Source organism: Nothobranchius furzeri, chromosome 11 (genome assembly GCF_043380555.1).
Source record: "Nothobranchius furzeri strain GRZ-AD chromosome 11, NfurGRZ-RIMD1, whole genome shotgun sequence".
Lineage (NCBI taxonomy): Eukaryota > Metazoa > Chordata > Actinopteri > Cyprinodontiformes > Nothobranchiidae > Nothobranchius > Nothobranchius furzeri.
This window is the reverse complement of record NC_091751.1, coordinates 3,198,699-3,342,877: the sequence shown is the minus strand read 5'-3', so window position 1 is coordinate 3,342,877 and position 144,179 is coordinate 3,198,699. Positions and strand designations below refer to the sequence as shown.

The following is a 144,179-nucleotide window of genomic DNA, read 5'->3' as shown; positions in this document are numbered from 1 at the left end:
ATGGGAGGATATCTGGTTTTCTGGAAATTTGGGAAGACGGGAGCGATTGGAGGGCAACCCGCACCCACGGAGAGCACCGTCCATGTGGAGACTTCTCAGACTGGGACGTTGCTTGAGGTGAATCGTAAGCTGGACAGTTTTCTAGCTGCGATACCGGTATTAGTGCGCAAAATGGATGTCATCTCGGAGAGGGTCACCGGACGGTGTGGACAAGTTTACGCTTAAAACCCAAAATTGGCCTCACTGAAGGACTGGAAATGATCAGTTTAAATGATAAATGATCAATGACCCGCACTTGTGTAGCGCCTCTCAGAGTAAGGACTCCAAAGCGCTTTACACTACAGTGTGTCATTCATCCATTCACACACATTCACACACTGATGGTGATGAACTACAATGTAGCCACAGCTGCCCTGGGGTGCACTGACAGAGACTGAAGGCAGAGAGGAAAATTATCTCAGCCTGACCCAAACAAATTCTTGTTATCTGAATCTGACTCCCTGGTAGCCTTGAGCTTCAAGCAACTAAAACCCCCACGAAGGAATGCAGACATATGCTGTGAAAACCCGACCCCCCCCCCACCCTTTGCCTTCAGATTGGTGGACTTCAGCCTGGTGAGGTCATCCGCTGGAGGAGTCAATGTGCTCTTATATGTTTGAGGTGTTTTTTTGCATAGCAAAGCTACGCCCTGTCGGGAGTAACTCTGGAATGCCTTTTTTTCCCTCCCCCAATTTATCCTCATGTAATCCCCTTTTCATCTAAATGAAATGAGCGCCATTCATGGCTGCTCTCGTGGTCTGCCTGTATCTGTTTTTGTCTACGTTTGTGTGTATATAACCTTGGTCAGCCTGTGCTGCGGAATCAAATCCCTATGCTTCAGGACGCTGGAGCACTGGCAATAAAGCTTTTCTGATTCTGATTTTCCACCTCTCAGCGTGACTCAACTCTACACATTTTAGATTGTTTTCCATTACAGCCATAATGGGGTGGCCCCCAGAGTTTGCAAAGTACAACGCGAAATGTTTGTTGATTTGGTTAAAATTTTATCTTTTTTTTTCTTCTACATTTTCTCATCTTATTGTCACTTGCTTCACTTTATATGGATGCACCATTCCAATTCGTCGTAAGGTGAAACTGCTCTGCCAAAGAAATAAACATTAATATCAAATTATTTATAAAAGGGCATATTTTACGAGAAAATTACTTTTGTTCCACATTCTGTTCACGGTTTGAAAAAAAATTGCCATTACTTCATTTCATTACCTTTACGACAACTTTAAACTGAGTACCGTATACCATTTTCTTGTATAGCCTACTCAAACATATTGTTACGACCTGGCTCGTGGAGAAACATAGGACAGAGGTCTGGACAGGTGAGAGTTTTAATAGTATTTTATTAAAATCTGCCTCTCGAAGGCCTCACAAAAATGCTGCACAGGGTCCCCAAAGGTAATCTCTTTATCACACTGTGTTTACATACGCATCAGAAAACTTGAACTATTGCCCTAAATAGACATTGTTATTTTTTAAATAAAAATTAAACACGTTTAAAATGAAACGTGTTAGTCTTGCTGAAGGAGAATTTATTCCAATCACACTAAAATGTCCAGAAAATCTGGTAGTAAATCCACCGCATATGCTTATATTGTAACTTCCGGAAGTGACGAGAATACGGAAGCGATCTTTTGGTATTGTCACAATGGAACACATGTAACACCATCAAACAATACAATACGTGACAAATGAGCAGTGTTGCTGCTTTGTTGTTGTCCATTCCTTCGGTCATTGTGAATATTTGTTTACAATTTGTGTTGCTAGACCCATTTAAGATTGACATCCCATGCCCACACCCCCCGCAACCGCCCCAGGCTGGAAGGCGCCTCCCCATTGATCATAGCTGTGTTTATCTGTTAGTTGTCCATAAACAGAGCTAAATAGCTGTGAAATAAAATCTTTTGGCATGGTTATTACACATAGAGCTGTAGGCTGCACAAGTGGACAAAAGAATGACAGTAAAGTTCAAATTTACAGGTTTCCAGCTGATAAAATATGCTGAAAGCAGAGGGGTAATGACCAGTTCTAGTGGATAAACAATACCATGCCATACCATACCACTTTATTTATACTGCACATTTAAAATACAGCATGAGAGCTGAACAAAGGGCTTTACAGAAGGGTGGAAACAAGCAGAACAAAACATTTCAATAAAATAAGATAAAATCACCCACATCGTGGCAGACAAAGTCTTGTGACAGAATAAAAAAGTAAAATACCTGCACCACATATCCAGAAACAAACAAGTTATAGCTTTCTAATGATTTATGAGCTTTTATTTTATAATTATGCAAGACCACAGAAATGAGGACAACCGACGATCGAGAGGATCCAGCAGAAATCCTGAGAGATAAACGTTTGTGAAAATGACAACGCCGGTGTGGTGTGTAGTTCTGTGTTTGACCCGCGGTAACAGTCTTGCTACAATAATTACACAAAATGTGTTGTGTTATTGGCGCGGGCAGCCGCTAATATCGTTCATTTGTGTTTCTGTTTACGTTGCTCGTCAGAATAAAGGGAGCATCTATTAATCTGCAAAGATGAGTGGTGTCACGCGATTGTTCAGCATTGACCCACAAAACATAGAAGAGATCCGGTTACATCTTCTGTGGTTTAGCTGTGAGGAGTCCAGATGGACGGTTCTGAGGACTGTCATCTCACAGCTCGCTGACTATTTTAAATGGATCTGGAATCTTTGTGGTAAACACCGTTAGCTTTGAGATGTTTATTGTTTTGTTCTTCTGCACAAATATATTCAACTATGTATACCATTTTTTTTGTAAACCCTACACAAGGGGATAGCTATAAGAGCATTTTATTATAATCTGCCTCTCAAAGGCCTCACAAAAATGCCACACATGCAGGCACTCCCCTCAGATCATCTCTATGACCACTGACCTCTCCTGAAGCTGCACCCAATGGTACCCATAGGTACCCACTCAGAGCAATTACAGGTTGAACTCAGCCAGACCAATGATTAGGCAAACGGGCATCGGCAGGAACATCCAAAGCAGCCAATCAGCGGGTCGCATCAACACAGCAGCATTTGTTTCCTAGTTGGATGGGTGCTTTGTTTCTCCTTTTGGCAGGGGCTGCAACACATATCTTCCAATAAGAAAGCATAATTAGTTAATGCCTCATTATGACACTAAACCTGTCTCCCTCTGTTGTGCTGAGTGTTTACGCCAAACGGAATGATGAAATGTTGCCTCTAACAACCACCAACACAGAGACACTGCGTTCACTGGACACTCTGTCCGGCCTGTTCTTCAAGGGAGATGGCTTCCCACTGGTGTGTCTTTTTTAACGTGGAGCCTATAATAGTGATATTAAAGAGCCAGTGTTAAGCCACCATAAAAGAGCACACATCCAGCCAGTCTCCTCGCAATGACCTGTCACTAGCTTTCAGTCGCGTCTGGTCCAATTCCCAATGTTACACACAGCCCTGCTTTGTCACAAACACTTGGCTTTGCACTGTGGCACGCCGAGTATTGTTTCAACATACAGAATGAAAGAGTGTATTTTAAGTGTTTTAATCCTAACCAAGCAGTCTGAGTCTATACTGAGCCAATATAAAACTCTTTATGAAATGGGACTGTCTTGAACTGAAATCACAGACTATTCCTCCATCACCCTGTTCTGTCTATTAATGATAACTTTCTTCCAATATTCTTAGAAAAACATGTGCTCCTATTGATCCAGCGTTTGGGTCACAAAATACATTCCTCCAGCGTCAACATAGAAGAAGTTATTTGACATTCTGAAAATGAAAATACAATTCTCAGCAATTAATAATAGAGACATAATAAGATCTCATAGAGTTTTGCAATATTTTTAAGGTGTGTTTGCTGTTTCTCAAAGTGCTATCCAGTTGCAATCAACACAAATAAATTGGTATTAATGATGCCTCCACACCTTCTAAATTGTGTGTGTGGGTACCCAGCAGAAATAATCAACTGTGACAAAGCAACATACAAGAAACACTCAATTATTCACCAATGCTAGGTCACCTACAGACCCTCCACACCAGGGGAGTCAAACTCAAACTCACACGGGGCCGAAATGAAACTCTGGGACGGAGTCGAGGGCCAAACTTGATATTTTTTGAAAAAGTGACGGCAAATTTGCACATTTTCTTTATCAACATATATGCAATTTTGAACCTTTAAATTTGGAAACAAACATATTTCTGCATTAACACTGAATGTGGAATAACCAAATGACACACGAGCAAGTCCGTTTTAAATAAAAGGCATCAGTGGTATTCATTACTTGTGGTATAATCAGTATTTTTAAAATCTGTTCAGGATTTATGTTTTCTTGTTTATTCATTTTTCTTATTTTTATTCTCCTTTTTTCTCCTGTAATACGTGTCATCGCTGCTGTGACGTCTAGCTTTCCCCACTGAGGAACAATAAAGGGATTTTCTATTCTATTCATCTATCTGCAGCCTTTCCACTTCCTGTTTACTGTAGGTTAAATCTTTTCTCACGGGCCAATAACAAAATAAAAATATCATTTTATCTTAAATGAAAATGCAACATCTCACCTGTTAACTTTCATGTTTTGGAGCAGAAAAAGAGCATAAAACCAACATATTTAAAGCTCAGTTTGCTCCACTGGTTTACTGTGATGCTCACCTGTTCCAGCCAGATACCTGCATCATGGGGTTGATCTGAGCTGAGGAGGAGACTCCTGTTGTTTTGTTCATCTTCATCATAATAATGACAACATTAGATGACAACAGGTGCTCACATAGGTTTGTGCTGATGAACATGTCTGAGCAGCTTGACCACGTTGGTGTGTGTCGGGGAGGAAACACAACAACTGCAACCACAGAGCCGTGTTGGTTTGAGTGTGTCGCTGTTTGCTGGAGTTATATCGGCGCTGTCTGGACGTTAGTTGGAAAACTTTCTCTTTCAGTCGTGAACACATTACTGAGCGGCTAGAATCTCCGTTTCTGGGCTTCAACGTCAGAAAACAGCTGAGTGAACTCGGCGCTGAGCGAGAGGAGAGTGTAGTTTGTCCGAGACAGCGGAGCTGCAGACACCCAACTACCCCTGACTGCCTCGGCGCTGGAAACAACACAAAGGAGGGGGCGCGTCGGCTCCGCGCTGACGCGGCAAAGCATCATGGGAGTTGAAGTCTTTGCGGTAAAATCGGCCAGCGGCCCAGTTTTAATATATTTTTGATATTTATCTCACGGGCCACATAAAAATGCTCCGCGGGCCGCATCTGGCCCACGGGCCTTGAGTCTGACATATGTGCTCCACACTTTCTATTCAAATCAGCAACGCCTGTAAAGAGCACTGTCTCACACACAACATTACCATTCTTTCCCTGCATTCTTTAGCCTCTTTCATAAAACAAATTTGCCGCAAAGCGGAGGCGTCATCAGGGAGCCTTGGTCATTCATAAATGGTCAGTCTCTAACAGTATTGTGGCACGATCATGTGTTTCTGACAAAAGATTAACAATGGCGGTATACTGGGGGAGTGGTCTTTGCACTGTAGTGGTGACTAAAAGGCTTTTGAAGAGTTTGGTGAATTAACTGTGATGAAGCAGGGTAGCAACTAAAACATGCTGGATACCGGCCCTTGGGGAATGGAGTTGACAACCGCTGCCCTACGCTAAACCTCATATAATATAGCGTTATTGAAGATTGTGGATTGGGTGACAATTAGTGGCCTTGGTGGTCTAATCCCTGCTTACTGACAAGACACTGACCACGTATAGTTGGGCTTACCTCAATGCACTGGATGGGTTCTGGAACCAATCTCCATGAGATGGGTTTGACTCCATTTCAATCTGGAGTTGTGCTGGGTGAGACGTGACATATATGGGTGAGTTACGTGTAATTTTCTGTCTCTTTGCCCAATTGTTGGGAATTTACGGAATGGAAAAGTGTCTATTCAAACTTCCAGTTGAGAAAAAGGGTTCTGACTGTTGCTTATGCATGTGTGCCAAATGTCAGTTCAGTTTCCAGCCCTCGGAGGCCTTGGGTGGGTGGACTGCTGATAGATGCTCCATCTGGGGATTCATATTTCCTACTGAGGGATCTCATTGCTCATGTGAGTACTGACAGTGTGACCTGGAAGAGCACGACTGGGTGGTACACTGAACTCAAGCTGAATTGTGCTGTTTTGCTAGCCATGGTTTATCCAAATCAAAGACTAGGTGTGAACATAGGGGTGCCCATAAAGGCATGTGGCAGCTTGATACCCTTGACTGCAGGTTGATGGTTGATTTTGTAATTGTGTAATTGGATCTGTTTCCACGTGTCTTGGACACTCAATTGAACAAAGGAGCTGACCTTTCAACTGATCACCACCCAGTTATGGGTTATATTGGGTCGCAGGGGAAGTTACCAAATAGACATGGTGCACACAAGTGTGTTAAGGGAGCATGTGTTGAGAACATCTCGCAGAGGTCCGAAAGATCTCCAACTTGCACCATAGTTTTTCCAGACAGGTCAGGGACATTTATTTCAAAGTAGTCGTGTTGTTGGCTGTATGGATTTGCAGCTGTAAGGTGGTAAGAGCAGTATTGCAGGCACCTCAGTTGAAGGGAGTTGTCAAGCTGAAGAAAGGGTCCTACAGAGGTTGGTAAGCATGTGGAACTCCAGAAACAACTTAAGCCTAATTCATGCTTCTCCGTCAGCTCCAGGAGGGAAGGATGCACACGCATTGACAAATGTTTTGCCTTCGGACTTCTCTGTCAGCTAGCGAGTGTTGCAAAGCAATTCCCTACCAGAACAACAGAGGGCGTAGCACTTTTCTGGGGTATCCTGTCATGTATCCGGTCCAAAATAGTGTGCTTACTATTGTGTTTACATTGTGTTTATGTATTTCAGAGACTTTTTAACGTGGACAAATTTGTTCCTCATTCTCCTCCACCTCTTCATTCGATCACCACCCCTAAACCCACATTTCCCGTAATTTCTGTCCACCAATCAAATGCTTGCTGCTCATCTTTTTACTCCTCCAGTCACGGGATGGAGTTTTGTCACGGGATGGAGTTTTTCTGCAAGATATCCTTCAAGCTACCTCTGTTGCTAGATAACTTTGGCTCTCTTGTTATTTTTACTTTTTTGGAGGGGGCAATGATGGTGTCATTGACAAATTTAAAGGAAGCGGCGTCCTGGCCAGTCACAAGCTTACGCTATCCATCTTGTTTGACAAATCAGTTTAGAAAAGTGGTCTTGTCTCCGTTCATCTTTATTGTGGCAAGGTGGAGAAACGAGGGCCTGGGCGGGATTCGATCCCCAGACTTCCGGGTGAGAATCACACGTGCTAACCAGTCAGCCAAAGGGACATCCCCTTGGCCAAGTAGCCAGGGCGCATGATCAATCAGGACACTGCCACATTATGTTGACGAGCAATGACGGATAATGGCTTCACGTGTCTCTGTACTGATGCAGATGGAGAAGCATAAATTAGGCTTAACGTGTATGAGGTAGTAATGGGCAAAAACTGAGTCTTGGAAGGATTTGGTTAGGCCGTAGAGCAGAAGTCAAGTTTAAAACAGTTCTTGCAAACTGTCAATCAATTGAGAAGCAATGCTTTGCCAAGACTATTCACATTGGAATGGGAAGCTAATGACCTTCACCTAGGATACAGTCAGAGAGTGGAAGAAAGAGTTTGAAGATCTCCTCAAACCAAGATGGAGAACTTGCAGTTTGCTGAGATAGTTAAGGCTGCAGGTGATGGCAATGAAGTGCACACTATATCACACATGTAGCTGTAAGACCTTTAATACAATAACCTTTGGCATTTGCTGTGAATGACTAAAACAATGCATCTCCTACAGTGATATGACTTGATTACGCTCACTGTCTCCCACATTAGGTTATATTTTACAACTCATTAAGATTTCCAAACCAAAAACACACTTAACTACTTTTGATTGTTTTAGAAACTTCAGTGGGTACAAAGGTTGTGAAACTGAAAGGGTTACACTGTTTCCTCCATTACAATGATCTTTAACAGCAGGCACAGTTTTGTTACTAGTGGAAGGGTGCGGGTGTCTGGTTTTCAGAGCTGACTCAATATTTGCCCGACTCTGTAAAAATGAAAAAGCACATCATGTGTAAGCATGGACGTCATTTCGACTTTAGAAGTGGGGGGGACACGAGGGGGGGGGGGTGTATCTTTACAGTATGCTTTAATGGGAAACAGGCTTCAAAACAAGCGGTTGTTTTCCGCTTGGTCCAAGAGCTCAACCAGTGTCAATTTAATATAGCGTAATGATGTTTTTGGACGGTAAAAAGTGCAGGGGTCAAAACTTGACTTTGGAAAAAGTGGGGGGGACATGTCCCCCCTGTCCCCCCCAAAAATTACGTCCATGTGTGTAAGCAGCATAAAGGACAGCTGCCATGTGTAAGGTATTAGTAAGTCAACTCAGTAAGAGGAGTGTATGAATTTGCATGTGTCAGAGTGTGTTTCACCAGGCCAGTCAGAGCCAGTGGCAGTACAGCTGTAACATTAGTGGGTCAGTGTGCCATCAACCCATTCATCAGCACTTCTCCCTCTCTCCTCCGCCTGAATCTCCCCTCTGACTCACCACACATCCATCCATCCTTCACTACCTACAACTCACTCCCTCTCTTGCTCACTCAAGAGATCAAAGTGTCCACACTGAAAGTGTTTTAAAGTTGTGACTGAGCTCCTGTAAATTGCCAATGCCAAATGAGGTGTGTAAATAAGATGACTTAATACAGCATGGGTGCAAATGTTAACAGCCTTCCAGCAAGGGCTGGTAATTAGAAAGTGTGCAGGAAGATACAAAGTGCAGAGTCACCCGAGAAAACCCACGAAACTGAAACCTTTATGAAAATAAGTTATCTCCTCAAAAGGTCCTAATGTTTGTTGATCCTGCACAGCATCTGTGTTAGTTAATCATCAGTGAATAAAACTGGACATGGTTATGATATGAAGCAATGGTTTTACACTATTTTATGCAGTGCACCAGTACGCTTTACACTTTTAAAGCCTTTTGTCTCGTGCATGGTGCTAATGCTAGTTTTTCCAGCCATTTATAAATCAAAATCTCTGAAATTACAAAAAAGCATTTGTCAGTTTTCAACTAAAACATGCAGGATGGTGGTCGTCAATGACCAGAGCTGAAATCTGATCTATTTTAATATACTTTTAGGTGTTTTCGACAGCAAAATAGTCTGGTTTCCTAGCCTAGAAATGTAGACAGATCATAGCGAAGGCTAAATGATTTTGCTCTGCAAGTCTGTCTAGACAGTGATCACTGTGTTAAATAAGAAAAAAGAAGATGATTCCGAATCAACACACAGGAGGAGTATCCAAAAGACTTTTAAAGCTTTGGCATCAACTTTGAACTATTTAAACATGGGCCTTTTTGAGTCAAGAGCAGATAGAGGTACTTAATCTTAACCAGCTCAGTGGCCTAATGGTAGAGAGTCTGCCCTGAGATCGGGGTTCAATTCCTGGTTGGGTCATACCTAGTACTTTAAAAATGGGACTCAATGCTGCTTGACACTCAGCTTTAACGGGTTGGATTGGGGGTTAAACCACCGCCGCTGCAGCTCACCGCTCCCCTCCATGGGGATGGGCCAAATGCGAAGATGAATTTCATCAGTGTGTGATGATGACTTGGGGACTTTAACTTTATTTGACAGTGTATGGCGGACCGCCAATGTTAGCTTGTCTCGTTCGTCCAATAGCATGCAGAGACAGTTTGAAAGACAACCGTATTCCACCCCACGAGTGAGCTTTGTCATTGGTTGTGGCCAGGCTATGTATTCACATATGTAGAATGACTTACCAGGCTACTAATTTACATAGTCCATCCATAGATCTGGTCACCGGGGCAACAGCCAAAGATGACCAGAAAACACTTCTTCCAGCTCACCTGGTGTTACCCTGAGATGTGCAGCCTTCTGTGAGGTTTTTTTTTCCTGTTTTCCTGAGTCTGCTCTTAGACATCTACCCAGTGGAATCATCTCCACAGGCAGAACATCCAGGAAGACATCTATACCAGACCTTCAGACCACCCCAGTGTCAACACAGAGAAGCAGACTCGACTCTGAGCTCCAGCTAAATGCCTCAGGGTGACCCCATACCCTCAGTGAGTTGTAAATTTGACTTTTATTTATTTTTTGGTCTCTGCATTCGTCAGTCACAGTTGAGGCTTGGATGTTAATATTTATTGTGATGTCTTTTTTTTTTTTTTATCCAAACATCCTTCCTGGGCACCCAGCTTTTCCTGCATCTAAAAGCATCTAATAAATATTTTATTTCATGTTTACTTTCTTTGATGTTACCAGCTTGCATTCAAATAAATAAAATCCTCAAATAAAAACCCATCTTTCATTTTCAAAACAGAACACAAAAGGCTGGAGTTTGTTCTTTTCTGGTCCGCTCATTACCGTGTTTTATTTTGACGTTTCCTCCTCGATCTCTCGCAGGATGCATGCGGGAACGTGGGGTAGAGAGGAGGAGGCAGGGGAGGAAAAAGGAGGGGGTGGGTATGTTGTTCAGCTCTACAGAATGCGCTCACATGTATGAAAGAAGAAGCATTTATTTTAAGACTCTCGCGTGGGTGTGCACAGATTTGAAACACACTCACACACACACACTCACACGGGAGAAGTGAGAGCTCACAAGCCCAGAGATGGGTCTGACCTACCTTCTTATCAGTCTCGTTTTGAAAGCAGCTGAAAGGATGCTTTACCTTCTAGCTCCAGGACTTGTTCTCATACCTGAATTCTCCAAATGCATATAGCACAATGCAAGAAAGGGGGAAAGCTAACTGCTAGAGTTGAGAGAGGGACAGAAAGCTGGGCTAAATAACAAGCCAACGTTTCACTTCCCAGCAGCACATCACACAACAAGAGTCCATGTTGTTGTGTCAGCGGTGCCATGGTTATTATCTGGTAGAAACTGTTGTCATGGTAATAAGGTCAATGCTATGTTCAAATGTCAAAAAGGATTTTTACTGGGCTGACACTGTTTCCAGTGCTGCATATGCCAAGTGTAAGTGTGTGGGTGTCCTTTATTATTTAAAGAGCAAGTCACCCCAAATAACCTTTTTTTTGCTGATAAACTAAAGAAACGAGTGTCTAATCGTGCTGCAGACACGTGCCGTCAATAATTTGGCACTTCAGTGCATCTTAATTAAAATTTAAATATTCTGCCTAAAACTGGCGGTGTTGTGCCGTTGTCAGGTAAAAACTGCTCTGTATTCTAATTTAAATCTGCCACCGCTATTGGCTAAGAGGTATGCTATGATGTAAACTGGTAGATTATGATGTCACAATGCCTGTGTGTGTGTGTATTTGTTAGCAGCTCCGCCTCCTCGGTCTGCCAGGCAACAGCATTTGTTGCATTTTTCAAACATGAAGTGGGAGTGGAGTTAGAATCTGGTAGGGGTTGACTTGCTCTTTAAAAGGGAAACATTCAATAACACGATTAATGTGATCTCTGCTTCATTTCCTCACAGGGGAAGCCCATTTTTAAAACGACAGGAATGTTTAACGGCTCAGCTGTACTATTAGTGTTATTTACTTAGTAATAGAGGTCCATGAACACAGGAAGTCCCCACAGAATCCCTGTCTCTAACCAGAAATGTGTGAAGGATGGAGAGGGAGTGAGTGGACAGAAAGTGAAAGTAAAATGTCACGACGGTGCCGGATTCCTTTACAAATTTCTGTCGTAATATTTTGATTGTGAAAAGAAATCCCCAAACACTTCCCCTTTGACACATCTTACATGGTAATGTGACCTACTTAGCTGGTATTTGTCAGGACTTGAGCACCACACTACTCTCCACCTCCCTGTTTCTTTACTACGCCTTTGTTGTTCACCCCCACCCCCACATCTAACCCCTTTGACACCAGGTCACTGAGGCAGTGCAAAGCTGGCCGTGATTATTTTTTCCTCTTTCCTCTATTCACCCAGCTTTGACATCTGTCAGTTGAAATGCTCAGCCATATGTTGTCTATTGTCTGGAAATCCATACTTAAACAAACGAGCAAATATTTCGAGGACGCATTTAAATGTGAGGCTTGAATAAATCTACAGTCTAGGACTGATGCTATGGTTTTTAAAAGAGTCTTGGATGGTCACGTTAGGACACAGTAAATGCATGTAAGCCACATCTCAAGTTTTGTACGATCCTGAACAGTTGTGTTACGTCTACACTATGTGTTTTCGGCCATCATAGGCAAACAGAGTTGTGACATAAAACGAAGAAGGTGAGCTTGATTCGTCTGCGTGATCACAACCAAATCCAGCCTCCGACAGGTCTGCAGTCAGCCATTAAAAATACGCCCAGGGAGTGATGCAAAAAACTGGTGACTAGGGGCCTGTCTATCAAAATAGACTCTGGAATGTGAAACCAAAGCTCATACCTGCAATTGGTATTATTATATTGTTTAATATCTACAAATCTAAATTATTCTGTATTTTGAATTAAAAAAATAAGAAAAAACTGTTGAAAAAGTTGTTGGTGATTTGGAGTCACAATTTTTCTTCTAACTCACTGGAAAGTACCTGTCTTACTTCAGTACACCCAATGAAATAAAAAGAAAAAATCCAACGAGGTGATTTCCCCTGATGAATGCCAACGGAGGCAGAAAGCCCCTGATGCCATGCCTAGATGACAGGCAACAATAGTCTAAATCAGGGGAGTCAAACTCAAACTCACACGGGGCCGAAATGAAACTCTGGGACGGAGTCGAGGGCCAAACTTAATATTTTTTGAAAAAGTGACGGTAAATTTGCACATTTTCTTTATCAACATGTATGCAATTTTGAACCTTTAAATTTGGAAACAAACATATTTCTGCATTAACACTGAATGTGGAATAACCAAATGACACACGAGCAAGTCAGCTTTAAATAAAAGGCATCAGTGGTATTCATTACTTGTGGTATAATCAGCATTTTTAAAATCTGTTCAGGGTTTATGTTTTCTTGTTTATTCATTTTTCTTATTTTTATTCTCCTTTTTTCTCCTGTAATACGTGTCATCGCTGCTGTGACGTCTAGCTTTCCCCACGGAGGAACAATAAAGGGATTTTCTATTCTATTCATCTATCTGCAGCCTTTCCACTTCCTGTTTACTGTAGGTTAAATCTTTTCTCACGGGCCAACAACAAAATAAAGATATCATTTTATCTTAAATGAAAATGCAACATCTCACCTGTTAACTTTCATGTTTTGGAGCAGAAAAAGAGCATAAAACCAACATATTTAAAGCTCCGTTTGCTCCACTGGTTTACTGTGATGCTCACCTGTTCCAGCCAGATACCTGCATCATGGGGCTGATCTGAGCTGAGGAGGAGACTCCTGTTGTTTTGTTCATCTTCATCATAATAATGACAACATTAGATGACAACAGGTGCTCACATAGGTTTGTGCTGATGAACATGTCTGAGCAGCTTGACCACGTTGGTGTGTGTCGGGGAGGAAACACAACCACAGAGCCGTGCTGGTTTGAGCGTGTCGCTGCTCGCTGGAGTTATATCGGCTCTGTCTGGACGTTAGTTGGAGAACTTTCTCTTTCAGTCGTGAACACATTACTGAGCGGCTAGAATCTCCGTTTCTGGGCTTCAACGTCAGAAAACAGCTGAATGAACTCGGCGCTGAGTGAGAGGAGTGTAGTTTGTCCGAGACAGCGGAGCTGCAGACACCGGCAGCAGGCGCTGGAAAAAACACAAAGGAGGGGGCGCGTCGGCTCCGCGCTGACGCGGCAAAGCATCGTGGGAGTTGAAGTCTTTGCGGTAAAATTGGCCAGCGGGCCAGTTTTAATATATTTTTGATATTTATCTCGCGGGCCACATAAAAATGCTCCGCGGGGCCTTGAGTCTGACATATGTGGTCTAAACTGATCCATAAGAAAACGCATAGCAGTTCAGTTTCTAGTTTCTCTTGTAGTTTAATCTTTTAATGGTTTTGTTTGGTCTTGAAGGTCATTTAGAAGACACTGAAGTAAACAAAATTTTTGTTTTCACAATGACTTCTTGTTCTTACAGGTCAGATTACATTAAACTGATCACACCTTAGCAACTAATAAAAAATTGTTATGAGCTCAAGAACCAGCCCTAATTTTTTACTTTTGCTTTTGTCACTGAGGAATTATTGACTTTAAGGCTTTTCCTCAGCTTAACGTTTCATCAAGACTAAAATGTCAATAAGTGTTTCTCGTCCCAGCTCTGAAATCCATTTATTGGAAGAGACAAAATGATCTTGTAGTTCTCAAAAAGAAAATCTTTGTAAAGTAAACATTACAAACAAATGTCAGACACACAAATGATGAAATTCTGTGCAGAAAAGCCCAGTTCCAATAGTCGCTCTTCCACTTATGTGCCCTAAACTGCGTATTATCATCCAATGGTTCAAGTGCGTAGGGCGTCCCAATTCTCAAGGGTGGACTTTTGCCCCGCCCCTTTTGCACCCTTGATCTGCACATTGGCAACGGCTGCATTAGTACAAACTGCAGTGAGGGGTATTACCCACAATTCATTGCTGCGTAGGTAATTTTGAGAAGAAAGCAGAGAAGTCAATTGCCCTTTCTGAAAACACATATTTTCAAGGGTATTTCATAATTATTACAATCTTATGTTTCTCTGCTGGAAAGACACATTACTGTTGAAAGATATTGCTAACTGATAACAATGCTGGTGCAATTTTTTGGACAAGACACACCAGCAATTTAACCACTTGTTTTAATATCATTTCAAGCAGCACAGTAGCACGATTTGTTGATGGAGTAACAACGCAGTGGTACAGGTTGATGAAGCAATGTTCATTGTGCGAATTCTGCAGTTATTTGCACACGTGTTTGCTACACACTCAAAGCCTTACAGGCTGCATTATAGGTACTGGGACTAGGCCACTGTTTTAAGCCTGATTTATACTTACTGTATACGCCATTATGCGTTGACGCAAGGGCTCCCTGACAGGCTCACAGAGGGTGATGGAGACACGCCCAAAATTCGTCATGCCAAAAACGTTCGTCGAAAGTAACGGAGACTGCAAGCTTGTGATTGGTCAGGACGCCGCTTCCTGATATTCGTCACCAGCACCGCTGTAGCTCCGTTAAAAAGTAAGCAGATTTTTAGCGGCAGACCCCGAACAGATTGAAGAATGCATCGCAGAAAAAGTCTGAAAATATTAACATTTATTCACCTGTGAGTGAAGAAGTACAAAATACGGAGATGACATGGGTGGAAACGATGGGAAATGTGGATGTAGAGGTGGCGACCGCATGAAGAGGTGGAGGAGAATGAAGGACAAATCTGTCAGTGTTATAAAGTCTCTGAAATTAATAAACACATAAGTAAATACACTATCAGGGATCGGACACACGTGTGTTATGGTGGCAGGATACCACAGAACAGCGCTACGCCCTCAGTTGTCCTGGTAGAGAATTGCTTTGCTCTGCTGCCTGAACAGACGTTCGAATGCGAAAACCTGTCCCATACTCCGCGTGCGTCTGTTTTTTGAAGTGAGCTATCAGAGAAGTATGAACCAGGTTTTAGTCACAAATGTAGAAACAACATTTCATTGCTTGCTGGCTTTACTTTCTCAACTTTTGTTTTCAGTTACTCTTTTATTTGTTTACCCTCACCCTTAGAGCTGGCGGAGCCAAAGCACACAGAGCTCAGTAAATTCATCACCGGGTTTCACTTGTTAGATGTCACTTCTTCTTCTTCTTCCTTTCCGGTTTAAATGGTGGGTGGCAACCAACTTAAGGTGCATTACCGCCACCTACTGTGCAGGAGTGTGAGTCAGAGCGAGGAGAGAAAAAAAAATATATATATATATATAGAAAAATAATAAAAAACTAAATTCTACTAAATACCTTAATTTTCCTAAGAAACTCCAGCACCAACTTATAATTGGACCCACTGCCATTCAACAACGTTCTCAAATTCCAAATGCCACATCCTTTATCTTTCAACCTATCTATAAATTCACCCCTAATTACATCAAACTTACTACAAAAACACAAAGCATGTTCTACCGTTTCCTGTTCTGTCCCACAATCACAAAAACCTGTTTGATGTTTTCCCAAAATATGCAAAGTGCTGGTCAATCCCGAATGTCCTAATCTCAATCTCGTTATTATTGTTTGTTCCCTATTATGTAACTCCTTAAACGACCTTTTACCTACTACGTTCTGTATATTAAATAAATGTCGGCCCTTTTTATCCCTTATCCCCAGTTAGATGTCACTGATTCCTAGATGACCTCTTATCACTTTCCTTTGCCACGCCCACCTCTGTCATTCATGTTATTCATTTGACACCCAATCACAAGGCTCCTGACTGTCCCTCCCGTTATCTTTTTCTTTCTCTTGTACTTTGATACCAGTCACACCCTTTTTTCTTCCTCCTTCTCCTGCACCCCCCCCCCCCCCACACACACACACACACAAACCACCACCACCCATGCTTTCAAATCCCTCAGCACTATGAACTCTGCCACAGCTGACTCCCTAATACTTTGTGTGCATGTTTCAGTGATGTGTATGTGTAAAGCAGTGCTTCTTCCCCCCCCCCCCCCCCCCCCCCCCAGTGCTTGCTAGTCCCACGACAATGCTTCCCTTATATGCTTGTAGCACACAGACCCACATTACACAGAGGAAAGTGTCAAGCACGGTGATGGGAAGATGAGGAGAAGACAAGCCTGTGCTTCGTCACACTCTCGTCATCAGCATAGCACGGAGGCAGGAGTTTCATGAGAAAGAGAAGAAAGGGACATTTGATGTAACGGTAAAAGTTAACGGTTTTGGCATTCATCCCGTTCCCCTGAAACTTCCACCCCCACCCCGTGGCCTGAGTTACCTCAGGCGTTGTAAAGAAGCCCATTCACAGTCAAAGACAGCTTGAGGAGACGGGATGGCCTGCGTGCCAAGCATTCCTTAGTGCACAGAAGACACATTCTTATGACATTTACACGGCCAGCACCATAGATGCAGCGTGATGTCCGAAACTATGCCAGTTAGTGATTTTGTTTGTCATCGCAGCATAAACTTCTCCCAACTTTGAGCATTTCAGACTTTTAGAGATAAACTTTTCCATTGAGTGTGAGCAGCAACTGCAAAAGCACGATCACCTTCTATGTCTATGTCTGGAACATCAAAAGCATTTGGTTGGGTTTGGTGTGAAAAACAGAATTTCTTGGCAATGTGTCAGTTTAGAGATGAGGGCTTTAATCATAAGTGTATGATTTCTATGTAAGCAAGCATAAATGTATGTATTTACATATGACTTCCCCTTGCCAGGCTATCAGAACAAGACCTCCAGTAGGTGTGGCCTTGGAACTGCCTTCCTTACTATGCAACTTATTCATATTTTTTAATCTTTTTCTTGTGGCCAGAATGTTGCACTTGCAACTTCAGAGTGCCGGTCCGGTTCTCGTTGCACTTAATAATGTGGAGCTGACATGCCTTAGCCAGCCCCATGCTTCCTTATGGGACGCAAAGGGTCTGGGAACTCTCCTATTCAAATAACCCCACCCCCTCAGAATCCTAACCAAGCCAGTCAGCGCTGAGCAGCGTACGTCACACACCATAACACTGAGTTTGTCGTAAACATGGCGACTGAAGCGAAGTTCGCTGCAGCTCGTTCCTCTTTTCTAAAAGACTTGGACACGTCTTTAAACCCTCAACAAGTAGAATCACTAAAAGCCTTTCTTCTAAAGAAAGATGCTTGCGCCGTCAACAGACGCCATTTTTGACTACAGCGTCGCGGACGTCACACACAGCAACGCTCAGTTTCACATAATCAACGAAGACAGCGGTGGGGTTCGCTGCCGTTCTTTCCTCTGTTCTGAATGACTTGAACATGTCTTTAAAACCACAACAAGTTTGCACTGTTGCCAGGTGCCATTTTTGTCTGCAGCTAAAAAAAAACACAGTGTTGCGCGGTACATTCGGCATTTCCACCTTTTTTCTGATTGGTTATTTTTGAGCTGGCTAGTCCCACCCCAGGCCCTGGCCCTGGCCTGTGGGCCACCTATGGAGTAAGGCTGTTTTAGATCGTGAACACAGCTGCTTTGTTTGATGTAGTAATGAAGGCCGAGGCGAGGAGACATTTCTCCAGTTACATTAAGGTGTTAAAAAACAAACGCACAGCAAGGAGATATGTTTCACTTTTGCGTTGACTAACGGACACTAGGGGGTGCTAAAAGCAAGCCAAAACTGCTTAGTGTCCCTTTAAATTAGTGCAGTTTCTGTGTCTTAGATGTGCTTTTTCACCAAATGAATGTTTATGTTTTTTCTTAAACATAGGCAAACCCGCTAAAAGAAAGCGTGTTTACTCTTCGCACTTTAAGGGCCTTGGTGCACATAGCGTTGGAATTGTGTCCAGTAACGACTCCTACCTCCCAGGACACAAGTCTGTGGAATATTGTTGGACAACACAAAGAGCTGGTATTACATTGTATCCTGCAGGGTGTGGTTTAACACATAAACACAACTTTTTGACACAAGTGGGCTATAGGTTGTTTGTGCACACAGGGTTAGCTGCAGGAACTACAAAAATTATAAATGTCCTTTTTGCTGAATAGTGGCTGCTGTCTATTTATCGATTGTTTTGCCCTAAAGCAGCCTTGAGCACTGAACTGAAACTTAGTTTTTGCAATGAAATGAAGTATTTTGATTTATGCAGATTTGGAAAAAGAGCCAGCAAATACCCACAATATTGCTCCTAATTGATGCAAGACCAAATTCCAATTAAGACATTTAAGAGAAACATGCAATTTTAGTTGGATGTTCTGACTGCAGCACTTAGTCATACGAACACACAACTCTTCACATTACAAACAACTTATAGGTGCTGTGCAGAAGTCACGTCTTCCTCGCACCAATCTGCATCACAAGTGTATGCACAAACTGGAGGAGTGGAGAGCTGAGCAGGAGGACTTGCTGCTGACACAAGTTCACTGTTACCAGGTCTTGCAAAATCAATTAAGCTGACTGGCTGCAGAAAAGATCAGGTTATAACTTAGAACACTGACGTCTTTGCCTCAAATAACTGGGATTTTAAGGCTCAACGTTGAGTTGTGTGTGTGTGTGTGTGTGTGTGTGTGTGTGTGTGTGTGTGTGTGTGAAAAGGGTCAGATGGAATGTGCATGATCATCACATTGACATATTTTTGCTGTTGGTATGTTGTTAACGAGTGGATTCAAACAACAAATCTAGTCATGGAGACATGGAGAGATGGTGTCACGTGGTCTCAGCCCCAGCAAGGAGTCTGATCTTCAGCCGGTCCACAGAAAGATGTGTTTGCAAATCCCGTATGAGGGGACTACGGATTTAAACTCTGATTCATAATTATATTTTATTCAGAAATGTTGCTTTTCAGTGTTTTGTTGGTCCATGTGAGAGGAAGTGGCTGTGTCTGGAGAGAAAAACCAACTCATCGCAGCTCACCACTGAACTTTTTACCTTGCCATTTAGTCACAGTTCATGCCCTGAATAATTTCATCCATCATACATTTTGCATTTGTGCCTGAGAGACTGTAATCAAGTTTTCATAGTTGTTTTATTCTGTTATTACCAATTATTGCCATGTGATCAGGATATTTGCAGTTAATAAATCTGATCTTATGCAGGTATCTGTGCCAAGGGATGCTCCTTAATAGCCTAGAATAAAATCTTAGATTTCTAACTTCAGAGGCGTTCTGTTCTGCTCATTGGCACAAACTTGACTCTGAATAATGAAAACTTTTGGAAACAGTTTCCATAAAAACCCCATATAACACAAACTGCTGAGTCACACTGTAATCATTAATGTTGATATGATGATATGATATGATAATGTTGATGAGCTTCTTTTGTGATAATGAAACTAAAAGAGATACTCAGAAAATTTTGCACCAGGACTAAAAAGTGAAACTATTACAGCAGAAAGTAACGTGCAATGCAAAAAGAAAGTGTAAGTGAAAAAAAAAAAAGATTTTGATTGTTCATATCAATTTAAGGTAGGCCTACACGTTTGCAAATAAATTCCAACAAGTTAGTTAGATTTTGCACTCTTGATAGACCAAATCAGAATGTTTGTTTACTGGAAATTATGACAAGCGTTTCTGCCAACTTTTTAACATTATACACAATCGAACGCGTAATCAAATGTTTTTAATTAAAGGGCATCTGCATCCCTGTTACTGCTGTGAGTTAAACCGTTTTTCATGGGGCATTTGCTGAGCAAATTGCATAAATACCCAGGGTGAGGGTCCCAAAGAAAAAGCAATCTATTTAGAAATAATTCCTAAGTTTAGTTAAAAGTGTTGCAGTGACAAATGTCACTGCAAAAAAAACTCCAATTACAACAACCAAATGTTTTAAATCATTTTATACTTTCACCACATCATGTTTTTGTTTTATTATTATTAATTTGTTTATCAGATTTAAACTAGTTTGATTTTGGTGGGCGGAGAAAATTAGGGAGTCAACAGTGATTGGTGGAATTGTCCAATGTAGCTCCACACTGCGCAGTGATTGGCTGTCGTTAACAAGGCCCCGCCCATGGGCGGTGCCTCTAGCCTGTTGTATGTTGCGCTCAGAGAGCGTTGATTTAGAGGGTCTCTCTATCGGGTGGTAAGGCTCATCACCGGACTGACGAGGGGACGTAGCTGTTGGTGGAAGAAAGCCCCGCTTTTATCCATTCACCACTGGATACCTAACTCGCCCTGGGGTTGGATTAAACTTTAATCACATCTTTTTAGTTTTTCTTTTTACTTTGCTTTTTCCCGCAACTCGCCGAAGACAATGGGATCCCAGTCATCCAAGGGAGAGGTGGCGGCGGAGGCAAACGCCACCGCCGCGGATGCTGCAGCTGTCAAAACCAACGGACAGGTAGAGACGCTCAACTGGCTACACGTTCTCTCGGTTTTGAACGGAGGACACCTGTGGGTGCTGGTAGAAGTTTAATTCCTCGCATGAAATTCAGTTTTTGCTACATTTACTCGACGCTGAATTGGATAAACGTGAATGTAAAGCGGAGGAGATTTTGGGCAGGTCAGGTGGTCACAAGACAAACCTGTCTGTCTCGCGCTGACGGTTTTGTTCTAAAACTAACTCATTTGCACTATTACCTGTTTGCTAAGGACATGTATTCGTTTATCCAGGTGTAAATGGGCTCTGTTTATTTGTGGCTGTGGTCTAAAGCGCGCGCGCGCGCACACACACACACACACACACACAACGTGGTGGATTGTCTGGCATAAGGGGGAGGGGTGCACGTAGGCACTCATCCCTTTGTAAAAAAAAAAAGTCCGAGCCTTGGTGCTTTTCTAGCCATGTGTATTATTAAACGGGACTTTCCACGACAAAATGTGACATGAGTCACATTTTCTCTGCGTTTTTATTACAGTTATTACGTTACTATGATTAATAATTAGCTGCGCGGTTATCAGGTGAATAACTTTTTGATCAATAGACTTTGAATCTTTTTATATTTTTAAAAGGGGTTTGTTTAAAAAGAATAAATACAAATTAGATTATGTGTTTTTATTCTTCCACCGAGGAGCCCCAGCCTCGTCTTTAATGAGCCGACGTCTGTCTGGTACCTTTGTGGATCTGTGGTGTGCTACCGCCGCCTATCGGCAGATAGCTGTACTACAAGGCGTCGCCTCAGCCACTCACGGTGGTCAATTAATGAGCACGACGATTTTCTCCCCAACAAATACAACTAAATATACCAAATGCTCTTATTGCGTTTGGTTATTTTATGAGAATGTATTTAGTATGTAAGAATTCCCCGCAAAAGCAAACATTTGTCTTTTTCCACCTTTAGGAGAATGGACACGTGAAAACCAACGGAGATGTCTCCTCAAAGCCTGACGGGGATGCTGCAACCAATGGCTCAGCCGAGGCAGCCAAGGAGCCCGAAGCTGGGGCGGAAGGAGACGCTATCGAGCCCGCACCTGCTGCAGATGGAGAGGCTGCCAAGCCTCAGGGTGAGGGCACAACCAAGGAAACCCCCAAGAAGAAGAAGAAGAAGTTCTCCCTGAAGAAGTCCTTTAACTTCAAACTGAACCTGAAGAAGAGCAAGAAAAGCGAGGCTGTGAAGGAGGAGGCAGCGGCAGCAGCAGCTGCTGCCCCTCCTGAGGAGAAGCCAGCTGAAAATGGAGCTGCTGCTCCTGCGGAGGAGAAGGAGGAAGTGAAAGAAGAGGCTGCTGCCGCTACTGCGGCTGAGGCTCCAAAGGCCGAGGAGGGGGCAGTTAAGGAGGAGGCACCCAAGGAGGAGGCCAAGGAGGCAGCTGCTCCAGTCCCCGAGGCCACCAAACCAACAGAGGAGAGCAACTCAACCCCTGCTCCGTCTGAAAAGAAAGAGTGATTGTACCGTTAGCTCACAATGAACTGTGGTGAACTGTTTTTCAGAAGAGAGAAAATCTAAGAGTATATATATATATATATTTATATATATGTGTATATGTATACATATGTATATGGATATATGTATATGTAAATATATACACATGTATGTGAAAGACTCTTTTGACGTGCCACTTTTCGTCATGATAACAAGATGACAGACTAGATTCACTAGATCACTTCCCCGGTTACTGCTCCACATCCGGACGTGGACTGAGTTTTTGGCAGGGGGTCGGTCGCTATGTGGAAAAGGGATTTACCAGGCTGGAACGCCGGCCACCGACACCATGAAGTAGAGCTGGACAGACGGAGGAAGGGAGGGAAGGAGATGGAGCTGAAGGATCTTTTCCTTAAAAAAATCTACAAATCAAGATGCCTTCTTGCTGAAGGATCGACGCTAGAAGAGATCCCAGGACACCACCACTTGAAATGACTGTTAAATAATTAAAAAATAAACAAACAAAATCAGAAAACTAAAAGACTCTTTCAACTTTTTACATTCCTATATATTTTAACCCAAATTTGAAGTATTTTGTGGTGTATTATAGAGAACCATCTTAAAGAGAAGCTATGTCTCGTTTGTTAAAAGAAAAGACGACTTTGATTTTTACCTTACTATGAAAACTAAAACACTTAAGCTTGCTATGTTCACTGTTGCGGTTTGATATGAAGCAGAGTTGTTTATCTGTCGTGTGTGAGCCTGAATCTGCTTTGTCTCTGTAAATACATTGGATTGATTTCTGTTCTTTATTTTGCTAATGTTGACAGATGTTACTGGTATATTGTAAAGTTGATAATAGTAAATAAATGTTGGTTACCTGCCTGTTTATGTGTCCTTATGGTTATTTCTATCATGCATCACATTTTCCCTTCCACAGTTGTAAGTTTACATAAAAGAGCTGTTATTACATGTTTAGTACTACTGTATTAACAGGTTATAATCACTTGCAGTAATGTGGCTGCTCCTGTATAACAGGGCTCTTGTTTAGTGATATTTGAAAAATTTCTCCTGTATATTTGTGCACATTTTAATTATCATCGTCTTATTAATCAATTTTTTTCATCTACATCTGGGCAATAGGCAAATATATGGTCATGGGGATGTTCTGTCAAGTTTATAAAAAATATAAGTTTGAAATACAATAATCTGAAACAATATTAATAATGCAGACTGTATTCAATAAGATGATCTAGTTATTCTTATAGCCCAAAGGTAGGGATTTTGAACATTTTTAACTATAAATCCACTTTAATCTTCAAAAGACATCATATTTTGTGACACTTGTACATTAAAAAAACCTAGAATGTTATACTTCTATCCATTCTTTAGGTCTTGGAACAGTGGTCTCCAATCCTGGTCTTGGAGATCCAACTAAAACATGACAGGTGGGGGCTCTTAAGTACCCAGATTGGACACCACCACTTTTGAATGAGGATAATTAATTTCGAAGCATCTATTAGTGATACTGAAAGTAAATCAACACTGCGGAAAACCCTAACTAAAATTTCAGGTTTTACCTTGTGAATAACTGTGATTAATCACAAGGTAAAACCTTGTGATTAATCACATGGTTTTACCTGTTTTGACTTATTGATTGTGATTAATCACAAGGTAAACCCCTGTGATTAATTGTGATTAATCACAGGGTTTTTACCTGTTTTGACTGTGATTAATCACAAGGTAGGTGCATTGTCATTGGCCTTTGCCTGCGTTCTCATTTATATTATATACAAATATATATTATTATATACAAATTGCATCAGTTCAAGTCAAATTTAATTCATTTTAAGCCTCTGGGTTGGTGTGGTGTCAGCAAAGAAAACTCAGCTTTAGACGACATGAAGGAACGCATAGTACATGACACCTTCCATCATGGCAAATTGAAACAAAAGTGTAAGCTGCTCAAGATTTGGAAGATAGTCTAATCGGTAACCATTCTTGTGTTGCCCTAGTGGATTAGCCGCAGATGGTCAGTTGTAGATGTCCATCTGTTGAATGTTCCACAAGTTCCACCTGTTCATTTTCTGAACCAATTCATCCTCACTAGGATCATGAGGAGCTGGTGTCTATCTCCAGCATTCAGTAAGCTAGAAGTAGAGGACACCCAGCGCAGGTCTCCGGTTCACCACAGAGATAGACAACCACTCACCAGTGGCGGGTGGCCACTAGAGGGCGATAGGGCTCCCCCCCCCCCCCCAGTTTTCCCCAGTGTTTTTAATTTTTATTTAAAAAAATAAGTAAATAACATTAACAATAATCACATATTCTAAGTTAATTGTGTGTTTTGTAACAAAAACAAATCATATATTTATATCATTGGTGAGAAGCTCCCTGCCGAGCGGTGGAGGCAACAGAAAGATCGCCCAAACAGCAGTGAAGCAGCCAGCCAATTGCTGACAAGAAAATCAAACGCATAGGAATGGGAATGCATCCAATCAGCGTCGTCGATTCGGAAGCCCGAAGGGCGATAGAGCTACCGCCAAGGCTGTTCGTTGGTGTTCGGGTTGAGCTCGACTCGAGCAAGGTATTTATTTGGTGGTGACGCAGATGCAGTGATGGACAAGAGTGCACCTACAACGAGCATGGATACCGGATCTCAGCAGCCACTGAATTCAGTTCGGTCTCTTCTCCAGTATCCGTTCGAGAGGAGAACAATGGTTGAAAAACTTGATGTCAAAGAGCTTGGACCAGATCAGCCTGAAGTAAAGATAAGCCAGCAGGACAAGGAGAGAGGTAAACTGTACACACGACGCTTCTCCCGAAATTGGTACACCAGGAAGGCTTGGCTAGCTGGATGCAATCATGCTAATGCTTTATTTTGCTTTCCGTGTTTGTTATTCAAAACGGCTGGGACAGATAAGGCATGGATTGTGTCAGGAGTTACAGACGTTTTTCTGAGAAGGTGAAGAAACACGAGTCATCCCGGGCACAAATGGACAACACGGTGAAGCTAGCCGTGCTAGGCAGCAGAGCTAACGTTGCCATGCAGCTCGACGAGGGAAACGGAAGAAACGGAGGACGTTTGGACAGGGGGAACAACAGCAGCTGGGTGCAGAGGTAAGCTGTACATTACATTTCTGTGAACAAGACAATCAGAAATCCTTGGTTGTCCCACAAACCGGGACATTTGTTTAATAACATGTACATTGTTTAAAGTGCAATAACTGTAAAAACTCATTTCAACACACATACTTATTATACATATTTAATCATGTAAATGTGTATTTCATGTAAATTTGTACATACATCAATCTGATTCCATTTTACCCGTTACACTTCTGCTGCAGCAAACAAATTTCCCAGCTTTTGGGACAATAAAACATTTCTGATTCTCAATTAGATGTTTTTACCTCAAATGTAAAAACATCTGATTGAGAACCAGAAATGTTTTATTGTCCCAAAAACTGGGAAATATGACATTTGTAAGAGGATACTGATGACATTATTTCCTATGAAAGTGTTTCCTATGTACTTATCTGTTGTTTTTTATTTATCATATGACAGGTATGTGACACCATCCTGAGCCATGCAAAAGAGCGATTCTCTTTTACCAAGCACCTCGTTACTGCCACTCTGCTACAAAGTGACTTGTTTGTGCAACACACAGCGCAGTTCCCAGATGCAGCACTGGCGACCGAAGTAGAGGCCTACCCCATGCTGAACAGCGCTATCCCTCATCCATGAGAACCATGAGTTCAGGGCTTGCACTGGTGCACTGACTCTTCCAGTTTTTCATGGAGAACAATCTTCAAAGCACGTTCACAGAGACTGTCACTCTTTTGAAGATTCTTGTCACCACACCCATGACCACAGCCGAATCAGAGAGGTGCTTTTCTACTTTAAAGAGGATTAAGACTTTCCTGAGGAACACCATGACACAGGATGGGCTGAATGCTCTTGCCATGCTCTCCATGGAAAAAAAAAACTTGTCACAAACATTCCTGACTTCAATAAAAAGCTCATCGAGAGCTTTGCCACTCAGAAGGACAGAAGGGCAAAATTTCTGTACAAATGAGGTATCACACACACACACACACACACACACACACACACACACACACACACACACACACACACACACACACACACACACACACACACACACACACAAATGCATCCACTTGATCTTTGTATAAAGTTGACCTTGGCACAACACTCCAGAAATATTTAACAGTGTAAATTTCTGGCATTTTGTCTAAGTGGTGTTTACTACCATTACTGTAACAGTGACCTGCTCATAATTTTTGGTGTTCACTCAAATGTTGAAATTAAACAAAATGTGTTTGTTACCTGCCTCTTGCATTGCCTATTTACCATTTATGGTCGTGTTATTTTATGTGCAATTTAATGCAGTATTTTACAGCCAATAGTCAGACACACCTGGATTAATCAGTTTGTCCAATGATGTAAGACAGGAAATAAAAGAGCTGTGCTTAATTCAGGAAATAGTGAAGTTGTGCACAAAGCTGTGAAAGCACAAGTTTGTTTAAAAATAAAAAAATAGCACAGCCCCACCAAAAATATTTTTCACCAGCCGCCACTGCCACTCACTCATATCTAAATGGTGTATGACCTGTACTTCTTTGGTGCCTTCTAAGGATTCTACAACACCTCTAAGGCGCTTCACAACACAATTAGTCATTCACCCATTCACACACTGGTGATGATGAGCTACAATGTAGCCACAGCTGCCATGGAGCGCACTTAGGGGTGAGGCAGCCGAACACTGGCGATACCGGTACCTCCGACCACCACCAGCAGGTAAGGTGGGTTAAGCGTCTTGGCCAAAGACAGCAGCATTCTCTGGTGGGAGCAAGGATCAGACCTGCAACCTTCACATTACTGGATAACTTGCACTACCTCCTGAGCTCTGCTGCCCCAATTAGGGACATTTGAGTGGTGACCCCCAACTCCGCTCCCTGAGGGCCATGCATCCAGCATGTTTTAGTTGTTTCCTCAATCCAAGACCCTCGATTCATCTGTTCAGTAGCTCATCAGGAAGCCCATTAATCACCTGCTGATTAAAATCAGGCGTGTTGAAGCAGGAAAACAGTAAACCATGCTAGATACCAGAGGTGTGACCAAGTCACTGCTTTGCAAGTCACAAGTAAGTCACAAGTCTTTCCAGTCAAGTCTCGAGTCAAGTCCAAGTCAAAGACAACCAAGTCAAGTCCAAAGTCAATGATGTGGAAGTCCAAGTCCTTAACTTTGGATTTTCAAGTCATAATCAAGTCATTTGTCCAACTTCAATTTAATGACAATGATAATAAATAAATTCCAGAAATAAAGCTTCTTAAAGCTTCATTTATTTGCTCAAACAAGCAGGAAGTGCAGCAGAAACTGATTATAAACAAAGAGCTGCTGCATTTAGCAGTATATCAAACCCAGAAACAAGAATGATTCATGATTTTTGTCCATGTCGTGCCACTTTTGTGCTAAAATATCAAATATGCTCAAGTCATCATCAAGTCAACAGATGCAACTTGTTTCAAGTTGCAAGTCATTGGCGTTCAAGTTGTAAGTCTTTATAGATTTTATCAAGTCAAGTCAAAAGTCATTAAAATAATGACTCGAGTCCAAGTCATGTGACTCGAGTCCACACCTCTGCTAGATACGCGCATGTGTTGTATAGACATGGACGTAATTTTCACTTTAGAAGTGGGGGGGACACGGGGGTGGGGGGTGGGGTGGGGGTGGGGGGGATCTTTACAGTATGTTCTAATGGGAAACAGGCTTCAACACAAACTGTTGTTTTCTGCTTGGTCCTAGAGCTCAACCAGTGTCAATTAATATAGCGTAATATTGTTTTTGGATGGTAAAAAGTGCAGGGGTCAAACCTTGACTTTGGAAAAAGTGGGGGGGACATGTCCCCCCTGTCCCCCCCCCAAAATTACGTCCATGTGTATAGAGATGTTTTATTTTAATACTTTTTTGTTAGTGTGTCAATGTTGTGAAGCAATTCTCCACCAGGACATCAGAGGGCGTATAGGTTTTCTGGGGTATCGTTCCATCACTGCAATCCCATAGTGTGTTTATATTGTTTTTATATATTTCGGAGACTTTTAACCCTCTGGAGGCAGGCATTGTAGATTTGCATCGTTAAAACCTACCTACCTGATTACTCCACATACGTATTTCATGAGCATTTTTTAACTCAGAAGTACCCCTAAAAGACTTAGTCCTTTTATCAAAACTTAATTTGAGCCTGAAAGGGTTAAACATGAACAAATATGTCCTATTCCTCCATCTCTCCATCCAGTCAAAACTAAACTCACATTTCCCATAATTTCCTGACACGAAAAAAAAAGTTTGCCGCATATCTTTGTACTTAAAGCAGCAAGCCAGAGTATTTCTTTTATCAGATGGCACCTAGTGGTTGACAAGCATATCACACCAAGAGTCGGTTGATCCGTTTTTTTTAAGATGGCTACTTCATGTTTCCTATTTATGAATGTGCTTCTGTAGCCGACAAACAGAGCTAAAACACGTTGTATTACAAGTATTATTCTCATGTTACGTTGTGTTTTCATATATTTCTATTTTAAATACTTACATGTCAGTGAAATGTTCATCAACTCTGCATCAGCCCAGGTACTTCCTTAAATTTGAAGCACGTAAGCGGTAGTCTAACGCTATTGGTTAGTTCTGATCAGCGGTCAGTTTCCTATTGCATGGAGCTCTGCGGGGCAGGGGACAAGCTTAGCAAAAAAAAAAGACATAATGCTTACATTATATCACAGTACATGATAAGACAATCACTTTTACGGATTTCTGAAAAATCCTACATAAATTCTGAAAGGGGAAAACTCCGGATTGCTGCTTTAAAGGTTGAATATGGAACACGGACACTGGCGAACACTGTGGTGAACTCTGGTATTCAGAGACGGTATTGCAACAACAAGACTAACTTTCCAGCCATTGGGATGTTGGTTCACTGCTGATATGTTTCAGCACCATGTTTAGAGACAAACCATACAGGATAAGGACTCATTTATACTTATACGTTTATTTTACAACAGTATTTATTGTTAGAACATCTTCTGGGCTCAGATTCAACTGCTTGACTTGTCAAGTCCACCATTTTACACAGTCCCAGCCTTGCCTTGCTGAGCGGTCTTTTTAGTGCAACGGTGCACTCTAGTGGCTGGTAGATGTAAACATAAACACAGCGCCGTGCCTGACAAAATAGTCTCGTCTCGTCTTCCTCCGCTTATCCGGGTCCGGGTCGCGGGGGCAGCATCCCAACTAGGGAGCTCCAGGCCGTCCTCTCCCCGGCCTTGTCCACCAGCTCCTCCGGCAGGACCCCAAGGCGTTCCCGGACCAGATTGGAGATGTAACCTCTCCAACGTGTCCTGGGTCGACCCGGGGGTCTTCTGCCGGCAGGACATGCCCGAAACACCTCCCCGGGGAGGCGTCCAGGAGGCATCCTGACCAGATGCCCAAACCACCTCAACTGGCTCCTTTCGATCCTGAGGAGCAGTGGTACTACTTCCAGTCCCTCCCGAATGTCCGAGCTCCTCACCCTATCTCTAAGGCTGAGCCCGGCCACCCTACGGAGGAAACTCATTTCGGCCGCTTGTATCCGCGATCTCGTTCTTTCGGTCATTACCCAAAGCTCATGACCATAGGTGAGGATTGGGACGTAGATCGACCGGTAAATCGAGAGCCTGGCTTTCTGGCTCAGCTCCCTCTTCCCCACGACAGATCGGCTCAGCGTCCGCATCACTGCAGACGCCAAACCAATCCGCCTGTCGATCTCCCGATCCCTCCTACCCTCACTCGTGAACAAGACCCCGAGATACTTAAACTCCTCCACTTGAGGTAGGACCTCTCCCCCGACCCGGAGGTGGCAAGCCACCCTTTTCCGGTCGAGAACCATGGTCTCAGATTTGGAGCTGCTGATCCTCATCCCAGCCGCTTCACATTCGGCCGCGAACCTACCCAGCAAGAGCTGAAGGTCAGAGCTGGATGAAGCTAGGAGCACCACATCATCCGCAAAAAGCAGAGACGAGATTCTCCTGCCACCAAACTCGACACACTCCACACCACGGCTGCGTCTAGAAATTCTGTCCATAAAAGTGATGAACAGAACCGGTGACAAAGGGCAGCCCTGGCGGAGTCCAACTCTCACTGGGAACAGGTCCTACTTACTACCGGCTATGCGGACCAAACTCACGCTCCTCTGGTAAAGGGACTGAATGGCCCTTAACAGAAAGCCACCCACCCCATACTCCTGGAGCGTCCCCCACAGGGTGCCCCTGGGGACATGGTCATACGCCTTCTCCAAATCCACAAAGCACATGTGGATTGGTTGGGCAAACTCCCATGCCCCCTCCATCACCCTTGCAAGGGTATAGAGCTGGTCCACAGTTCCACGGCCAGGACGAAAACCACATTGCTCCTCCTCTATCTGAGATTCAACTATCGATCGGACCCTCCTCTCCAGTACCTTGGAGTAGACCTTTCCAGGGAGGCTGAGGAGTGTGATCCCCCTATAGTTGGAACACACCCTCAGGTACCCTTCTTAAAGATGGGGACCACCACCCCGGTCTGCCACTCCCTAGGAACTGCCCCCGATGACCACGCAATGTTGTAGAGACGTGTCAACCATGACAGCCCTACAACATCCATAGCCTTGAGATACCCAGGACGAACCTCATCCGCCCCCGGGGCTCCGCCGCTGTGTAGTTGTTTGACTACCTCAGCAACTTCTGCCCCCGAGATCGGACAGTCCATCCCCAGGCCTCCCAGCTCTGGTTCCTCCTCGGAATGCGCATTGGTGGGATTGAGGAGCTCCTCAAAGTATTCCTTCCACCGTCTGACTATAGCCTCAGTTGACGTCAGCAGCTCCCCATCCCCACTGTAAACAGTGTGAGCGAGTTGCTGCCTTCCTCTCCTGAGGCGCCGGACATTTTGCCAGAACCTCTTTGGAGCCGATCGATAGTCTTTCTCCATGGCCTCACCAAACTCCTCCCACGCCCGAGATTTTGCCTCGGCAACTGCCACTGCTGCACCCCGCTTGGCTATCCGGTACCTGTCTGCTGCCTCCGGAGACCCACAGACCAGCCACGCCCTGTAGGCCTCCTTCTTCAGCCTGACGGCTCCCCGAACCTCTGGTGTCCACCAGCGGGTACGGGGGTTGCCACCACGACTGGCACCGGCCACCTTACGACCACAGCTAGCAACAGCCGCCTCGACAATCGCAGAGTGGAACAAGGCCCACTCGGACTCAATGTCCCCCACTGCTCTCGGGACGTGGTCAAAGCTCTGCCGGAGGTGGGAGTTGAAGACCGTCTTGACAGGTTCTTCTGCCAGGCGTTCCCAGCAGACCCTCACTATGCATTTGGGTCTGCCAGGTCTACGCGGCATGTTCCCCTGCCATCTGATCCAACTCACCACCAGTTGACAGCTCCGCCCCTCTCTTCACTCGGGTGTCCAAAACATATGGCCGCAGGTCAGATGATACGACTACAAAATCTATCATCGACCTGTGACCTAGGCTGCCCTGGTACCAAGTGTACCGGTGGGCATCCTTATGTTCGAACATGGTGTTCGTTATGGCCAAACTGCGGCTTGCACAGAAGTCCAATAACAAAACACCGCTCGAGTTCAGATTAGGTGGGCCGTTCCTCCCAGTCACACCCCTCCAGGTCAAGCTGTCATTGCCCACGTGAGCATTGAAGTCCCCCAGCAGGACAATGGAGTCCCCTGATGGAGCACTATCTAGCACTCGTCCCAGGGACTCCAAAAAGGGTGGGTACTCTGAACTGATATTTGGCCCATAAGCACAAACAACAGTCAGGACCCGTTCCCCGACCCGAAGGCGCAAGGAAGCTACCCTCTTGTCCCCCGGGGTAAACCCCAACACACAGGCAGAGAGTCTCGGGGCTAACAAAAAGCCAACCCCAGCCCTCCGCCTCTCACCCGAAGCAACTCCAGCAAAGTAGAGTGTCCAACCCCTCTCCAGGTCTCGGGTTCCAGAGCCAATGCAATGTGTCGAGGTGAGTCCGACTATATCTAGCCGGTACCGCTCAACCTCTGCCACAAGCTCCGGCTCCTTCCCCGCCAGCGAGGTGACGTTCCATGTCCCAAAAACTAGTTTTCTTGTCCGGGGATTGGACCGCCAAGGCTCCCGCCTTGGTCTGCCACCCGATTCGCATTGCACCGGACCCTTCATGTTCCTCCTGCGGGTGGTGGGTCCACAGTTGGACGAGCCCATGTATCCGGTTCGGGCTGGGCCCGGCCGGGCCCCATGGGCGAAAGCCCGGCCACCAGGCGCTCGCTCACGGGCCCCAACCCCAGGCCTGGCTCCAGGGTGGGACCCCGGTAACCCTCCGGGCCGGGTACTCCGACTCTTCGTTTTAACCGCCATGAAAGATCCTTCGAACCGTTCTTTGTCTCACCCTTCACCTAAGACCAATTTGTCATGGGAGACCCTACCAGGGGCACTAAGTGCCCCAGACAACATAGCTCCTAGGATCATTAGGGCACTCAAACTCCTCCACCACGATAAGGTGCCGGTTCAAGGAGGAGCTGACAAAATAGCATTAAGATTATTTTTTAAATATAGCTTTTAAAGGAGAAACTTTACATTCATTCCGCACACCTTTGAACGCCCGGTGGAGGTATTATTTTTTTTAAATATAGTTTTCTTTTAAAATGTTCCGTATTCTAACTTTAAAGCTTCTTTCCGGAGTATTTCTCTCATCCGATGGCACCATCTAGTGGCTGACAAGCATAACACCAAAAAAAATCTGTCTCTCTGTTTTTTTAAAATGGCGACTTCACGTTTCTGTTCATAAATGTGCTTCTGTAGCCGACAAACAAAGCTAAAACACGCTGTTTTATGAGTATTACTCTCATGTCATGCCGTTCTCATATATTTAAATTTTAAAAACGTACTTGTCTGTGAAAAGTTCATCAACTCTGCATCAGCCGAGGTATTCCTTAAATTTGAAGCATCTAAGCGGTGGTATAACGCTTTTGGTTAGTTCTGGTCGGCACTCAGTTTCCTATTGCACGGAGCTCTGTGGGACAGGAGGCGTGCTTAGCAAAAAAAAAAAAAAAGACGTATCACTTACATTTTATCACAGTACATGATGAGACAATCTCTTTTACATATTTCTGAAAAATCATACATCATTTCTGAAAGGGGAAAACTCCGGAAAGCAGCTTTGAATCATGTGTGTATTAACATTTATATCATCTGAATTTTTCCGCTAGATGTTTTTCAGTCTGCTCGTGTCTACCGCTATAGTTGTTTGGTTCTCGTTTAATTTATTTGAGGTGGAATGGCGGTGCTGCTGACAAAGTTAAAGGAAACAGTGTCCTGACCAATCAAAGGATTGCAGTCTCACTTTCAAAAGATATTTAGAAAAGTGAGCTCTACTCCATCCATCCTTGTGAGCCAGTTGGAGAACCCTTTCGATGATGAACATGGCGTGTGTTGCCGTACCGACGCAGACGGAGAAGTATAAACTAGCCTTAGAACATTACATTTTTGTTGAACTGTCGTGATTTTGTAAATTTTAGTTAAATTTGAGTTTTTTCCACAGGGTGTCTGGGGTCTCCCTCAGAGATAGTGAGAGATGCCCGGTCATCCAGGAGGGGCTTGGAGTAGATCTGCCGCTCCTCCACATCAAGAGGAGCCAGTTGAGGTGGCTCGGGCATCTGATTAGGAAGCCTCCTGGACATCTACCTGGTGAAGTTTTCTGGGCACGTCCAACCAGGAGAAGACCTAAAGGAAGACCCAGGACATGTGGGAGGGACTATTGGTGCTTACACATTAGTGTCGGCGCGGTCAGGGTTTGGCCGGGCTGGATGGAGTGAGTTTGGTCTCGAATGGGCGGTGTAGTGTTCACATATAAATCCGAGGGACTTCTCAGGAATGCGGAAATCCCTAAGCCTGTGGGCGGCGTTTAATACGCGCAGGAAGGTCCGCAGTGTCCTCCATTATAAGGTAAACAACGCCGGACATGAGCTGTGTTGCTTTTGGAGACTGTGAACCACATTATGATATTAATTTTCTGTGTGTGTCCTCATAATCTTGTGCCACACACACACACACACACCGATTTCTCCCCTGAACAGATGTCTGCTCGCAAAGGCAAGAGCTCCAATGCGGAGAACAGGTGCACGTTGTTGTGATATGAATTTTGTATATTTATATACTGTAATTAAATAATTTAATTACCTGATCTTGCATATTTATACAATCTACATAATCAATCAGAAGTGGTCGTTTTTATCATCAGGGAGTTTACTTCAACACTTTGTATTGACTGAGAGACAAGAAAAGATAGAGAGAGAGAGTTGGGATCGTTTAAGAATCTTTAATTTCTATAATTATAAATTCTTACAATCTACCAGGACTATCTCAATGATGGATGCATATGGATGTAGATGGTTCGGTTTGGTGTGTGTGTGTGTGTTTTGTTCAGAATCTCTAGGCTGAGTAGCGGATCTGGTTGTTTTGACTAGGCTACCACGAGGCATCAGAAGCTGATGACATGAGCCGCCATTTTGCCGTATTTACGTACCCAGGAAGAGCCTCCCGTGTAGATCAGGAATTGCCAGGTCTCGGACCTTCAGCGATACTGGAGCTGGTTGAGACAGCGGTCACAGCAAACAACGCCCGTCTGAAGGGTCGACTCAGGTAGCTCGGCAGGCGTCAACAAGTTCACTCTTATTTTGAAGGACCGCCGTCTCGTTGGTATAAACGACGGAAAATCTCAAGCTTGACAGATTTCAGCTCAAAGTAGGAAGTCCAGCTGGCCAGTCTGAACTTCTTAATGATGACGATGGAAATCCTTAGGAACTCGGATGTCCGGGAGCTGAGTTTAATACGTAACTGCTGAAAGTGGAACTGAACGTGGAACTGACTTAAAATGGCGTTGCCTTCTTTTTATATCTCCCAGTTGTTTGGGAATCTTAGTAAACCGGATTGGACTACTGTCATAAACAAACCAGATTCTGCCCTACCACAGACGAAAGGTCTGATTGGTTGAAAACAATGTGTCATGTGTTTCTATGGTAATGTATATCAGTCTGTCTGGGGCAGCCCTGTTTATTCATTTAAACACATAACTCATGACATCTTTATTTCACAGATCATTCACCTGATTATTAATGATCAACAAATGCTTTGATTAGCTTATCACAAATGAAGTTCTTCGATTAACCCATGAAAAGCGTTCTTCTTCTCTTCTTCTGTCTCTTCTCCTGGAATGTAAACATACTGAACCAAGCGTCCGACCTTGGTGATGGTACTGTGTGAAGGGGCAGCTGTTAAGGGCAGACCATTATACTTCCTAACGCTACACATCACACACACACACACACACACACACACACACACACACACACACACACACACACACACACACACACACACACACACACACACACAGAGCTATTCTGTTCTCCCGTTCCCACACTGATTGGCAGCTCCGGATCGGCAGCTCCATGCTTCAGACAGAAGTTTACTCAGCAGCATCCAGCATGAAAATGAATCGCGCATGCAGCAATGCTGGCTCATTCTTCTCGCAGGTCGGAGGCGGTAGGCATAATTTCAGCTGACCAATCAGTCCGTAGTGTCGCCTCGGTCCCAATCTGACCGCCGGGGATGTCTGAGAAAAAGAGTTGCCTCAGCACCGTGTGTGAAACCAAATTCCGGTGTCGTTCAGAACCTTTTGGCGCCGTGCTGACGCCAATGCGTAAGCGCCAAAAGTCTCACGACTGGCCAGTGAGCGCCAGAGGAGCTGGCCCAAGTGGCTGGGAAGAGAGAAGTCTGGGCCTCCCTGCTTAGGCTATTGATCACATGACCCGACCTTGGATAAGCGGCCGAAATGGATGGATGGTTAAATCCTATGTAAAGGTATTAACTAGTGTTTACTTCGACCAAGAATCTTTTTTTTTTTTTTGAGTTTAAGGTTTTTGGCAAAGACAGAGTAGGGATCAGTTTATGTGATGGGAAAGACTCTCGGCTAAAGCTTTGTACCAAATCCTGGCTCAGTATCTAAAAATCAGCTATGTTAGTGTGACAGGATGAGCGTCCTGTCACTGTATCCTGACTGATCTTTTCCCCTTGCTACTTGGCCACATGGATGTCCCTTTGGCTGACTGGTTAGTGCACATGACTCTCACCTGGGAGTCTGGGGCTTGAATCTCACCTGGGCCCTCCTTTCTCCACCTTGCCACATTAACAATGTCTAAGCTGTGGCAGCCATCTTGAATGGGATACACCTGATGATCACTTTCTAAATGTTTTGTGAAAATGTGTGTATTTGTTCATGGCAGACACGCAGGTATAAGCATAAACAGGATCCCACATCTTTCACTTTTCAGCAGCAGGCAACAAGAAAACTGAGCCAGAGGACTAAAAAGAAACACATCCTCTCACTTATCCTTCAGAAGAACTGTAGGTTTTAGCAGCACTCTACTTATTTTTAGCCATGTCTGTGCTGTAGTGGAAATGTGTAGGTGTTGTTTTCCAACTCAGCCAGAGGCGGAGCTGGCCTAAATGGCGCCCTGTGCGAGATCCCCCTGTGACCCCCCCCCCCCCGACCCCCCCCCCCCCCCCCCCCACCAGCTCGCCACTTCAATATGAAGAAGATCAGTTCAACATGGGGAAAAAAACCTGACCTGTAGGCCAGAGAAACGTTCATTAGCACATCAAGTTCTATTCAGTTTACCGGTAAACATATCACGAATGTGCAACAGGTCAATTATTAATCATCTTGGCTACGTAGCTCAATCTATACATTCCAGTAGCGTTTGCTACAAACAAATACAAAAACAACAATAAAGGAAAACAACTGTCTGACAGACAGCATAGCCGAATTCAAGGCAACACATAACAATAAACATTCGATTGCTCTTGGTTTCAAGTTAAGCCCATTAAAGTGCTTAAGTAGATAAAAGTGGTTCAAAAACAGCGTTTTTGAACCGGAGTTCTGCTCGCGGTGGGAACTCCGCCGAACAAGGTCATTTTTTATAGCGAAAACCATCGACTGGTCACTGACAAGTAAAAGGGTGTTATTGGTAGATGTTAAGAACACTCACCGCTGAGGTAAAATGAGAGTATAAATGAATTGAGGGGAGAAAAACGCTTTGTTTTCCAACGCCGTTCTAAAGCAACAAGCTTACAGCCACAGCAGGAGTCGAGCCCGGAAGTATTCCCCCACAGCCAGCTTTGCCGCGACGTGGAAGGAGCCAATCAGGAGAGGGACCTCACAACAGCTGACGTGGGTCATGTGACAGGGAGTAGTTAATATGGGTTACACTTTGTTGTGCTTTTATTACAGAGATAGTATTATTATCATCACTATTATTATTAAGAACATGCGATTTCTATGTTTTGTTTATGTATTGGTTGATGCTAAAAAAATTTTTTTTTAGAAAAAATAAAAGGAAATTAAATGCCGCCCCCTGCAGACTGCCGCCCTGTTCGGCCGCACATGTTGCACATATCAAGCTCCGCCACTGAACTCAGGTAATGAATGCATAAGTCAAACACCTGGTGAAACCCACTCAGTGTTTGATTTGGGTCTTGAATTGCAACATCGAAACACAAGTCTTTTAAAAAATTTACCTCAGGTGGTGTTAGCTCAGTGGAGCCTTTCTGTTTATTCTCTCAGAACAGCACCACTGCCACCTCCCCTCATTCACCAGCAGGATTCTTTTAATTTGAAATCAAGCATCCCCCTGAAAACTGAACACAGCAATCCAGCTCAGACTGAACTGACCTAGTTCACATGATGTGATGTGTGGAGATCAGAGCTACATTTGGATCCAGCCTTCATTCTCTTCAGAATTATTAAAGCTGGTGCTCCCTCCTCATTGCTCGTGAGCAACTCTTCCTTTCACACAGTAGATTAAAAGATATATTTTATTGCAGGTTTTACAGTTCTCCATACAGCAATCACAAGGCCATCCCAATATGAACACATCACTTTACACCTGTAAATGATTCAAGGAGCAGTAAATCATTAAACAGCTGCTCATTCCCAGCGCTTTGTTTATGGAGCTCATTGGTGTTTTGTTTGCAACGCCTGGTTTACGTGAATTTCTAAGACAGGGTCACTTTATAGACGTTTCATTTTTCAGTCAGCAGTGATGGTGTCTGCAAATATTTAGAAAACAAAGATGAAAACATGAAAGAGCTTCTGCTGCCACCTGCTGGTCACAGATCTGGGGACTGATTCTGACACAAGCTGCTTTTCTTAAGTTTCAGAAGAATCGTATTCTTCCTTTTACTTTCTGAACGGGTTTTCTTCACTGGTGTCTAACTCGGCTGTCATCTGGTGAGAGGTGGGGGTCACCCTAAATAGGTCCGGGACAATTTAGGGTTGTCAGTTAACTTAGCATTCATTGGTTGGTCTGTGGGAGGACACTGGAGTACCTAGCATGCATGGGGAGAACATGCTGACTCTATTCAGAAAGGACCCAGGTGGAATTTGAACCTGCAACCTCCTCGTCTTTTAAGCTGCATTTCCATAATTGATGGTGATTTCTCACAGACACACATTTGTGCGTACTTTTAGCTTGTTGGGTTTCCCCCCTTGTTGGAACATTGAGACAACCTGGTTTAAATTGCACAAGTCACATGACTAACTTCACACAGTATATGCATTCAACGAGGAAGAAAACGAGAATTCTAAGTAATGGAATGACTAAAACCATCATAGATATATTTATGTAACTAAAACTGAGGTTGTAGTCGAACGGCGTGCTTCCAAGTTGCAGTTTTAAATGTCCTTTTGAATCATGACCAGGGAAGCGTCTTTCCAGGGCTCATTAAAACTGGCTCCGGGCTGCTCTACGTCACTAAATGAATAATTAACAGCTGTGTCGTGCACTGGTTCGGCCATCCTCGGTTTGTAACATCGGCTCCGCCCAATCGGGCGGTGAAGCCTCTGATTGGTGAACGCGGAGCACAGCCCGCAGCAAAGGAACCGACGAAGAACGAACCAGTGGGGTAACTGGTGTAAAATGGCGCTGTCTCAAGGAACAAAGAAAAAAGTTTGCTATTACTACGACGGTAAATATTTAATTCGAATAACTCAAATTTTCTGATAATTAAAATAATTGTTGAAACATTTAAAGATTCAGGAAATTGTTTTGTGTATTGTGGTTTTAAGTGTGCAGAACGGCCAAGCTAACAAGCCGGTGTGGTGAGCTAACGTTAGCTTGGTGGATTAGCTAACTAGCTTGTTTTAGCTACATTTGGTTAGCCTAACTGCATGGAGTACATTACCAAGTCTTCGGTTCCATTTCAAGATATTTCATCCAATCAATCAACTTTTGTAAAACTACTGCGGACAATGTTGGGCTGTGTTGTTTTTGTGAACTAATAGTCTTAGTCTATGGGCATAATGGAGCTATCAAGCTAACCGGTGATGTTAACCAGTGTGTTCCTCCAACTGGCTAACAACTTCCGATCACTGCGTGATGAAAGATACAACAATTTCAACTTTGATGCACTTATGTGGCCAAAGGGTTTCTGAGAACGATTACTAATAACTTGAATCCACCTCTCTGTCATTCTGAATATGTACAATTAATTGTGCAATTAATGTCATGGCTAAGTACACAATGTGCTAAGTAATCCCTCTTCTTTATTCCGCAAATGCAACATTAGTGCAGAATAAGTGTTTACATTGTATAATTTCCCCCATAAAATCTTTTTGGTATAAAATAAATGACCAACCTCGGGTCATACCGAAGCATCGAGTCCTGCTTCCTATTAGCTTGTAGTGGGCTGGCTGGTGGAAAACTAAAGTTACAGACAAAATACTCACGTTAGTAATTAAATGTGAGGTAATTTACCACAATAACAGCAGGATCACTGGTGTGCAGGAGGGTTTTGATGTAATGTCATTCATGTAAATTCCCCGTTTACATAATTGTGTGACATCTGGATTTGTTTTGAATAATGGGGCAAAAGATAAGTGTAGCCATCATTTAAAATCTGTTTTCACATTGTATGGCCTACAGGTGATGTGGGAAACTACTACTATGGCCAAGGTCACCCCATGAAGCCCCACAGGATTCGCATGACACACAACCTCCTGCTAAACTACGGACTGTACAGGAAAATGGAAATCTATGTGAGTCAAACAGGCCTTGAATATTGCATTGTCATCAGTTTGGATGATTTTGGATTTTCTTTCAATCACAGAGCACACTATGTGCTTTAGCATCTCATCCACAATTATCTAAACTTGTTAGCATCACTAAGGACCGTGAGGATGTGAAACGTATTTGAGCTATGTTGTAGTCTTTAGTGAGATGTATATGATGCCATTCTGTAAGCAGTGGCCTAGTCTGCACATCTTTGCTCTTGGTGAGCAGTACATGAAGTAAATCTAATTGGTTTAACCAGAGCAGAAACTATTAGTTGAGATAATCAGTGACATGGACGTAGAGTGTTCAATAGACAACCCTGGGCACAAAGAACCACCATTTATTTTATTTTTGTAAAAGCATGACTTGAACATCTGAAAGGAATTTCTTTTTCTTTGTAAAACCACAGCAGGACCACTGCAGTACACAAACCGTGTGTGTGATATTCACGGCCTCAGATTACATTGTTGTTTAAATTCTTTCTTTCTTTTCTCCCCATTCTCCTCTGTGATGTCAGCGACCACACAAGGCCAGCGCCGAGGAGATGACAAAGTACCACAGCGACGACTACATTAAGTTCCTGAGGTCCATTCGCCCAGACAACATGTCTGAGTACAGCAAACAGATGCAGAGATGTATGTCCCGTTCCCCCTCACCGACGGTGTCCTCGAACCTGTTTCTGCCGCATTGATGGCATCTTGTTGTGTCCCTGCAGTTAATGTCGGGGAGGACTGTCCGGTGTTCGACGGTTTGTTTGAGTTCTGCCAGCTCTCAACAGGCGGTTCTGTGGGTACGTAGTTGCTGCTTGTTCCTGGTGCAGATGAAGGAAGAAACATGGTTTCATTTTTAGTCTTTGGTTTTTTTATCTTAAGCGGGAGCCGTGAAGCTGAACAAGCAGCAGACGGACATCGCCATCAACTGGGCTGGTGGACTCCATCACGCCAAGAAGTCCGAGGCGTCTGGTTTCTGCTACGTCAACGACATCGTCCTGGCCATCCTGGAACTGCTCAAGTAAAATTCCTGCTTTTTGTTCGTACTGACACCGACCTGAATGAGAAACCAACCACCAGCTGTGGTGTCATTAACCTGCGACTTTTCCAGATATCATCAGAGAGTGTTATACATAGACATCGACATCCACCACGGTGATGGAGTGGAGGAGGCTTTTTACACCACAGACAGGGTCATGACCGTCTCGTTCCATAAGTATGGAGAGTACTTCCCTGGTACTGGAGACCTGAGGGTGAGTGTGTCACTTATTTAGCTCCTGAAACATGATGGCCAAAAACAGTGCAGTAATGCAGCCAAACACGTGTGTGTGTGTGTGTGTGTGTGTGTGTGTGTGTAGGACATTGGAGCAGGAAAGGGGAAGTACTATGCTGTAAACTACCCACTTCGGGATGGCATTGATGACGAGTCGTATGAAGCCATCTTCAAGCCTGTAAGTTTTATTTTTGGGAGGATTAAAAAAATAATTTAATCAACAAATGTAATGTCACCATGTTTAACCGTCTCTCTAGATCATGGCTAAAGTGATGGAGATGTACCAGCCTAGTGCGGTGGTTCTGCAGTGCGGCGCAGACTCCCTCTCAGGTGACCGTCTGGGCTGCTTCAACGTCACCATCAAAGGTATTAAACATCTCACTCTCGGAAGGGAAAGGATGCTCTGGAGTCTGAACTAAACCCGTTTGTCTCAACTTTCCAAAGGCCACGCAAAGTGTGTCGAGTACATTAAAGGTTTCAACCTCCCTCTGCTGATGCTCGGTGGAGGAGGATACACCATTCGCAACGTGGCCCGCTGCTGGACCTACGAAACTGCTGTCGCCCTGGACTCCTCCATCCCCAACGAGCTGCCCTACAACGATTACTTTGAGTACTTTGGGCCCGACTTTAAGTTGCACATCAGCCCGTCCAACATGACCAACCAGAACACCACTGAGTACCTGGAGAAAATCAAACAGCGTCTGTTTGAAAACCTTCGCATGCTCCCACATGCACCTGGTGTGCAGATGCAAGCCATCCCTGAGGATGCGCCTCACCCAGACAGCGGAGATGAGGATGAGGAGGACCCCGACAAGCGAATCTCCAGTGGGACTTTTATACACGAATTTGATCAATTTGTAGTATTTTTTTTTTGTTTAAATCAGGATAAAGGTAAATATTTGTGTTTCAGTTCGGGCACATGACAAGAGGATAGCCTGCGAGGAGGAATTTTCAGACTCTGAGGATGAAGCAGAGGGTCAGGGGGGAGGTCGCAGGAATGCAGCCAACCACAAAAAGGTCAAAAGAGTGAAAAAGGAAGAAGAGAAAGAAGGAGAGGAGAAGAAAGGTAAGAAGAACCCACTAAGTAATATTTAAAGGTTCTTGAATATTTTAATTGTTCCTGATGGCTTTCTAGAAGTGAAAGAGGAAGACAAAGAAGAAGAGAAGATGGATACATCAGGGTAAGAGTAAATGAGAGCACTGATCTGCTGTCTGACAGGAAGTAGTCTAAAGCTAGTCATCTGTGTTTCAGACCAAAAGAGGAGATGAAGACATCTTGAGTCTGGTGCATAAGTAGATGTTCTGTTGTCCTTCTGCCTCCATCGTCCTCCAAGACTTTTATTTTGTTGTGTTTACATGCAAACCTGACGTACTCCCGTTTCCAACTCGCACTCAGCATCAAGTGATGTCATCTGATCATTGATTCAGCAGTTACCTTTAGAATGTCTCACCTGTTAGATCAATCCCACCTGGCACTTCATCGCTGTGAGCGGACGTGTGACTCAGGTGTGCTGTCATCAGAAACAATCCCAGTTATTCCTGATTTAAAGCTGCAGGTTAAATACCTGCTGGAGCACCAGTGGTCTCCAACGCAGCCTTGGGTTCATGCATGCTTAGTGGTGAGGCCTTTAGCATGTACATATCCTTACCAACAGCCCTGCTCTGCTCCTTAAGTTATTCTGAACAGCAGCCCCCAACTGTAACATCTGGTCTTTTTCCTCATCTTGTGTTTCGGTATGAACGTGTGAACCTCTTCAGAGGTTAATGGGGAGTAAATGACTTATTTTAGATATTTTTTTACCATCATAAGTGGAGTTAGCCACTGGCTGTTTGCAGTTGTACTCTTGTGAAATGTGCATTATCATCTTTGTTATAAAAATAAAGAAAAATGACCCACCCTGTAGCCGACTTAATGACGTTAGTAATTCAGCTTTTCTGCATCTGTCGTTCATAATAAAACCTTCCACCTGCTTTCATTGGTACCATCCAGTTCATATGTATAGACCTAAGCTTCAAGTCTTGCTTCAAAAGCCTTAAGAGTAAATCCATGATGGAAAAGAACAGCAACTCTCCTCTTATGACTTTTTATTGGAATCGGAAGTTAACAAGGTAAACAGAAGCCAGGATGAAACTTCAGATCTTAAAGGAAGCTGGAGGTGATCAGCTGATCAGGTCCAGATGCTTGGCCGTTTACACCTCCAGCTCAAAGTCAAAGTACTGTGGGTCAAAATAGTGAATTCTTACATATCCGTCTTCTCCTCCACTGCTGTAGCTGTAAGCAGAAGGAGGGGCGTTAGCAGGGATCATTAAGCCAAGCATCAATCCGAATTACAGACCATTTGTACCTTTTGCCATCTGGGTGAAAGGCCACACAGTTTATGGGTCCGAAGTGACCTTTGACCCTTCCAAACTCCTCCTCATAAGCAGCATGGAAGAACCTAAACAACACGTTAGCTACAGGTGTTATGTTTTTAACCATTACTGTTTGTATATGCCCGTAGTAAGTTACTTGTGTTTAACTAACCTGGCCTCAAACTTGCCGATCCTGGTAGACGTAGTAGTGACCTCCATGGCTTCTTGTCCTCCGCCCATCACCACCTGAACAGTGATAACTTAGTCACATCACCATAACAGCATCAAAACAGCATCCTCGTGATCTTACATGATCCATGATGGGAGAGATGGCTGCAGAGTTGACGGGTCTCTCCGTCCTAAATGTCTTGATGTGATCCAGAGAAGTGGAATCAAACAACTAAAAAGACAAAAGAGTTCATTTAATCTAAATAAATGTTCTGAACACATTTAGCCACAGGCTTGTCAAAAGCCTCGTAGAGAAAAGCAGTTGGGGCTCTTACTTTGGCGGTGTTGTCCTTGGAGGCGGTGATGAACATGGTGTTATCTACTGATGACTGGATGTCATTGATCTGCTTGGTGTGCTCCTTGATCTTCTTCAGAATGTCACCAGACTGGCCAAGATATGGACAGGTCGGTTACAACCAGCAAACTACTTTTTTGTTTCTAGTTTCGGACTTCATAAATGCCGAACCTTGGCGCTGAACTGGTTTATCTCCCCGTTCTCATGACCCGCAATGACGAACTCTCCCAGAGGTCCCCAGACAGCACTGGTTATCTTGTGTTCACTGCAGGGAATGGACAGGTAGGGCTGGTTGTCCTCTGTGGAGACAAACACTTTACTTTAAAACCAAGTAAACTACGATACAGCAAAGCCAGACACACAAACTACTCAGTTCTTCCCCGACTTGATGTTGGGTTAGGTCTGAGGAAAAGGACACGTCCTTGACCAGAGCAAAACATTTGTGCTAATCTACAATTATGGTGAAAATTTAAAGGCAGTTCTGGTATGTCCTCTACAACGAAAACGTGTCATCAATTCCTTTTAATGCACACTAGCCTGTAGCTGCTGCAAACATCCTTATAGCTCCCAACATCACACTAGGGTTGTCACGGTAACCGGTGTAGTGGTAAACCCTGGTAAAAAAAAAGTTGACGATACAGGATTTTTCCTGGCTCAAACTGAGGCGGAGGCGGAGCCATCCTGACCGTGCACCAGCACATGCATACTCTGTGCATTCAACTACCTCACTTTTTTAAAGGCAAAATATTATAAAAGGCTCAATAATATGCATTAGATTGGTGTTTACTTCCCTTTTTCCCATCTTTATAGTTAAAAATGTTTAAATTTTTGACCTACATTTCAGTAACATTTTAGGTTTGTTTTAATAACACTAATCTTAGTCAAAATAACCCAAATATATCCAGTAAAATATAATGTATTTCATTAACATGCATTTGTGTTGGAAATTCAATTCAAAAATACTTTATTAATCCCAGAGGGAAACTGATTGCTGTAGTAGCTCAGAATAATAATAATAATAATAATCAAGTCATCAAAGAGTTGTTGTATATTACAACGGCTGTTGGCAGGAAGGACCTCCAGCAGAGATCTTTCATCCAGAAAGGGTAGTAATATTTAATTAAATTTCTTTTTGTGCTCTACATTTTATTTATTTCTACTCTGTACGGAAGATGATTAGAGCCACTGACAAGAAAAAAAAGAAAAGAAAGAGAAATTTTACTTTTTTCTCAGAATTCTGACTTTTAATCCCGGAATTCTGACAGGGAATTCTGGGAAAAAACAGAATTCTCTTTCTTTGCTTTTTTTTCAGTGGCCCTAATCCTCTTCTGTACCTCTGACTTTACAGAGGGAGCTGACCTTTGTTTAATACAAATTGTCTTTTCGTGAGGAAAATTTAACATCCGACTCCCCTGAACTTCTTCACACTAGCTGTCTGTCTGTCTGTCTGTCTGTCTGTCTTTACTGCTGACAGACAGACAGACAGACAGACAGACAGAGTTACAGCTACATGTCACACAGGAACTTTTAATTATAATTAATGTAAATGTATTAAAATTACATCTAGGGGTGGGCAACATCATGTCATTCATAATATTTGTACTGAGTGTTTGCACTGATTGCCGATCACGCTTCAACTGAGTTGTCCTCGGTCAGAAGGATTGGCACTCCACAGTGATGTAGTCCAAGTAGTTTTATTAAAGAGGTAGCAGATGACATCAACAGGTGAGGCAATTGCATTCCCATCTATGAATGCAGGTAAAGGGAGTCTGAGTGTGCAGGAGTATGTGGGTGTGGTAATATGATAAACACGCACACCAAGGGTAGCTCACACAGGAACGCACGAGAAAAACGCTGATCATCCAACACCTTTCAGCTGTGCTGAACTGCGCTAAACACGTTCCCAAGGGGAAGTACAGATACCGAGGTGCATCATGGGTAATGTAGTCTAAACGGTGTTCAAAAACATTTTTCCTCTGGAAAGCGGACTTTTAACAGCCGCCCCTGTATTTGTATGGACACAAATACACACATGCTGAAGTCAATCTATTGCGGAACAGTATCATCTAAGTCCTCAGGCACTTTGGGGAGTCCCACTAGCTTAGTCACCGGGCGAACATAGAGACTGTCTTTAACCTTGACTTTGGCAGCCCGAACAACACCATCAGTCCCTGGGAAAACTTGGGAAATGGTACCCACAGGCCAGAGGCCTCTAGGCAGATTAGAGTCTACAATCATAACAGCTTGTCCCACGGTCATGTTGTCAGTGGACTTCCTCCATTTCTGTCGGAGTTGCAGTCCTGGGAGGTAGTTCTGTATGAACCGCTTCCAGAAGTGGTCACTGATGACCTGGCTGTGTATCCATCTTCTGGTCGAAAGAGTGCCTGAGGGGCCGTAGACTGCCTGGGGTAGTGCTGAATCACGCCGCCCCATCAAGAGAAGATTTGGTGTGATGGGATCTGGGTCGGCTATGTCAGCCGATGCATAGCCAAGCGGTTTTGAGTTCAAAATGCCCTCAACCTCTATGAGAGCTGTGAGTAGGACTTCTTCTGCCACAACTTGGTCCTTCAGGACTACTTGCAGAGCTGACTTCACTGCTCTGATTTCCCTTTCCCAGGCTCCTCCGAAATGAGGCGAGTGTGGGGGATTGAAGCAGAAGTTGATAGCCTGCGTGGCTAGTTGCTGCTTGAGGTCAGGCTCCATGTTTTCAAACGCTGCTTGGAGTTCTCTATGACCACCTCTGAAATTGGTTCCTTGATCAGACCACATCTCGTATGGCTTTCCTCTGCGTGCGATAAATCTGCGTAATGACATAAGGAAGGAATCCGTGTCAAGACTAGGGAGGAGATCGAGATGCACACATCTAGTTGTAAGACACTTGTAGATAATTCCCCAGCGTTTCTCTCTTCTACGACCTATCTTTATCGTGTATGGCCCGAAACAGTCTACGCCCGTTGACCAGAACGGGGGTTTATAGAGTCTCATCCGTGAGGAAGGTAAATCAGCCATCTTGGGTGTAGAAGGTGTGGCGCGCCATCTCCTACAGTCCACACACTGGTGCTGGTGTTTCTTAATGGCTTGACGTCCTCTGAGAATCCAATAGGTGCGCCTTATCTCCGCAAATAGCCTCTCTGCACCTGGGTGAAGGAGCTGGTCATCATAAGTCCTTATGATGAGCTTGGTCAGGGGATGTTCAGCTGCTAGTACGATGGGATGAATACTGTCTGGATCTAAGTCTGCGGCTTGACGAAGGCGGCCTCCGACTCTGATGAGACCAGTAAGACTGTCATATTCAGGGGACAGCGTGCTAAGACGGCTGTCTGAGCGGACTGGGCGACTGGTCTGGAGGGCTTTGGTCTCCTCTGTGAAGCTGTCGGTCTGAGCTGAGCGGAGCAGCATGGTCTTGGTTTCCAGTCGCTCCGCGGCTGTAATAGGAGTGTCGGCCGCCCCGTGTAGGGTCCGGTACGTAGCAGCAATCAGCTTATCTAGTGAGGCATACTGCATTGGATCCGGCAAGGTTGGGGATACAGAAGCGTGCCCACAGAATGCAGTCCTCCTGAGCTCTGCTTCATTGCAGGCTGGAAACTCTGTTGGCAGCTTAGGCCAAGTGTCAGCGGCTTGTAATAGGAAAGGTGGACCATGTGACCAACGATTGGGGGCTGTTAGGTCAGCGAGATGTTTCCCTCTGGTGATGTCATCAGCAGGATTGAGCTCAGAGGTCACATATCGCCACTGTTCAGGAGATGTCAGCTCCTGTATTGCACAGATTCGAGTCCCCACAAATCCCTTATAGCGATAGGAACTAGATTGGATCCACTGCAGCACCGTGGTAGAGTCTGTCCACAGGTAAATCGACTGTATGGGAACAGTAAGCTCTGTCTGGAGTAATCTGGCCAATTGGGCTCCTGTGAGTGCTGCGCAAAGCTCCAACCGGGGCACTGACACCTGCTTGCGTGGGGCCACTCTGGAGCGAGCCATCAGGAATGATGTGATGATGGGCCGTTGCCGCTCGATTACCCTGAGATAAGCCACAGCCCCATAAGCCTTTTCCGATGCGCCACAGAATACGTGAGCTTCGTATGTCACATTGCTGGAGTTATGAGGAGGAGCGTAGCAACGGGGAATGGTGACATGCTGAAGGTGTGACAGTTCGCCTTCCCACTCAAGCCAGGACTGAAGTAGATTCCCTTCGATGGGCTCATCCCACCCTCTTTCTGTGCTCCACAGGGCCTGTACAATCAGCTTGGCCCTTGTAGTGTAGGGACAAATATAACCTAGTGGGTCATACTGGGTAGCTAGTACCTTGTACACATTGCGCAGCGTGACCGTGGAGTAGGTGATAGGGCGGTGCTTATATCCCAGGACATCTGTCGGACAGTGCCAGCTAAGTCCTAAAGTTGACTCTTGTGAGTCGAGACCTTTGAAGTTCAGCCAAAGTTCACAGCTCTCTGATCGAGCTGAAGCGGGCAGGTGAGCAACTACTTCGGGCACGTTGCTCGCCCACTGTCGTATATCAAATCCTCCCTGAATGAGTAAATCTCTCATCCGGTCGATGAGCTGTTTTGCTTCTTCTGGGTTGAACAGAGATTGTAAACAATTATCCACGCAGAAGGCTGTGTGGACTGAGTCACAGATGTCTTTGTGGGTTTCTTTGTGCTCCCTAGCATGTCTCTGTAGGGCGAACGTAGCACAGCAGGGGCTACATGTCGTTCCGAAGGGCAAAACTCTCCACTCATATATGTCTGGGGGCCGATCCGTTTCACAATCCCTCCACAGAAACCGTAGCAGGGGACAATCCTCTGGGAGCAGCCGAACCTGATGAAACATGGCTTTGATATCTCCACTCACGGCTACAGGGTGTTGGCGGAAGCGGAGTAATACCCCCAGCAGAGTGGGCCCCATGGGAGGTCCTGGTAAGAGGCAGCGGTTCAGGACGGACCCCTGAAACTCAAACGAACAGTTGAAGACCACTCTAGCCTTATTGTTGTGATGTACTATGTGGTGCGGTACATACCATGACTCAGAAGAGCTATGTGTCTCATCTGGGCTCAGCTTAGCAACATAGCCAGACTCTACTAACCTGTGGATCTCCTGGTTGTATGTATGGGTCAGATCAGGGTTCTTGGCCAGCTTACGTTCAGTAGATCTGAGGAGGCCCTTTACTGCTTCAGGGGAGACACACAGACGTGGAAAGTCTCTTCTTCTCAGCAGAGGAATGGCATATCTCTCGACACCATCTACTGGGACTCTGAGGGTCTTTGTTTCCAACGTAGCCACTGCCTCTCTGTCCTCCTTTGACCGTGTGACCTCCTTCTCTGTCCTATAGGGGGGAACATCTAGTTGCCACAAACGCTTCACATCTTGATGCAGGGCCTCTGCAGGAGAAAGACACATGTTCAGGCACTGAAGCTCCCCCTCAGATGTAGGCATACTACTGGCTGGCCCCTGGATGGCCCATCCGAGCTTGGTGCAGACGGCTACTGGCCCTTTAGATGACCCCCTAAGGACAGGACGGACTGGGGTGATGAGATGAGCATTATCTGAGCCAAGTAGCACCAAAGGTTGGACCTGGTTAAATCCTTTGATCTGGGCTTTCTGCAAGTGAAGATACTTCTTCTTCAGCTGTTCAGCTGGACATGACTGAGTAGCTAGACTCAGCTGGTCGGCTGTGAATGCATGTGTTACTTTGTACCTCACTTTGGGCTTAGCTCTCGGTGACACCTGAAATGAGACAAAGCCTCCCTTCATCTGGATTACATCTCGACGGATAGTTCGCAGTGCGAGTGTTGCTTCCTCCTGCTCCAAACCTAGAGATTCAACTGCCGCAGGAAGCACAACAGTCTTTTCTGAGCCGTCATCAAGCACAGCAAATGTGTCCAGAGATTTGCCACCATGATGTAGTTGAATTGGTACTACTTTAAGCATGACTCGACCTGAGTGACTTGAATAGACTAGGTAAACCATACTAGTACTCACAGTTAGTATGTTAGGGTCTCGCTTCTTGGCCTCAACCAGGTCATGGAGCACAGACAAATGCTGGTCACCACAGGTGCTGCACGGCTTCTTTAGAGTACACTGCTCTGGAGAATGTTTACGGCCACAGCGCCAGCATTTGGCCTTCTCAGTAATCCAGGTAGCCATAGCTTTGAGGTCTAGCCCTTTAAATCCATCACAGCCATTCAGATAATGCTCTGTCCCTTCACAGTATGGACAATAAGGTTTGAACTTCTGTCTCTTCTTAGGTTGGACTGTCGGATTGGGAGCTGTAGATCCTCCCCCTGGTCTTAGCTTGGCTTGGGCTGGATTTGGGCCGTAGTAGATGGAAGCAGATTTGCTGTGTGACTTGGGCCCTGCTAAGGCTTTGAGTAGGTTCTTCTCTGGGCGTGGCCTGTCAGAGGGCATGTGAGAGGCTTGTCTGGATAGCTGAAGGACTTGGGATTTCCGTTCAAGCCATTCTGAGAAGTCGTACATATTGTATGTTCGGCTGCTGCCAGTGCGGATGATCCCCCGGGTAATACAGTACTCGATGAAGCTGTCTCTGTAGTTCAGGGGGAGTTTGGTAAGCAGTCTGTCCACATGTGAACCACAATGAAGCTCACTGGCTGCTACTTCATCCATGGTACTGAGAAGTCCGACCAGGCTGGACACGGACAGGGACAGGTCCTCAATAGCTTGAGAGTCTCCTGTTCTAACAGGGGGGCAGTTCAATATAGTGCTAAGCTCACTTTGGACTAACTGCCTTGGCTGTCCATACCTCTGCTCTAGCGCCCTCATTGCACTAGTATAGGGAGTGCGGTCGTGGATGTAGCGCTTGGCTACCTGTAGGGCGCTGGGATACTCTAGATGATCTAATAGGACCTGAAACTTGTAATCTTCTCCCAGATGAGAATGTGGCCCTAAGGTGCTGTCCAGCCCTTTCTTTAATAAGGCGAAGTCACTCTCTCTGCCCGTCCTGAAGACCACCAGCCTAGGCTTTGGAATACCATATGAAGATGCCACCATCATCTCCATCAGGTTTGGTAGAGGCGCTCTGGCTGATTCAGATGTGGCAACCCGTGGATTACATTGTCCAGCAGAGGAAGATGATGAATGGTCACTTCCTGACGGGTCGGGAACGTGGTGGTTGCCAGCTGGATCAGGCAAAGCTTCAGGATGCAATATGTTGGATACAGGGTGCTGAGCGTCTGCCCACTGTGATGGCTGGGTCACAGGTTCTGGTGGACATGGAAGTTGGTAGGTCGGACCAGCAGGACGCGGTGGTTGCTGCAAGTACACAGGATTAGCTGGAGGTCTGGCTTGGAAGACGGGAGCAGCTGGATGTAACGTCTGCTGCAGACTCACTGGATCCCCAGCCTGTGATAGCTGCTGTACTGCATGATAAGCACGTTGTCTTGGCTGATTAGCTGAGGCTGCGTGATGTGATATCTGCACCTGGCCTGGCCGGTTTATAAGGAGATGATGTTCCGATCTCTGGTACACGAAGGGTGTAGCGGTGCATCGGCCAAGTCTCCCGAGTGGCGTTGATGCAGCTACATAAGTGGCAGGGTGCAGCACTGGCTGAGTGTGAAAACTCACTTTACGAGGAGGTGATGGAGCAGATGCCTTCACTGGCGTCAGCATGTTCGCAGGTGTTGTGGTGTCCTGCTCTGGTACAGGTAGTGGCTCTATGGTGCGATGTATCACCTCACTGCTAGGTTGTGAAGCTTGCTCCAAACGCTCCACCCGCTTCAGTAATGTTCCATGAGTGTCCTCCATAGACGCTTGAAGGTGATTCATGGTTTGGAGGACACTGTTCCATGCGGATTCCATCCTCTGCCATCTCCCTTCCTCTTCATTGTCAGAGCTACTGGAACTACTTGGAGCTCTAGATGGGTTGGGTGGCTCAGTTAGGTTGTGCTCATAGTCCACCAGATATCCCGGGAGTTTCCTCTCCCGTTTTGGACGGGGGCTACTCGATGCACCTCCATCCTGAGGGTTTTCCATCTCATGAACTCAGCCAAGGCAAATCCGGCTCGAAGGACCACTTGTACTGAATGTTTGCACTGATTGCCGATCACGCTTCAACTGAGTTGTCCTCGGTCAGAAGGATTGGCACTCCACAGTGATGTAGTCCAAGTAGTTTTATTAAAGAGGTAGCAGATGACATCAACAGGCGAGGCAATTGCATTCCCATCTATGAATGCAGGTAAAGGGAGTCTGAGTGTGCAGGAGTATGTGGGTGTGGTAATATGATAAACACGCACACCAAGGGTAACTCACACAGGAACGCACGAGAAAAACGCTGATCATCCAACACCTTTCAGCTGTGCTGAACTGCGCTAAACACGTTCCCAAGGGGAAGTACAGATACCGAGGTGCATCATGGGTAATGTAGTCTAAACGGTGTTCACAAACATTTTTCCTCTGGAAAGCGGACTTTTAACAATATTACCAGTTATTATTTCCTGCCAAGAAAAAAAATCTATCATGTTAAGCTAACTTCATGATGTAGCATCCACTAAACAGAGGATTATGTTCATGTGTTCATCAGCATGAGGTTATTGAAGTCATCAAAGCAAACATGGCTGGAATCAGTCTTACTGTAACCTGTGTCTCGAAGTGTGTGTGCTGCTGTAATGAGTGGATGTCCCCGCTGTGGGACTAATAACATTTACTCTATTCTATTACATTCATTCATATCAGCCAGTAGGGAAAAAACGTTTGAGGAATTTTGGCCTTTCCAGGCTTCCGTACCAGTAACCTGGTTATGGAGGAGTTCGCCTCACAAACAGGAAAAACACACGGGTGAAGCGGTGAATTAAAACATTAGGATTCCTAATGTTTTAATTCACCGCGTCACCAACTAATGTAGGAGAGGGAGAGTGAGAGTGAGTCACCACGGTAGCAAGCCCAGCTTGCTGTGAGTGAGGATCTGCGGCTGATGAGTGAAAACAAGAGAAACATTCAGGACTGAAGCTCCGTCAACACCGGCTGGCGACGCGGCTGCATTTCTAAATAAAGCATGTCATTATGGCGGCGCGCGCAGCTGCAGCTCACGGTTCTGGGAGAAAGAACCGGGCATGCCTGTCCCATCAACAGCAGGTGGAGCTCACCGCTCTGCCCATCTCACGACCAGAGTGTAAAAAAGCACATCTGCTTGGATTATACAGATGAGATTCTGTGTGTGAAATAATGCCAGTTAAATTATTACTTAAGTGTTGTTTGTGTGCATGTTGTTCAGTAGCTAACGCTATCATTAAAATCATCTGTTGTTTTTTTTCCGTAAGCCCTAAGCACTGTGCGTGATGCGCGTTTGGGGAGCGCAGGCGCTGGTTTAGCGTGAGAGATTGGAGGTGTGGCATGAGTGTGTGAAGAGGGTCAAATGCGTGTGTTTTACGCTCCGTGCGTGAGAGTTGGCAGCCCTGTCGTGAGACTGCTACCCGTTAGCTTTAGCATTAGCCAGTCTGTGTGTAGCTGCACTTTTGATCCCAAACTTTGGACCGGTTCTGCCTTTGCTGGTTCCTGTATTTTCCTCCACTGCATCCAGATGACCACACTGTGCGCCACTGACGTCGTTAGGTCCGTTTTAGGGGGGCTTCAGCCCCCCTAAAATAATCACAAGCCCCCCTATCATTTTGGTTTATTTTATTTTTTCAGTTATTTTTTTTAATTTGTTCACGTCTACATGCTCAACACAATCACGACACGTGTAGTTGGTACATGAGTTTTGTTTTTAGTCTGAAACAGAAATAATAATTAATGAATATAGAACTACACCGTCGCACACAGGAAGTATCAAGAAAGGACTTCCTCCCCTTAAGCCCGGCAGCTTTGTTGACAAGTCAGGGGCGATACAGCAAAACCTAATGTCGTTGAGCAAACCCTGCTCAGCGCTCTTGTAAGTCACTCAACATCACATTAGGGTAAGACAGCAACAGCAGCACACCGTTAATATTTCAAGGTTATAGTTCAGACGAGAGAGGAAAATGTTACCGCACCGACATGCTAATGCTAACTCCGCTAGCATGTTTACATGCCGCAAACCATAATGAAAAGCCGCGCCATAGTTAAATGGTCGGAAAACTCCCCTGAAGTGACGTGATTAACGAGCCAGCCAGTTCATTGAGTGACAGTGCCACCAACTTGAGCGTACAGTAATGAGTCTGCACAAACAGAACCTGCTCTGCGCTTGTGTGCAGCAGCTGCAGCCCTCTCTGTGGGCTCAACTCTGTCCCTGCGATGCAAATCTCTCCCTGCTCTCCTCAACCAGTAGCCTCTCCAACAGTCAATCACAGACAGCTCTGTTTTATCCAATCAAAGCATGTCCAGGAAATACTGCTTTACAGAAAAACACCCATTTAACAGCTTATTGAACTGCTTTCTGCTGCTGGTTAGCTACCAGTCACCATCCACTGCCTGCAAGATACTTTGTTGTAATTCCAATCCAGTTTATTTATAAAGCACTTTACAAGACCCAGCACAGGAACAAAGTGCTGTACAGAAAGTACATTAAAACAATTGACTAGAAAGAAAACAGCAAAGATAAATAAAACACATGATACATAAAATTAAACTAGCCCTATATTAAAAATAAAAACTTGATAAAACTTGATAAAACCGCATTTGAATCACCTAAAACAGCTAAAATAAAATAAAAAATAGAAACCAACATCTCACAAGGTATCAAAAGCCAGGGTAAAGAGGTGTGTTTTCAGGAGTGCCTTAAAAGCAGATAAGGAACTGGCCTGTCTTATCTCTAAAGGAAGTTCGTTCCACAGTTTTGGGGCTGCAACAGCAAAAGCACGATCTCCTCTAAATTTACGCTCAGTCCTGGGTACAATCAGGAGCAGCTGATCAGCAGACCTGAGAGAGCGGGAGGGAGTGTAAGGCTGTATCAGATCAGAGAGATGAGAGGGGGCGAGGCCATGAAGACCTTTAAAAGCAAATAAAAGAATTTTAAAATGAATCCTAAAAGAAATGGGCAGCCAGTGAAGTGAAGCTAAAACAGGGGAAATGTGCTCAAACTTTCGAGTGCCAGTTAAAAGACGAGCTGCGGCATTTTGCACCCTCTGTAGGTGACTAATACATGATGCACTGACCCCAATGTAGAGTGCGTTACAGTAATCCAGCCGAGTGGTTACAAAGGCGTGGATCACTGTCTCAAAGTGCTGCCGTGAAAGAATTGGCTTTATTTTTGCCAGCTGCCTGAGGTGAAAGAAGCCAGATTTTACCACCGCCTTAATCTGATGTTCAAACTTCAGATCACAGTCCACTTTGACCCCCAGGTTGGTGACAGTTGGTTTAACAAACTGGGCCAAGGAATCTACAAACACATTGGGTGTCTCAGTAGGACTACCAAAAATCATCACCTCAGTCTTTTTATCATTGAATTTTAAAAAATTCACAGACATCCAAGCCTTTATGTCGTCAAGACACTGTAGTAATGGCTGTATGAGGTTTCTGCCTTTTTTCTTTAGAGGGACATAGATCTGACAGTCATCAGCATACAAGTGGAAGGCAATGCCATGCTTTCTCAATATAGAACCGAGAGGAAGAAGATACAAAGAGAAGAGGAGGGGGCCTAGAACTGAGCCCTGCGGGACACCACACAAGAGCGGAGCGGAGGACGACACATAGTCACCGAGACTGACACAAAAAGTTCGCCCCGCCAAATAGGACCTGAACCACTCCAGAGCTGTGCCGCTAATGCCCACCCAGTGCTCTAAACGAGAGAATAAAACGGCATGATCCACAGTATCAAAAGCAGCTGTCAAATCTAAAAGCACAAGAACAACACAGTCCCCAGCATCAGTAGCTAAGTATATGTCATTAAAAACTTTTAAAAGGGCTGATTCAGTGCTGTGAAAGGGTTTAAAACCAGATTGGAAAACCTCTAATACATTTTGCTTTTCCAGGAAGGCCAATATTTGGCTATGAACTACCTTTTCAAGAATTTTAGAAAGAAACGGTAGTTTGGAGATAGGCCTGTAATTCGCAAGATCCTGCAGATCATGAGCAGGTTTTTTAATCAGGGTTTTGACTACTGCATGTTTAAAATCTTTAGGGACAACGCCTGACATCAGACTATGGTTTACCAGCTCAAGAACCAAAGGACCAACTGTAGGTAACACCTCTTTTAAAAGTCGAGGAGGAACAGCATCATTTGGAGACCCTGCAGGCTTAAGATGACCAACAGTCTCCTGTAGACATGACAGAGTCACAGGCTCAAACCTGTCAAAGACAGCAGAGCAGGAAACAACGACTGAGGGGTCATGAGCACAAGGACAGATTTGAGCCCTTGTGGAGGAGACCTTCTCAATAAAGAAGAGTAACAAATTTTCACATGCTTCTAATGAGGGCTCGATACAGTCAGCATATGGTGCACTAAGAACAGAGTTAATAGTTTTGAATAACACACGCGGGTTGTGGCAGTTAGACAAAATAATGTCCGAAAAGTGTTTTCTTTTGGCCTCTTTCACAGTTCTTTGATATTGACGCCAACAGTCCTTCAGCATCTGAAATGACACCTGTAGTTTGTCCTTTTTCCATTTGCGTTCAGCTCGACGGCAGTCGCGTCTGACAGCTCGGGTCATTTCGTTCAGCCAGGGCTCACATTTGGTTTTAGGCCGCCTGGTTTTTAATGGAGCCACAGTGTCCAAAGCAGTCCGACAGGTGGAATAAAACCAAGAGCTCAGATCATCAGTCTGGCTGCATAAAAAATCCGGGATCTGACAAATCTGGTTAAAGACTGTTGAAAAGTGCTCAGCAGTGGAGGAGTTAAAAACACGTCTGCACTGAGCAACAGCGCGAGGTTTAACTGAGGCACATACAAGAGGAACTTCAAACAACACAGGACTGTGGTCAGAAAACACAGCATCACAAATCTCTATGTTAAAACTAGGGAAGCCATGAGATAAAACAAGATCAAGTGTGTGTCCACGTTCATGTGTGGGACCTGCCACACATTGCACCAGATTAAACGAATCAATAAGGTTTAAAAAGCCCCTCGCCATGGGCATATCAGGGCAACACACGTGAATATTAAAATCCCCAACAATAAGAATACGATCATATTTTGGCATGAATTCAGCCAAAAAATCAGCAAAATCATCCAAAAAGTCCTTATTGTATTTAGGAGGCCGATAAACCACCGCACACAACACTGTGTGAGAGCAGCCCAGCTCAAACACAGACAGTTCAAAGCTGGTAAGCGACGGGGTTGGTAGCTGTTTACATCTAAAATGACTTTTAAAAATAGTGGCTATTCCTCCTCCTCGGCCCAACAAATGCGGGGCATTAAAATAGCAGCAATCGCCAGGTAGAAGATCTGAGAAGATGCTGCACTCACCGGCGCTCAGCCACGTCTCGCAGACACAGAGAAAATCCAGTCCTCGGGATGTAAAAAAATCCTTCAAAATAATTCATGTGTCATGATTAGGGTGACCATATTTGACTTCCAGAAAAGACACATTTCCCATTCCTAAAACTGTTAAATTGCACTCTTTTCAGTTAAAGAGGACTTTTAATTTCAACATATAAAGTGTTTCTTCTCTGTTTGGTTAGACATAAATGATCCCTTGATGTGTAAAAGGAAGTGAACAGTGGAAATGTCCCAGGAAAAGAGGAGGGTTAATCAACCAAATTAAATATAATTACATAAAGTCCTTTTTATCTGAAAAAAGTGCAATTTTCCTGGCAGTATTTCCTGGACATGCTTTGATTGCATAATGGAGAGCTGTCTGATTGGCTGACGGAGAGGCTACATTGCTTTGTAAATTGCAAATTGAGCAACAACAGGGAGATTTGTGCAGGCAGAGACAGAGTTGAGCATGCAGAGAGAGGGCCGCATATGACTGCAGAGCAGGTTGTGCTCCTGCTGATTGATCACTGCACGCTCCAGTTGGTGGCACAAAAATCACTCCACACTAAAACCTGAATCAGAATATGGCCGAATGTGTATATTATTGACCATTTTTCTATATTATATATTTTTTCTATATTATATATATTATATTATAGGTACATATATGTATCTATAATATAGTAAACAGCCAGTTTTATAATGTCACATATATTCAAAAGCTACATCAAAACATATATTAAAACCTATATGTTTATATGAATTCTTTCCATGTGGGTTGTCAATTGCTTAATATTTCCTATGTTTACCTATGGTAAAGAAAGGAGATGTCGTACTCATCTAACTTTAACATAAATTTTGGCAGCTTAATGTGACGTTATGGACAATGCCATCATCATGAGCAACCAAACATGGGCTATATTAGGCTAACAGTTGTCCATATTCTGTACCATTTATCCACCAATGGCTGTTTCAGTTATTGTGAGTGAAAACTAAATAAATGGCTTAGTAGCATTTTTTTTGGCATTAGAAATTGAAAATGTTTTTCAATGTGTTGGCTAGATGGATATACGAAGATTTTTTAAGAGAGTGAGTGAGGAACAGGAGAGAGACCAGGTGGTTGATGCTGAGGAGATCTGCATGGTCAAGGTCAGTGATCTACAGCGAAAACAGGGGCGAGCGCACCGTTATGAGCATTTACCTGAGCACAAAGTTCCCAAGCAAAATTGAACAGTTTTCTATTTAGGAGTGAACAGGTAAGAGACCTTGAGAAAAAAATAACTATAATTATCATCTGACCTGCAACCTTATGTCAAGTTGTATCTGTATAGTTGACTTTCTGTATTATAAGTTCTACTACTTGCTGGATATTTTCATATATACTGTTATTTTGTCTTGTAATAGTTAATTACACACTCCTTTATTCCATATCATAGCAGTGTTATTCATATATTAAAACTGTCAACTGCACACTCATTTGGCAGAATAAAAGTTTGACAATTATTCATTTGTTCTTTATTGTCACATTTCAGTAACATTTATAATTAAACAAGTTGTAATTAAACAAATTAAATAAATGACTACAACATTTCCCCCTGTTAAGTGCAGTAGACTGAAATGAATAGCTTTATTTGGAAATATAACATATCAAATTTTTAATGGACTTACATAAAATCTTTCTTCAACATAGACCCCACTAATTAACTGATTAAGTGTTATTTTTATAAAAAGAAGAGAGAAAATGCACAAAAGTAGGAAAGGAAAGTGATAAAATAATAGGTTTTGTTAGATTTTCTTCAGATAATGAATTCATTGACAAAGTTTTTGCAGGGTGTGACAAAAAACGTTCGAGGTCAAGCTCCTGGGGCTAAGCCCCCCCATATCTCAATCCTAGTGACGTCCATGCTGTGCGCCAATAAAAAACATTTTTCTTACACGTAACTTACTTTTGTTCAATAAAGTTCTGGGGAAACTAGTAATTCAAAGATGTTGCACCAGTACTACGTTTAAAAATAGACAGACACGCACCGTTTTTTTTACATCGCACTGTACAGCCCTTGTAATTCTAGGATGTCCAAGGAAGGTCCCGCCTTTCTCGCCTCTAAATGGCTGGAAGGGCTCTCCTATGATTGGCTATTTAATGTAACCCCGGGTTTCCACGGGAGCCGTCAGCAGCACGTTACTGCAGCAGCACGTCTTGCTCGCGTAAGCTGCTGCTTGGCCCTTCCCACGAGACGCGAAGCAGCAGGGGAGCAGCTGTCACCGACAGAGCACGAAGTCACACGAGTGACTTCGTCAGTAAACACAACAACAAGCAGGAGAAAACTACAACATGGTTTGTGTTTTATGTTCTGTCCGTTTTATAATCGCCAATACGGACCTGAAAAACAAAGGAGACCGCTAGCTAGGTGATAACTTCTCACGGGGACGCACAGTTAGTAACCTTTTTAAAGTAAAGCAACCGGAAGGCAGTACGTTCTTTATTCTGAAAATCCCGGCAGCTTCTCTCAATTTCCGCGTCCGATTTCCTGTCTTTCCTTCCCCAAAAATGTCGAACTTGACCCGTTTCAGAGGCGTCGCGCGTAGAAAATAGAACCGGCGCGTAAAGGCCGCGACATGCTGCTCCTGAGACGCGGCCGACTCGCGCTGCTGACGGCTCCCGTGGAAAGCCGGGGTAAGAAGAAACAAATTTCCCTCGCTGCAGGTTTTTATGTTTACAGCCAGATCTTTAGTAGTTTTTCGAAGAAAATGTGAACTCATCACTAGAATTAACATCCTTTCCTGTTTTGCAACAAACCACTTTCAGTTTCTTTCATAAAAGAAACTGAAAAACGTCAAAATGTGTCATTAGTTTAGAAATATAGTATTAAATTCATTTTTATCAACTACATTCTTGACTGAATTATTTTAACACACTGTAGACTGACTTTTTATCTGTTGGCTCTATTGGGGTTAGGGCTGTTTACAAGTTATAGCACATCTCTCATCATCATATTAAAGGTGTGTCATTTAATCAAACTTTTATTTAAAGCAGATTATGATTTAGACAGTTTTCACCAGTTTTCATTACTCTAGAAAATAAACTGACCTGATGCACACAGCTGGGCAGAATAGGGCAGTTTTATTAAGTTTCATATCCAGGTAAGGAACATATGTTCATCCTACGTACTCTAATGCTTGAGAGCAAATTATTAAGTCCAACATTTTGATAAATGCAACAAGATTATAAATTTCCATTTTATGTTTTTCAGTTTTTATAAAACATAAAATGTTTTGCAAAACAGAACAAAGTGGTTATTATAGAGCTAAGTTCACATTTTCTTTTCAAAACTCCCCAAACCAGCTTTCTGCTGGTGGGAAAAGGACAGTCTGCACTTAGCGAGGACAACAGGTTTGTTGCTAAATCAAATAGCAAATCGCAGTAGAGTCTTTCTAGCCAATCAGAGACGAGAATGTCGGGATCTTCCTTGGAAATCCTAGGATTCCAAATAGCGCACCCTGGGGTCTCATTTATCAAACATTGTGTAGAATCCTTACTAAAACCGTACTTAAGCTCAGCAAAAACATGTACTTACGCCAAGTAGGTTTGTGATCTATCAAACATGGAGTACGCACAGCTGCACGCAATCTAACGAGAATGTTTCTCAGCTGCTTTTTAGTCACATCCCGCCCTCACCACGCCCACTTACTGCCATAAATGGTCAATGCAAAGTGTCTCGTGGACCTCATGCATATACATAAGCCGGCTGTTGCAGCGCTCCGCCAATGACATGGCGACCGTAGATCAAGGCAGATCAAGGAAACGCAATTTCACACAAGCAGAAGTTGAGGTACCTGTGAGTGAGGTGGAGAAATGAAAGGAAGTGCTTTTGCAAAACAAATAAGAGAAAATCCACAGAGTGGCACAGCGTTGCTGAAGCCGTCAATGTTGTGAGTTAATCAGAGAGATCTGTGGCAGATATGAAAAAAATGGTCCAATCGGGATTCAATTCCCAGACTCACGGGCGAAAGTCACGTGCGCTAACCAGTCAGCCTAACGGAGATCTCCCTTGTCTAAGTAGCTAGGGCGCATGATCAATCAGGTCACAGTGACAGGACACTCACTGTCACAGACGCATGACATTCTGTCTCAATCTGTCCCCCTGCTGATATTTTGCATTTCATATTCTGCGCTTCAGGCTGTGTGTGTGTGTGTGTGTGTGTGGGGGGGGGGGGGGGGGGGGTCTTGTTCTGTGTGAAAACGAAGCAGTACAAGTGATAATGTTGCAGGATTTCATAACTTTATCCTTCTCAGCAGCAGCACTGCAGGTGCTCTCCATGTCCAACATGTGTGTAAGCCAGGTCCTTAGTCAACTTGAAGTTGCGCACATTTTTCCGCTAAGATTTCTTTCATAAATCCCAAAGTTTGCGTGGAAAGTTGCTTACGCAGTTTTCCGACCCCGTTTTGTGCGTAAGCAAGATTGATGAATGAGGCCCCTGCTCTGATACGGAAGAGCCTGGGGGAAAATCAGGATGTCATTAGCACCAACCACAGATATGTAACTAGTGAGAAAAGCAAATTTTGATCTTTGTCTGCAGCAGTTTTAGTGCTTTTCGGTGCACCGCTGCTGATAGAGCACCTGTGCAGTGGCGCAATGCTGCAACTGCAGTTAAAATAACATCCATATAGCTGGGGGCAGAGTGAAATCAGGCTGGGGCGGCACAAAATTAGCTAGAGGCGGCCGCCACCAAATTTGAATGCAGGAAAAACCCTGCAATAATAACGGTCTTGTTTTAAAAAAACTATATTATCTCGGTGGGTTACCGTGGCTGCGGTGTAGGCGCGGTGACCCTTACCAGCCACCGTATCATCTGCTGAAGTTGCCGGCGGCACATGCGCGTTTTGTTGTTTTATAACCAAAACATTCTTGAAGCTAAAGCTGAAATAATGGCCAAAGGAGGAGACGGCAGCACTCAGGAGGACATTTTTTTATCCCTCAAAGAAGACAAAGTGGGAAGTACGGGCATCTTTTGGATATCTGAAGAATGCAGAGGGACAGCTGATAGAAGACGGCTATCCTGTTTGCAGCACGTGCAGAAAAAGTGTCTGTGAAAGGCAGCAACGCTTCAGATCTCATGACACATCTGCGTGACCATCACCCACAACTCTGCAGTCGATGCAAGGCAAGCTAACGTTAGCGTTTTAGCTAAAATGCGTGATCCGAGGATTTGGGTTGAGGGAGAATGCAACGAGTCGCTATATAAAGCAGCCGCAGCGCCGCTACCTGCATATAAACCGTGTCGCGGACACCGCCATGTTGAAATGACGCTATGCATTACGGGGCTCCCAGGGGCAGATAAGAGTTGGTCTCTCTCCGAGAATAATTATGAATTTAACAACGATTACTGCCTGATGACATTTTCCCACATCTGCAAAGCTCACTGGAAGGACACAAACCGAGGACAATATTTTCCTGATATAGGGTTTATTACTCAAGTAAGGGTAAAAAAAAAAAGTACCGTATTTTCACGACCATAAGGCGCACCTAAAAGTCTTAAATTTTCTCCAAAATGTACGCTGCGCCCTACGGTGCACCTATTGTGTTGTTGTGAGACGCGAACGTAGTAGAAGGGGCGTGGCGTGAACGTGCGGACGTGAGCGAAGACAGACCTGTGGATCTGCCACATCGTCATCAACATCCTCGCTGTTTGCCTCAGACTCCGCTGTGAGTCTCCGCCCACTTCCTCTGCTTCCGGTTCTAAAAACAGCCGTACTATCTGAACTGCCTGGTGGACATTTATCCTTCTCATCATCCTTTATATAAGCCTAATAAAAGCCTATTAAACTGCAGAGACAATATATCTGTCCGGATCGCTCCAAAATATGAAGTTTACCGTCAATATCTGTCTAATTGTTTGTTGTTACTCCGTTCGCGCCACTCCTTTCCCCGCCAAGCGGCTCCTTTTTGCGCACATCTCGTTACTCGTGCGGCCTTCCTCTCTCAGCTACATAATGATGCTTTTTATCAACTGAACATGTGAGACTTCCACCAACAGCAAAAGGATCTCATGTTTTTGTGGGTTTTTTATGTTCACAAGCACATTCCCTCTCACGGATTACTAAACTGCTGTTTTGACAAGTTATCAGATTGTCTAAAAATAGGTCGTTTTTTAGTTTAGTATAATGGGCTCGACACACGGGAGGCGACATCGCCTCTCCTCCATTCATTTTCAATGAGACATGCGCGCTGCCGCGGATCGCCTCCCGTGTTTCAGGTAATAAAAGCGACAGCGACAAATTTCGCTGATCGTGGTCGTTTGTCACCTCCCGTGTGTCGAGCCCACAACTCCGCTTTTACGTTGCCTATTAACAACATTTAAAAACCGGGGTGTAGTTTATAATCTCCTTTTTAAAGCTGAATTGAAACCAAAACTCAGGGAGGCGGAGTCTTGCTGCTACAGCGTCCCAAATCAGACCTGATCTAAAGACGCGGATACGCGTCCGTGGACCCCAGAGCGTTAATAAAACACGATTTAAATCACACTATTTTTTTAGGCCTGTTAATAACACACATATGATTTTGTTCATGTGGAAAGTTTATGTGGTTAAATCCAACAACTACCGGTAAACACATTCTGAGCTTCAACACAGCGCTTGAAGCGGCGCTGCGAGCAGCTGCGACCCAAAAAGTACCAGAATCGCTCACGGCGCATGCGCAGTCATGCATCAACACCGCTCGCCCGCTATTTCTCTAATAACACACGCTGTTCGTTTTTATTTCTACACAATTTTTTACTCACAAAGATTGTCAAGAAAGCGTGTTTGTCGTGTTCATGTCAAATTAACCTGATCACAAAACTCAGATTTACTTTCTTTATTTCGTTTTCCTCATCCAACCCCCATAAATCCCTGTGTGTCCTCCTGCAGCACTCCCGGTTGTCATGTGAATAGATACAGTGTGTATGCCTTTAAGACTTGCCTGAAGTGGGAGGAGTTTAGAAGGAGTTCGGCGGGCTGAGAAATAAACACGACACCTCTTGAGCTGAAGAACGTCGAGTCATTAGGCCCGAGCAGTGAAGCTGCGAAGGCCTATTGTATCTGCTCCGTTTATTAGGCCCGAGCAGCGAAGCGCTGCGAAGGCCTATTGTATCTGCTCCGTTTCTTTTTTAGGCCCGAGCAGCGAAGCGCTGCGAAGGCCTATTGTATCTGCTCCGTTTATTAGGCCCGAGCAGTGAAGCTGCGAAGGCCTATTGTATCTGCTCCGTTTCTTCTTATTAGGCCCGAGCAGTGAAGCTGCGAAGGCCTATTGTATCTGCTCCGTTTATTATTTTTTTTTTTTTTTTTTTCTTTTTTTTTCTTCCGCGTCTTTGGATGGCCTTTAGGGGGTCTTAGCATATCCAAAAAGTCACCAAATTCTGGCCCAATATAGAAAGTGCGTGAAATTTACGTATTTCACTGGCAACGTGAAAGTTGGTAAAAAAATGTTTCAACAGCGCCCCCTGGAAAATTAAAAATACCCCTCCGCTTTGACCTTTTTTCATAGTAGAGTGATGAAATTTGGTACACTTGTTGAACTCAACAATACGCACAGAAAAGCCTCTTGCACCCATGGTCAATATCAAACAGGAAGTCGGCCATTTTGGACTAAAGTGGCCATTTTGACCCCGTTTTGGCCATTTCTAGGGTCTATATTTGGTTTAACAGTTTGGTCATTTTTCGCACGATCGTCTCAAAAATAGTGTGCGATCGAACAGAAGCGATGGACGATTAAAATGAGACAATAAAATTGACTTTTCGTAAATACTGAAGGGGCGGGACCAGGCCTCAAAGTTCGAGCACTCGCCAAAAAAATTCAAATTGCTATAGATTCATAAATGAAAGAATTACAGTTAAAGAAATGTTCTAAGGACAATCGTCGTCGACCTCCGAAGACAAATGAATGGTCGATTGATGATGTCACATAAGCCCCGCCCCCTCAGGACTTAAAAGGTCAAGATTTACTGGGAAATTTTCCAAAATTCGCCCTTTCCAATAACCACCCCAAATTTGTAGCGGGTAACTGAAGACAAGTTGGGGTTGCTTGGCGTCACTTTATGGGAGTTTTCTCCAGAAGGCGGGGCTGTGGCGGCGCGGCGAAGTCAGGCGTACCGCTTAGGCCTTACGTTTGCCTCCCATTTCGTCATTTCTAGAGATATCGCCACAAAACCTCTTGGGAGTGATCCTAGTTCAGCCCCCCACAAAATGTGATGTGAACATCCGGTGGGCGTGGCCTATTTTCTGAAATAGCGCCCCCTAGGACCATTAAAACTGTCAGCCCCAAGTCATGCTTTGACTGAGGATTATGAAATTTGGTACACTAATGTGGTGTCTCAGGACCTACAAAAAAGTCTCTTGGAGCCAAGTGCAAAGTCGCACAGGAAGTCGGCCATTTTGGTCCAAGTACTCGATTTAGTGGTTTTCGCACACGTTGTTTGGAGAGTGATGCTCCATCGCCCTTTTCACCAATCGCCTTCAAACTTCTGCTATAGACTCTTAAGACATAAAGGAAAAATTTCAACCGTCGGATTTTAAATAAGTATAAAGGTGTGGGCGTGGCTAAGCCTCAAACTTTGACCTGTCACCACGCCACTCTTTTTTTCACAGCTACCTATTGGACTCCTTTTACCCAATCGCCAGCAATCTCTGGCGAATAGCAGCTGACAAGTTGAGGTCACTTAGTCTCCAGTACTGGCAGGTTTTGAAAAAAGGCGGGGCTTTGGGAGCATGGCAAAATTCACCATCACGCCATGGCAATACGTTTGCCTCTCATTTCTTCAATTATCGTGCCATCACCACAAAATGTCTGGTGAGTGATCCTAGTCTGACCCCCAATAGATTTGGACAGCTGTAGTTTGTGGGCGTGGCCTATTTTCTGAAATGGCGCCCTCTAGGACCATTAAAACTGTCAGCCCCTAGCCATGCTTTGACTGAGGAGTACGAAATCTGGTACACTAATGTGGTGTCTCCGGTCCTACAAAAAAGTCTCTTGGAGCCAAGTGCAAAGTCGCACAGGAAGTCGGCCATTTTGGTCCAAGTAGTCGATTTAGTGGTTTTCGCACACGTTGTTTGGAGAGTGTTACACCATTGCCCTTTTCACCAATCACCTTCAAACTTCTGCTATAGACTCTTAAGACAAAGGGGAAAAAATTCAACCTACGGATTTTAAATAAGTATAAAGGTGTGGGCGTGGCTAAGCCTCAAACTTTGACCTGTCGCCACGCCACTCTTTTTTTCACAGCTCCCTATTGGACTCCTTTTAACCAATCACCAGCAATCACTGGCAAATAGCAGCAGACAAGTTGAGGTCACTTGGTCTATAGTACTGGCAGCTTTCGAATAAAGGCGGGACTTTGGGAGCATGGCGAAATTCGCCATCACGCCATGGAAATACGTTTGTCTCTCATTTCTTCAATCATTGTGACATCGCCACACAATTTCTGATGAGTGATCCTACTCTGACCCCTAATAGAATTGGACAGCTGAAGTTTGTGGGCGTGGCCTATTTTCTGAAATAGCGCCCCCTAGGACCATTAAAACTGTCAGCCCCAAGCCGTGCTTTGACTGAGGATCACGAAATTTGGCACACTAATGTAGTGTCTCAGGACCTACAAAAAAGTCTCTTGGAGCCAAGCGCAATGTCGCACAGGAGGTCGGCCATTTTGGTCCAAGTACTCGATTTAGTGGTTTTCGCACACGTTATTAGGAGAATGATGTCTCGTCGCCCTTTCCACCGATCACCTTCAAACTCTTGCTATATACTCTTAAGACATAGAGGAAAAGATTCAACCGTCGGATTTTAAATAAGTATAAAGGTGTGGGCGTGGCTAAGCCTCAAACTTTGACCAGTCGCCATTACGTTACTTGACTCAATAACTCCCTTGTGCATGATCAGATCAATTTCAAACTTTGTCCGTGTGATCACTGACCACATCTGAAGACAGTGACAATGTGGACAGCTGGCATCACCTAAGCCCCGCCCCCTGACTACAGGAAGTCTTCTGTTTTATGGTGAAATGCCCATATTTGTCCCCTCTAATTTAGTCAACATGACACTAAGGTCATGCACTGTCTTCATGATGTTCTAATGACTATTCAGATCTGATAGCTTTTCAGAAAGGGAGGAGCTTTGATGCCATGGCGATTTCTGGCGTGACGCTGTGACCTTACGTTTGACTGTAACTTCCACAAACAGCCTCCGATTTGCCAGAGACTGAACATCACATCACCAGTGTGGTAAAGATAGAGTATCTCCTAGTGGTGAGACGTGTAATGCTGGGCTCAGAGGGGATGCTGAATCAGGGTGAGGTGTGGACGAGGAGGCCGTTCACGGTTTCTGGTGTCGGGGTGGTTGACTTTCTGTTCTGCCAGACGTGCCCTGGTGCCCCCGGCTGCCGTCCAGGATGGACAAGCGCGGAGCTGGGTTTGGAGAGCGTCGGGGATGGAGCGGAGGGGGTGCGGAAGGAGGGCGAGCAGCTTCGCTGCGAGGGCCGAACGACGCTGCTTGCAGCTTTAATTATTATTATTATTATTCTTTTTTCTTCCGCGTCTTTGGGTGGCCTTTAGGGGGTCTTAGCATATCCAAAAAGTCACCAAATTCTGGCTCAGTATAGAAAGTGCGTGAAATTTACGTATTTCACTGGCGATGTGAAAGTTCATAAAAAAGTGGCTCGACAGTGCCCCCTAGAAAGTGAAAAATACCCCTCTCCATAAAGCTTAGTTTATCGTACAGTTATGAAATTTGGTATACTGATAATACTCAACAGTCCGCACAGAAAAGCCTCTTGCAACCATGGTCAATATAAAACAGGAAGTCGGCCATTTTGGGTTGAAATGAGGATTTTTAGCCGTTTTGGCCAATTCTAGGGTCTATATTTGGTTGAACAGTTTGGTCATTTTTCGCACCATCGTCTCAAAAATAGTGCGAGATCGAACAGAAGCGATGGACGATTCAAATGAGACAATAAAATTGACTTTTCGTAAATACTGAAGGGGCGGGGCCAGGCCTCAAAGTTCGAGCACTCGCCAAAAAAATTCAAATTGCTATAATTTCACAAATGAAAGAATTACAGTTAAAACAATTTCTAAGGACAATTGCCATCGCCCCCCGAAGACAAATGAATGGTCGATAGATGATGTCATACAAGCCCCGCCCCCTCAGGACTTAAAAGGTCAAGTTTTACTGGGAAATTTTCCAAAATTCGCCCTTTCAAATAATCACCCCAAATTTGTAGCAGGTAACTGAAGACAAGTTGGGGTTGCTTGGCGTCACTTTATGGGAGTTTTCTGCAGAAGGCGGGGCTGTGGCGGCGCGGCGAAGTCAGGCGTACCGCTTAGGCCTTACGTTTGCCTCCCATTTCGTCATTTCTAAAGATATCGCCACAAAACTTCTTGGGAGTGATCCTAGTCCTGCCCCCCAAAAAATGTGATGTGAAAATCCTGTGGGCGTGGCCTATTTTCTGAAATAGCGCCCTCTAGGACCATTAAAACTGTCAGCCCCAAGCCAGGCTTTGACTGAGGATTACGAAATTTGGTACACTAATGTGGTGTCTCAGGACCTACAAAAAAGTCTCTTGGAGCCAAGCACCAAGTCGCACAGGAAGTCGGCCATTTTGGTCCAAGTACTCGATTTAGTGGTTTTCGCACACGTTGTTTGGAGAGTGTTGCACCATCGCCCTTTTCACCAATCACCTTCAAACATCTGCTATACACTCTTAAGACATAGATGAAAAAATTCAACCGTCGGATTTTAAATAAGTATAAAGGTGTGGGCGTGGCTAAGCCTCAAACTTTGACCTGTCGCCACGCCACTCTTTTTTTCACAGCTCCCTATTGGACTCCTTTTAACCAATCACCAGCAATCACTGGCAAATAGCAGCAGACAAGTTGAGGTCACTTGGTTTATAGTACTGGCAGGTTTTGAATAAAGGCGGGGCTTTGGGAGCATGGCGAAATTCACCATCACGCCATGGAAATACGTTTGTCTCTCATTTCTTCAATCATTGTTACATCACCACACAATTTCTGATGAGTGATCTTACTCTGACCCCTAATAGAATTGGACAGCTGAAGTTTGTGGGCGTGGCCTATTTTCTGAAATAGCGCCCCCTAGGACCATTAAAACTATCAGCCCCAAGCCATGCTTTGACTGAGGATCACGAAATTTGGCACACTAATGTAGTGTCTCAGGACCTACAAAAAAGTCTCTTGGAGCCAAGTCCAATGTCGCACAGGAGGTCGGCCATTTTGGTCCAAGTACTCGATTTAGTGGTTTTCCCACACGTTATTAGGAGAATGATGTCTCGTCGTCCTTTCCACCGATCACCTTCAAACTCCTGCTATATACTCTTAAGACATAGAGGAAAAAATTCAACCGTCGGATTTTAAATAAGTATAAAGGTGTGGGCGTGGCTAAGCCTCAAACTTTGACCAGTCGCCATTACGTTACTTGACTTAATAACTCCCATGTGCATGATCAGATCAATTTCAAACTGTGTCTGTGTGATCACTGACCACATCTGAAGACAGTGACAATGTGGACAGCTGACATCACCTAAGCCCCGCCCCCTGACTACAGGAAGTCTACTGTTTTATGGTGAAATGCCCATATTTGTCCCCTCTAATTTAGTCAACATGACACTAAGGTCATGCACTGTCTTCATGATGTTGTAATGACCATTCAGATCTGATAGCTTTTCAGAAAGGGAGGGGCTTTGATGCCATGGCGATTTCTGGCGTGAAGCTGTGACCTTACGTTTGACTGTAACTTCCACAAACAGCCTCCGATTTGCCCGAGACTGAACATCACATCACCAGTGTGGTAAAGATAGAGTATCTCCTAGTGGTGAGACGTGTAATGGTGGGCTCAGAGGGGATGCTGAGTCAGGGTGAGGTGTGGACGAGGAGGCCATTCACGGTTTCTGGTGTCGGGGTGGTTGACTGTCTGTTCTGCCAGACGTGCCCTGGTGCTCCCGGCTGCCGGCCAGGATGGAGAAGCGCAGAGCTGGGTTTGGAGAGCGTCGGGGATGGAGCGGAGGGGGTGCGGAAGGAGGGCGAGCTGCTTCGCTGCGAGGGCCGAACGACGCTGCTTGCAGCTTTAATTTTTCTTTTTTTTTCTTTTTTTTTCTTCCGCGTCTTTGGGTGGCCTTTAGGGGGTCTTAGCATATCCAAAAAGTCACCAAATTCTGGCCCAATATAGAAAGTGCGTGAAATTTACGTATTTCACTGTCAACATGAAAGTTGGTATAAAAATGTTTCAACAGCGCCCCCTGGAAAATTAAAAATACCCCTCCGCATTGACCTTTTTTCATAGTAGAGTGATGAAATTTGGTACACCTGTAGAACTCAACAATACGCACAGAAAAGCCTCTTGCACCCATGGTCAATATCAAACAGGAAGTCGGCCATTTTGGACTAAAGTGGCCATTTTTACCCCGTTTTGGCCATTTCTAGGCTCTATATTTGGTTGAACAGTTTGGTCATTTTTCGCACGATTGTCTCAAAAATAGTGTGCGATCGAACAGAAGCGATGGACGATTAAAATGAGAAAATAAAACTGACTTTTCGTAAATACTGAAGGGGCGGGACCAGGCCTCAAAGTTCGAGCACTCGCCAAAAAAATTCAAATATCTTTAATTTCATAAATAAAAGAATTACATTTAAAGTAATTTTCTATGGACAATCGTCATCGCCCCCCGAAGACAAATGAATGGTTGATTGATGATGTCACATAAGCCCCGCCCCCTCAGGCCTTAAAAGGTCAAGTTTTACTGGGAAATTGTCCAAAATTCGCCCTTTCAACTAATCACCCCATATTTGTAGCAGGTAACTGTAGACAAGTTGGGATTGCTTGGCGTCACTTTATGGGAGTTTTCTCCAGAAGGCGGGGCTGTGGCGGCGCGGCGAAGTCAGGCGTACCGACGTGGCCTTATGTTTGCCTCCCATTTCGTCATTTCTAAAGATATCGCCACAAAACCTCTTGTGAGTGATCCTAGTCCAGCCCCCCAAAAAATTTGATGTGAACATCCGGTGGGCGTGGCCTATTTTATGAAATAGCGCCCCCTAGGACCATTAAAACTGTCAGCCCCAAGCCATGCTTTGACTGAGGATTTCGAAATTTGGTACACTAATGTGGTGTCTCAGGACCTACAAAAAAGTCTCTTGGAGCCAAGTGCAAAGTTGCACAGGAAGTCAGCCATTTTGGTCCAAGTACGTGATTTACTGGTTTTCGCACACGTTGTTTGGAGAGTGATGCTCCATCGCCCTTTTCACCAATCGCCTTCAAACATCTGCTATATACTCTTAAGACATAAAGTAAAAAATTCAACCGTCGGATTTTAAATAAGTATAAAGGTGTGGGCGTGGCTAAGCCTCAAACTTTGACCTGTCGCCACGCCACTCTTTTTTTCACAGCTCCCTATTGGACTCCTTTTACGCAATCACCAGCAATCTCTGGCAAATAAAAGCTGACAAGTTGAGGTCACTTGGTCTACAGTACTGGCAGGTTTTGAAAAAAGGCGGGGCTTTGGGAGCATGGCGAAATTCGCCATCACGCCATGGCAATACGTTTGCCTCTCATTTCTTCAATTATCGTGACATCGCCACAAAATGTCTGGTGAGTGATCCTAGTCTGACCCCCAATAGAATTGGGCAGCTGAGATTTGTGGGCGTGGCCTATATTCTGAAATATCGCCCCCTAGGACCTTTAAAACTGTCAGCCCCAAGACAAGGTTTGACTGAGGATTACGAAAATTGGTACACTCATGTAGGGTCTCTGGACCTACAAAAAAGTCTCTTGGAGCCAAGCGAAATTTCGCACAGGAGGTCGGCCATTTTGGTCCAAGTACTCGATTTAGTGGTTTTCGCACACGTTGTTTGGACATTGATGGCCCGTCGCCCTTTACACAGATCACCTTCAAACTTATGCTATGTACTTTTAAGTCAAAGGGGAAAAAATTCAACCGTCGGATTTTAAATAAGTATAAAGGTGTGGGCGTGGCTAAGCCTCAAACTGACCTTTCGCCATGACATTACTTGACTTAATAAATCCCATGTGCATGATCAGATCTAATTCAAACTTTGTCTGTGTGATCACTGACCACATCTCAAGACAACGACAATGTGGACAGCTGACATCACCTAAGCCCCGCCCCCTGACAACAGGAAGTCTATTGTTTTATGGTGAAATGGCCATATTTGTCCCCTCTAATTTAGTGAAAATGACACTCAGGTCATACATTGTCTTCATGATGTTTTAATGACCATTCAGATCTGATAGCTTTCCAGAAAGGGAGGGGCTTTGATGCCATGGTGAATGCTGGCGTGACGCCATGACCTTACATTTGACTGTAACTTCCACAAACGGCCTCCGATTTGCCCGAAACTGAATATGGCAATGAACAATCATGCCCTTTAGCCAATGAGGCACAAACGGTTGGTGAATGTTATATAATGTCACCAAAGCTGACCTCAATGGGACTTTTCTGTAGTTGGTCACAGCGCCACCTAGATAACGTTATCCTTCGATAACTTTAAAAAACATGGTCAGAATAGCATTAAAGTTGGTCACTGTCATCACACCACCAGTGTGGTAAAGATAGAGGATTCCCTAGTGGTGAGACATAAAATGTAATGGTGAGCTCAAAGGGGATGCTGAGTCAGGGTGAGGTGCGGACAAGGTGGCCGTTAGCCGTTTCTGGTGTTGGGGTGGTCGACGTTTGTGTTCTGCGGACGTGCCCTGGTGCCCAGGGCTGCCGGCCAGGCCGGAGCGGCGCGGAGCTGCGAGGGCCGAACGACGCTGCTTGCAGCTTTAATTATTCTTTCTTTTTAGGCCCGAGCAGTGAAGCTGCGAAGGCCTATTGTATCTGCTCCGTTTCTTCTTATTATTATTCTTTTTTCTTCCGCGTCTTTGACTGGCCTTTAGGGGGTCTTAGCATATCCAAAAAGTCACCAAATTCTGGCCCAATATAGAAAGTGCGTGAAATTTACGTATTTCACTGGCAATGTGAAAGTTCATAAAAGAATGGCTGAACAGCGCCCCCTAGAAAGTGAAAAATACCCCTCTCCATAAAGCTTAGTTTATCGTACAGTTATGAAATTTGGTACACTTGTAGAACTCAACAATACGCACAGAAAAGCCTCTTGCATCCATGGTCAATATCAAACAGGAAGTCGGCCATTTTGGACTAAAGTGGCCATTTTGACCCTGTTTCGGCCATTTCTTGGGTCTATATTTGGTTGAACAGTTTGGTCATTTTTCGCACGATCGTCTCAAAAATAGTGTGCGATCGAACAGAAGCGACGGACGATTAAAATGAGACAATAAAATTGACTTTTCGTAAATACTGAAGGGGCGGGACCAGGCCTCAAAGTTCGAGCACTCGCCAAAAAAATTCAAATTGCTATAATTTCATAAATGAAAGAATTACAGTTAAAGTAACTTTCTATGGACAATCATCATCGCCCCCCGAAGACAAATGAATGGTCAATTGATGATGTCACATAAGCCCCGCCCCTTCAGGACTTAAAAGGTCAAGTTTTACTGGGAAATTTTCCAAAATTTGCCCTTTCAAATAATCATCCCAAATTTGTATCAGGTAACTGAAGACAAGTTGGGGTTGCTTGGCGTCACTTTATGGGAGTTTTCTGCAGAAGGCGGGGCTGTGGCGGCGCGGCGAACTCAGGCGTACCACTTAGGCCTTACGTTTGCCTCCCATTTCGTCATTTCTAGAGATATCGCCACGAAACTTCTTGTGAGTGATGCTAGTCCGGCCCCCCAAAAAATCTGATGTGACATTCCGGTGGGCGTGGTCTATTTGTTGAAATAGCGCCCCCTAGGACCATTAAAACTGACAGCCCCAAGCCATGCTTTGACTGAGGATTACGAAATGTGGTACACTAATGTGGTGTCTCAGGACCTACAAAAAAGTCTCTTGGAGCCAAGTGCAAAGTCGCACAGGAAGTCGGCCATTTTGGTCCAAGTGCGTGATTTAGTGGTTTTCGCACACGTTGTTTGGAGAGTGATGCTCCGTCGCCCTTTTCACCAATCGCCTTCACACTTCTGCTATATACTCTTAAGACATAGATGAAAAAATTCAACCGTCGGATTTTAAATAAGTATAAAGGTGTGGGCGTGGCTAAGCCTCAAACTCTGACTTGTCGCCACGCCACTCTTTTTTTCACAGTTCCCTATTGGACTCCTTTTATCCAATCACCACCAAACAGTGGCAAATAGCAGCAGACAAGTTGAGGTCACTAGGTCTATAGTACTGGCAGGTTTCGAATAAAGGCGGGGCTTTGGGAGCATGGCGAAATTCGCCATCACGCCATGGAAATACGTTTGTCTCTCATTTCTTCAATCATTGTGACATTGCCACACAATTTCTGATGAGTGATCCTACTCTGACCCCTAATATAATTGGACAGCTGAAGTTTGTGGGCGTGGCCTATTTTCCAAAACAGTGCCCCCTAGGACCATTAAAACAGTCAGCCCCAAGCCATGCTTTGACTGAGGATCACAAAATTTGGCACACTAATGTAGTGTCTCAGGACCTACAAAAAAGTCTCTTGGAGCCAAGCGCAATGTCGCACAGGAGGTCGGCCATTTTGGTGCAATTACTCAATTAAGTGGTTTTCGCACACGTTATAAGGAGAATGATATCTCCTCGCCCTTTCCACCGATCACCTTCAAACTCCTGCTATATACTCTTAAGACATAGAGGAAAAAATTCAACCGTCGGATTTTAAATAAGTATAAAGGTATGGGCGTGGCTAAGCCTCAAACTTTGACCAGTCGCCATTACTTTATTTGACTTAATAACTCCCATGTGCATGATCAGATCAATTTCATACTTTGTCTGTGTGATCACTGACCACATCTGAAGACAGTGACAATGTGGACAGCTGACATCACCTAAGCCCCGCCCCCTGACTAAAGGAAGTCTATTGTTTTATGGTGAACTGCCCATATTTGTCCCCTCTAATTTAGTCAAGATGACACTAAGGTCATGCACTGTCTTCATGATGTTGTAATGACCATTCAGATCTGATAGCTTTTCAGAAAGTGAGGGGCTTTGATGCCATGGCGATTTCTGGCGTGACGCTGTGACCTTACGTTTGACTGTAACTTCCACAAACAGCCTCCGATTTGCCCGAGACTGAACATCACATCACCAGTGTGGTAAAGATAGAGTATCTCCTAGGGGTGAGACATGTAATGGTGGGCTCAGAAGGGATGCTGAGTCAGGGTGAGGTGTGGACGAGGAGGCCTTTCACGGTTTCCGGTGTTGGGGTGGCTGACTTTCTGTTCCGACAGGCATGCCCTGATGCCCTCGGCTGCCGGCCAGGATGGAGAAGCGCGGAGCCGGGTTTGGAGAGCGTCGGGGATGGAGCGGAGGGGGTGCTGAAGGAGGGCGAGCAGCTTCGCTGCGAGGGCCGAACGACGCTGCTTGCAGCTTTAATTTTTTATTATTCTCGTGCCCCTTTGAACGGCTTTTTGGGGACCTTAACATACCCCAAAACTCACAATATTTTGCACACTTGTCAGGCCTGGTGAAAAATTTGATATTTTAAAGGTCCCAAAAAAATCGCAAAGAAAATGGCTGAACAGCGCCCCCTACAAAGTGAAAAAAAACCCTCTCCATAAAGCTTAGTTTATCGTACAGTTATGAAATTTGGTACACTTGTAGTACTCAACAGTCCGCACAGAAAAGTCTCTTGCAACCATGGTCAATATCAAACAGGAAGTCGGCCATTTTGGGTTGAAATGGCGATTTTTTGCCGTTTTTGCCGTTTTTAGGGTCCGTTTCTGATTGGATTGCTCGATCATTTTTCGCACGATCGTCTCAAAAATTGTGTAAAATTGCTCAGAAGGGATGGGCGAACAAAATGAGATAAGGATTCTGAGTTTTCGTATATGTTGAAGGGGCGGAGCCAGGCCTCGAAGTTTGACTACTCGCCAAAAATATTTAAATTGCTATAACTTTATAACTGAATGGAATAGAGTTACCAAACTTTCTGTGGTCATTCGTCATCCACCCACAAAGTAAATTGAATGGTCGGATGATGACATCACACAAGCCCCGCCCCCTCAGGACCAAAAAGATCAAGTTTTACTGTGAAAGGTCCCAAATTGCCCCATTTCACTTAATCACCACAAATTTATAGCTGGTAACTCAAGACAAGTGGGGGTTGCTTGGCGTCACTTTATGGGAGTTTTCGGCAGAGGGCGGGGCTGTGGCGGCGCGGCGAATTCAGGCGTACCGCCTTGGCCTTACGTTTGCCTCCCATTTCGTCATTTCCAAAGATATCGTCACGAAACTTCTTGTGAGTGATCCTAGTCCGGCCCCCCAAAAGATCTGATGTGAACATCTGGTGGGCGTGGCCTATTTTCTGAAATAGCGCCCCCTAGGACCATTAAAACTGTCAGCCCCAAGCCATGCTTTGACTGAGGATTACGAAATTTGGTACACTAATGTGGTGTCTCAGGACCTACAAAAAAGTCTCTTGAAGCCAAGTGCAAAGTCGCACAGGAAGTCGGCCATTTTGGTCCAAGTGCGCGATTTAGTGGTTTTCACACACGTTGTTTGGAGAGTGATACTCCGTCGCCCTTTTCACCAATCACTTTCAAACTTCTGCTATATAGTCTTAAGACATAGAGGAAAAAATTCAACCGTCGGATTTTAAATAAGTATAAAGGTGTGGGCGTGGCTAAGCCTCAAACTTTGACCTTTCGCCACGCCACTCTTTTTTTCACAGCTCCTTATTGGACTCCTTTTACCCAATCACCAGGAATCTCTGGTAAATAGCAGCAGGCAAGTTGAGGTCACTTGGTCTCCAGTACTGGAAGGTTTTGAAAAAAGGCGGGGCTTTGGGAGCATGGCGAAATTCGCCATCACGCCATGGAAATACGTTTGCCTCTCATTTCTTCATTTATCGTGATATCACCTCGACCATTGTTGTGAGTGATCCTAGTCTGACCCCCAATAGAAAAGGTCAGCTTAAGTTTGTGGGCGTGGCCTATTTTCTGTATTAGCGCCCCCTAGGACCATTAAAACTGTCAGCCCCAAGCCATGCTTTGACTGAGGATTACGAAATTTGGTACACTAATGTGGTGTCTCAGGACCTACAAAAAAGTCTCTTGGAGCCAAGTGCAAAGTCGCACAGGAAGTCGGCCATTTTGGTCCAAGTACTCGATTTAGTGGTTTTCACACACGTTGTTTGGAGAGTGATGCTCCGTCGCCCTTTTCACCAATCGCCTTCGAGCTTCTGCTATATACTCTTAAGACATAGAGGAAAAAATTCAACCGTCGGATTTTAAATAAGTATAAAGGTGTGGGCGTGGCTAAGCCTCAAACTTTGACCTTTCGCCACGCCACTCTTTTTTTCACAGCTCCCTATTGGACTCCTTTTACCCAATCACCTGGAATCTCTGGTAAATAGCAGCTGACAAGTTGAGGTCACTTGGTCTACAGTACTGGCAGGTTTTGAAAAAAGGCGGGGCTTTGGGAGCATGGCGAAATTCGCCATCACGCCATGGCAATACGTTTGCCTCTCATTTCTTCAATTATCGTGACATCGCCACAAAATGTCTGGTGAGTGATCCTAGTCTGACCCCCAATAGAAATGGGCATCTGAGATTTGTGGGCGTGGCCTATATTCTGAAATAGCGCCCCCTAGGACCATTAAAACTGTCAGCCCCAAGACAAGGTTTGACTGAGGATTACGAAAATTGGTACACTCATGTAGGGTCTCTGGCCCTACAAAAAAGTCTCTTGGAGCCAAGCGCAATTTCGCACAGGAGGTCGGCCATTTTGGTCCAAGTACTCGATTTAGTGGTTTTCGCACACGTTGTTTGGACATTGATGGCCCGTTGCCCTTTACACCGATCACCTTCAAACTTATGCTATGTACTTTTAAGTCAAAGGGGAAAAAATTCAACCGTCGGATTTTAAATAAGTATAAAGGTGTGGGCATGGCTAAGCCTCAAACTTTGACCTTTCGCCATGACATTACTTGACTTAATAACTCCCATGTGCATGATCAGATCTAATTCAAACTTTGTCTGTGTGATCACTGACCACATCTCAAGACAAAGACAATGTGGACAGCTGACATCACCTAAGCCCCGCCCCCTGACAACAGGAAGTCTATTGTTTTATGGTGAAATGCCCATATTTGTCCCCTCTAATTTAATGAAAATGACACTCAGGTCATACAGTGTCTTCATGATGTTTTAAAGACCATTCAGATCTGATAGCTTTCCAGAAAGGGAGGGGCTTTGATGTCATGGTGAATGCTGGCGTGACGCCATGACCTTACATTTGACTGTAACTTCCACAAACGGCCTCCGATTTGCCCGAAACTGAATATGGCAATGAACAATCATGCCCTTTAGCCAATGAGGCACAAACGGTTGGTGAATGTTATATAATGTCACCAAAGCTGACCTCAATGGGACTTTTCTGTAGTTGGTCACAGCGCCACCTAGATAACGTTATCCTTCGATAACTTTAAAAAACATGGTCAGAATAGCATTAAAGTTGGTCACTGTCATCACACCACCAGTGTGGTAAAGATAGAGGATTCCCTAGTGGTGAGACATAAAATATAATGGTGGGCTCAAAGGGGATGCTGAGTCAGGGTGAGTTGCGGACAAGGTGGCCGTTAGCAGTTTCTGGTGTTGGGGTGGTCGACGTTTGTGTTCTGCGGACGTGCCCTGGTGCCCCGGGCTGCCGGCCAGGCCAGAGCGGCGCGGAGCTGCGAGGGCCGAACGACGCTGCTTGCAGCTTTAATTAGGCCCGAGCAGTGAAGCTGCGAAGGCCTATTGTATCTGCTCCGTTTATTATTTTTTCTTTTTCTTCCGCGTCTTTGGGTGGCCTTTAGGGGGTCTTAGCATATCCAAAAACTCACCAAATTCTGGCCCAATATAGAAAGTGCGTGAAATTTACGTATTTCACTGGCAACGTGAAATTTGGTAAAAAAATGTTTCGACAGCGCCCCCTGGAAAATTAAAAATACCCCTCCGCTTTGACCTTTTTTCATAGTAGAGTTATGAAATTTGGTACACTTGTAGAACTCAACAATACGCACAGAAAAGCCTCTTGCACCCATGGTCAATATCAAACAGGAAGTCGGCCATTTTGGACTAAAGTGGCCATTTTGACCCCGTTTTGGCCATTTCTAGGGTCTATATTTGGTTGAACAGTTTGGTTATTTTTCGCACGATCATCTCAAATATAGTGTGCGATCGAACAGAAGCGATGGTCGATTAAAATGAGACAATAAAATTGACTTTTCGTAAGTACTGAAGGGGCGGGACCAGGCCTCAAAGTTCGGCACTCGCCAAAAAAATTCAAATTGCTATAATTTCATAAATGAAAGAATCACAGGTAACTTAACTTTCTATGGACAATCGTCATCGCCCCCCGAAGACAAATGAATCGTCGTTTGATGATGTCACATAAGCCCCGCCCCCTCAGTACTTAAAAGTTCAAGTTTTACTGGGAAATTTTCAAAAATTCGCCCTTTCAAATAATCTTCCCAAATTTGTAGCAGGTAACTGAAGACAAGTTGGGGTTGCTTGGCGTCACTTTATGGGAGTTTTCTGCAGAAGGCGGGGCTGTGGCGGCGCGGCGAAGTCAGGCGTACTGACGTGGCCTTACGTTTACCTCCCATTTCGTCAATTCTAAAGATATCGCCACGAAACTTCTTGTGAGTGATCCTAGTCCGGCCCCCCAAAAAATTTGATGTGAACATCGGGTGGGCGTGGCCTATTTTCTGAAATAGCGCCCCCTAGGACCATAACAACTGTCAGCCCCAAGCCATGCTTTGACTGAGGATTACGAAATTTGGTACACCAATGTGGTATCTCAGGACCTACAAAAAAGTCTCTTGGAGCCAAGTGCAAAGTTGCACAGGAAGTCGGCCATTTTGGTCCAAGTACTCGATTTAGTCGTTTTTGCACACGTTGTTTGGAGAGTGTTGCACCATCGCCCTTTTCACCAATCACCTTCTAACTTCTGCTATACACTCTTAAGACATAGATGAAAAAATTCAACCGTCGGATTTTAAATAAGTATAAAGGTGTGGGCGTGGCTAAGCCTCAAACTTTGACCTGTTGCCACGCCACTCTTTTTTTCACAGCTCCCTATTGGAGTCCTTTTAACCAATCACCAGCTATCACTGGCAAATAGCAGCAGACAAGTTCAGGTCACTTGATCTATAGTACTGGCAGGTTTCGAATAAAGGCGGGGCTTTGGGAGCATGGCAAAATTCGCCATCACGCCATGGAAATACGTTTGTCTCTCATTTCTTCAGTCATTGTGACATCACCACACAATTTCTGATGAGTGATCTTACTCTGACCCCTAATAGAAATGGACAGCTGAAGTTTGTGGGCGTGGCCTATTTTCTGAAATAGCGCCCCTTAGGACCATTAAAACTGTCAGCCCCAAGCCTTGCTTTGACTGAGGATCACGAAATTTGGCACACTAATGTGGTGTCTCAGGACCTACAAAAAAGTCTCTTGGAGCCAAGTGCAATATCGCACAGGAGGTCGGCCATTTTGGTCCAAGTACGCAATTTAGTGGTTTTCGCACACATTATTAGGAGAATGATGTCTCGTCGTCCTTCCCACTGATCACCTTCAAACTCCTGCTATATACTCTTAAGACATAGAGGAAAAACATCAACCGTCGGATTTTACATAAGAATAAAGGTGTGGGCGTGGCTAAGCCTCAAACTTTGACCAGTCGCCATTACGTTACTTGACTTAAATACTCCCATGTGCATGATCAGATCAATTTCAAACTTTGTCTGTGTGATCACTGACCACATCTGAAGAAAGTGACAATGTGGACAGCTGACATCACCTAAGCCCCGCCCCCTGACTACAGGAAGTCTACTGTTTTATGGTGAAATGCCCATATTTGTCCCCTCTAATTTAGTCAAGATGACACTAAGGTCATGCACTGTCTTCATGATGTTGTAATGACCATTCAGATCTGATAGCTTTTCAGAAAGGGAGGGGCTTTGATGCCATGGCAATTTCTGGCGTGACGCTGTGACCTTACGTTTGACTGTACCTTCCACAAACAGCCTCCGATTTGCCCGAGACTGAACATCACATCACCAGTGTGGTAAAGATAGAGTATCTCCTAGTGGTGAGACATGTAATGGTGGGCTCAGATGGGATGCTGAGTCAGGGTGAGGTGTGGACGAGGAGACCGTTCACGGTTTCTGGTGTCGGGGTGGTTGACTTTCTGTTCCGCCAGACTTGCCCTGGTGCCCCCGGCTGCCTGCCAGGATGGAGAAGCGCGGAGCTGGGTTTGGACAGCGTCGGGGATGGAGCGGAGGGGGTGCGGAAGGAGGGCGAGCAGCTTCGCTGCGAGGGCCGAACGACGCTGCTTGCAGCTTTAATTAGGCCCGAGCAGTGAAGCTGCGAAGGCCTATTGTATCTGCTCCGTTTATTATTACGCTTTCTTTCTTTCTTTTTTCTTCCGCGTCTTTGACTGGCCTTTAGGGGGTCTTAGCATATCCAAAAAGTCACCAAATTCTGGCCCAATATTGAAAGTGCGTGAAGATTACGTATTTCACTGGCAATGTGAAAGTTCATAAAAGAATGGCTGAACAGCGCCCCCTAGAAAGTGAAAAATACCCCTCTCCATAAAGCTTAGTTTATCGTACAGTTATGAAATTTGGTACACTTGTAGAACTCAACAATACGCACAGAAAAGCCTCTTGCATCCATGGTCAATATCAAACAGGAAGTCGGCCATTTTGGACTAAAGTGGCCATTTTGACCCTGTTTCGGCCATTTCTTGGGTCTATATTTGGTTGAACAGTTTGGTCATTTTTCGCACGATCGTCTCAAAAATAGTGTGCGATCGAACAGAAGCGACGGACGATTAAAATGAGACAATAAAATTGACTTTTCGTAAATACTGAAGGGGCGGGACCAGGCCTCAAAGTTCGAGCACTCGCCAAAAAAATTCAAATTGCTATAATTTCATAAATGAAAGAATTACAGTTAAAGTAACTTTCTATGGACAATCATCATCGCCCCCCGAAGACAAATGAATGGTCAATTGATGATGTCACATAAGCCCCGCCCCTTCAGGACTTAAAAGGTCAAGTTTTACTGGGAAATTTTCCAAAATTTGCCCTTTCAAATAATCATCCCAAATTTGTATCAGGTAACTGAAGACAAGTTGGGGTTGCTTGGCGTCACTTTATGGGAGTTTTCTGCAGAAGGCTGGGCTGTGGCGGCGCGGCGAACTCAGGCGTACCACTTAGGCCTTACGTTTGCCTCCCATTTCGTCATTTCTAGAGATATCGCCACGAAATTTCTTGTGAGTGATCCTAGTCCGGCCCCCCAAAAAATCTGATGTGACATTCCGGTGGGCGTGGTCTATTTGCTGAAATAGCGCCCCCTAGGACCATTAAAACTGACAGCCCCAAGCCATGCTTTGACTGAGGATTTCGAAATGTGGTACACTAATGTGGTGTCTCAGGACCTACAAAAAAGTCTCTTAGAGCCAAGTGCAAAGTCGCACAGGAAGTCGGCCATTTTGGTCCAAGTGCGTGATTTAGTGGTTTTCGCACACGTTGTTTGGAGAGTGATGCTCCGTCGCCCTTTTCACCAATCGCATTCACACTTCTGCTATATACTCTTAAGACATAGATGAAAAAATTCAACCGTCGGATTTTAAATAAGTATAAAGGTGTGGGCGTGGCTAAGCCTCAAACTCTGACTTGTCGCCACGCCACTCTTTTTTTCACAGCTCCCTATTGGACTCCTTTTATCCAATCACCACCAAACAGTGGCAAATAGCAGCAGACAAGTTGAGGTCACTAGGTCTATAGTACTGGCAGGTTTCGAATAAAGGCGGGGCTTTGGGAGCATGGCGAAATTCGCCATCACGCCATGGAAATACGTTTGTCTCTCATTTCTTCAATCATTGTGACATTGCCACACAATTTCTGATGAGTGATCCTACTCTGACCCCTAATATAATTGGACAGCTGAAGTTTGTGGGCGTGGCCTATTTTCCAAAACAGTGCCCCCTAGGACCATTAAAACAGTCAGCCCCAAGCCATGCTTTGACTGAGGATCACAAAATTTGGCACACTAATGTAGTGTCTCAGGACCTACAAAAAAGTCTCTTGGAGCCAAGCGCAATGTCGCACAGGAGGTCGGCCATTTTGGTGCAATTACTCAATTTAGTGGTTTTCGCACACGTTATAAGGAGAATGATATCTCCTCGCCCTTTCCACCGATCACCTTCAAACTCCTGTTATATACTCTTAAGACATAGAGGAAAAAATTCAACCGTCGGATTTTAAATAAGTATAAAGGTATGGGCGTGGCTAAGCCTCAAACTTTGACCAGTCGCCATTACTTTATTTGACTTAATAACTCCCATGTGCATGATCAGATCAATTTCATACTTTGTCTGTGTGATCACTGACCACATCTGAAGACAGTGACAATGTGGACAGCTGACATCACCTAAGCCCCGCCCCCTGACTAAAGGAAGTCTATTGTTTTATGGTGAACTGCCCATATTTGTCCCCTCTAATTTAGTCAAGATGACACTAAGGTCATGCACTGTCTTCATGATGTTGTAATGACCATTCAGATCTGATAGCTTTTCAGAAAGTGAGGGGCTTTGATGCCATGGCGATTTCTGGCGTGACGCTGTGACCTTACGTTTGACTGTAACTTCCACAAACAGCCTCCGATTTGCCAGAGACTGAACATCACATCACCAGTGTGGTAAAGATAGAGTATCTCCTAGGGGTGAGACATGTAATGGTGGGCTCAGAAGGGATGCTGAGTCAGGGTGAGGTGTGGACGAGGAGGCCTTTCACGGTTTCCGGTGTTGGGGTGGCTGACTTTCTGTTCCGACAGGCATGCCCTGATGCCCTCGGCTGCCGGCCAGGATGGAGAAGCGCGGAGCCGGGTTTGGAGAGCGTCGGGGATGGAGCGGAGGGGGTGCTGAAGGAGGGCGAGCGGCTTCGCTGCGAGGGCCGAACGACGCTGCTTGCAGCTTTAATTTTCTTTCTTTCTTTTTTTTTCTTTTTTTTTCTTCCGCGTCTTTGGATGGCCTTTAGGGGGTCTTAGCATATCTAAAAAGTCACCAAATTCTGGCCCAATATAGAAAGTGCGTGAAATTTACGTATTTCACTGGCAACGTGAAAGTTGGTAAAAAAATGTTTCGACAGTGCCCCCTGGAAAATTTAAAATACCCCTCCGCTTTGACCTTTTTTCATAGTAGAGTGCTGAAATTTGGTACACTTGTAGAACTCAACAATACGCACAGAAAAGCCTCTTGCATCCATGGTCAATATCAAACAGGAAGTCGGCCATTTTGGAGTAAAGTGGCCATTTTGACCCCGTTTTGGCCATTTCTAGGGTCTATATTTGGTTGAACAGTTTGGTCATTTTTCGCACGATCATCTCAAAAATAGTGCGAGATCGAACAGAAGCGATGGACGATTCAAATGAGACAATAAAATTGACTTTTCGTGAATACTGAAGGGGCGGGACCAGGCCTCAAAGTTCGAGCACTCGCCAAAAAAATTCAAATTGCTATAATTTCATAAATGAAAGAATTACAGTTAAAGTAACTTTCTATGGACAATCGTCATCGCCCCCCGAAGACAAATGAATGGTCGATTGATGATGTCACATAAGCCCCGCCCCCTCAGGACTTAAAAGGTTAAGTTTTACTGGGAAATTTTCCAAAATTCGCCCTTTCAAAAAATCAACCCAAATTTGTAGCAGGTAACTGAAGACACGTTGGGGTTGCTTGGCGTCACTTTATGGGAGTTTTCTGCAGAAGGCGGGGCTGTGGCGGCGCGGCGAAGTCAGGCGTACCGACGTGGCCTTACGTTTGCCTTCCATTTCGCCATTTCTAGAGATATCGCCACGACACTTCTTGGGAGTGATCATAGTCCGGCCCCCAAGAGAATCTGATGTGAACATCCAGTGGGCGTGGCCTATTTTCTGAAATAGCGCCCCCTAGGACCATTAAAACTGTCAGCCCCAAGCCATGCTTTGAGTGAGGAGTACGAAATTTGGTACACTAATGTGGTGTCTCAGGACCTACAAAAAAGTCTCTTGGAGCCAAGTGCTAAGTCGCACAGGAAGTCGGCCATTTTGGTCCAAGTACTCGATTTAGTGGTTTTCACACACGTTGTTTGGAGAAGGATGCTCCATCACCCTTTTCACCAATCACCTTCAAACATCTGCTATACACTCTTAAGACATAGAAGAAAAAATTCAACCGTCTGATTTTAAATAAGTATAAAGGTGTGGGCGTGGCTAAGCCTCAAACTTTGACCTGTCGCCATGCCACTCTTTTTTTCACAGCTCCCTATTGGACTCCTTTTACCCAATCACCAGCAATCACTGTCAAATAGCAGCAGACAAGTTGAGGTCACTTGGTCTGTAGTACTGGCAGGTTTCGAATAAAGGCGGGGCTTTGGGAGCATGGCGAAATTCGCCATCACGCCATGGAAATACGTTTGTCTCTCATTTCTTCAATCATTGTGACATCACCACACAATTTCTGATGAGTGATCTGACTCTGACCCCTAATAGAAATGGACAGCTGAAGTTTGTGGGCGTGGCCTATTTTCTGAAATAGCGCCCCCTAGTACCATTAAAACTGTCAGCCCCAAGCCTTGCTTTGACTGAGGATCATGAAATTTGGGACACTAATGTAGTGTCTCAGGACCTACAAAAAAGTCTCTTGGAGCCAAGCGCAATGTCGCACTGGAGGTCGGCCATTTTGGACCAATTACTCGATTTAGTGGTTTTCGCACACGTTATTAGGAGAATGATGTCTCGTCGTCCTTTCCACCGATCGTCTTCAAACTCCTGCTATATACTCTTAAGACATAGAGGAAAAAATTCAACCGTCGGATTTTAAATAAGTATAAAGTTGTGGGTGTGGCTAAGCCTCAAACTTTGACCAGTCACCATTATGTTACTTGACTTAATAACTCCCACGTGCATGATCAGATCAATTTCAAACTTTGTCTGTGTGATCACTGACCACAGCTGAAGACAGTGACAATGTGGACATCACCTAAGCCCCGCCCCCTGACTACAGGAAGTCTACTGTTTTATGGTGAAATGCCCATATTTGTCCCCTCTAATTTAGTCACCATGACACTAAGGTCATGCACTGTCTTCATGATGTTGTAATGACCATTCAGATCTGATAGCTTTTCAGAAAGGGGGGCTTTGATGCCATGGCGATTTCTGGCGTGACGCTGTGACCTTACGTTTGACTGTAACTACCACAAACAGCCTGCGATTTGCCCGAGACTGAACATCACATCACCAGTGTGGTAAAGATAGAGTATCTCCTAGTGGTGAGACGTGTAATGGTGGGCTCAGAGGGGATGCTGAGTCAGGGTGAGGTGTGGACAGGAGGCCGGTCACGGTTTCTGGTGTCGGGGTGGTTGACTTTCTGTTCCGCCAGACGTGCCCTGGTGCTCCCGGCTGCCGGCCAGGATGGAGAAAGGCGGAGCTGGGTTTGGAGAGCATCTGGGATGGAGCAGAGGGGGCGCGGACGGAGGACGAGCAGCTTCGCTGCGAGGGCCGAACGACGCTGCTTGCAGCTTTAATTCTTTTTTTTTTTCTTTTTTTTTTTTTTTTTTCTTTTTCTTCCGCGTCTTTGGGTGGCCTTTAGGGGGTCTTAGCATATCCAAAAACTCACCAAATTCTGGCCCAATATAGAAAGTGCGTGAAATTTACGTATTTCACTGGCAACGTGAACGTTGGTACAAAAATGTTTCGACAGCGCCCCCTAGAAAATTAAAAATACCCCTCTGCTTTGACCTTTTTTTCATAGTAGAACGATGAAATTTGGTACACTTGTAGAACTCAACAATACGCACAGAAAAGCCTCTTGCACCCATGGTCAATATCAAACAGGAAGTCGGCCATTTTGGACTAAAGTGGCCATTTTGACCCCGTTTTGGCCATTTCTAGGGTCTACATTTGGTTGAACAGTTTGGTCAATTTTCGCACGATTGTCTCAAAAATAGTGTGCGATCGAACAGAAGCGATGGATGAATCAAATGAGCAAATAAAATTGACTTTTCGTAAATACTGAAGGGGCGGGGCCAGGCCTCAAAGTTCAAGCACTCGCCAAAAAAATTCAAATTGCTTTAATTTCATAAATGAAAGAATTACAGTTAAAGTAATTATCTATGGACAATCGGAATCGCCCCCCAAAGACAAATGAATGGTCGATTGATGATGTCACATAAGCACCGCCCCCTCAGGCCTTAAAAGGTCAAGTTTTACTGGGAAATTTTCCAAAATTCGCCCTTTCAACTAATCACCCCAAATTTGTAGCAGGTAACTGAAGACAAGTTGGGGTTGCTTGGCGTCACTTTATGGAAGTTTTCTGCAGAAGGCGGGGCTGTGGCGGCGCGGCGAAGTCAGGCGTACCGATGTGGCCTTACGTTTGCCTCCCATTTCGTCATTTCTAGCGATATCGCCACAAAACCTCTTGGGAGTGATCCTAGTTCGGCCCCCCACAAAATGTGATGTGAACATCCAGTGGGCGTGGCCTATTTTCTGAAATAGCGCCCCCTAGGACCATTAAAACTGTCAGCCCCAAGTCATGCTTTGACTGAGGAGTACGAAATTTGGTTTCCTAATGTGGTGTCTCAGGACCTACAAAAAAGTCTCTTGGAGCCAAGTGCAAAGTCGCACAGGAAGTCGGCCATTTTGGTCCAAGTACTCGATTTAGTGGTTTTCGCACACGTTGTTTGGAGAGTGATGCTCCATCACCCTTTTCACCAATCGCCTTCAAACTTCTGCTATACACTCTTAAGACATAAAGGAAAAAATTCAACAGTCGGATTTTAAATAAGTATAAAGGTGTGGGCGTGGCTAAGCCTCAAACTTTGACCTGTCGCCACGCCACTCTTTTTTTCACAGCTCCCTATTGGACTCCTTTTAACCAATCGCCAGCAATCACTGGCAAATAGCAGCAGACAAGTTGAGGACACTTGGTCTTTAGTCCTGGCAGGTTTCGAATAAAGGCGGGGCTTTGGGAGCATGGCGAAATTCGCCATCACGCCATGGCAATACGTTTGCCTCTCATTTCTTCAATTATCGTGCCATTGCCACAAAATGTCTGGTGAGTGATCCTAGTCTGACCCCCAATAGAACTGGACAGCTGTAATTTGTGGGCGTGGCCTATTTTCTGAAATAGCGCCCCCTAGGAACAATAAAACTGCCAGCCACAAGCCATGCTTTGACTGAGGAGTACGAAAATTGGTACACTAATGTGGTGTCTCAGGCCCTACAAAAAAGTCTCTTGGAGCCAAGAGCAAAGTCGCACAGGAAGTCGGCCATTTTGGTCCAAGTACTCGATTTAGTGGTTTTCGCACACATTGTTTGGATAAGGATTCTCCATCACCCTTTTCAACAATCACCTTCAAACATCTGCTATACACTCTTAAGACAAAGATGAAAAAATTCAACCGTCGGATTTTAAATAAGTATAAAGATGTGGGCGTGGCTAAGCCTCAAACTTTGACCTGTCGCCACGCCACTCTTATTTTCACAGCTCCCTATTGGACTCCTTTTAACCAATCACCAGCAAACACTGGCAAATAGCAGCAGACAAGTTGAGGTCACTTGGTTTATAGTACTGGCAGGTTTCGAATAAAGGCGGGGCTTTGGGAGCATGGCGAAATTTGCCATCACGCCATGGAAATACGTTTGTCTCTCATTTCTTCAGTCATTGTGACATCGCCACACAAGTTCTGAAGAGTGATCCTACTCTGACCCCTAATAGAATTGGACAGCTGAAGTTTGTGGGCGTGACCTATTTTCTGAAACACCGCCCCCTAGGACCATTAAAACAGTCAGCCCCAAGCCATGCTTTGACTGAGGATCACAAAATTTGGCACACTAATGTAGTGTATCAGGACCTACAAAAAAGTCTCTTGGAGCCAAGAGCAATGTCCTACAGGAGGTCGGCCATTTTGGTCCAAGTACTCAATTTAGTGTTTTTCGCACACGTTATTAGGAGAATGATATCTCCTCGCCCTTTCCACCGATCTCCTTCAAACTTCTGCTATATACTCTTAGGACATAGAGGAAAAAATTCAACCGTCGGATTTTAAATAAGTATAAAGGTGTGGGCGTGGCTAAGCCTCAAACTTTGACCAGTCGCCATTACCTTATTTGACTTAACAACTTCCATGTGCATGATCGGATCAATTTCATACTTTGTCTATGTGATCACTGACCACATCTGAAGACAGTGACAATGTGGAGAGCTGACATCACCTAAGCCCCGCCCCCTGACTACAGGAAGTCTATTGTTTTATGGTGAACTGCCCATATTTGTCCCCTCTAATTTAGTCAAGATGACACTAAGGTCATGCACTGTCTTCATGATGTTGTAATGACCATTCAGATCTGATAGCTTTTTAGAAAGTGAGGGGCTTTGATGCCATGGCGATTTCTGGCGTGACGCTGTGACCTTACGTTTGACTGTAACTTCCACAAACAGCCTCCGATTTGCCCGAGACTGAACATCACATCACCAGTGTGGTAAAGATAGAGTATCTCCTAGTGGTGAGACGTGTAATGGTGGGCTCAGAAGGGATGCTAAGTCAGGGTGAGGTGTGGACGAGGAGGCCTTTTACTGTTTCCGGTGTCGGGGTGGCTGAGTTTCTGTTCCGCCAGGCATGCCCTGGTGCCCTCGGCTGCCGGCCAGGATGGAAAAGCGCGGAGCCGGGTTTGGAGAGCGTCGGGGATGGAGCGGAGGGGGTGCAGAAGGAGGGCGAGCAGCTTCGCTGCGAGGGCCGAACGACGCTGCTTGCAGCTTTAATTTTTATTACATTGGTTGTACTTAGAACATGGTGTCAGAAGTTAAGCGGTGAATATGGCCAAGTTTAACCCTCCCGACAACTTTGACTTCACCCGCCCGGAGCAGTGGCCGGAGTGGAGGCAGCGGTTCCAGCGTTACCGGCTAGCAACAAAGCTAAACCTTGAGGATGGTGCTGTGCAGGTTAGCACACTACTCTACGCTCTTGGCAAGGAAGCGGAGCAAGTGTTTAACACTCTGCGGTTCGTTGAGGAGGAGGATGAGGAGGACTACGACACGGTATTGGGAAAGCTAAATAATTACTTCATTCCAAAAGTTAACGTCATCCACGAACGAGCACGGTTTTACCTCCGCTCGCAAAAGAAGGGTGAGTCCGCGGAGGAATACATACGTACACTCTATGAACTGGCCGAGACCTGTCAGTTTGGTCCGGCGAAGATTGAAAACATTCGCGACAAGTTAGTGGTTGGGATCCTGGATAAAGACATGTCAGAGAAACTACAGTTAAAAGCTGACCTCACACTGGAGAAAGCCGTGGAGATGGTGAGACAGTCTGAGCAGATAAAGGGGCAAGTTAGCCAGCAAGCTAAGGCTGACACAGGAGATGCAACATTTCTGAGTGAGGTCGCACATTCTTGTACCTGTGACTGCAGGGATGCAGCAGCTCTGAGTGAGGTTAGACACAATGTGCGCGCTGCGCCTTCCCAACAACACAGAGGAAGAGAGAGGGCGCGGGGGGGCCCCAGGCGCCAGGGCAACGCGACGGCAGCGCTGCAGAATCTAAATGCTTCAGGTGCGGACGGGATCACAGGAGCAATACGCTGTGTGCAGCCAGGCAAGCAAAATGCAGAAACTGCCATAAAATTGGACACTTTGCCGCCGTGTGCCGCTCTGCAAGAGTAAACGAAATAACAAGAAGAGAAAGGCTGGATGAAAATTACAACGAGGGGCACTTCCTGGGCGAGATAAAAACAACACATCTTCATGTAACTGACTCTAATAAGCCATGGACTGTCAAACTAAACATTTGCGGTACCTCTGTCAGCTTCAAAATTGATACTGGTGCAGATGCCAGTGTAATTTCAGAGGAAACATATCATCGCCTCAACAGCTCGCCCCAACTATCAAGCGCCCACACAGTTTTTGACAGCCCTGGTGGTAGGCTCAACTGTCTAGGGCTGTTCACTGCCACTACAAAATATAAAGGGCAAAGTTTCAGGTTCAACATCCACGTTATGGAAACAACTAATGGTAGCAACTTATTAGGCCGTGATGTTGCTGTGGCGATGGGACTGGTGAGGAAAATGGAAGAGGTGAGAAGCACGTTCGGGGCGGATCTAGGCCTCCTAAAAATAAAACCTGTGAAAATACACCTGCAGGACGACGCTGTCCCATACAGCGTCAGCACAGCAAGGAGAGTGTCTGCCCCCCTTCTCTCTAAAGTCAAGATCGAGCTCGACAGGATGCTGGAATGCGATGTCATAGAAGAAATAACAGAGCCAACAGAGTGGTGTGCTCCCATAGTTCCAGTCCCTAAGAAAAATGGTGAGGTACGGATTTGTGTTGATTTGAAGAGACTGAACATGGCGGTGAAGAGGGAACGATTTGTCCTACCCACCATAGATGATATATTTCCGAGGCTAGCAGAGTCTCGAGTATTTTCTCTACTGGATGCAGCAAGCGGCTTCTGGCAAATCCCACTTGAGAGAGGGACAGCTAAACTAACCACGTTCATTACCCCAGTGGGTCGGTTCTTTTTCAAGCGACTGCCCTTTGGAATCTCCAGTGCGCCAGAAATTTTCCAGAGGGAAATGTCTGTGCTGTTCAGAGGACAGGAGGGAGTGGAAGTGTACATGGACGACATCCTCGTCCATGGCAGAGATGATAAAGAACACGAAGAGAGACTCCAAAATGCTCTGCGTATCCTGAAAAGTGCAGGCCTAAAACTGAACAATGAGAAATGTTTCCTCAGACAAAGACAGCTGAGCTATTTGGGACATCGAATCGGCGGTGATGGCATTCAGCCTGATCCCTCTAAAGTAGCTGCCATCACAGAGCTACAGCCCCCAACTGACGTGCCTGGCTTGAGGAGGTTCCTGGGCATGGTCCATTACCTTGGACGCTTCCTGCCCAACCTATCTGATGTGCTAAAGCCACTCAATGACCTGTTGAGGAGTGAAACAGTGTGGACCTGGGACACAGCACAGGATAACGCATTCAACAAGGTAAAACAACTCATTTCCACCGCACCTTCACTTGCATTCTATGATGTAACCAAACCAACCGTGGTGAGTGCAGACGCGAGTAGCTACGGGCTAGGTAGGGTACTGTTACAGAGACACTCAGATGGACTGAAACCAATAGCTTTCTGTTCAAGATCATTGACTGAAGCTGAGATGCGCTATGCACAAATAGAGAAAGAATGCCTGGCTGCAGTTTGGTCCTGCGAGAGATTTTCCACTTACCTATATGGCCTGGACAACTTTACGGTCCATACAGACCACAAACCGCTGGTTCCCCTAATTAACAACAAAGATCTTGATAGGGTCCCCTTGAGGTGCCAGCGGTTGCTGATGCGGATGATGAAGTTTAACCCCATCGCAGAGTATGAGCCGGGGAAAACACTGACAGTAGCCGACATGCTTTCCAGACAGCCATTACCTGTAATAAAAGTGAAGTGTCCGAGCTAACGTGTGATGTTTCAGTGTTTGAAGATGCAGCTCACACGGCATGGCCAATGTCACCCTCCAAACTGGAACGGATCAAGCAGGAGACGAGTGTGGATTCTGACCTGCAGGTGGTGAAAAGACTGATCTTGGAGGGATGGCCAAAGTATGTGGGGAGCGTACCCGCACAAGCTAAAGCCCATCACCACTGCAGTAACAGCCTGTCAATGTCAAAGGGTCTTGTGCTGTATGGAGACCGCATCGTGATTCCCCACAGTATGAGAAAAGAGATCCTTCACCGGTTACATGATGGACACCAAGGCATCATCAAGTGTAAGGAACGAGCCCGCCTGAGTGTGTGGTGGCCCGGACTAGAAAAAGACATCCAGGAACTGGTGACAAAATGTCTGGAGTGCATGAGAGTCAGACCTACACAACAGAAGGAGCCTCTGATTACAACACCACTACCACAGAGGCCCTGGCAATCGATAGGCGCAGACATCTGTGAGTATGAAAAAGAACATTACTTGGTAGTTGTGGACTTTTATTCTCGTTATTTAGAGTTGGCTCACCTACCGGACATGAAGAGTGAGACCATACAGGTGCTGGCCAGTAAATTAGAATATCATCAAAAGGTTGAAAATATTTCAGTAATTCCATTCAAAACGTGAAACTTGTACATTATATTCATGCAATGCACACAGACCAATGTATTTCCGATGTTTATTACGTTTAATTTTGATATTTATAGGTGACAACCAATGAAAACATCAAATCTGGTATCTCAGAAAATTAGAATATTCTAAAGGCCAATGAAAAAATGTTTGTTTCTCTAATGTTGGCCAACTGAAAAGAATGAACATGAAAAGAATGTGCATGTATAGCACTCAATACTTAGTCGGGGCTCCTTTTGCCTCAATAACTGCAGTAATGCGGCGTGGCATGGACTCGATCAGTCTGTGGCACTGCTCAGGTGTTATGAGAGCCCAGGTTGCTCTGATAGTCGTCTTCAGCTCCTCTGCATTGTTGGGTCTAGCGTATTGCATCCTCCGCTTCACAATACCCCATAGATTTTCTATGGGGTTAAGGTCAGGCGAGTTTGCTGGCCAATCAAGGACAGGGATACCATGGTCCTTGAACCAGGTGCTGGTGGTTTTGGCACTGTGTGCAGGTGCCAAGTCCTGTTGAAAGGTGAAGTCTGCATCCCCATAAAGTTGGTCAGCAGCAGGAAGCATGAAGTGCTCTAAAACTTCCTGGTAGACGGCTGCATTGACCCTGGACCTCAGGAAACAGAGTGGGCCAACACCGGCAGATGACATGGCACCCCACACCATCACTGACGGTGGAAACTTTACACTGGACCTCATGCAACGTGGATTCTGTGCTTCTCCGCTCTTCCTCCAGACTCTGGGTCCTTGATTTCCAAAGGAAATGCAGAACTTGCTTTCATCAGAAAACATAACTTTGGACCACTCAGCATCAGTCCAGTCCTTTTTGTCCTTGGCCCAGGCGAGACGCTTCTTGCGCTGTTTCTTGTTCAAGAGTGGCTTGACACACGGAATGCGACACCTGAATCCCATGTCTTTCATGAGTCTCCTCGTGGTGGTTCTTGAAGCGCTGACTCCAGCTGCAGTCCACTCTTTGTGGATCTCCCCCACATTTTTGAATGGGTTTGTCGTCACAATTCTCTGCAGGGTGCGGTTATCCCTAGAGCTTGTACACTTTTTTCTACCACATTTTTTCCGTCCCTTCGCCTGTCTGTTAATGTGCTTGGACACAGAGCTCTGCGAACAGCCAGCTTCTTTAGCAATCACCTTTTGTGTCTTGCCCTCCTTGTGCAAGGTGTCAATGATTGTCTTTTGGACAGCTGTTAAGTCAGAAGTCTTCCCCATGATTGTGGTGCCTTCAAAACAAGACTGAGGGACCTTTTAAAGGCCTTTGCAGGTGTTTTGAGTAAATCAGCTGATTAGAGTGGCAGCAGGTGTCTTCTATATTCAGCCTTTTCAGAATATTCTAATTTTTTGAGATAACAAATTTGGAGTTTTCATTAGTTGTCACTTATGAATATCAAATTTAAATGTAATGAACATTGGAAATACATTGGTCTGTGTGCATTGCATGAATATAATGTACAAGTTTCACGTTTTGAATGGAATTACTGAAATATTTTCAACCTTTTGATGATATTCTAATTTACTGGCCAGCACCTGTATGTTCCCGCCTGAAAAACATGTTTGCTAGGTGGGGTTGTCCAGATGAACTCACCACTGACAATGCTACACAGTTTACGAGCAAAGAGTTTGAAGGTTTTTCTGTAGCCTATGATTTCAGGCACATCACCTCCAGCCCCCACTATCCTCAGGCCAATGGTGGGGCCGAGAGGGCTGTTCAGACAGCAAAGAGGATTCTCCGGCAGGACGACCCGTTTTTGGCTCTCATGGCCTACAGAGCCACGCCAGTACAAGCCACAGGGGCCAGTCCTGCCCAGCTGATGATGGGTCGTCAGATCAAGACGACTGTACCTACAATCGGTAAGGTTCTGCTGCCTAAGTGGCCCAACTTCGCAAAGGTGCGTGCAGCCGATGCCAAGGCGAAAAGGAGCTACGAACGTGCCTACAACCGACGCCATGGTGCCAGAGCACTCCCACCCCTTACACCTGGGCAGGATGTGGCGGTGAAACTTGATGGTGATTCTGGCTGGACATCTGTGGCAACGGTCCAACAACCACATCCAGCTCCGAGGTCCTACCTGATCCAGACAGAACATGGGACACTGCGGAGGAACCGGCGCCATCTACGACCAATATTCCTTCCTGGTGTGGCAGATCAGCCACCACCACCATCATCAACACCCCAACCCACACCTTTAGGCTCCCCGGTTAGAGGGGCTGCCTCACCTACTGAAGAGTCTGTTTCGCCTGCCCAAGGGACCGTCCCAGCAGGCCTTTCTGATTGTCCTCCAGGATCAGCTCGGATGTCTTCTACAGGCAGAGTCATTTGGCCCCCCAGGAGGCTCAAGGACTTTGTTTGTTATTGAACCGTATAGCCGGCCTAAATGGAGCAGAATAACCTCCGGCCGCTATAAGGGTGTTTGGGTAGTCCACCCCATCACCCCAACGACGCATGTATGGTTGCCTGTTGCCTCCATTTTTTTTTCTCTCATGTAAAAGAAAGAAAAAAAAAAAAGTGTTGGGTGATCGTTTGTAATTATTGTGATTGACTCTTTGGTTAAAAGCATCTATGTTATGTTCCTACTGTCGGTTGCTGTTGCAGAGGGTTCCAATGCTTTGAGGAAAAGATGTACTTTGTTCTTTCACATACTCTGTTTACACCGTCTCTGACTCAAAGGAGGGGAGATGTCATGTGAATAGATACAGTGTGTATGCCTTTAAGACTTGCCTGAAGTGGGAGGAGTTTAGAAGGAGTTCGGCGGGCTGAGAAATAAACACGACACCTCTTGAGCTGAAGAACGTTGAGTCATTTTTATTACATTGGTTGTACTTAGAACACCCGGTGTACGCCCGGCTGTAACAGGAGGGAGACACGCGATTATCGCTTTGTCGCGCGTGTCTCATTGAAAATGAATGGAGAGGCAAAGTTGCCTCCCGTGTGTCGAGCCCATTAGAAGAGCACGAGCCGTCAGCACACGCAATGAGGAAGTGCACGTGCGCTCTAAACCAGGACTAGACCAGTAAAGTGAAGCATTATTTGGCTGTTTATAATTTTCACAATGTCTGGTTTGCACTGATATGCTCCGAGCCCGCACAATGTTTTACCAGTGTCGGTACAGGATCTGCTCGGGTGCAAGATCGGCTCGGGGTCCGTCGACTGCCGATGATGTCTAAGTAGTTGATTGGCTGAACATGAACCTCACGGAATTACGTAATCACGTTACGTTGTTATCACGTTACGTTGGTCCAGGCAAATCTTTCTATTGGAAAGATGGACAACTTTTACAAAGAAATCCATCATTACCTCTTTGAAAATACACTTTTAGCATAGAGCTGCATGTATATTAGGGCTGAACGATTAACTGCATGTGCAATTAAATTGCGATGTGACAAAAGGAGATTTTCTAATCTCAAAGGCTGCAATTTGGCAGCGAGTGGTTAGCGCAATGCTAATATACATGGAAAAACCCATAGGAATGCTAATGCTAATATCGCCGATTACATTATTACAAATTATGAATTAGAAACGTGCCAAATGATTACATTTAGAGTCTAGTAGAAAGTAAAAAATACCATCAATCAAATAAGTACAGACAGGTATTTTAGTAAAGCCAGAAAACTTTTAACTCCAGAGTTTTGGCTAGCAGCTATGAGCGTAACTGAACTACGCATGGACAAGACGTCAAAAACTCTAAACACAAAATACTTCAATAAACGGGACACACTTCTTTCCTGCAAATACAATTTCACAGGTGTTGCTAATACCTATGATTCTTCAAGGGATGTGCTCAAAGAGGAGTTCAACATTATGAATACAATATAGTGTTTTATTTTACAAATACCATTATAAACACAAACTTACGTCTTAAGAAACATTATTTTAATAACGAAACTGCTAAATTCTTTCCAACAGTATAGATGTGTAGTGTATTTTGTCCGAGTCGGTTTGCCGTACTTTGACGTCATCGGCAGTCAAAGGACCCCGAGCCGATCTTGCACCCGAGCAGATCCTGTACCGACACCGGTACGTTTGAACGTGCCCATGCCCGCGCCCTATAACCCGGTGCGCCCTATGGTCGTGAAAATACGGTATCTGATTAGAAGGCTACTTGAGTACTGAGTATCATCTGGTCTAATATTTTTAAAATGATGACATCAAACAGACAAAAAATTTTGAAGTTATGGGCAAATATTGGTATTTTAAAGACTAAAGGGGAAAAATGTAAACAAATAAACAACATAATTACAAAATAACACGTTTTAGGCAAAATTTAGACACAAACTGAGGACAATATTTTCCTGACATACAGGGTTTATTTAGTTGTCTGAAAATGTAACACGTTTAAAAAAATACCGCGATAATACCGTTTTCATTTTGGTTACGATAACCGCGAGGCTACATTTTCACACCGTGACGACCCTACATCACACCATCTTCAACTTGATTCAGGACACGTGCACAAAACATGTCAATTCATTTTGAAATGTTTCAGTGTGGGAAAAGTTGCTGCACACGTGTTATTGAGGAAATCTACGTGTGTTTCAACAGAAGCATAGTTGGCACTTTTATGACCTTCTTTAGCTTAAAATAGTCTCTAAATTGAGATATTTTGGATGTTCTTTAGCCTGGCACGCCAGACTAAATCCATAATATTATTTAATGTTCCATTGCCTGTCGTGGGGCGGGTTCTACCGTTGTCTTTCAAACAATCATTGCACCCTACTGGACAACGAACAACGTGGAGTACTCACCGCAACCTCTGTAAACAAGGATGTCTGCCGTTGAAGGCGGCAAAAATACATCCTTTTTCTAAATAAAAGACTAAAACACATCTGCCAGAATGCTGCTAGGAGGCCTCAGAAGTTCCGGTGGAGCGTTCCCACACCAAACATTACAAGGCAAGAATTTGGTCTAGTTCACTAGGCTAGACGATCTTAACTTATTTCTTCGTCTAATAGTCTGGTACATGAATCAATGCAATTTTGAAAAACAGTGACCACTGAGCTGCTACATGGAATAAAGGAATGAGTGAATTAGGGGTGGACCGATTATATTGGTTGGCCAATGTTTAGTTTTTTATTCATCGGCTGTTTTTTCTTAGTAAAGCTGATTTAAAGTCAGGCACATCTATAGTCACCCTGGTGCTGTTGCAGAATTTAATTCAAATTTTTTCCCCAACATTCACTAATAACATCTGCATAATAAATACTCTAAATCAGGGGTGCCCAATCCTGGTCCTGGAGGGCCGGTGTCGGTACAAGATCGGCTCGGGGTCCTTCGACTGCCGATGACGTCAAAGTACGGCAAACCCACTCGGACAAAATACAGTACACATCTATACTGTTGGAAAGAATTTAGCAGTTTCCTTATTAAAATAATGTTTCTTAAGACGTAAGTTTGTGTTTATAATGGTATTTGTAAAATAAAACACTATATTGTAGTCATGATGTTGAACTCCTCTTTGAGCACATCCCTTGAAGAATCATAGGTATTAGCAACACCTGTGAAATTGTATTTGCAGGAAAGAAGTGTGTCCCATTTATTGAAGTATTTTGTGTTTAGAGTTTTTGACGTCTTGTCCATGCGTAGTTCATTACGCTCATAGCTGCTAGCCAAAACTCTGGAGTTAAAAGTTTTCTGGCTTTACTAAAATACCTGTCTGTACTTATTTGATTGATGGTATTTTTACTTTCTATTAGACTCCAAATGTAATCATTTGGCACGTTTCTAATTCATAATTTGATCATGTAATCGGCGATATTAGCATTAGCATTCCTATGGGTTTTTCCATGTATATTAGCATTGCGCTAACCACTCGCTGCCAAATTGCAGCCTTTGCGATTAGAAAATCTCCTTTTGTCACATCGCAATTTAATTACACATGCAGTTAATCGTTCAGCCCTAATATACATGCAGCTCTATGCTCAAAGTGTATTTTCAAAGAGGTAATGATGGATTTCTTTGTAAAAGTTGTCCATCTTTCCAACAGAAAGATTTGCCTGGACCAACGTAACGTGATAACAACGTAACGTGATTACGTAATTCCGTAAGGTTCATGTGCAGCCAATCAACTACTTAGACGTCATCGGCAGTCGACGGACCCTGAGCCAATTTTGCACCCGAGCAGATCCTGTGCCGACACCGGTATCCAACAGGTTTTGTGGTTTTTCTGCTCCTACAGACTTGATTCAGTGGTTGAAACACCTGTGCAGCAGCTCATCAGGCGCTGCAAAAGACCGCTAATTAGCTGCTGATTGAAATCAGGAGTATTGAAACAGAGTTCAAACTAAAACATGCAGGATACCGGCCCTCCAGGACCAGGATTGGTCTAAATTAACTTTATTTAGGTGTCTGACTGACATTAAAAATTGCAAAAAGTGTAAGAAAGTTTGTTTAAAATGGTATATATCCAGTCCATATACTGTGGCCACACCATTGCAGAACATGTGTGCGTGTGTGTGTTTGCGCATTTAATGTTTACCTATTTGCTGTGGATCCCTCAGGTCAAAGAAGTTCAGGAAGCACTGGTAACCCATCTGCTTGTCGGTGGAGAACATGATGATGTTGCCGCTGAAGTCGAACCCACACGTCCTGACGGCAGAGTTGGTGTTGAGCAGAGCCAGCTGTTTACCTGTGAAAACACATTAAAGATGTCATTTAGACAGCATGATGTCAGGTTTACAAACTATCCCAATACCCTAAAAATCATGTCCACCTCTTTGGAAAAGCACATTGTTAAGGTTTACTTACCAGTCTCACAGTCCCACAGCCTGCAGCTGTTGTCTGCTGATCCTGTTAACACGTTCTTTGTGTCCCCTGAGACAACTAGTTAAGATGCCTAACTTCACTGACAGACACCCCTAGCTTACATTAGGCAGAGGTGCAAAGGATACAGTCACAGTCAACACACCACACAGCTCCGGTGTGTCCATTGTAGGTCCCGAGCCTCTCTCCGTTCACAGAGTACCACGCGTTGGCAACCTGGATAGCAGCAGAACAGCAGGGATGAGTTTGGCTGCTCCCAAACGTCGTGTTGAATGATCCGACAGAAGAGCGAGTGTGTACCAACTCACTGTATCTTTAGCCACCGAGAAGAGCAGATCTCCTTCTCTGTTGTATTTGATTTGTGTGATGGACCTCTCGTGGCCCTGGAGCAAAATGGGTTTCTAGAAACACCGATAACGGTTCAGATTAAGCTAGCATTTACACATGACTGTTTTAATTGAAAAAAGAAAGAATAACGTAGCTTTGACTTGCCTAGGCGTAAAGCACCAACACTATACGAGTCACAGAAATCTCTTTCATAGCTTAGCTAACTCAAGACTTCTGCCAAAATGAATATGTACATTAGCTAACGTGAAAAGCTATAGCTAGCCACAACAGACAAAGTAAAACCCCAAACTACAGCGACAAGCTAAAGAACAAAAACTGAAAACCGCCAGGTAAACATTGCCTTGTAAATAAATATACCAACCATTGTCGTCAGCTAGGTGTTTCCAGATGCTTTAGTCAATTTGCTGCGCCTCACAATGGGAGAAAAGTTAAACCCTCATGTGTCAGACACCGGAGCTGTGGCGGAAGAGAAGGCTTCCATTTTCTTCTTCGATGGTATTAACCGCAGATGGACGACCTGCCGCCCCCTCCTGGACAAATGTGGTATGAAGGACTTTCTGGAATCTAGAAAATAAAGTAATTTGATCCCAAACTTGTGCTCGTTTCAGTCCTGCTCCTTATCAGCTCATTTGTGAATATTTAATCCCGAATACTGCTACATACATGATATTTATCAACATAATGTATGATAACATGCCACCCTCCTGTATAAGTTGTAAATCATTTTGCATTTCTGTCAGTCACGAAACCACTCCTTCCTCACCAGTTTCTTTTATTACGTTTAGTTTCTGTCACTTAAATTTACTTTTCTGACAGTGATTTTATTGGATTCTTTTTGAAGGTCATCAAATACAGTATTTAAAAAGAAAAATTAGTCCTGTGCCCTTCATTCTGGAAATATGGTGACACAAAATCTCAAAAATCACAATAAATTATCTCCATAGTTCTCAAAATTCTCATTATGACACAAATAATTCACTGTAAAAAATAATCTGCCAGAAAATCAGACATACTCTAATTTTATTTAAAATCAGGGCCAGAAAATAACATACTGCAAAAGATAAACTACAACAGGGAGACATCTTTGGTTTATATGAAAAGTAAACAGTACAGTGAATACATCCTATGGTAGACTGAAAAACATTTGCATTTCTGTTTCGGATGGCATTGCTTTGTCGAAACTACATATGTAGTGCACAGGGGAAACAGGCGTGTGTTTGGAGGAAACCAAATCAAATTAGACTTCTCCTCTCAGTTTTCTCACTTGGCTCAGATCAATGCACATTTCAAAAGCACCCAATGTAAAAGTATCAACCCCTTGGAAGAAAAAGGCCTTAAACTGTGAGATATGTCGTCCCCGACACATTTATGCAGAACAGTGGATATGATGAGATTACATTCTCAGCTAAGTGCTCGTGGGTCGAGGCCACAGAATAAAACCAAGATGCAAGCGTTGCATAGAGGAACTTTGACATTCTTTAGAATAAACCTGACCAGAAGCCTTTGCCGTTCCCAGGACCATCACAGATATAAACAGGTACATCCCACACACACACGGAACAAAGATGGAGTTAAATGAGATAAAAGTGCTAATACTAATAACTAAACTGGTAATGTGCAACATAACCCAGGAGAGGTAAGGATGACAAATTTGGAGTAAAATGAATGAAAATGATCAGCTTAAATGAAAATATCCTTTATTTTAACCCCCGATATCAGTGACTGTATGATTTCAACAATAAATACAGACTCACATTTAAACACTACACAAATGAATAAGAGTTCAAACGTTTTAGTTCTAAAACGTTCTTTAATAATCCAGGATTTACTCTGCCAAAAAAAATCATAATAAAAAAAGGATAAAAGGCTGGACTGAAAAGCTTCCCTCAACAGTCCCACACAGCTCTTACTTAAAGGAAGGAATGGTAGAGATGGAAGAAAACAACACTTAAGACACACACACACACACACACACACCTGTGGTAAACCTGCTTAGGTGGTGTCCTCCCACACAGCTCAGTAAAGCCTTCAGCAACAACTCTAGTTATTGTAATAAAATGATCTGAACTAGCTTAGTTTCAGCTGGAGAGGATGGGGTGAAGGAAGCCCGTCTGCAGATGACGCTGGGAGGACACACGTTAACCCTTCTGTTGGACTCATCTGGTGTAAATCTGATTCCAGCTCAGCGTTGAACATCAGCTGCTCCAGCGGCCTGTAGGCTGGTGGTTGGACGTTGAAAGGGAGGAGGAGACGAAGCAGTCCTGCTTTATTCCTGTGCAGGGACAAGAACAGGGACAGGTGGGGAGTTTGCCTCTTCTGGGAGTGCAACTGTGTCCAGCTGTGGCTCACAGTGGCAAGGTGGGGAGTCAGAGGAGCTGTCTGGTACAGGACAGGTGCTGGCCTCCAGCGGACAGTCCGTGGGAGGCGGGGAGGGGGAGTCAGTCCCTGGGTCAGAGGTGTGGGGTCCTGCGGCCCCACCGAGGTTCTGGACCTTCTTCTTTAGCTCGTTTCGCTCCACCTTAAGTGCCCGCCTCAGCTTCTCGAGCCGCTGGACTTTACCCTGCAACGCGTCGAAGTCCCGATCTCGCACAGATTTCTGGGAATAGAAACAGAAGCTTGGGACTCAATCACACGTGAAACAACAGTTCGGAAGGCGCTAGCGTCAGAACGTCGTGATGCGTGGTCAACAGCTGTGGCTTTTTAAATAACCAGCTACTAAAGTCTCAAAGTTTTCCAACAAAGTGGAACTGAATCTAAACAGCTGGGAACAGCAGTGGGTGATCATGCAGTGACCCCTGACCTATTGTTGCCATGTCAACCAAATGGTTAAGGAAAGGGTGAAGATGGCAAAAGCCTTCACGGAGTCTACAGTCGTGGTCAGATCCTTGTTTAACGCACATCATTGGCATGAAGAGAAGCGCAGCTGTCTGAGGTGTGATCTTATCCCTACTTACTAAAGAAAGAACCCCACAAGTTCTTGTTCCGACGGAAACATTTAGCTTAAATGAAAACCACAACAGTGGGCACCGCAGGGAAGCAAAGGCAAGGCTTCTGTTGAACATTTAACCGTGTTTATTACGGGCCGTTTATACGTCTCTACCAAACTACAAATACAAAGTTAAACAAAAAGAAAAATATAAAATTATCTTCCAGCAAACACACGTGCTGCGCGTGTCCATAAAAAAAATCTGTTTCGGTCTTCTACTGGGTTCGCAAATCAGTCCGTGTGTCATGACGTCACACGCCCAACCCTGTCGGCAAAGTGGCCCGACCTTACTCTGAACACTCTAGATCTGTGAGAACCAAATCCAAACTCCAGGAGCTGCTTTACCTCCTCAGCCATCTCCAGCAGCGCCTTGTTGCTGCTCTCCCACCTCGAGCGATACATCGTCGTCTCCTTCTCCAGCTTCTTAATCTTTTTAGTCATCTGTGAACCCAAAGCAAGCACGGCTCCTGTTTGAGCAGGTAGACCCAACAGAATTATCCACGTTCTCCTCACAACCACCCACCTTCTCCATCTCCTGTTTGAAGGTGGTGAAGACCTCGTTACTCTTAGACAGCGTGGTCTGGAACTCCTCAAACCTCTCGGTGTACAGAGACAGCTGGGAGGTAAAACAGCAGAAGTGAGACGACAGCTGCTTTGCAGAGACTCTGAAGAGTGAGCTTAAGAGAGACCTGCTGTTTGAGGTGGACCTCCTGCTGCTTCATTAGCTCACACATCCTCTGAGACTCCACAGCTTCCTTCAGAAGCTAAAGAGTTACAACAAACTGGATGTTAGTCTTATGCGAAACTACCAGAGACATCAGACGCAGAACCATACAAACAGAAACTCACAAAGTCTTTCTCTCTGTCGTGGCGCTCCTCCGACTCCTTCAGCAGCTCCTGCGCCTGATGCAGTTTGGCATCCACCAGCTGTTGCTGCAGGTCTTTGTGCTTCACCATCTTGTCTATGTGCTGCCAGGGTGACATGAGATGGAGGTCAACACACATCCACACGAGGAGCCAAACAGAAAGGAGCTAGGCGGCCTGCTGACCTCCTCCCGTAGTTTGTATTGCTCGTAGAGCTTCTTGAGTTTCTCTGCCAGCTCAGCGTTTTCTTGGCGGAGGCTGGCATTCCTCTCGTTGTGCTGTTCCATCTGAGCCTGGATGTCGTTCAGCGTCGACTGGAAATGAGACGTCACCTCCTTCCGTTTCTCCTCCTCCAGCCGCGTTCTCTGGACTCCTTCTTCCTGCAGAGGTGAGAACCAACTTAAAAAAGGGAAGAATGCTTAAAAAGCTGCTGCAGACATGAAAACGTAAACATGACACGCAGCAGCTGCACCTGCACAGAGGTGGAGCACTCGCTACCTTGAGGGTGCGGTTGTGTCTCTGCAGTTCCCTGCAGAGACTCTCCAGTTTGCTGCGGGCCAAGATGGCTTTGCTGTGTTCGTTCCTCAGGTTGTCCTTCTCCTGCACCAGCTGACTCTGCTTCTTCTGCAGCACCCTCATCTGTTTCTGAGAGTTACGATGCTCTTCCAGCTGAGAACATTACACATGCGGTCAAACATGGCTTCTTCCTTTAGAACAGCGAGGATCACGTACAAGATGGTACAAGTTGTGGTGAACCTGCTGTCAGTTGCACTTGACAGCAGAAATGCAGCACGGAGACGCACACAGGACAGAAGCGTACTCACCAGGTCGGCGTACTTCTTGCAGAGACCTGCCAGCTTTTCCTCCGGCGTGCTTAGCGTGTTTAACGTCTGCATGAGAACGGTGATCTCTTTGCCTGATTGGATCAAGACAACAGAAGCTGTTAGGTGAAGGAAAATAACGGGCCTACAGAACATTTAACACAGTTCAGTTCCTCACCCAGGCCCTTCACTTTCTTCTTGTCTTGACTCTTCTTCTGCTCTTTCTCAGCACCGCTGTGACCCCCGTTGACTTTTTCTGCCTTTGGGTTGTCTCCATCCTTCTCACACATCAGCCCGTTGAAAACTGGGCTGTGAGACTGACCGTTGAGCAAGGCACTGGCTTCGTCTGAAATGGTTTCACTGCAGTACGTGCTGAGGATGTCCTCCAGCTGCCGGCTCAGCTCCTCAGCCATGTCGCGCTGGGACAGGGGCGCTGCTGCAGCCGGGGGCGCTAACGCTGACCCAGGCAGAGTTTCTACCAGAAAAACATTCAAATAGGATTTCAGAAACTTCCTGGAACACGTTGCATGAAAGGGGATTTAGTTTGTGACTAAAAAACTTACTATTATGGCTTATGAGGTGGACTTCAGTCCTCCGCTGCTGTTTATTCTCTGCTGTCGCCCACCGAACTACAATTCCAACTTTCTATCGGAATTTTCTGATCTTTTAACAGACTTTCTTCCAAAATATGACCGTGGGATTATGCTTGGTGATTTTAATATACATGTTTGCTGCCCTGACAAACCTCTTGTTGGTGGCTTTTTAGACATTTTAGATTGTTTTGGTCTCCAGCAACAGGTCCAGTCACCCACCCATTCAGGATCGCACGTTTTAGACTTGGTTTTGTCATTTGGGATCTGTATCTCGGATCTGACTTTTGACTCTGCATGTATCTCTGATCATTCTATTATTATTTTTAATATCTGTGGCTTGACACCTCCATCCACTAGGCAACATAATCAACACCTCACAAGAATAATTTCCCCTTTTCACCACCAATCTACTAGCATCTAGCCTAGCTGTGACTCTATGCACTTCCCAACCTGATTCCACCTGTGTAGGAGCTGCTGACCTCTTTCAACTCTACCTGCTCAACTGTTTTAAATGCAGTCGCTCCTCTAAGATCCAGGCATAAAAAACTGTGGCAGACCCTTGGCTCAATGAGGAGACTCGTGCCCTAAGACGCCAATGTAGGGTCTGCGAACGCCGGTGGCGGAAGGACAAGCTGCAAATCTCCTACCAGTCATTCAAGGATCCTTTGACCCGCTATCAGAAAGCTGTCCGCACAGCTAGAAACAGATATTTTGCAAATATAATCACTAGGCATAAAAACGACCAGAAGAAACTGTACAGTGTCCTCACCTCTGTACTATCGCTTAGAGAATCTCCCAACTCTTGTCCCTCTACAGGGGCTCTTTGCAATGAGTTTCAAAACTTTTTCCTGCATAAAATCCAGGAAATTAGAACAGCTTCTCTTACTCAGGCTGGGTTACCTGTGTGGAACCTCACTGTCCGCCCTCATTCTCTTGCTTTGCTCATGTGACACCCTCTTCCCTGGTTGATCTAATCTTGGCTATGAAGCCCTCAGGCTCTCCAGAGGACAGCCTTCCTCCAAGACTGCTGCGCGATGTCCTTCCAGCGGTGGCCCCTGCTGTTGTGTCAATTCCAGCTTCTCCTCTGGTGTGTTTCCAGCTGCTTTTAAAAATGCCGTTGTTCAGCCGCTACTGAAGAAACCAGGCCTTGACCAGTCTGACTGTGCCAGTTATCGCCCAATCTCAAAACTTCCATTCATCTCAAAAGTAGTTGAGAAACTGGCTCTCACGCAGCTTACTTCTCACCTAGATGACAGTGGGCTTCTTGACCCATTCCAGTCAGGTTTTAGACGTAATTACAGCACAGAGTCTGCACACATTCAGGTACTCAATGACATCCTGATTCTGACTGACTCTGGCTCCCATGTGCGGTTACTCTTACTCGACCTGACCGCAGCATCCTACTTCACAGACTCCAATTTTGGGTGGGTGTGACCGGTACTGCCCTGGAATGGTTTAAGTCGTACCTTAATGGTCGGTGTTTTAGTGTTCATGTTAGAGACTGCTCTTCTCCCAATGTCCCACTTCCATGGGGAGTACCACAGGGCTCCATCCTGGGTCCTCTCCTCTTTTCAATTTACATACTAGCACTTGGTAAGATTTTAGCAAGTCTCGTCGGGGTTAACTACCACTTTTATGCAGATGATTGCCAGATCTACCTTCAAATCAACCAACAGCACTCATTTTCTATAATGTCAGAATGCCTCTCCCAGGTCAGATCCTGGCTTTCTCAAAACTGCCTACGGTTAAATGACAGCAAATCAGATGCCATACTTTTTAGCCCCACTAACATGAATGGTGCTTTAGATGTCTCAACTCTCCCACTCAATCTCAAATCAGGTGCCACTAGCCTAGGTGTGACACTGGACTCTGACCTTTCAATGTCTTCACAAGTCAACGCTACTGTCAAGTCCTGCTTTTTCCAACTCCGCCGCATCACTCGTCTTAAGTCAATCCTCAAACGCCCGCATCTTGAGTCAGTCATTCATGCTTTCATTACTTCACGTCTGGATTACGCAAATTCTGTCCTGATTGGGATTAATGCTTCAGCCTTAAGCAAACTGCAGAAGGTTCAAAATGCCGCGGCCAGATTTTTAACCAACACCGACAGACGCATGCACATCACACCCATCCTCGCAGATTTACACTGGCTCCCAGTCTAATTTAGGATTAACTTCAAGGTCCTGTTATATGTTTACAAGGCTTTGTACTGCCCATCCCCATCCTATCTGATGGACCTGCTGACCCCATATGTTCCCACCCGTGCCCTTCGGTCAGCAGATCATCTGCTGCTTGTTGTTCCGAAGGTTTGGTACAAATCACGGGGGGAGCGTGCCTTCTCTTATTCAGCCCAAAACTCTGGAACTCCCTGCCCCTCCGTGTGCGTCTGGCTCCCTCTGTTAGCAGTTTCAAGTCGGCCCTGAAAACGCACTTCTTTAGCATTGCCTTGCCTCCGTGACACTTTTCATGACAATCTAGCACCGGATTTGAGTTTTTAATTCCATTTTTATGATTTAGTTGCTCACTTTTGGCACCTCGCACCATCTGGTATTTTATTTCGGTTTATTTGGGACATTTCAAATGTTTTTATTATTCGTCGCATTATTTTATTTTTATAGTGCTGTTAACTGTTCTATTTTATGGTTTTTAGTAGGAATTTTTATCTCCGACTATTTATGCTTTGTTCTTATGTTTTTTGCCTGTTCTTATTGTGGTTCTTGGTCAAGCATTTGGCTTTTTTTATGTACAGCACTTTGGTTAGCTGCCATGCTATTTTGAAATGGTGCTTTATAAATAAATAAATATGGTATGGTATGGTATGTGTCCCACACAGTCACGCGGAAAACTGTTGGGATTCATTTGTTTATGATGTGCCTTCTAAAAGGAATCGCACTTGAGGCATTAAAACAATTATCACAATATCATCAAGGACGTGATGGCCTACTTTTATTTAAATGTTGAAGTAAGTTTGTTCTTGACACAACGTTACAGTAATGAGAAAATACCCCAAAACTAATTTATTATGGATCTCTTAACCTTAAAAACTCTTGTTTATTAAACTGTGTGATTGTGTTTAATGACATCAGTGCATAAAATAACTTGTCGGCAGCATCAGGACATATAACAATAAAAATGACATAATCTAGATATGTATGGATTGAGTACACGTGAAGAATGAAGACCATTTTATTGTACAAGTAAAGCTTTGATTGCATCAATAAAAGTTTGACTTCTAGTATGTTAATCTTGAAACCAGATGACATCAGGTATTACTGACAAGATTCTCCACTTCAGTCTGATGACAACCAAACCATTAATTAGGTTTGTGCTGTTTCATCTAATTTGTTCTAAAACTGAGAATTCACACAGTGTGACGGACGAGTAAGAAAGTCAAACCAAAGGCAGTTCACCTCCGCTTTCCCCCTGCTGTTCCTGTGGTGGAGGGCCAGCCTGTGGCTCCATCTCTCTGGGGCTGCTGCCTTCAGCAGGTGCAGGTGGAAGTGGAGCGTCCGTGTCTCCAGCTGCAGGTGGAGGAGCCTCGCTGCCCGGGCTGGTAGACTCTTCCGTGTCTTGATTTTTCATGTTTAGCTCTTTGAATAAAAGACGAAACTAACGCTGAGTCTAAATAAGGCTTTGACAATAAAATACACCAACTGTTCAGACGATAAAGTTCTTTAAAATCACGCATAAAATCGAAAATATTAGCACGTTTCTGGATACATAGACATGGCGTTTATGTACAAAACGGAAAACAAATGTGTACTTTCACTTCGGACCATTTTCAGTTTCCATTAGCTTCCAGATTACATTAGCTGGCACAGGCTAGCCCTCGTTAGCAGTTACGCACGCAGCTAAAATTGTCTTGAACTACTTTCACCCAACCGGTGTTACTTTGTACCATAAAAGAAAAAACAGAAAACTACTAAAGCTATGGCGACGCGAAACGTTACCTCATTCCCCTGACTCTACGGTTAACACAGACTTGTTTACCTGAAGACTCCAGGAGGAAACGGCTAATTTTTCTGAGCTGCAGGTTTCTTGAACAGCGTGTAGCTGACTGGCTTAGAAAAAAAAAACAACTTCCGGTCATAACTTTGATTCTTCTTCTTTGACTTTTCAATGGTGGTTTCAAATGGTGATATGGTGCATTACCGCCACCAACTTCTTTCTGCTATGTAAAAAAAAATACTAGCAAGAAAGTGATAAAACTGGTAAAAACCAATTAAACATTTATTGTCATTGCAGAACAGCTGTCTTGTAAATTAGTAAGACTATGGTTTACATGTGGCCTATGCTAATATAAAATTTAAGGTTTAATAATAGTAAACAGCAAGTTCACCTACTAACAAAAATGCATTTTATTTAGAAAAAATTACAGCAAGTGTTTGTACTAACTACTGAAATTTTATAAATGTAGTTCCCTCTTCCTCCCTGGGCTGCCACCTTACCGTGGTGGAGGGGTTTGAGTGTCCCAATGATCCTAGGAGCTAAATGAGGCTTTATGCCTCTGGTAGGGTTACCCATGGCAAACAGGTCCTAGGTGAGGGATCGGACAAAGAGCAGCCCAAAGACCTCTTATGATGAATAAAATAAATGGAAACCGTGTTCCCTCGCCCGGACGTGGGTCACTGGGGCCCCCCTCTGGAGCCAAGCCTAGAGGTGGGCCACGTAGGCGAGCGCCTGCTGGCCGGGTTTTCACCCATGGAGCCCGGCCGGGCACAGCCCGATGAGGAAACGTGGGTTCCCCTTCCCATGGGCTCACCACTCGTGGGAGGGGCCAAAGGGGTCAGGTGCAGTGTGTGACGGGTGGCAGACGAGGGCTGGGACCTTGGCGGTCTGATCCCCGGCTACAGAAGCTGGCTCTTGGCACAAGGAATGTCACCTCTGGTGGGGAAGGAGCCTGAGTTGGTGTGTGAGGTTGAGAGATTCCGACTAGCTATAGTCTGACTCACCTCAACGTATGGCTCTGGCTCTGGAACCAGTTTCCTTGAGAGGGGCTGGGCACTCTACCACTCTGGAGTTGCTCCCACTGAGAGGCGCCGAGCAGGGGTGGGCATACTAGTTGCCCCCATCTTGGTGCCTGTACGTTGGGGTTTACCCCGGTGACTGAGAGGGTAGCCTCCCTCCGCCTACGTGTGGGGGGACGGGTTCTGACTGTGGTCTGTGCTTATGCACCAAACTACAGTTTAGACTACCCACCCTTTTTGGAGACCTTGGAGGGGGTGCTGGAGAGTGCTCCTTCCGGTGACTCCCTCGTTCTGCTGGGGGACTTTAACGCTCATGTGGGCAACGACAGTGAGACCTGGAGAGGTGTGGTTGGGAGGAACAGCCCCCCTGATCTGAATTCGAGTGGTGTTTTGTTATTAGACTTCTGTGGATTGTCCATAATGAACACCATGTTCAGACATAAAGGTGTCCATATGTGCTCTTGGCACAGGATACCTTAGGCCGCAGCTCGATGATCGACTTTGTTGTTGTTTCATCTGACTCGGGTGAAGAGAGGGGCCGAGCTGTCTACTGACCACTACCTGGTGGTGAGTTGGCTCAGATGGTGGGGGAGGATGCCGGTAAGACTAGGCAGGCCAAAACGTATTGCAAGGGTCTGCTGGGAACGCCTGTCAGAAGGAGCTTCAATTCCCACCTCCTAACTTCCAAAATGTTCCGGGGGAGGCGGGGGACCTTGAGTCTGAATGGACCCTGTTCCGTGCTTCCATTGTTAAGGCGGCCAACTAGAGCTGTGGTCGCAGGATCGTCGGTGCCTGTCGTAGTGGCAACCCCCGAACCCGCTGGTGGACACCAGGCACCAAGGCAAAAACCCGGGTGTGGGAGGAGTTCGGTGAGACCATGGAGCAAGACTTCCGTACAGCTTCGAGGAGATTCTGGTACACCATCCGGCGCCTCAGGGGTTGAAAACAGCGCACTACCAACACTATTTATAGTGGGGACGGTGTGCTGCTGACCTCTACTCAGGACGTTGTGGATCAGTGGGCAGAATACTTCGAAGACCTCCTCAATCCCACCGACACGTCTTCCAGCGAGGAAGCAGAGTCTGGGGACTTTGAGTTGGGCTCTCAAATCTCTGGTGCTGAGGTCACTGAGGTGGTTAAAAGGCTCCTCTGTGGCAAGGCCCCAGGGGTGGATGAGATCCGCTCCGAGTTCCTTAAGGCTCTGGATGTTGTGGGGCTATGTTGGCTGATATCGTGTGGACATCGGGGGCAGTTCCACTGGACTGGCAGACTGGGGTGGTGGTTCCCTTATTTAAAAATGGGGACCGCAGGGTGTGTTCCAACTACAGGAGGATCACACTCCTGAGCCTTCCTGCTAAGGTCTATTCAGGGGTTCTGGAGAGGAGGGTCCGTCGGATTGTTGATCCTCAGATTCAGGAGGAGCAATGTGGTTTTCGTTCTGGCCGTGGAACACTGGACCAGCTCTATACCCTTAGGGGGGTCCTGGAGGATGCGTGGGAATTTGCCCAACCAGTCTACATGTGTTTTGTGGATTTGGAGAAGGCGTTTGACTGCGTCCCTCGGGAGGCCCTGTGGGGGTCCTTCGGGAGTATGGGGTACCAGGCCCTCTAATACAGGCTGTTAGGTCCCTGTATGACCGGTGTCAGAGCTTGGTCCGCATTACCGGCAGTAAGTCGGGCTCGTTCCCAGTGAGAGTTGGACTCCGCCAAGGCTGCCCTTTGTCACCCATTCCGTTCATAACCTTTATGGACATGATTTCTAGGCGCAGCCAAGGTGTTGAGGGCATCCGTTTTGGTGGCCTGAGGATCAAGTTTCTGCTTTCTGCAGATGATGTGGTCCTGTTGGCTTTATCAGAACGTGATCTTCAGCTTTCGCTGGAGCGGTTTGCAGCCAAGTGTGAAGCAGCTGGGATGAGAATCAGCTCCTCTAAATCTGAGACAATGGTCTTGATTCGGAAAAGGGTAGAATGCCTTCTTCGGGCCAGGGATGAGGTCCTGCCCCAAGTGGAGGAGTTTAAGTATCTTGGGGTCTTGTTCACGAGTGAGGGAGAACTGGAGTGTGAGATCGACAGGCGGATTGGTGTGCATCTGCAGTGATGCGGGCGTTGTACCAGTCTGTCCAACACATTCTCACACCCAAGGCGTCAAAATATGCCTCTTCCCCTCAATATTAATATTCCCATCCATCATCACCTGTTTATCCAGGGCCAGGTTGCTTGGGCAGCAGCCTATGCGGAGAGGCCCAGACTTCCCTCTTCCCAGTTACTTGGGCCAGCTCCTCCAGGCGAATCCCAAGGCATTCCCTGGCCAGACGAGAAACACCTTGAAACGTCCCTCCAGTGTGTCCTGGGTTTTCCTTTGGGTCTCCTACCAGTTGGACGCACGCGGAAAACCTCACCAGGGAGGCATCCTAAAGATGCCCGAGCCACCTCATCTGGCTCTTTTTGAAGTGGAGCAGCAGGTTCATTCCAAGCCGCTCCCGGATGACCGAGCTTCTCACCCGATCTTTAAGGGAAAGCCCAGACACCCTGTGGGGAAAAAAAACCCCTTATTTTGACCACTTGTGTCCGCCATCTCATTCTTTCGGTTGCTACCCAAAGCTTGTAATCATAGGTGAGGGTAGGAAGGTAGATCGACCTGACAAATCGAGAGCTTCAGGACCTAATCCTTGACCAGAAGACGTTCTACCCTTTTACGACGCAAGCCTGTATTAGAGGGCCTGGTACCCCATACTCCCAGAATGTCCCCCACAGATCCGACCAAGGGACGGTCAAACAACTTCTTCAAATCAACGAAACACGTAGATTGGTTGGGCAAACTCCCATGCCCCCTAAGGGTATAGAACTGGTCCAGTGTTTGACAACCAGAATAAAAACCACATGGCTCCTCCTGAATCAGAGCTTCGATGGACACTCCTTTTCCAGAACCCTTGAAGAGACTACGAGGGAGGCTCAGTAGTGAGATCCCCCTTTTTAAATAGGGGGACCACTACCCTGGTCTGCCAATTCAGCAAAACTGCCCCAGATGTCCATGTAATATTGTAGTCAACTAACAAAACCCCACAACATCCAGAACCTTAAGGGAGTCCAGACAGATCTCATCCACCCCTGGGGCTTTGCCACCGAGGAGCTTTTTGACCATCCAAAGTCTCCAGATTCTGCTACTTCACTGAAGAAATGCTGATGGGATTGAAGAGGTCTTTGAAATATTCTGCCCACCAATCCACTATACCCCAAGGAGCCATTCACGATTTTACAAACCATGGCTGTTTGCAGGATGATTTGATCAATTTAATAACTTAATTCTGTCACAGGACTATAGCCTTGGTTTGAAAGGGAGAACATCAATTTACCAAATGCTGAAGTTTGTGTTGCTGCATGAGGGAGATAACTGTGATACTCTAATATTTTACAAAAATTTAACACAGCTGATAGGGTTCCCTTCTTCTCACATCGGCGCTGGTGCTCGTTTTTGGGTTGTAGGATTTGAAAATAAACTCCTGCACAAAAGGGTTGAAACATAACTTTATTTGTTTTTTAACAGTATTTTCTCTGAACATTTTAAAACTCCATACTTTTTCTTTACATTTCTAATATCGAAGTTTTTTTTTCTTCCAAATGTTTATGTTTGTGTGTCATGTTAAGCTGAAGTGTTAGTTTCTCATCACTCATTCATACCGTCGGTAAAGTCAAGTCAAGTCACAGTAGAAAAGTGGATCGTATGAAGGGTATGATGATGGGGGGGGGGGGGGGGGGGGCATTAACAAGTTAAGAGAAAATAAATACGAAGTAGAAGAAATGAAAGGACCAGATAAGAAAATAAACAAGGACTGGTTAGAGACGGGATAGAAACAGGAGCACTGTAAACATGTAGCATAGACGACGTCAGACCGAGCCCAGTGCAGCGTTAGAACCACGATAAAGACACCAACAGCGTCCAGGACGGAAGACGGGTCAGATTTGAGATCATTCCAGATGTCCTAATGACAACAAAGGTCATTAAGCCTGACTAGGACAAACTTTCAATCTCAACAAACATCCCAAAATAACATAGCCCAGGATATCCTGATCAGGAACAAAAGATCAAGAGAAGCAGAAAAGGCTTGCATCCTTACCATGTTTGTTTTTAAATATAACCTGTGACAAGTTCCACTGAGGCTTTGTCTCCACTTCTCAGAAGTGATTAGAATTACATCTGAATCCCTGCCAATGTATCAGAACACAGTTTAGATCATAATACTCTCGATGTACATCACCGCACTACTTATGATGCCAAACGCAAATGAAAGGGTCCCACAGCTGCTTCTTGTCAGTGCGATGTGTCACCTGAGGGTGGGTGGTTAGCTCTGACAAGTGGCCGTTTTTTATTTCTTTTTAAACAGTGTTGCAGTTATCTGGCTTATGCTGCAGATTAGTAAACTAAAAAGTAAAATAAAAATAAAAACACAAATTGAACTCATTTAAATGCTGAAAAGTACCAATCTGAAGCGAAATCTTGATTAGCAACAATCTGTGAAACGGTGATCGTTTAACCAGCCTTTAGTAAACTAAAGGGGTTTGTGCCGTGTTTACGTTCTCATCTGCAACAACGAGACTGATTACAGATCTCATCCATGACAGAAGTGAAATGGAACAAGATTATCTAGAGCATGATCAAGCTACACGGTTCTACGGATTAGCACAGACACAATCACCTCAAAGGCAGGGATCACCTGGAAATAAAGGCGTGTTTATTTTTATCACCTGCCCGACCATCCCCACCCCTCCCAGACACCATCCTCTAGGAGCTCAAAGTAAAGTTTGCCTCTTAAAAAAAAATCTATGGCAAATAATGTAACTTTAAAGATCAGGAAAATAGAGCAGCAATGTTTTTGCACAAACGTGCACATTCAAGTACATAAAGATATAAAGAATTATTCTACAGGTTAAAGACGGAAACGCAGGATCTTTCAGTCTGTTGGTCGGATTGGCACTTTAGTGAGCAGGAGTGCATTTTTCATCTTTTAATATAAATATTATTTCTTGTTGATGCATTTTTTAAAAATATTGCAACCTGTTTTGGAGCTGAAGCAGAGATCTAGCCAGGAAGTCAAAGACGACGTGACCTGTGACATCACCCAGGAGGAGACGTGTTCCGCTGATACCCACCAGACTCTCACGGGCCTCGGCAAGTGTTGTATTATCTAATCACGTCCATAGCTTTTGTTATCGTTTAAATTGGGTGAAATGAATCTAATTCTGCAGTAATCCACAGAGCAGGGGCCTCTCCCTCACAAAGCGCCCGTCAGTCAAAAACCACACAACCAACGCTGACCCACCGAGCCCGGCTCAGAGCTCACTGGGTTCATCTCAACCGTCACTAGTCCTGTAGCTACAAACAACCACGAGTTCTTTCATGCCAAGCATTAATGACTCAGATTTAGTAAAAACAAACTGAAAATCTTCTTCCTCACACCAGAACCAAGGCCGGCTAAAGAAAACTTTTTAAATCAAAACAGAATTTTTCCAGCCTCCAAAACAAAATAAATATCTAATTTTTCCTTCTAGTCACTCATCTGTGGCAGGTGTGTGTGTGTGTGTCTGCTGGTGTTGTATGCATGTGTGCATAAAGACAAAAATATATTAATGCAAATATACCAAAGTTCAGATATACTCTGCTGCTGCTGGACACCTCCGACCTTTCTAAGCCCTCAGACCCACAGGCGTCCATTTACACCAACGCCACAACTGTCCCGGTGCAGCTGTTCGCTCCATTCCTCATAGATATGGTGATATTAGACGCCATAGGCTATTCTACCACTACATAAAACACCACCGTGGTCACTACACTATCACTACTCACACCAGTAAAAGTCACTGCAGCTGCTGCTAGGAACCCCAGAGGCCGTCTGCCTGGTCGGTGATACCCAACGACTGCAGACCATGCACAACCCCTCCATCCACAGCAGGAATCCATCACCACTGTGGGGTTCACACTAGCCACATTATTAAAGACGCTTCTTATGAATAAATTCCACACCTTTAAAGTCTGATCTGATAAATGCAGCTGAAACTAAAACATCGTGGTTTGCAGCTGCTCCGCTCACCCACGCCTACCAGATCACTCCATAATCCATCATCCTATTATCACCACGGCACACATGGACATCAGATGTTGTCACAAATACTCAGACTACTCCCAACTTAAAAGCTAGGGGAGGACCAGATTTAGGCCAATCAGGGAGCTTCTTAGTAAAAAAAAAACACTTCTTAACGAGAGAGACAATCAAGGACTAATAAGTGAAGCAGATAAATAAATGGTGGGGTAAATAAACACGATGGAGGTACCCTCACACACCCTCCTCTGCAGATGATTCAGGAAATGTCCCGCTGAACCGGAAATTGTAACTAAAAAATTATCACTTAAAAAAAAAAATCCACAGTTGCAGCCAGTGACAGAATTTAAGAACCCACACATGGCAGCAGAAATCTGTGTGTGTGTGTGTGTGTGTGTGTGTGTGTGTGTGTGTGTGTGCGTGTGTGTGAGAGAAATGAGGGCACAGTGGCGTGACTCAGGCATAAAGAGCCGAGAGGACAGAGGGGGTGGAGCATAAGAGGACTTATAGCTGGAACCCGTCCATGGGCGCCTCCTGCTGGGGGAAGAGGAACTGCTGGTTGGCCTGGTCCACCTGAGGGGCGAGGCTGCTGTCCTCGTCCTCCACCCCAAAGTAGCGCTCGATCAGGTCAAAGGCCTTCTGGTAGATTTCCTGGTTGTCGTGGCTCTGGAGGAACTCGATCTTGTCTAATCCTAGAAAACAAAACATTATTATTACATTTTGTTTTAAATCAGAGACGAACTTAAATGTCAGAGTTATAAAAGTTAGCACGCTGCTAGGGTCAAGGCAACTTTATTAGTACCCGAAGGTAAATTTGATTTGCCATGTGACATGAGAATTAGCGCCCAGTTACACACACACACACTCACAAAATATACACACATCCATAAAAATATAAAAAGTATAAAAACAATACATGAATAAATAGAGATAAAATCAAGTAAAGTAGCCACGCCAGACTCATTTCTTATTGAGAATCGTTACTGCCTCAGGAATAAAGCTCCTTTTATACCTCTTGGTCCTGCACTTAGGCACAATACATCTCCGTCCTGATGGCAGGAGGGCAAACTGGGCATGCAGTGGGTGGCCCGTGTCCCTAACAATAGCGTTGGCAATTCTGTCTACCTGCCCACTGTACAGTTGTGCCACACTTTTCACTTGTTATCCAAGCAGGCGACCCGACCACTTTTCTATCCTGTTCAGTGTCTCCTTTTGTTTAAGTGGCCAAACCACGAGGCTAAGGAAAAGGATAAAACACTTTCAATAAAAGAACAATACAACATGGACATTATAGTCCTGTCCACATGGAATGAGGCCAGTTTTCTAAGGCAGTACAAACGCTGCTGGCCTTTCTTACCCACAGCATCACAGTTTTCCTCAAAATTCACTTCCCTATCAATAATTGTCCCCAGATATTTATATGATTTCACCTGCTCAATAGTTTGACCTTTAATTATGGAAAGATCATGCTGTTGTTGAGGCTTCCTTCTAAAATCAATGATCATATCTTTTGTTTTAGTTACATTAAGTTGTAGATATGATTCATCACACCAAGAGATAAAATCGTCAAGGACTGGGGTGATAATCAATAAATCAACTAATGGGTGAAAATGAACTCAATTATTTTTCCAGCCTCAATACATCGAGGTTAGGGCATCGATATTTTTAAAATAGATATAATTTTTAAACAAGAGATACAAGATGACTTTATATCTTTATATCGATATTACTGGTCAAACCACTATGCTAGTGATTAGCCGCTATGCTAGCGACATGTTGCTCCGTCTCTAAATGGTTATTACGTGTATTCTCACAAGTTTGCTCAATCTGAGAGCCTCTGGGTAAATGTGTTGCTCTAAACTTTGCATTTGGCCTCCTGGTTTTTAATTATTTGGGGACGTTCAACGCCAGTGGAGTTCTGTTTTTCCATCCTTGTGCGGAGAGACGAGCCAAACCCCTCCCTCCCCTGTGTAATCAGGAAACATCTACGGATAGTCGGAGTGGCCAAATTACCTCAAACATACTGTAAGGGTTTGAACAGTAAACTGTAGGGTTAACGTTTTGTTTTGAATGCGAGCTCAACGGGTGAGAAATGTTCCGGTTCTCTTTTTCCGCTGTGGTTCGCTATGCTAGCTAATACTCCGTTACGAATGATTCTGTTGAAAAAGTCAAGAGTTTGTAAGGCGTGGGTTACGGCGACAGTAGCCCGAACATAATACTCATAAAAAGCGCAACCAGAGACTGAGTCATTACAGTATCATCACTGATGTGAGCCAATACTGTTACATTCCAGCCATGTTTGCCCTGATTACTAATAACTCCATGGTGCATGACCCATGTGACCTGCAGTAGATGCAATTACATGTTTATGTATTTAGCAGACGCTTTTGTCCACAGCGACTTACAAGTGATAATCGGCATGTTGCCCTTGAGGCTAACAACAACAATAATAACAACAACTTGACATCAGTCATGGAGAGGGGGGACGGGTGCAGGGAGGGTGCTAGTTTAGAAGATGCTCTCTGAAGAGCAGGGTCTTCAGGAGTTTCTTGAAAATTGAAAAGGAAGCCCCTGTTCTGGTCGTGCTTGGAAGGTCATTCCACATTTGTGGAACGATGCATGAGAAGAGTCTGGATTGTCCTGAGCGTGGTGTAGGCACTGCTAGCCGACCACCCATCATCACAAATGTAGCTTAACGTGGTAGATTGTTTTTTCTGGACAGTATATGATACGGCCCACCTCTACGAAATTTTAATAATTTTACATTAAATATATAGTTAAAAAGTGCCTGTGGGACATTTGATACACCTCTAGCTCTCAACTGTGTGTGTGTGTGTGTGTGTGTGTGTGACAGAAAGCTGTACCAGAGAATAGGCACTAAAGTTAAAGTTTGACAAGAATAAATACATTTTTATGCATTTAATCTACTGATTTATGTTTATAATTTCTCAAGACAGCTTGAAGTGTGTGAACTCGTAAATTAGGTCTGAAACGATTCCTCGAGTACCTCGAATAATTCGAGTACAAAAAAGCCTCGAGTCAAATTCTCTTCCTTGAGGCTCCGCTTAATTCATGTTTAATTAATTAATTAATTAATTCATGGCTTTGCAATCGCCCGGGGTCATGTTTCACCCGGACCGAAATAAGTGACGCACATACACACTGCACTGAATGCACACGCAAGTAGCGAATGTCACTTAACTTTCTCTTGAGCCATGACGGACAACGTGGATCCCGGTGGAGTGCGAAAAAGACAAAAAGTCAAAAGTGTGGGACCATTTTTCACGTCCAGTGTAAATACTGTAAAATGGATGTAGCCTACCACAACACCACATCCTCCATGCTGCAGCACCTGACCAGGAAACACCCACATGTAACCCCGGGTTTCCACGGGAGCCGTCAGCAGCACGTTACTGCAGCAGCACGTCTTGCTCGCGTAAGCTGCTGCTTGGCCCTTCCCACGAGACGCGAAGCAGCAGGGGAGCAGCTGTCACCGACCGAGCACGAAGTCACACGAGTGACTTCGTCAGTAAACACAACAACAAGCAGGAGAAAACTACAACATGGTTTGTGTTTTATGTTCTGTCCGTTTTATAATCGCCAATACGGACCTGAAAAACAAAGGAGACCGCTAGCTAGGTGATAACTTCTCACGGGGACGCACAGTTAGTAACGTTTTTAAAGTAAAGCAACCGGAAGGCAGTACGTTTCTTTATTCTGAAAATCTCGGCAGCTTCTCTCCATTTCCGCGCCCGATTTCCTGTCTTTCCTTCCCCAAAAATGTCGAACTTGACCCGTTTCAGAGGCGTCGCGCGTAGAAAACAGAACCGGCGCGTAAGGGCCGCGACATGCTGCTCCTGAGACGCGCCGACTCGCGCTGCTGACGGCTCCGGTGGAAAAGGTTCTGTTGACCACAGCGGTCCCTATCAGCAGCTATGACGCGCTGCTGACGGCTCCGGTGGAAAGCCGGGGTAAATGTCACTTCTGCAAGCGGACTCGGAGGTCCGCTGTATATTCTGCGGACCCTGTGCGACTTTTTCGTTTGTAGCTCTCAGTTTCAGCTCACACTGTGTGTCTAGTAGCAACACGCCAGACCTAAAAAGGTGCTAAAAATAGCAGTTTTTACACATCAGACTTTTTATTGTGTTGTTATTGACGTCTGTTGTCCCTCGGGATCGCTGCAGGAGGACACGGGTGTTTAGGAGGAAAACAAAAGAAAGTAAATAAATGTTTAGTGATCAGTATAATTTGACATAACCACGGCAAACATGCTTTCTCGACAACCCTTGTTGTTGTGTGTGGGGGAAAAAAGTGTAGAAATGAAAACGGACGCGTGTTCATAGGGAAACAGCTGGCGAGCCAGGTTTGCGCATGCGCCGTGAGCGGTTCTGGTTCTGTTTGGGCCGCAGTCACTCGCGTTTGTTTACTGAAAAGTAAAGTTGAAGTGCTGAAGTTTTGAAAACTAATTTTGAATAAAACTTGAATAACTGGCAACTGCTTGCTCATTTCAAGAGGTCTTTCATATTTTATAACATGCTATTTGATATCATGGTTTACAAACACAAGAGTAATTTATTAGAGTACTCGATTACAAAAATATTTGATAACTGCAGCCCTACTATAAATATTTTACAGGAGGTAAAATACTGAGATATGTATCGTATACTGGAATAAGTTTTGGTCCATATTGCCCATTCCTACTCGAGGTTAAGAGATGTACAACCCCTGTTGTTTCTGGTGCAATATTGTCCAACTGAGAGTGAAAGTCCATTTATATTTTGTTTGTTTTATTTATTTATTTAGAAGTTCTGGTTCTGGACATTCCAAAGTTAAATAAAGGTTTAATTGTTCAGGGTTTCCCCCAGAAAATGAGTCAAGCCTGGCGGCTTCGGCCGTCGAGGGGCGGGGTGGCGCGCTCCCTCCCGCAGCGCTCCTCTGTTAGAGCGGGGGTGGAGGGTTTGCACACGTTCTGCTGCTGCTTCTCTCCACATCAGCTGATGGAGGGCTTTAGTTTCGATGCATCGTTCCCGTCAGCGGACACGGTAGTGTGGGGAGGGAGGCGGGGCATGACGCTTATAAAACGCTGGGGGAAACCCTGTTGTTGCATTTCAAAGGGTGTACTTGCATTATTATGACACATTTACATTACACAAGTCGCTATTTTGGTCTCGATAATAGCGACAATAATATCTTTTATCGTCGACAATATATCGCTCAGCCAAAGTTATCATCCCAGGCCAAGACCAGTCTTAAACCAGTCTCAACCAGCAAGCTGTGCAGGCACATTCCTGAAAATCACCAAGGCTGGGTGAGACGTTATCCAACAAGACTATGGTAGATGTTTGGACTTAGCCTGACCCAGAGACAGATCCACCAATTACAATCGCTCCTAACTCAGTTGGGAGAAACTAGGAGGGGTGCTCGTGTGAGTTTTCTGTGTTTTACTGGCGGTTTGACGCATCCATCAACAACATATTGGGCTTTATTGGTACTAGCTACATGAGAGAGGAGGAGGCAGAACTTCTGATCCGTCGGCCAACAGTTAAAGTTTCTGCCTCAGCAGAGGGGTGACCCGTCACCTGCTCATCAATTAAAGGTTTCTAATTAATGAGACTATTTAGACAAAAGTAAAACGGACTTGGTTTCATCACTAAGGAGGAGACTTTGTTAGGGTTACAGACGCTGAAGTGTAGAGCTTTTGGGTTCTAGCATCCTCCTCTCTCACCTCCAAACGTGATGAAAGCACTGCAGTGTTTTGGGTGACTGATAAGTAAGAAAAAGGTACTTTTAAGTTATTTTATCAGACTAGATGTAAACAGGACGCGCATGCGAGGCAGTTTAAATGTGCGTCCAGGCTGGCATGGACCGTACCGTAGGCTTCTTCGATGAGGCTGCAGTAGGGGTTGACGCCGGTGCCATTGTTCTCCTGCTTGGCCTCCTGCTCACCCAGCCTCAGGATGTTTTCTAGCCCGTTCAGAGCCACCTGGACGATCTTTGAGTCCATGACGGTCAGCAAGTCACACAGGGGCTTAATGCAGCCCAGGTTCACCAGGTACCTGAGTGTGAGCAGAAGCCAGATAATGTAGCAACACCTTCAGCCTAGGGCGATGGAAGAGGTTCCGAGACAACAACCTGATCTGCTCTGGCGTTCCACCAGACGTGGCGTTGGTGATGGCCCAGGCGGCTTCTTTCCTGGTCCTAAACTCAGCTTTCTGCAGAATTTCAATCAGCACCGGAAAGATGTTGGCATCGATCACCGTCTGTGGAGGTGCAGAAATCAGATTTAGGCCCAGTCTATAGCCACATGGATGGCTTTGTTTCTGTGAGGAAAACTAAAACGTTTTCACCGACTCTCCAACAAGGAGGTGTTTTAACATTTTTCACTAACAGAAGCTTTGGAAAACTCCTAAACACAGGCCAGCTTTGCTCTGGGTACTAGGAGTGTGCTGCTAGTTGCATTTACTCCATCTGGGTCATTTAACCCTCATCCTGTACTGGGAGAACATCAACACCAGTTTAATGGTCCACGCTGCGGCCACCTGGTCACCCAAAGTGGGCATTACAGAATTGGGGCTAAACCCAGCCTGAAAATCCTCCCAGAACAACACGGGTGTAGTTCGACGCTGACCCATGTCGGGTGTTGTACCTGTATCTGGGCTCGGTTTCCTGCTGTTATGTTAGAGATGGTCCAGCAAGCTTCTTTGCGAATCGACTCTTTAGCACTGCTGAGAAGGTGCAGCAGGCAGGGAAGAGCCGAGCAGTTCAGCACCACCTGAACAGAGCCAAGCACCGGTTATCCTAGCACGTGCACCAAACAGCTGAGCTTCATTCCATCACCACTAAGTGGGATTTACACCCTCTTAGCCTGTCAAATAAGCCAACTTAAAATGTTTTCTCACCTGTGTTTGGATGTCGTCTCCGGTGACGATGTTCCCCACCGCTCTAAGAGCGGGAGACGCGACCTTATAGTCCGTGTGCCTGCAGAGAGTTGAAAAGGAAGAAATTTATCTTTTTTTTATTTACAGGTCAGCTTTCCCTCAACAGAGACAACCTAGATGAGCCCAAACTCACATGAGAAGCTCCACGAGACGCCTGCACACACCAGAGTCGATGACGGCCTGGATCTTGTCGTTGGGTCCGTCTGAGAGGTAGGATAGAGCCCAGCAGGCGTCTGCCAGCAAGTCTGGGTCACTGCTGAATAAGAGCCGGGACAGGACGGGCAGACACGGAGACACCTAGACAGCAGGAATAAAAACACACAGTTATTAGCAGTTACCCTGCTTACTTAAGCTGGTTATTGTTCTTATTATGTTACCTTGTCAAAAGCAGGTGGAGGGTTTTTGCCTCTACAGAGATTAGACAGAGCCCACACTGCATTTCTAGTCATGGTCATTCTGTTGGATTTAGTCAGAAGCCTGAAACGAAAGGAAGAACTTTAAAGCAGGAAAGTGTTCCAGACAACACGTTCAGCTCGTCCAAAAAACACCACGGAGGAGAAAAATACACGTACGTTAATAAAGGTGGAAGAATGTTACAGTTCAGGACGTAGTCTCTGCACACGGCACTGTCTCCCGCTATGTTGCCCAGGGCCCACACAGCCTAGGCACACACACACAGGCGTGTCACTATTCAGACAAACACACAATATAATCAAACACTCGGATAAAGTGTGTTACTTGTTCCTGGACGTCCTCAAAGTCTGAGTTTAGTAGTTCTATGAAGATGGGAACAGCTCCAGCCTCGATGACCGTCTTCGTCTGCAACGAGGTTCCTGAAGCTATGTTGGTCAGAGCCCAGGCTGCTTCAAACTACAACACACACACACGCACACACACACACACACTTTACTTCAGTCCTTATCCGATAATCAGAGCTCTCACACAACAGCTAACATGTAACCGACCTGTAGTGTGCAGTTCACACTCTTCTTCAGAAACTCCACGAACCTCTCCACCACTCCCGGTGTGTTTATAACCTCATCAATAGGAGGGTTGGGCTCTGTTAATAAACAAAATACATGTTTTTAGCTAAGCTAATGTGCAAGAAGGACTTTTCTTTGGTCTGAAACCAAAATGATCATTTCCATATTCATCCAGGCAGCTAGAGATTCATTCAATTACAATCCAAGGTTACCCCGAGTTACAAATCAAGCACACCTCCCACACACTTGGTCACTTTTTCTAACAACTTTTCAGACCGCCTTCAAGACTCTTTTCCTCAAAAGCACCTAGGCAAGTACCCAGCGACATTTCTGGTAACTCTTAGCTACTTCCTGTGTTGTCGATCTTCCCTGCAGGTTAGCTAAACACCCAGCCTGCGCTCCGGACCATCCTTCCTGACATTAGGAACATGATCAAGTTGCATCGACTGACCAATCATGAACTTTTCTCAGCGGATCTCATTCGCTCACAGAACCAGACGCTTTACAAGCTAAATAAACTCGAGACACAGTGAGCCATATCTGGACACTTATTTCATCAGGGCTGCAAACGCTCACGATGAGCGTCGACTAGGGCTGGGGGTAAACGATTATTTTTAAAACGATTATTCTGACGATTATTTTATCGAATAGTCGACTATTCTAATGAATATTTAGAAAATTAATCTAATGATTATTTTTCTATTGCACAATTAACAAAAACCAGAAAATCTCTAATAAATTCCTCAAAAAAATTGATAAATTCTTACTGTAAGAGAATAAACACTACAGGCCTTCCATTTTGTATAACACTGCTTTTATTGTGTTGCGGTTGGTTATGTTCTGGTGACGTGTAGAACTTGGGAGTGCAGGCTGCTGCCTGAGAGGTGGTAGAAGATGGAGTGTCTCCATGCTGCTTTGTTTTGGTCACTTATGTGCGTGAGGCGAGTGGTTTTACGGGTTAAACCAAACTCAGGTGATATTTTACACTAAACCGAAAACCCACAACACTCTAAATGTAATAAAAGGGAGATCTACACCACAAAAAAGATGAACTCTAAACCAAAACGTAACAGCTTATCCCAACGCAAGAAGCTGTTAGCGAAGATGCTAACAGTAGCTTTACCAACGTTAAGTTCAAGTTACCAAGTTTAAATAAACCAAAAACACCCAGCAGCAAACAGACCAGCACGGAGGAGAGACTGCTAGCACCAAAACAGCTCTCCTCATGTCTGAAAGAAGCTCCTTTATGAAGGGAGAAGCGCTCCCGGTGATGTCCTACATCTGCGGTAGAGGCGAAGCAGCGCATCTGACCCCGGAAGTTGTTGTCCGTTGCCGGGAGACGAAGGCGGGCAAAACAGGAAAGGAATCTAGTAGTGGACGGACGTTGTTCCGGGTCTTCGGTATTTGGCGGAGATGTTAGTGAAGGCGGAGAAGAGGGCGAACTAGAGGAAAAACGGGCAGATTCCTCCTCTATTTACAAACTCCTTGGGATGCAACAAGTGGGCGCGGTGCGTCGACTTCCGGATCTGACGTCGACAAATTTTTGGAATCGAGCCGTCGACTTCGTCGAGGCTTCGCTACAGCCCTAGCGTTGACCGTCTTCACTCGCTCTCACGCCACACCTCCAGTTTCTCATGGTGATAGATAATAATAGTTCATCTATCTGAGCGTTGCTACTGTACACACTGCCCTACGGTTATTAAGCAACACGTTGAGTAATTTTATATTACAGATGTTTTCTCTGTACATCTGTTTTGTTATCAGTAACCAGAGTATTTGTTTTATCAACATTAACTAAAGATTGTATTAAATAATCGACATCTCAATATCAGTCAGTTCCTTTAACTGTAAACTTTCAATGAAGGTCCCTCATATGAGCAACTATTTATCCATCATTAACTCAGAGGAGGCAGAAACACAGCCAAGTGTCCACTCACAGGTCACCCAGAGGCTGGAACAACCAGATGTCTAGCAGTGAAACCATTGTAGCACAACAACAACAACAACAATAATATTAATAATAATAGTTTGCACCTTTGGAAAGCAGTTTTCTGAATTTTTGTGTTGTTGCGAGCTGAAGCTCTGGGTCTTCTGAGAAAAGCATCTCAACCATGTCTCTGGTGATAACTCCTTCCTGCAAGAAGGGGGGCACAAATATTTTCAGCAGGCGAGCCTCACAGACCTTTATTCTGAAAATCATGAGATGGGAAACTAAAACAACCAAGGAGGTTCTTCAAACACCTCAATAAGATGTATTAAAGCCTGGAAAGAAGAACTCAGTGACTAATGAATGCCACTCCAATAATCAACAACAGTTGTTTTTTCTCCATGTTTTGGGATGAGACTGAAAACATTCCAGTATCACGCATACCAGTATAGCTGCTCAACTCCAGTCACCACGATGAAAACTGGAGTTTCTATGCAGCTTAAACAGTAACTTACCGTCTCTGGAGAAGTTAAGTACGAGTCTACCAGTGGACTCTCAAACATGACCTCTTCTTCATTGAGAACATCCACGTTTCTTCTCTTGAAGAGCTGTGAAAGACAACAGCATCACAGTCAAGCTTGGATACTTTTAACTCCTAAAATAATGATGACTGAAGACAGGAGAGGAAGACTCTGATGAGTAGGACGAAGAGCTTCGGTGAGGTACCTGCTGTTCTCGCTTTTGTTTCCTGAGCTGGATGCCCTCCTCTTCTCTCCTGCGCCTCATCTCCTCTGGATTCAGTGCTTTGTTCTTGTAGCGATTCATCCTGTAGTTGTCCTTGGCCGGACTGGTTGATGGCTCTGGTTGTACAAACACACGACCCGGTCAAAACATAGGAAGCAAACAAACTCGCACAGCAGTCTCCTCTGAAGGAAGATGAACGAGTACACCACGTGTTAGGAAGGTATGAGTAAACATGACAGATTAAGCGTACATTCATTTCCCCAACTCTAATTTTAGTCCGTCATGAATTCACATAGACTATATACAGAACAAATCCCACCTAAAAGTTAAGAAGCAGCATGAATAAACAGACTAACTGCAGAGTTAGCATAAATTGATGCCCCGGACAGGCTGCCCATCTACACAGGGCACCAGGAATAGTTGAGTCACCCAGGGGTGCAAAAAAAGGATGAGGGAACAACAAAAGCCCTGCCAACCAACACACCATAGAACAATACAAACCCACTGTGCCAGAATCTCTCCAATGAATCATAGAGGACAACAGATAAATGTCAAAGCAAGCACTAGAAACTGAGTTGTGGAAAATGTGTGAAACATGTTCAACCGGTGGTACAGCCGCAGAACAAACACATAACTACAAGGTTCTGGTTGCAGCTGGTGGCATTTATTTCTCAACTATCTTAAAAATGATGTTTCATCTTTCTACTTTGTTGCAGGTTGGGTGTTTGGGCTAGGTGGAATAAAAATAGCACAGTTGAGAGTCCGGGCCAACGCTGGCATTTCAGAGATCTATCTGAAGGAAAATATTCTGTGGGGCACACAAACCAAAATAATGGTAGCCATTATAATTGTTTACTAACTAGATGAGCGGTTTTCTTGCCACTAGCTATGAAAGTGTTGCTTTATGTTTGATTGAGATGTTCTATTACAGCTAAATATTAGCTGGAGGGAGAGATCTTTCACGAAGAATAACAGCACAAATAAATAATCTATCTGTGAATAACATAGTACGGGCCCCAAACCATCTCCAGCAGTTTACCAGTATCCCTGGAGTGGAAGTATAAATGACGGAATATGAAACGACTCCATAATGTGAGGGAATGGTCTGGAAAACACAAAACACCCCAACACACGCTTATCAGCGCAACACGGCGACTTATTCCATTACCATTACACGTAAACTATTAAAACATCAATCAATGCGTTCTTGTCTGCTCCGGAACCCAGAAAAATAACTAGAAATGTAAAATAACCTCAAGTTGTGTAACTATGGGTCTGTGCACCCAAGCTGATTAGCAGAGCTAAGGGAGCTAAGCTAACATCCACGCTAGCTCGAATCTCTAAACCGGTTTCTGTCCATGTTGATTTTGATCCAATCATTTCAATGAATCACTGGAGGAGTTTTGCCATGTCAAAACCACACAGCAACCTAATTGTACTTATAAACAGTTATGAAACATCTAAAGTACAAACAAGAATCGCAATTAGCTTAGTAAGACCCCCTCAACAACTTGACATTTTCATTCCCAGCGGATTTTTGTTCACAGAAACAAAAACAGCAACAACTGATAGTTTAAATATTACTGCTGGCGATAGAAAACAATAATTTGACAGGACTGATAGAAACTTTTCTCCGAAGCGGCGGATCAAAGAAAAAGGTAAAAGCGCTTTGCTAACGTAGTTAGCAGTTAGCAAACTTTTCTGAAGTTTGCTTACAAATAGCATTTGCTGTTGTTTGTGGTTAGAAATATATCGTTATACATGACTAACCTCAGTTTTATAAATGAAAAATGTCACCAAACCAGAACCATACGTGATATTTTAGTAAACAAACGAAAATCACACAACTATGCGTACTGACGCAACAAGCTACCTGGCTAACATGTAAGGTACGTTGCTAAACACAAGACTATTTAACAATCGATAATTTAGACCAAAAGGACAAATTTGTAACACATAAACACTCTCAGGTACTCAAACAACTCACCCATGACGTTTTATTTGCTTTGAGTGTTTCAAGTAGTAGCAATGGACATCAATTTCAAATCCCTTTTCCACTGTTAGCTTTCCAGAAAAAGCTCCGGTAAGCAATATGTCTGCCCCGTAAATGTGAAAATATAAAACTGACTTCCCACCACTAGAGGTCGTCCTAGTCTCACCAAACTTCAGGCTTACGTTTGACCAACAGGTGAAACTAATGAAGGTACATCACGTGGATGTAGACTTTTATTATAGGGATTCAAATTTTGGTTGAAAATTTTGAAAACCATATTAAACAGTGGTTCATTATCTGACAGTGAACAGATTTATAACATTTGGCATTGGGATTCTACAAATATTAATTAATATTAATATTAATTAATAAAAAATGTTGTTACCTGCTGTTGTTACCTGATGATTATACACAATTTTGTTACCTGACGTCATTACCTGATGTTGATACATAATGTTGTTACCTGCTGCTGTTACCTGATGTTTATACATAATGTTTTTGCCTGCTGTTGTGACCTGATTATTATACATAATGTTGTTACTTGATGTTGATACATAATGTTGTTACTTGATGTTGATACATAATGTTATTACCTGATGCTCTTACTTGCTGTTGTTACCTGATTATTATACATAATGTTGTTACTTGATGTTGATACATAATGTTGTTACCTGATGTTGATACATAATGTTGTTACTTGATGTTGATACATAATGTTGTTACTTGATGTTGATACATAATGTTGTTACCTGATGTTGATACATAATGTTGTTACTTGATGTTGATACATAATGTTGTTACTTGATGTTGATACATAATGTTATTACCTGATGTTGATACATAATGTTGTTACTTGATGTTGATACATAATGTTGTTACTTGATGTTGATACATAATGTTGTTACCTGATGTTGAAACATAATGTTGTTACTTGATGTTGATACATAATGTTATTACCTGATGTTGATACATAATGTTGTTACTTGATGTTGATACATAATGTTGTTACTTGATGTTGATACATAATGTTGTTACCTGATGTTGAAACATAATGTTGTTACTTGATGTTGATACATAATGTTATTACCTGATGTTGATACATAATGTTGTTACTTGATGTTGATACATAATGTTATTACCTGATGCTCTTACCTGCTGTTGTTACCTGATTATTATACATAATGTTGTTACCTGATGTTGATACATAATGTTGTTACTTGATGTTGATACATAATGTTGTTACCTGATGTTGATACATAATGTTATTACCTGCTGTTGTTACCTGATTATTATACATAATGTTGTTACTTGATGTTGATACATAATGTTGTTACTTGATGTTGATACATAATGTTGTTACCTGATGTTGATACATAATGTTGTTACTTGATGTTGATACATAATGTTGTTACCTGATGTTGGTACATAATGTTGTTACTTGATGTTGATACATAATGTTGTTACCTGATGTTGATACATAATGTTATTACCTGCTGTTGTTACCTGATTATTATACATAATGTTGTTACTTGATGTTGATACATAATGTTGTTACCTGATGTTGATACATAATGTTGTTACCTGATGTTGATACATAATGTTGTTACCTGATGTTGATACATAATGTTATTACCTGCTGTTGTTACCTGATTATTATACATAATGTTGTTACCTGATGTTGATACATAATGTTGTTACTTGATGTTGATACATAATGTTATTACCTGATGCTCTTACCTGCTGTTGTTACCTGATTATTATACATAATGTTGTTACTTGATGTTGATACATAATGTTGTTACCTGATGTTGATACATAATGTTATTACCTGATGCTCTTACCTGCTGTTGTTACCTGATTATTATACATAAAGTTGTTACTTGATGTTGATACATAATGTTGTTACCTGATGTTGATACATAATGTTGTTACTTGATGTTGATACATAATGTTGTTACTTGATGTTGATACATAATGTTGTTACTTGATGTTGATACATAATGTTGTTAACTGATGTTGATACATAATGTTGTTACCTGATGTTGATACATAATGTTGTTACTTGATGTTGATACATAATGTTATTACCTGATGCTCTTACCTGCTGTTGTTACCTGATTATTATACATAATGTTGTTACCTGATGTTGATACATATTGTTGTTACCTGATGTTGAAACATAATGTTATTACCTGCTGTTGTTACCTGATTATTATACATAATGTTGTTACTTGATGTTGATACATAATGTTGTTACTTGATGTTGATACATAATGTTGTTACCTGATGTTGATACATAATGTTGTTACTTGATGTTGATACATAATGTTGTTACCTGATGTTGGTACATAATGTTGTTACTTGATGTTGATACATAATGTTGTTACCTGATGTTGATACATAATGTTATTACCTGCTGTTGTTACCTGATTATTATACATAATGTTGTTACTTGATGTTGATACATAATGTTGTTACCTGATGTTGATACATAATGTTGTTACCTGATGTTGATACATAATGTTGTTACCTGATGTTGATACATAATGTTATTACCTGCTGTTGTTACCTGATTATTATACATAATGTTGTTACCTGATGTTGATACATAATGTTATTACCTGATGCTCTTACCTGCTGTTGTTACCTGATTATTATACATAATGTTGTTACTTGATGTTGATACATAATGTTGTTACCTGATGTTGATACATAATGTTATTACCTGATGCTCTTACCTGCTGTTGTTACCTGATTATTATACATAATGTTGTTACTTGATGTTGATACATAATGTTGTTACCTGATGTTGATACATAATGTTGTTACTTGATGTTGATACATAATGTTGTTACTTGATGTTGATACATAATGTTGTTACTTGATGTTGATACATAATGTTGTTACCTGATGTTGATACATAATGTTGTTACTTGATGTTGATACATAATGTTATTACCTGATGCTCTTACCTGCTGTTGTTACCTGATTATTATACATAATGTTGTTACCTGATGTTGATACATATTGTTGTTACCTGATGTTGATACATAATGTTATTACCTGCTGTTGTTACCTGATTATTATACATAATGTTGTTACTTGATGTTGATACATAATGTTGTTACTTGATGTTGATACATAATGTTGTTACCTGATGTTGATACATAATGTTGTTACTTGATGTTGATACATAATGTTGTTACCTGATGTTGATACATAATGTTGTTACTTGATGTTGATACATAACGTTGTTACCTGATGTTGATACATAATGTTATTACCTGATGTTGATACATAATGTTGTTACTTGATGTTGATACATAATGTTGTTACTTGATGTTGATACATAATGTTGTTACCTGATGTTGATACATAATGTTGTTACCTGATGTTGATACATAATGTTGTTACTTGATGTTGATACATAATGTTATTACCTGATGTTGATACATAATGTTGTTACTTGATGTTGATACATAATGTTATTACCTGATGCTCTTACCTGCTGTTGTTACCTGATTATTATACATAATGTTGTTACCTGATGTTGATACATAATGTTGTTACTTGATGTTGATACATAATGTTGTTACCTGATGTTGATACATAATGTTATTACCTGCTGTTGTTACCTGATTATTATACATAATGTTGTTACTTGATGTTGATACATAATGTTGTTACTTGATGTTGATACATAATGTTGTTACCTGATGTTGATACATAATGTTGTTACTTGATGTTGATACATAATGTTGTTACCTGATGTTGGTACATAATGTTGTTACTTGATGTTGATACATAATGTTGTTACCTGATGTTGATACATAATGTTATTACCTGCTGTTGTTACCTGATTATTATACATAATGTTGTTACTTGATGTTGATACATAATGTTGTTACCTGATGTTGATACATAATGTTGTTACCTGATGTTGATACATAATGTTGTTACCTGATGTTGATACATAATGTTATTACCTGCTGTTGTTACCTGATTATTATACATAATGTTGTTACCTGATGTTGATACATAATGTTATTACCTGATGCTCTTACCTGCTGTTGTTACCTGATTATTATACATAATGTTGTTACTTGATGTTGATACATAATGTTGTTACCTGATGTTGATACATAATGTTATTACCTGATGCTCTTACCTGCTGTTGTTACCTGATTATTATACATAATGTTGTTACTTGATGTTGATACATAATGTTGTTACCTGATGTTGATACATAATGTTGTTACTTGATGTTGATACATAATGTTGTTACTTGATGTTGATACATAATGTTGTTACTTGATGTTGATACATAATGTTGTTACCTGATGTTGATACATAATGTTGTTACCTGATGTTGATACATAATGTTGTTACTTGATGTTGATACATAATGTTATTACCTGATGTTGATACATAATGTTGTTACTTGATGTTGATACATAATGTTGTTACTTGATGTTGATACATAATGTTGTTACCTGATGTTGATACATAATGTTGTTACCTGATGTTGATACATAATGTTGTTACTTGATGTTGATACATAATGTTATTACCTGATGTTGATACATAATGTTGTTACTTGATGTTGATACATAATGTTATTACCTGATGCTCTTACCTGCTGTTGTTACCTGATTATTATACATAATGTTGTTACCTGATGTTGATACATATTGTTGTTACCTGATGTTGATACATAATGTTATTACCTGCTGTTGTTACCTGATTATTATACATAATGTTGTTACTTGATGTTGATACATAATGTTGTTACTTGATGTTGATACATAATGTTGTTACCTGATGTTGATACATAATGTTGTTACTTGATGTTGATACATAATGTTGTTACCTGATGTTGATACATAATGTTGTTACTTGATGTTGATACATAACGTTGTTACCTGATGTTGATACATAATGTTATTACCTGCTGTTGTTACCTGATTATTATACATAATGTTGTTACTTGATGTTGATACATAATGTTGTTACCTGATGTTGATACATAATGTTGTTACCTGATGTTGATACATAATGTTGTTACTTGATGTTGATACATAATGTTGTTACCTGATGTTGATACATAATGTTATTACCTGCTGTTGTTACCTGATTATTATACATAATGTTGTTACTTGATGTTGATACATAATGTTGTTACTTGATGTTGATACATAATGTTGTTACCTGATGTTGATACATAATGTTGTTACTTGATGTTGATACATAATGTTATTACCTGATGCTCTTACCTGCTGTTGTTACCTGATTATTATACATAATGTTGTTACTTGATGTTGATACATAATGTTGTTACTTGATGTTGATACATAATGTTATTACCTGATGCTCTTACCTGCTGTTGTTACCTGATTATTATACATAATGTTGTTACTTGATGTTGATACATAATGTTGTTACTTGATGTTGATACATAATGTTGTTACTTGATGTTGATACATAATGTTGCTTGATGTTGATACATAATGTTGTTACTTGATGTTGATACATAATGTTGTTACTTGATGTTGATACATAATGTTATTACCTGATGCTCTTACCTGCTGTTGTTACCTGATTATTATACATAATGTTGTTACTTGATGTTGATACATAATGTTGTTACTTGATGTTGATACATAATGTTATTACCTGATGCTCTTACCTGCTGTTGTTACCTGATTATAATACATAATGTTGTTACTTGATGTTGATACATAATGTTGTTACTTGATGTTGATACATAATGTTGTTACCTGATGTTGATACATAATGTTGTTACTTGATGTTGATACATAATGTTATTACCTGATGCTCTTACCTGCTGTTGTTACCTGATTATTATACATAATGTTGTTACTTGATGTTGATACATAATGTTGTTACTTGATGTTGATACATAATGTTATTACCTGATGCTCTTACCTGCTGTTGTTACCTGATTATTATACATAATGTTGTTACTTGATGTTGATACATAATGTTGTTACTTGATGTTGATACATAATGTTGCTTGATGTTGATACATAATGTTGTTACCTGATGTTGATACATAATGTTGTTACCTGATGTTGATACATAATGTTGTTACCTCATGTTGTTACATAATGTTGTTACCTGATGATTATATTATCGCAGAATGAAGTGTGCAGGCATTGTTAAAAACACAGCACAGAGAAAAATCAGCTGCAAAGAACCAGATGATATTTTAAACAATTTGTGTGGCGTTTATTTCGTCACTCAAAATTCTGTGGATGATGTAATTCATATTTCAATTTGAAATAAGGGAATTTGATACAGATGAGGTGCATCAATGTTTGGTTTAGTAGAAGGCAGCAAGAGGGGCTAAATTACAGCTTCATATTGTGATGCAGCAATGTCTTCTGACTGGGGTCCTCAGAGGAGCCTGCTATATGCCAGGAAAAACCTTTAGGGGGCAATGTTGTGTAAATGAACAGAAACACCTTCCCTGTTTGAGAAGACTTGAGGTCAAATCAGCTGTAGCATAACTGAGATAGTTCCCCTTGCTTACCGGTAGGAGCAAACATTTCGGGGAGTCCAAGCTCTCGTGAAGCTGGATTATGCTTGACTCAGCAGAGCAGTACGGCATGAGAATGCTACTGCGGGTGTGCTGGTGCAGAGATGCATCACAAAGACCCCTCTTGCTGAATAGCAGCCTTCTACTCGTATCAAAAACGAGTACACACAGGACTAATTTGTGCTTCAGAACCTGTATTGGAAAACTCTCAGCCCCAGACCATGGCTCTGTAGCCAGAGCTCACCACCTCTGATTTTACAGGGTCTTTTATGACCTCTTTACCTTTCTCATTTCCAGGCTTGCTGAAGCACATCACCCAGATGCTGACACTTTACAGATGCAAAGGCTACCCATTAGTCAATGCCACATGGGAAAGAGTGCGTCTGTAATGGAACCAAAAGAGTAAAGCAACTTGTAGAAGTCACAGGTTTTAAACTGAGGTGCAGAGGGAAGTGGTCAGACTTAATAAAGAGTGCAGTAAATATTTTCTGTTTCCACCCAAATAGAAGGCATACTGGGCAGTTTTGACTTGCTTTTCGCACTTCCTAGTGTTCTGTTAATCAAACCAAAAGTAATATTTGTATCCTTGCTGTGCATTTGTCTTTTTAACACCTTAACTACTGAAGTGTCTCTTCAGCCTTCATCAATAAATCAAACAAATCAACTGTGTTCATGATTTAAAACATGCAGGAAATGTGCAGCCCCAGGCATGTCAGCTACACTTTACTAAGTCCAACAGGGACTGGACTGGCACTCTGAAGTTGCAAGTGCGAGGGCTTTGGGGGTCTGAGTGACATTTCATTAACCCTAAAATTCAAATTCAAAAATACTTTATTAATCCCAGAGCGAAATTGATTGTAGCACATAATAATAATAATAATAATAATCAAGTCATCAAAGAGTTGTTGTATATTACAATGGCTGTTGGCAGGAAGGATCTCCAGTAGCGGTCAGTGTTGCAGCCAAACTGAAGAAGCCTCTGACTGAAGACACTCTTCCGTTGTCGGACAGTCTTGCGAAGAGAATGCTCAGGGTTGTCCATCATTTTCTTGATTCTCTGGAGAATCCTTCTTTGCATTATCTCCTCCAGCGGTTCCGAAACTGCCGAAATTCTGGCTGAGTCCTTTAAAGGGCCTGGAGTTCCTCCATGTTGTTGGCCAGTGATCTCCCATTGCCCGTTATGATCGATGGAAGAGATGGTTTGAATTTCCTCTTTCTCTGTCTCCGTTTTGCTCCCGCTCTGCACCCACGCTTCTTGCGTTTTAGCTCATTTGGGATTTGTGGCTTCAGTTGAGGTATTATTTCAGCCTTTCCCATGTTAATCAGCTACTCCCGATTGTACACCAGCATGTTGCCATGGTTACGCATCATAACAAATGCTCAAAAAGTGAAAAAAACTGATTAAAATAGCAGAAAAACATCCTCCAAGCTTCACAACACCAGAAACAGAAAAGTAAAGTGTCCAAAAAGTACAGTTTTTCTTGAGAAACTAGAAGAAAAAATGCCCAAGAAAAGGCTAAACTTACACATAGTCAACAGCGCTACTCCAACATGCAGCCGCCCAGAGCAGCGCAGTTCTGAAAACTGGTCATTTTAGCACATATTGGCTCAAGAAAATGATTTTAAAATATGAAAAGGCTGCATAGTATGTCTTTAAAAAGAAAATACGGTAAATCGTATAATAATAATAAAAAAAATAACCTCCAGGAAGACCTCCCCCCGCCAGCCTCATTAGTGGACACTGTCCTTAAAGGCTGAGTCAGCTATACCGATAAACTATGCTGCATTCTCTCAAAGCGTTTTAGAAATGCAGCAGCAAGGAGCGCAACAGTGAGACGTGCACGAAGCAAAACCCAAATTCCTGTGTTCCCGGGAAGAAGACACAGGATATTCGGTCCACAGAAGAAGTGATGTTGATGCTGAATGCAGAATGCACTGTTGGCAGAAATCCTTTTCATTTGCATAGATTCTGTCCTTAAACCATCACAAAGGTTTAACAGCCAAATGTCTGCCCAGTTCTGAATCATGCTCCTGGCAGTCTTTATACCACTGAGCAGAATTTAAATCCCTGCACGCAGGCGGAAAAACTTCCACTGAGTATTTAGTCTACCCAGACAAAAAATTAAAGAAAAGATATTTGCCACGCAAATAAACTAGTAACACCAGCGAGCTGAAATTCAATTAGGAGGTGTCAAAGGCAGTTTGTTTTGATTGCACTCGTCTCATGGCACAAATATAGCCAACTTGACTGCAGCCTAATTCACTTACAACAAATATGATAATAGGGCTAGTTTGCAGAAATGTGAGAATGTGGCTGGGCTGCTGGTGTGAGACAGAACATCTGCAAGGCTCTGTGCTGAGCGCTTTGTGTGAGTGTAATAAAGGGTGAGAGAGATAACGCTGTTGGCGTATGGAGACGGCAGAGTGTCAGTGCGTGTGGGGTGTGAATGGAAGAGGAGATATGTCTTCATAATATGGTGTTGAAAATAAATTCAGCGTCGTCCATTCCACACCTTTTTTATCTGGTGACTGGCAAAAGGGGGGCGGGATGGTGTGTGTATGTGTGTGTGGGGTCCTCTAACTCTCTCTGTCTTTCTGTTTTCCATTCGCTTTCTGACATCTACCAGGTGGCAGGTCCGATAAGTGCGATGCTGAGTAGGTGATTTTTAGACTATTCTTGCGGATCATTCAATCATTCCTGTGGTGTTAAAGGGGGATTTGTCGGGGACTGGTTGAATGCTAATGTATTATTTCTACCCAGCAGAATAAAAGACTCAAAAAGATAAATCTGTGCCTAACATAAGACATGTGGATTGTGTGGGATATGGCTTCAAATCAAAGTCTTACAGCGATGTCCAGCATTCTGACTTTTACGCAGAGAGATAGGGCTTTTGATAATCCATTTGTCTTAAAGTACAATCTACCTTCATCTAATCTTATTCAGTTAGTTAGGTCTTCTGAATACTTTTAAAACGCTCTGAAATGGAATCAGGGACATGGAAAAAGTCAGAATGACATTTGTCATCATACTTTTGATCAGAACTAGTTTATAAAACACAAAAATTAATGGGTTAAATGCTCTCAAATTCTCATGAAACCTTTACCAAATTGAGACAAATCATCTATGATTAAATAATATCTTTTAAAAAGATGCAATATGTAAAAATTAAGCAAGAATGACATCCTGTGGTCAAATTTGGTTACCGCAGCCAATTTTTCTAAACAAACGTCACTTTCTAACTTCTGCACTGTGAGTTTCACGATGGTTCCCAGTTACAGATCAGCGCCAGAAGATTAGGTGGGGGTACTCAAATATAAATGGCTGAGGGCCACATAGAAAAATACTCCTGTGATCTTGAGGCCTGGTCCAAGGGAGTGGGGGTTGTGCGCTGCCTACTTAGTACCACTGGCTAGATGATAAACAAAAACAAGTTAAACAGATAAATGCATTGTTATATCTGGTGTTAGCCCTCTTGGGTATTTTTATAGGAGGAAGCACTTACTACACCTATTCAAGATTCAAAATTGTTTTATTGTCATTGCACAGGTGAGCAAAAAAAATTACTTTGCACTCATTAGACAGCTCATGTAAAGAGGTAGTAATATGTAAAAGAAAATAAGGATAAAATAGATGTCACACACATGCTCTTTCTTTCTCTCTCTCTCTCTCTCTCTCTCTCTCTCTCTCTCTCTCTCTCACACACACACACACACACACACACACACACACACACACACACACACACACACGCACAGATACATCTTTTGCACACACTGCTGGTTTAAGGTGCAAACGTTTTTTTAAGTATAAACGTAAACAAGGTAAAAAGTGTAAAGTGAAATATAAAGTGAACAATTGTACAGTAATATGCCTCCTAAATTAAAAGAATGGTTGTTTGTCTTCTTGTTGTCACCACAATTGACTCATTATTCTATTCACACATACATTTCACTGTAATATCCAGTTTTTGGTAATTGAAAAAGTGGCTTGAGAGATTTTTAGAGCCGCCTCTTTCCTTGTAATTCACAGTTAGCAATGTTAGCACAACATTAGCCTCTAGCTTTCTTTACCCAATATTACAGTGAGAAAAAAGATGCCGTGGCTACTCAGGGGTAGGAGAAATAACTTCTGGGTCGCTCTTGTTTGCTCTGGTTCTTTAAACAACTCTGGAGCTTTTTGCTGGCTGGCATGGATTTACAAATGCCAGCGCTGCAGTGTTTGCTAAGCACAGACTTAGCAACCTTGCAGGCTCAGGCTGTAAACTGATACTACATCCCTCTTTAGTTTTTTTAAGGAGAAAAACTGACAACCCTCTAGCTAGCTGAGAAGGAAATCTGTTTCAATGTGACCTTCCTTCCAACATGATTGAAACATTAGACTGTTTTGTGATTAATTCTTAAATATTGTTACTGAACCTCTTCCTAACAATCAAAATCCTCTATGCTGCTTCATGGCATCCTAAAGATTTGTAGTCCTTTTTCAGGCCCTGAATAAACCCCTAAGCACCAATCTTTGTTCATAAATATTACATATAAAAACAGACCCGTTATGCCTAAAGCTGCTTACCTGAACAGTTTCCTCAGTTTAATATTCTGAGGTCTCCTCATGTGCAAACAGTCCTGTCTTTCACCTCTGCAGATCTAAAACAAGGGAAGAAAAGTGTTTTTTTATGAAGGATAATGAAATTAAAATGCACTATTTTTGTGACTGTGAGCAAGTTGAGACTCTGCTACAAACACATTTTTAATAAGAAATACAGTATCTTATGAACTGTGGAGTGGCAATGTGTAGTTTGAAAAGTAAAATTAAAGGTGCTACTGTACGTCACATTGAATATTTATATTTTGTTTATTTTTTGTGGAAAAAAGGATCATCTTTGAAAATTAAAACTAATTTATTTGATTATTTTCCTTATGGACATGTGGGATCTATCGCCTGTCCAAAAATTGAGTCCCCACATGAGTCTGAGCTTAAATTATCCTGTTCTAATGGTTCTCAAAAGTGATTTGCAGGCAGATCTACATCAGTAAACCGCTTGTTTATACTGAGCTGCATATAAATATTGTATAATATTTTCTAAAGCCCCTTTATTTTTATAGGAACAGCATTTTTAGAGCTGTTTTCCCTGTATGCCACTTTTTCTCCTGGGCCATCACATACAAAATATTAACTCTTACTAGCTGCTATTACACATTTGGAAAACAAGTTAGCTTAAAACAGTGTTTTCATGCTTCTTTGCAATATTCTAACATAGTACTCAATTGTGGAGATAAAAATAGCAGAAAACATTAATAAAGTGGTTTTGTTGCATTTGTCTAAAGTCCTTCGCCGATAAACTTTTGAGACCAAAAGCAACTATTGGGCCATCTGGTTGTCAGTCTTGCTGAACCACTGGACTTCCCTGGGTCCTTGCTTCATTACACACTTCTGTGTCATGTTCTGTGTCCCTTTGTTCCCCAGCCCCTCCAGTTCCCACTCCAGGTTCTCCTTTTGTGTTTCATAGCGCCCTCATGTGTCCTTTGTCTGCATCTCATTTATGTGTCTCCTGTGTTCCTTTAGTCTTCTCCAGTCATCCCTCTGCAGCGTTTATAGTTTCAGCTTTTCATTTTTATTAGTCTCTTTAATATGTTTTGTCCCACCAGTTTTTGTAGTTCTCCTTCCCTTTAGGATTTTAGTTATATGGTTGCTTTTCTGTTTTTAGGTTCACTCTTAGGTCATGTTAGTTTCTTCCCTGATTAGTCATTGCTTTCACCTGGTCCTCCCCCACACTCCACACACCTGCAGCTCATCTGCCTCCCATTATGCGCCAGTGCATTCAAGCCCTGTCTCGTCTCTGTGTCTTGTCGGTCCATTGATGTTTGTTCAGTGTTGTTTTGGTGCTCTGTGTGAGCTTCCTGTCCCGTCCCCAGTTTGTGCTCTAAGTGGGCTTTGGTTCTCATGTTCTGGATTTTTGGATTTTGGCTCCCTGCCTTTTTTTGGATTTAATTTTGTTTATCCTACAATAAAATGATTTTTTCCTTCATATCCACTCCTGCCTCGTGTCATCCTGGGTTCTGCATTTTGGGTTCTAACATCCCTCCAAAACGTGACATCCTGTATTTAGCAACAGAACACCACTGGTGCGAGAGGTTCTCGGTTCAATAATATCAGAGAAAGAAACAGCCATTTGCTACCACTTCAACTTCAGGACAAACTACCAGAGCCCCAAAAAGAAAAACACAATTTGAAGTCACGGACAACAAAAGACATCTAGACCTAGAAAACTGTGACTGGTGTTTAGCACTATCTCTTTTCGTTCTCTTTAGCATGCTGAGACCAAAGCTCTAAGAGTGACTTGTACTAGTATCCTTATTCTTCAGCTTATCATTGAAGACCAGACCATCCTTTTCTCAGGGACTTCCACCAGCTCCTCCAGTGGGATCCCAAGGCATTCCCCAGGCCAGCTAGAAATAATCCCTCCAGCATGTCCTGGGTTAACCCTCTCCTTCCTCTCTGTGAGAAACAGTGTTTGAAAAATGAACCTCAAAGTCAGAAGACACTCTGGAATCAGTAAAACGTTCATCACATTTTTAAAGAGCAACTATGTTTATCACCAGTGTTCTACAGACACTAATAAATAAACTGCTGTTGCGAGGACACCCTTTGTCCTCCCTTCCTTGGTCAACCTGTAGCGTTTTGGACCTGCAAATGTCCATTAGACCTTACTTCTGAGACTTCACAAACCTGGTCTCAGATCAGGTCATTTCTGTTTACCAGTTGTGTTGGAGATAATCCTGACATTTTCTACAACGTTCTTCAGAAACTGCTCTAAGGCTGAACGATGCCGTTAGTACTGATCAACACTGTCCAACAGCTAAAGCCCAGACAACCAGACTTCATCCCTTAGGCTAAGGAGACTCATGAACTCACTCCCTTAAATCATCCTCTACACTTTGCGTTTTTAGATGTTAATTGGACTTTCATGGTTCTCAGAGGCCTGGTCCTCCAGAGCATACGGTCCCTGAATTAGGGCAGCACTTTGTTTAGTTCAAACTGAATTGGCCAGGGCTAAAATCAAAACTAACTGCTGCCATCTTAAAACTGCTCCAAACTGTATGTCAGTTCATGCAACTGGCATTTTATGAATAATGGCAATTTTAATTGTAACCATTTTTTCAATAAAGTCCAACAGAATGGACTACAGGCTGCAAAGAAAGTGCCACAACTAGCTACCCATGCTACTATTTGCATATGCAAATAACCAAATAATTATATTTAAATAAGCATGCGATTTGAAACTGATGGCCATGTCAGAATAAACCATTACGACTTATTTATTTATTTATTTTCTTGTCTAGGGTGCCGTACATG

General features: G+C 43.9%; 5 protein-coding genes across 5 annotated transcripts; 2 read left to right on the top strand and 3 right to left on the bottom strand.

Moving 5' to 3' along the window:
* Positions 1–20,632: 20,632 nt before the first annotated feature.
* Positions 20,633–22,636, top strand: marcksl1b (MARCKS-like 1b). The gene is made up of 2 exons (XM_015977058.3): positions 20,633–20,895; positions 21,836–22,636. The coding sequence occupies exons 1-2, from the start codon at positions 20,809–20,811 to the stop codon at positions 22,376–22,378; spliced, it is 630 nt and encodes a 209-aa protein (XP_015832544.1). The 5' UTR covers positions 20,633–20,808; the 3' UTR covers positions 22,379–22,636.
* Positions 22,637–39,311: 16,675 nt separating this feature from the next.
* Positions 39,312–43,702, top strand: hdac1 (histone deacetylase 1). The gene is made up of 12 exons (XM_015977056.3): positions 39,312–39,458; positions 40,415–40,527; positions 41,061–41,178; positions 41,259–41,333; positions 41,416–41,554; positions 41,645–41,786; positions 41,892–41,984; positions 42,064–42,172; positions 42,251–42,631; positions 42,717–42,872; positions 42,942–42,987; positions 43,059–43,702. Exons 1-12 carry the CDS (start codon positions 39,410–39,412, stop codon positions 43,084–43,086), a joined length of 1,449 nt encoding a protein of 482 aa, XP_015832542.1. The 5' UTR covers positions 39,312–39,409; the 3' UTR covers positions 43,087–43,702.
* Positions 43,703–43,878: 176 nt separating this feature from the next.
* On the bottom strand, positions 43,879–101,861 carry eif3i (eukaryotic translation initiation factor 3, subunit I). Its single transcript, XM_054734971.2, has 11 exons — positions 101,722–101,861; positions 101,321–101,413; positions 101,141–101,228; positions 100,998–101,063; positions 100,729–100,878; positions 44,853–44,980; positions 44,662–44,772; positions 44,469–44,558; positions 44,331–44,404; positions 44,152–44,244; positions 43,879–44,078 (listed from the first exon to the last, which is right to left on the bottom strand). Exons 1-11 carry the CDS (start codon positions 101,722–101,724, stop codon positions 43,997–43,999), a joined length of 978 nt encoding a protein of 325 aa, XP_054590946.1. The 5' UTR covers positions 101,725–101,861; the 3' UTR covers positions 43,879–43,996.
* A 1,179-nt stretch (positions 101,862–103,040) lies between these two features.
* Positions 103,041–110,727, bottom strand: txlna (taxilin alpha). Its single transcript, XM_015974372.3, has 11 exons — positions 110,615–110,727; positions 110,035–110,214; positions 106,210–106,506; positions 106,035–106,126; positions 105,709–105,879; positions 105,396–105,590; positions 105,196–105,315; positions 105,036–105,110; positions 104,870–104,962; positions 104,692–104,787; positions 103,041–103,956 (listed from the first exon to the last, which is right to left on the bottom strand). Exons 1-11 carry the CDS (start codon positions 110,712–110,714, stop codon positions 103,627–103,629), a joined length of 1,749 nt encoding a protein of 582 aa, XP_015829858.3. The 5' UTR covers positions 110,715–110,727; the 3' UTR covers positions 103,041–103,626.
* A 7,316-nt stretch (positions 110,728–118,043) lies between these two features.
* On the bottom strand, positions 118,044–130,404 carry kpna6 (karyopherin alpha 6 (importin alpha 7)). The gene is made up of 14 exons (XM_015974371.3): positions 130,264–130,404; positions 128,259–128,392; positions 128,048–128,140; positions 127,640–127,739; positions 125,588–125,682; positions 125,361–125,492; positions 125,195–125,283; positions 125,000–125,099; positions 124,756–124,919; positions 124,584–124,662; positions 124,331–124,456; positions 123,817–123,944; positions 123,556–123,740; positions 118,044–118,376 (listed from the first exon to the last, which is right to left on the bottom strand). Exons 1-14 carry the CDS (start codon positions 130,265–130,267, stop codon positions 118,189–118,191), a joined length of 1,617 nt encoding a protein of 538 aa, XP_015829857.3. The 5' UTR covers positions 130,268–130,404; the 3' UTR covers positions 118,044–118,188.
* Positions 130,405–144,179: the final 13,775 nt, after the last annotated feature.

Coding starts and splice junctions, on each gene's coding strand:
- eif3i (XM_054734971.2), bottom strand. Junction 101,229..101,320: donor TCTCGGTGGCTAAAGATACA/GTGAGTTGGTAC, acceptor GCTGCTATCCAG/GTTGCCAACGCGTGGTACTC. Junction 44,559..44,661: donor CCAAGGACAACACCGCCAAA/GTAAGAGCCCCA, acceptor TTGTCTTTTTAG/TTGTTTGATTCCACTTCTCT.
- hdac1 (XM_015977056.3), top strand. CDS start 39,410: ATGGCGCTGTCTCAAGGAACAAAGAAAAAAGTTTGCTATTACTACGAC. Junction 41,179..41,258: donor CAGCAAACAGATGCAGAGAT/GTATGTCCCGTT, acceptor GTGTCCCTGCAG/TTAATGTCGGGGAGGACTGT. Junction 42,873..42,941: donor AGAAGGAGAGGAGAAGAAAG/GTAAGAAGAACC, acceptor ATGGCTTTCTAG/AAGTGAAAGAGGAAGACAAA.
- marcksl1b (XM_015977058.3), top strand. CDS start 20,809: ATGGGATCCCAGTCATCCAAGGGAGAGGTGGCGGCGGAGGCAAACGCC. Junction 20,896..21,835: donor CTGTCAAAACCAACGGACAG/GTAGAGACGCTC, acceptor TTCCACCTTTAG/GAGAATGGACACGTGAAAAC.
- txlna (XM_015974372.3), bottom strand. CDS start 110,714: ATGACCGGAAGTTGTTTTTTTTTTCTAAGCCAGTCAGCTACACGCTGT. Junction 105,880..106,034: donor GCAAGAAGTACGCCGACCTG/GTGAGTACGCTT, acceptor TAATGTTCTCAG/CTGGAAGAGCATCGTAACTC. Junction 104,963..105,035: donor AGGTCCACCTCAAACAGCAG/GTCTCTCTTAAG, acceptor TTTACCTCCCAG/CTGTCTCTGTACACCGAGAG.
- kpna6 (XM_015974371.3), bottom strand. Junction 124,457..124,583: donor GAGACGACATCCAAACACAG/GTGAGAAAACAT, acceptor GGCTCTGTTCAG/GTGGTGCTGAACTGCTCGGC. Junction 123,741..123,816: donor GGAACGCCAGAGCAGATCAG/GTTGTTGTCTCG, acceptor GCTCACACTCAG/GTACCTGGTGAACCTGGGCT.